Raw genomic sequence first — 135672 nt, forward strand, 5'->3', positions numbered from 1 at the left:
TTCTCTCCCCCTGGCTATCGGTGCCGGCAATGGGGCAGCAGCACCAATAGCTAGGGGGAGAGAACGGGCAGTGGCACGGATAGCCAGGGGGAGAGAAGGGCCGACAGCAGGGCTCTAGACCCCAGGACAGGCAGGGGCAGACAACCCGGCAGCGTCTGCAGGTCTCTGCACCTGCAAAGCAGCTGCAGTTCATTGATTTAAAGCGCCACTGCAGCGGCTTATCGGCGTATAAGCAGGTAGACTTTAGGCAAAATTTTAGCCTAAAAAGTGCGTGTTATATGCCAATATACATTTTCCTGTTATAATTTTTTTCCCGAAGTACGACAAAATCCAACCTATATAAGTAGGGTATCATTTTAACCACATGGACCTACAGAATAAAGATAAGGTGTCATTTTTACAGAAAAATGCATTGCGTAGAAACGGAAGCCCCCAAAAGTTTCAAAATGAAATTTTGTCTTCAATTTTGTCGCACAATGAATGTTTTTTTCCATTTGACGTGGATTTTTGGATAAAATGACTAATGTCACAGCAAAGTAGAATTGCTGGCGCAAAAAATAAGCCATCATATGGAATTTTATGTGCAACAACATAACCACAAAACGCAACCACACAACACAACAACACAGCCACACAACAATAGAACCACACAACACAACAACCACAACACACCCACACAAGATAAAATAAAAATAAGGATTCAGTCCTCAGCAAAACCCCTGTAAAATATATAGTATGTGGGTGGATGTCTGTTTACCCAAAGAAAAAACAGTTTAGTAGATATGTGTTTATTCCACAATATAGAATATATTAAAATGAATTTATAAAAAAACAGAGCGTTTCCCACAGGACCCTACGGTAGCACGATTGTTACGCCGAGCGCTCCGGGTCCCCGCTCCTCCCCGGAGCGCTCGCAACATCCTCGCATTTGCAGCGCCCCGGTCAGACCTGCTGACCGGGTGCGCTGCAATATCTCTCTCAGCCGGGATGCGATTCGCGATTCGGGAGGCGCCCGCTCGCGATGCGCATCCCGGTTCCCGTACCTGACTCGCTCCCCGTCGGTCTTGTCCCGGCGCGCGCGGCCCCGCTCCTTAGGGCGCGCGCGCGCCGGGTCTCTGCAGTTTAAAGGGCCACTGCGCCACTGATTGGCGCAGCAGGCTTAATTAGTGTGTTCACCTGTGCACTCCCTATTTATACATCACTTCCCCTGCACTCCCTTGCCGGATCTTGTTGCCATTGTGCCAGTGAAAGCGTTTCCTTGTGTGTTCCTAGCCTGTGTTCCAGACCTCCTGCCGTTGCCCCTGACTACGATCCTTGCTGCCTGCCCTGACCTTCTGCTACGTCCGACCTTGCTCTTGTCTACTCCCTTGTACCGCGCCTATCTTCAGCAGTCAGAGAGGTTGAGCCCAGCAGTCACAACAGATAGCGCAACAAGGCCACCAGCTGTCTCAACTGACCGTGATGCTACAGCAGCTATTACCACAACTCCAGCAACAATCTCCTTCGCCAGCTCCTGCACCTTCTCCGCAGCGAGTGGCCGCTTCCGGCCTACGATTATCCTTGCCGGATAAATTTGATGGGGACTCTAAGTTTTGCCGTGGCTTTCTTTCACAATGTTCCCTGCACTTGGAGATGATGTCGGACCAGTTTCCTACTGAAAGGTCTAAGGTGGCTTTCGTAGTCAGCCTTCTGTCTGGGAAAGCTCTGTCATGGGCCACACCGCTCTGGGACCGCAATGACCCTGTCACTGCCTCTGTACACTCCTTCTTCACGGAGATTCGAAGTGTCTTTAAGGAACCTGCCCGAGCCTCTTCTGCTGAGACTGCCCTGTTGAACCTGGTCCAGGGTAATTCTTCTGTTGGCGAGTACGCCATCCAATTCCGTACTCTTGCCTCCGAATTATCCTGGAATAATTAGGCCCTCTGCGCGACCTTTAAAAAAGGCCTATCCAGCAACATTAAAGATGTGCTGGCCGCACGAGAAATTCCTGCTAACCTGCATGAACTTATTTATCTGGCCACCCGCATTGACATGCGTTTTTCCGAAAGGCGTCAGGAGCCCCGCCAGGATATGGACTTTGTTCGCACGAGGCGGTTTCTCTCCCCGGCTCCTCTCTCCTCTGGTCCTCTGCAATCCGTTACTGTGCCTCCCGCCGTGGAGGCTATGCAAGTTGACCGGTCTCGCTTGACACCTCAAGAGAGGACACGACGCCGCATGGAGAATCTGTGCCTGTACTGTGCCAGTACCGAACACTTCTTGAAGGATTGTCCTATCCGTCCTCCCCGCCTGGAAACATGTACGCTGACTCCGCACAAGGGTGAGACAGTTTTTGATGTCAACTCTGCTTCTCCACGCCTTACTGTGCCTGTGCGGATATCTTCCTCTACCCTCTCCTTCTCTGCTATGGCCTTCCTGGATTCCGGATCTGCAGGAAATTTTATTTTGGCCTCTCTCATCAACAGGTTCAACATCCCAGTGACCAGTCTCGCCAGACCCCTCTACATCAATTCTGTTAACAATGAAAGATTGGACTGTACCGTGCGTTACCGCACGGAACCTCTCCTAATGTGCATCGGACCTCATCACGAAAAAATTGAATTTTTGGTCCTCTCCAACTGCACTTCTGAAATTCTTCTTGGATTACCGTGGCTTCAACGCCATTCCCCAACCCTTGATTGGTCCACAGGAGAAATCAAGAACTGGGGTACTTCTTGTCTCAAGGACTGTCTTAAACCGGTTCCCAGTACTCCCTGCCATGACCCTGTGGTTCTCCCTGTATCCGGTCTTCCTAAGGCTTATATGGACTATGCTGACGTCTTTTGCAAGAAGCAAGCGGAGACTTTACCCCCTCACAGGCCTTATGACTGTCCTATTGACCTCCTCCCGGGTACTACTCCACCCCGGGGCAGAATCTATCCTCTGTCTGCCCCAGAGATTCTTGCCATGTCGGAGTACATCCAGGAACATTTAAAAAAGGGGTTTATCCGCAAATCCTCCTCTCCTGCCGGAGCTGGATTTTTTTTTGTGTCCAAAAAAGATGGCTCCCTACGCCCTTGCATTGACTACCGCGGACTTAATAAAATCACGGTAAAAAACAGCTACCCCTTACCTCTTATCTCGGAACTCTTTGATCGCCTACAAGGCGCCCACATCTTTACCAAACTGGACTTAAGGGGGGCTTATAATCTCATCCGCATCAGGGAGGGGGACGAATGGAAGACTGCATTTAACACCATAGATGGACACTTTGAGTATCTGGTCATGCCCTTTGGCCTGTGCAATGCCCCTGCCGTCTTCCAAGACTTTGTTAATGAAATTTTTCGTGATCTCTTATATTCCTGTGTTGTGGTTTATCTGGACGATATTCTGATTTTTTCTGCCAACTTAGAAGAACACCGCCAGCATGTCCGCATGGTTCTTCAGAGACTTCGGGACAATCAACTTTATGCCAAAATGGAGAAATGTCTCTTTGAATGTCAATCTCTTCCTTTCTTAGTATACTTGGTCACTGGCCAGGGACTACAAATGGACCCAGATAAACTCTCTGCCGTCTTAGATTGGCCACGCCCCTCCGGACTCCGTGCTATCCAACGTTTTTTGGGGTTTGCCAATTATTACAGACAATTTATTCCACAATTTTCCACTATTGTGGCTCCTATCGTGGCTTTAACCAAGAAAAATGCCAATCCCAAGTCCTGGTCTCCACAAGCGGAAGACGCATTTAAACATCTCAAGTCTGCCTTTTCTTCTGCTCCCGTGCTCTCCAGACCTGACCCATCTAAACCCTTCCTATTGGAGGTAGATGCCTCCTCAGTAGGAGCTGGAGCTGTCCTTCTACAAAAAAATTCTTCCGGGCATGCTGTTACTTGTGGTTTTTTTTCTAGGACCTTCTCTCCAGCGGAGAGAAATTACTCCATCGGGGATCGAGAACTACTGGCCATTAAATTGGCGCTTGAGGAATGGAGGCATCTGCTGGAGGGATCAAAATTTCCAGTTATCATATACACTGATCACAAGAATCTCTCCTATCTCCAGTCTGCCCAACGACTGAACCCTCGCCAGGCCAGGTGGTCGTTGTTCTTTGCCCGTTTTAACTTTGAAATTCATTTTCGCCCTGCTGACAAGAACATTAGGGCCGATGCCCTCTCTCGTTCTTCTGATGCCTCTGAAGTAGAGGTCTCTCCGCAACACATCATTCCTCCGGACTGTCTGATCTCCACTTCTCCAGCCTCCATCAGGCAAACTCCTCCAGGGAAGACCTTCGTTTCTCCACGCCCGCGTCTCGGGATTCTCAAATGGGGACACTCCTCCCACCTCGCAGGCCATGCGGGCATCAAAAAATCCTTGCAACTCATCTCTCGTTTTTATTGGTGGCCGACTCTGGAGACGGATGTTGTTGATTTTGTGCGGGCCTGTACTGTCTGTGCCCGGGATAAGACTCCTCGCCAGAAGCCTGCTGGCCTCCTTCATCCTCTGCCTGTCCCCGAACAGCCTTGGTCACAGATTGGTATGGACTTTATTACAGACTTGCCCTCATCCCGTGGCAACACAGTTGTTTGGGTGGTCGTTGATCGATTTTCCAAGATGGCACATTTTATTCCTCTTCCTGGTCTTCCTTCAGCGCCTCAGTTGGCAAAGCAATTTTTTGTACACATTTTTCGCCTTCACGGATTGCCCACGCATATCGTCTCGGATAGAGGCGTCCAATTCGTGTCTAAATTCTGGAGGGCCCTCTGTAAAAAGCTCAAGATTAAATTAAACTTCTCTTCTTCTTATCATCCCCAATCCAATGGGCAAGTAGAAAGAATTAATCAGGTCCTGGGTGACTATTTACGGCATTTTGTTTCCTCCCGCCAGGATGACTGGGCAGATCTTCTACCATGGGCCGAATTCTCATACAACTTCAGAGTCTCCGAATCTTCTGCTAAGTCCCCATTTTTCGTGGTGTACGGCCGTCACCCTCTTCCCCCCTCCCTACTCCCTTGCCCTCTGGTTTGCCCGCTGTGAATGAAGTGACTCGTGATCTTTCCACCATATGGAAAGAGACCCAAAATTGTCTTTTACAGGCTTCATCCCGGATGAAAAGATTTGCCGATAAGAAAAGAAGAACTCCCCCCATTTTTGCTCCCGGAGACAAGGTATGGCTCTCCGCTAAATATGTCCGCTTTCGTGTCCCCAGTTACAAACTGGGACCACGCTATCTTGGTCCTTTCAAAGTCTTGTGCCAGATCAACCCTGTCTCTTACAAACTCCTTCTTCCTCCTTCTCTTCGTATTCCCAATGCCTTCCATGTCTCTCTCCTTAAACCACTCATCATTAACCGCTTCTCTCCCAAACTTGTTTCTCCCACTCCTGTATCCGGTTCTTCTGACGTCTTCTCCGTGAAGGAGATTCTGGCCTCCAAGACGGTCAGAGGAAAAACATTTTTTTGGGTGGATTGGGAAGGCTGTGGTCCAGAAGAGAGATCCTGGGAACCTGAGGACAACATCCTAGACGAAAGTCTTATCCTCAGGTTCTCAGGCTCCAAGAAGAGGGGGAGATCCAAGGGGGGGGGTACTGTTACGCCGAGCGCTCCGGGTCCCCGCTCCTCCCCGGAGCGCTCGCAACATCCTCGCATTTGCAGCGCCCCGGTCAGACCTGCTGACCGCGTGCGCTGCAATATCTCTCTCAGCCGGGATGCGATTCGCGATGCGGGAGGCGCCCGCTCGCGATGCGCATCCCGGCTCCCGTACCTGACTCGCTCCCCGTCGGTCTTGTCCCCGCGCGCGCGGCCCCGCTCCTTAGGGCGCGTGCGCGCCGGGTCTCTGCAGTTTAAAGGGCCACTGCGCCACTGATTGGTGCAGCAGGCTTAATTAGTGTGTTCACCTGTGCACTCCCTATTTATACATCACTTCCCCTGCACTCCCTTGCCGGATCTTGTTGCCATTGTGCCAGTGAAAGCGTTTCCTTGTGTGTTCCTAGCCTGTGTTCCAGACCTCCTGCCGTTGCCCCTGACTACGATCCTTGCTGCCTGCCCTGACCTTCTGCTACGTCCGACCTTGCTCTTGTCTACTCCCTTGTACCGCGCCTATCTTCAGCGGTCAGAGAGGTTGAGCCGTTGCTGGTGGATACGACCTGGTTGCTACCGCCGCTGCAAGACCATCCCGCTTTGCGGCGGGCTCTGGTGAATACCAGTAGCAACTTAGAACCGGTCCACCAACACGGTCCACGCCAATCCCTCTCTGGCACAGAGGATCCACCTCCAGCCAGCCGAATCGTGACAGCGATATAGTATTAAAATTCCAGTATATAGGAACAATTCAGCATAACACTACAGAGCAATAATTCTCATGAGCATAACAGCTACTATAACTCATATATCAATTGTAGCTAATAGTTGTTGCATAGATTGACACTCTTATTAATAACAATAGTGTGTCTAAAGATAACATAAAGAGGTTTTGATGTGTATCTTTATATATCACCTGTAAAATAAATATCCCTATACATACAATACATGTCCTGTAAAAAAAAAGAAAAAGAAAAGAAAGTGTCCTATATATAATATCAGTCTTAAGATGGTTCGAATCCTGTGAAGTTGATCGTGTAAAAAACATCTTGAAATGTCCTGAAAAAATTGTGCAAATATCCTAGATAAAGTCCTATGATATAGGTGTCATATAATCCAGTTTATATAGACAGTTTGTCTAGGCAATTTAAGAATTGATGGCACAAGGTCGCTAACACCGTTTGGATCACTCCACACTGAAAATACCTGTAAATAGAAATATAGAGGGGCATTTACTAATCTTTTACTATGTAGTCTGGTTTTTATGTGCGACAAATTTACTAAATTGTTGCGTGGCGTTAATAAACTTGGCACACATAGGCAAAAGTGGGAAATTTACTTCATGTAGTAGAAAAAATAGTCTGTTCCTTTTTCCTGCTGTCTGAATAGGTTTGGCTGCTAGGTTTCCTTCTGGATCTTTTGTTTTTGAGTTTTTTTTTTTTAGCTTTTTCACCACATCTAAATAATTCAATAACTAAATTGTAGTCATGGCTCAGAATAGTGGTAAACGGCTTTTAGTGTGTGTGTGTTTGTGTGTGTTTGTGTGTGTGTGTGTGTTTATTACATTTTTTAACACAGTTTTTTCTCCCTAAATGTACTTACACTTTTTTTTTTTTTTTGTTACTTCTTCTACAGATCCGTGTATCCTCATTAGGATTCGGTAGACTACTTCGACGACCAGCGTTTTTCTTTGCTTGATGTTAATAAAATGGTTAACGAGGACTTGTGGGGGAGTGTTTTTTTGTAATAAATTTATTTTTAAACCTGTTGTGTTTTTTTTTTTACTTTACTGGGCAGGCTTAGTAGTGGAAGCTGTCTTACAGACGGAGTCCATTACTAAGCCGGGCTTAGCGTTAGCCACAAAAACAGCTAGCACTAACCCCCAATTATTACCCCGGTACCCAATGCCACAGGGGGCACCCTCTCCTCGCCCACCCTGGTAACGTCAGGCTGTTACTGTTTGGTTGGTATTTGGCTGAGAATAAAAATAGGGGGGACCCTATGTTGTTTTTTTTTAAATATTTTATTATTTATTTAAAAAAAAAAAAAAAAGCTGTCCAGGCATGCTGGGAGTTGTAGTCTTGCAACATCTGGAGGCACCCTGGTTGGGAAACACTGTTTTAGGCCAGTGTTTCCCAACCAGGGTGCCTCCAGATGTTGCAAAACTACAACTCCCAGCATGCCTGGACAGCCAAAGGCTGTCCAGGCATGCTGGGAGTTGTAGTCTCGCAATATCTGGAGGCACCCTGGTTGTGAAACACTGTTTTAGGGCTTGGGCAACTTACCGGCTTCCGTAGGATCCAGCGCCGCATGACATTGCCGCAAGACATTGCCGCCCGACGATCTCCGTCACCGATCATCGCTGGAGCCTCGGAAGGATAAGTTAAAGTCTTTGCCGGTCCCCTTCAGCTGTTTAGTTTTGCAACAGCTGGAGGACTACAATTTACAGACCACAAACCAGTGGTCTGCAAACTGTGGCCCTCCAGCTGTGGCAAAACTACAACACCCAGCATGCCCTGACAGCCAAAGCCTTTGGCTGTCAGGGCAGGAGCCCGGGCTGACATTACAGTGCAGCCGCCCGGGCTCCTCATACTGCCTCCCCGCTACCCTCACCTATGGGGACACTGATATACATCCCCCCCTTGTCTCCCGCCAGTGTGTCCTCACTGTAAGGGCATGCTGGGACTTGTAGTCTTGCAACAGTTAGCAGACAGATGGGAGTTGTGTGGCGCTGGCAGGTGAGAGGGGTGGGATGGGTGTGTTGTTGTGTTGTATGGATGTGTAGTTGTGTAGTGTTGTGTTTTGCGGTTGTGTTGGTGGATGTGTGGTCATGTTGTATGGTTAATTTGTGTGGTTTTGTTATGTTGAGTGGTGTGGTTGTGTTTTGTGGTTGTGTTGTAGTTTTGTTTGTGTGGTTGTGGTGTGTGGTTGTGTCGTATTGCATCCTTATTCCCTTCATTGCATCCTGATTCCCTTTGGAGTAAAACTAAATGGAGTTAATGAAGAAATGTATTATTTCGAATCGAGTCAAAATTCTAATTCGGTCCAAATTAGTTTTTTGTGTGGCTGTGTTATGTTGTGTGTTGTGTGTTGTAGCATTATTTTGCGTGTTTGTGTTGCGTGGTTGTGTTGTTTACTTCTGTTGTGTAGTTGTCTTGTGTTGTTATGTGGTAGTGAAGTTGTGTTGTGTGGTTTTGTTGTTTTGTGTTGTGTAGTTGTGTGGTTTTTTGTGTGGTTGTGTTATGTTGTGTGTTGTGTAGTTCTGTTGCGTGTTGGTGTTTCGTGGTTGTGTTGTTTTGTTGGGTCATGTTGTGTGGTTTATTAGTGTGGTTTTGTTGTGTTGAGTTGTGTGGTTGTGTTTTTTGATTGTTTTGTAGTTTTGCTGTGTGGTTGTGTTGTTTAGTTCTGTTGTGTATTTGTGTTGCGTTGTTGTGTTGTGTGGTCATGTAGTTGTGTTGTGTGGTTTTGTTGTTTTGTGCTGTTGTGTTGTGTGGTTGTGTCATTTTATTGTGTGGTTTTGTTGTGTTGTTGTGTCCTTTTTTGTGTTGTTGTGTTGTGTGGTTGTGTCATTTTATTGTGTGGTTTTGTTGTGTTGTTGTGTCATTTTTTGTGTTGTGTGGTTGTGTCATCTTTTTGTGTGGTTGTGTTGTATGTTTGTGTTGTGAGTTGTGTGGTGTAGTTCTGTTGTGTAGTTGTGCTGTGTTGTTTTGTGTGTTGGTGTTTCGTGGTTGTGTTGGGTGGGTGTGTGGTGATGTTGTGTGGTTAATTTGTGTGGTTTTGTTTTGTTGTTGTGTTGGGTGCATGTGTTGTGTGGTCATGTTGCTTGGTTAATTTGTGTGGTTTTGTTGTGTTGAGTTTTGTAGTTGTGTTTTGTGGTTGTTTTGTAGTTTTGTTGTGTGGTTGTGCTGTGTGGTTGTGTTGTGGTGTGTGTGGTTGTCTTCTGTGTTTGTGTTCTGTTGCATACTGATTCCCCTCATCGCATCCTGATTCCTTTAGAGTAATAACAAAATGGAGTCATTATTTCGAATCGAGACGAAATTCGGATTCGGTCCAAATTGAATTGTTCACGAAATTCAGTACGAACTCGGATTTGGCCGATTTGCTCATCTTTAGTCTTGTGCGGTTCTGTTGTTGTCTGTGGTTGTGTTATGTGATAGTGTTGTGTAGGTGTGTTGTGTTGTGTGGTTTTGTTGTGTTGTTTGGTTGTGGTTGTGTGGTGTTCTTGTGTTGAGTGGCTATGTTGTGTTTGTGTTGTGTAGTTGTGTGGTTGTTATGTGGTTGTATTGTGTTGTGTGGTTGTGTTGTTTTGTGTGTTGTTGTAAGGTTGTGTTGTTTTGTGGTTGTTTTGTGTGCTTTTGTTGTTATTTTGTGTAATTGTGTTGTTGCGTTGTGTGGTTTAGTTTTCAGTTGTGTTGTTGTGTTGTGTGGTTGTTGTGTGGTTGTTTTGTATGGTTGTGTTGTGTGGTTGTTTTATTGTGTGGTTGTGTTGTTGTGTCGTTTTTTGTGTTGTTGCATTATTTTGTGTGTTTGTGTTGTGTGCTCTGTGGTTGTGTTGTTTAGTTCTGTTGTGTAGTTGTGTTGTGTGGTTTTGTTGTTTTTTGTTGTTGTGTTGTGTGGTTGTGTCGTTTTTTGTGTGATTGTGTTATGTTGTGTGGTTGTGGTGTGTGGTTGTATTGCATCCTTATTCCATTCATCGCATCCTGATTCCTTTAGAGTAAGAACAAAATGGAGTTAATGAAGAAATGTATTATTTCGAATCGAGTCAAAATTCAAATTCGGTACAAATTGAATTGTTCATATATTTTCACAAAATTCAGTACGAACTCGGATTCATCCAATTCGCTCATCGTTAGTGTTGTGCAGTTCTGTTCTTTTCTGTGGTTGTGTTATGTGGTAGTGTTGTGTGGGTGTGTCGTTTTGTGTTGTGTGGTTCTGTATTTGTGCAGTTTGGTTGTGTTGTGTGGTTGTGTGTGTTTTATTGTGTAGTTGTGTTGTATTGTGTTGTGTTGTTGCATTATTTTGTGTGTTTGGGTTGTGGGATTGTGTTGTTTAGTTCTGTTGTGTAGTTGTTTTGTGTTGTTGTTGTGTGGTTGTGAAGTTGTGTTCTGTTGTGTGGTTTTGTTGTTGTGTGTTGTGTGGTTGTGTCGTTTTTTGTGTGTTTGTGTTATGTTGTGTGTTGTAGTATTATTTTGTGTTTGTGTTGCGTGGTTGTGTTGTTTAGTTCTGTAGTTGTCTTGTGTTGTTGTGTGGTTGTGAAGTTGTGTTGTGTTATGTGGTTTTGTTTTGTGTGGTTGTGTGGTTTTTGGTGTGGTGGTGTTATGTTGTGTGTTGTGTGGTTGTGTAGTTCTTGTGGTTGTGTTGTTGTGTTGGGTGGATGTGTGGTCATGTTGTGTGGTTAATTTGTGTAGTTTTATTGTGTTGAGTTGTGTGGTTGTGTTCTTTGGTTGTTTTGTAGTTTTGTTGTGTTATTGTGTTGTTTAGTTCTGCTGTGTATTTGTGTTGTGTTGTTGTGTGGTTTGGTTGTGTAGTTGTGTTGTGTGGTTTTGTTGTTTTGTGTTGTTGTGTTTTGTGGTTGTGTCATTTTATTGTGTGGTTTTGTTGTGTTGTTGTGTCATTTTTTTTGTGTTTTTGTGTTGTGTGGTTGTGTCATTTTTTGTGTGGTTGTGTTATGTTGTGTGTTTGTGTTGTGAGTTGTGAAGTTGTGTTGTGTAGTTCTGTTGTGTAATTGTGTTGTGTAGTTTTGTGTGTTGTTTTTTTCGTGGTTGTGTTGTTGTGTTGGGTGGGTGGTGATGTTGTGTGGTTAATTTGTGTTGTTTTGTTTTGTTGTTGTGTCGGGTGGATGTGTTGTGCGGTCATTTTGTTTGGTTAATTTATGGGGTTTTGTTGTGTTGAGTTGTGTAGTTGTGTTATGTGATTGTTTTGTAGATTTGTTGTGTGGTTGTGCTGTGTGGTTGTGTTGTGGTGTGTGTGGTTGTCTTCTGTGTTTGTGTTGTGTTGCATACTGATTCCCCTCATCGCATACTGATTCCTTTAGAGTAATAACAAAATGTAGTCATTATTTCGAATCGAGACGAAATTCGGATTAGGTCCAAATTGAATTGTGCACGAAATTCAGTATGAACTCGGATTTGTCCGATTCGCTCATCTTTAGTGTTGTGCGGTTCTGTTCTTGTCTGTGGTTGTTTTCTGTGGTAGTGTTGTGTAGGTGTGTTGTGTTGTGTGGTTCTGTTGTTGTGTTGTATGGTTTTGTTGTGTTGTTGTGTTGTGTGGTTGTGGTTGTGCTTGTGTTTTGTGGTCACGTTGTCTTGTTTGGTTGTGGTTGTTTGGTGTTCTTGTGTTGATTGGTTATGTTGTGTTTGTGTTGTGTAGTTGTGTGGTTGTTATGTGGTTGTATTGTGTTGTGTGGTTGTGTTGTGTTGGTTTGTGTGTTGTTGTAAGGTTGTGTTGGTTTGTGGTTGTTATGTCTGCTTTTGTTGTTGTTTTGTGTAATTGTCTTGTTGCGTTGTGTGGTTTTGTTTTCTGTTGTGTTGTGTGGTTGTTTGTGTTGTTGTGTTGTTTTTTGTGTTGTTGCATTATTTTGTATGTTTGTGCTGTGTGCTCTGTGGTTGTGTTGTTTAGTTCTGTCGTGTAGTTGTGTTGTGTGGTTGTGTTGTATGGTTTTGTTGTTTTGTGTTGTTGTGTTGTGTGGTTGTGTCATTTTTTGTGTGATTGTGTTATGTTGTGTGGTTGGGGTGTGTGATTGTATTGCATCCTTATTCCCTTCATTGCATCCTGATTCCTTTAGAGTAATAACAAAATGGAGTTAATGAAGAAATTTGTTATTTCGAATCGAGTCAAAATTCTGTCCAAAGCGAATTGTTCATATATTTTAGTTGAATTCGGATTTGTCCGATTCGCTCTTCTCTTGTGTTGTGTGGTTCTGTTGCTGTGTGTTGTTTAGTTGTGTTGCATGGTTGTGTTGTGTGGTTGTGTAGTTGTGAAGAGTTGTGTTGGTGTTTCGTTGTTGCGTTGTTGTGTTGGGTGGATTTGTGGTGATGTTGCGTGGTTAATTTGTGTGGTTTTGTTGTGTTGAGTTGTGTGGTTGTGTTTTGTGGTTGTTTTGTAGTTTTGTTGTGTGGTTGTGTTGTGTTGTTGGTTGTGTTGTTTTGTACTTGTGTTTTGTCTTTGTTGCGTGGTTGTGTTGTCGTTGTGTTGTGGTGTATGGTTGTGTTCTGTGTTTGTGTTGTGTTGCATACTGATTCCCCTCATCACATCCTGATTCCTTTAGAGTAAAATGTGTTGGGTGGATGTGTGGGGATGTTGTTTGGTTAATCTGTGTGGTTTTGTTGTGTTGAGTTGTGTAGTTGTGTTTTGTGGTTGTTTTGTAGTTTTGTTGTGTGGTTGTGTTTTGGTGTGTGGTGGTCTTCTGCGTTTGTGTTGTGTTGCATACTGATTCCCCTCATCGCATCCTGATTCCTTTAGAGTAATAACAAACTGGAGTCATTATTTTGAATCAATACTAAATTCGGATTCGGTCCAAATGGAATTGTTCACCAAATTCAGTACGAACTCGTATTTGTCCGATTCGCTCATCTTTAGTGTTGTGCAGTTCTGTTATTCTCTGTAGTTGTGTTATGTGGTAGTGTTGTGTGGGTGTGTTGTGTAGTTCTGTTGTTGTGTTATGTGGTTTTGTTGTGTGGTTGTGTTTTGTGGTTGTGTTGTGTGGTTGTTTAGTTGTGTAGTGTTGTGCGTTGGTGTTTCGCGGTTGTGTTGTGTTTGGTGGATGTGTGGTGATGTTGTGTGGTTAAGTTGTGTGGTTTTGTTGTATTGAGTTGTGTGGTTGTGTTTTGTGGTTGTTTTGTAGTTTTATTGTGTGGTTGTGGTGTGTAGTTGTGTTGTATTGCATTCTTATTACCTTCATCGCATCCTAATTCCTTTAGAGTAATAACAAAATGGAGTTGTGTTGTGTGGTTGTGTTTTGAATTGTTGTGTTGTGTGGTTGTCTTGTGTGGTTGTGTAGTTGTGTTGTGTGGTTGTGTTGTTTTGTGTTGTGGGGTTGTGTGGTTGTTTTGTGTGTTGGGTGGATGTGTTGTGTGATCTTGTTGTGTGGTTGTATGATTTTGTTATGTTGAGTTGTGTGGTTGTGTTTCGTGATTGTTTTGTAGTTTTGTTGTGTGGTTGTGTTGTGGGGCGTTGTTGTGTTCTGTGGTTGTATTGTTTTGCATCCTGGTTCCCTTCATTGCATCCTGATTCCTTTAGAGAATGAAGAAATTCATTATTTCGAATCGAGTCGAAATTCAAATTCGGTCCAAATCTAATTGTTCATATAATTCGGTAGGAATTCTGAGTCATCCTATTCACTCTTGTTTTGTATGGTTCTGTTACTTTATGTTGAGTGTTTGTGTTGTGTGGTTTTGTCGTGTTATGTGGTAGTGTTGTGTTGTGTGGTTTTGTGCTTGTGCTGTGTTGTTGTGTTTGTGTAGTTGTGTTGTGTTTTGTGGTTGTGTTGTGTTTTTTGTGTGTTTTTCTTGTGTTGAGTTGTGTTGTGCTGTCTAGTTGTGTTGAGTAATTGTTTTGTATGCTTGTGTTATGTGGTTTTGTTGTGTTGTTTTCTTGTGTTGTTGTGTTTGTGTTGAGAAGATGTGTTGTTGTGTTGTGTGGTTGTGTTGTTGTGTGGTTGTGTTTTGTGGTGTGTGGTTGTGCTTGTGTGGTTGTTTTGTAGTTTTGTTGTGTTGTGGTTGTGTTGTGTGTGTGTGTGTGGTTGTGTTGCTGTGTTGTTGTGTGATTTTGTTGTGTGTTTTTTGTGTTGTTGTGTTGTGTGGTTTTGTCATTTTTTGTGAGGTTGTGTTATGTTGGGTTTTTGTGTTGTGTGTTGTGCAGTGTGTTGTGTAGTTCTGTTGTGTTATGTGGTTGTGGTTGTGTTGTGTAGTGTTGTGTGTTGGTGTTTCGTGGTTGTGTTGTTGCGTTGGGTAGATGTCTGGTCATGTTGTGTGGTTAATTTGTGTGGTTTTGTTGTGTTGAGTTGTGTGGTTGCGTTGTTGTGTTGTTTAGTTCTGTTGTGTAATTGTGTTGTTTTGTGTTTTTGTGTTGTGTGGTTGTGTCTTTTATTGCGTGGTTGTGTTGTGTGGTTGTGTCGTTGTGTTGTGTGGTTGAATTGTGTAGTTATGTTGTGTGGTTGTGTGGCTGTGTATTGTTGTGTGTTGGTGTTGTGTTGGATTGTGTTGGGTGAATGTGTGGTCATGTTGTGTGGTTAATTTGTGTGGTTTTGTTGTGCTGAGTTGTGTGGTTGTGTTTTGTGTCTTTTTTTTGTAGTTTTATTGTTTGGTTGTGTTGTTTAGTTCTGTTGTGTAGTTGTGTTGTGTTGTTGTTTGTGTGGTTGTGTAGTTGTGTTGTGTGGTTTTGTTGTGTGGTTTTGTTCTCTTGGGTTTTGTGGTTGTGTCGTTTTATTGTGTGGTTGTGTTGTTTGTGTTGTTTTTTGCATTGGTGTGTTGTGTAGTTTTTTGTGTGGTGTGTTATGTTGTGTGTTTGTGTTGTGTAATTGTGTTTTGTGGTTGAGTTGTGTAGTTGTGTAGTGTTGTGTGTTGGTGTTTTGTGGTTATGTTGTTGTGTTGGGTGGATGTGTGGTCATGTTGTGTGGTTAATTTGTGTGGTTTTGTTGTGTTGGGTTATGTGGTTTTTTTGTAGTTTTGTTGTGTGGTTGTGTTGTTTAGTTCTGATGTGTTGCGTTGTGTGGTTGTTTTGTATGGTTGTGTTGTGTGGTTGTTTTATTGTGTGATTGTGTTGTGTTGTGTCGTTTTTTGTGTTGTTGCATTATTTTGTATGTTTGTGTTGTGTGCTCTGTGGCTGTGTTGTTTAGTTCTGTTGTGTAGTTGTGTTGTGTGGTTGTGTTGCGTTGTTTTGTTGTTTTGTGTTGTTGTGTTGTGTGGTTGTGTCGTTTTTTGTGTGATTGTGTTATCTTGTGTGATTGTGGTGTGTGTTTGTATTGCATCCTTATTCCCTTCATCGCATCCTGATTCCTTTAGAGTAATAACAAAATCGAGTTAATGAAGAAATTTATTATTTTGAATCGAGTCAAAATTCAAATTCTGTCAAAATTGAACTGTTCATATATTTTGGTACGAATTCAGAATTGTCCAATTCGCTCTTATATTGTGTTGCGTGGTTCTGTTGCTGTGTGTTGTGTGGAGGTGTAGTTGTGTAGTGTTGTGTGTTGGTGTTTCGTGGTTGTGTTGTTGTGTTGGGTGGATTTGTGGTGATGTTGTGTGGTTAATTTGTGTGGTTTTGTTGTGTTGAGTTGTGTGGTTGTGTTTTGTGGTAGTTTTGTAGTTTTATTGTGTGGTTGTGTTGTGGTGTGTGGTTGTCTTCTGCGTTTGTGTTGTGTTGCATACTGATTCCCCTCTTCGCATCCTGATTCCTTTGGAGTAATAACAAAATGGAGTCATTATTTCGAATCAAGACGAAATTCGGATTTGGTCCAAATTAAATTGTTCACGAAATTGAGAACGAACTCGGATTCATCCGATTCGCTAATCTTTAGTGTTGTGCACTTCTGTTCTTTTCTGTGGTTGTGTTATGTGGTAGTGTTGTGTGGGTGTGTTGTGTGGTTCTGTTGTTGTGTGGTTGTGTTTGTGCTTGTGTTTTGTGGATATTTTGTGTTGTTGTGTTGTGGTTGTGTGGGGTTCTTGTGTTGAGTGGTTATGTTGTGTTTGTGTAGTTGTGTGGTTGTGTGTGTTTTATTGTGTGGTTGTGTTGTTTAGTTCTGTTGTGTTGTTGTGTTATTAGAGTAATAACAAAATGGAGTTAATGAAGAAATTTGTTATTTCGAATCGAGTCAAAATTCTGTCCAAAGCGAATTGTTCATATATTTTAGTTGAATTCGGATTTGTCAGATTTGCTCTTCTCTTGTGTTGTGTGGTTTTGTTGCTGTGTATTGTTTAGTTGTGTTGTGTGGTTGTGTTGTGTGGGTGTGTAGTTGTGAAGAGTTGTTTTGGTGTTTCATGGTTGTGTTGTTGTGTTGGGTGGATTTGTGGTGATGTTGTGTGGTTAATTTGTGTGGTTTTGTTGTGTTGAGTTGTGTGGTTGTGTTTTGTGGTAGTTTTGTAGTTTTGTTGTGTGGTTGTGTTGTTTAGTTCTGTTGTGTAGTTGTGTTGTTGGTTGTGTTGTTTTGTACTTGTGTTTTGTCTTTGCTGCGTGGTTGTGTTGTCGTTGTGTTGTGGTGTGTGGTTGTGTTCTTTGTGTTGTGTGGTTTTGTTGTGTTGGGTTATGTGGTTGTTTTGTAGTTTTGTTGTGTGGTAGTGTTGTTTAGTTCTGATGTGTTGTGTGATTGTGTATTTGTGTGGTTTTGTTGATTTGTGTTTTTGTGTTGTGTGGTTGTGCCATGTTATTGTGTGGTTGTGTTGTGTAGTTGTGTTGTGTGGTTGTGAGTTGTTGTTTCGTGGTTGTGTTGGGTGATGTGTGGTCATGTTGTGTGTTTAATTTGTGTGGTTTTGTTGTGTTGAGTTGTGTGGTTGTGTTTTTTTGTAGTTTTGTTGTGTGGTTGTGTTGTTTAATTCTGTTGTTTAGTTGTGCTGTGTTGTTGGTTGTGTAGTTGTGTGGTTTGTTGTGTGGTTTGGTTGTTTGTGTTGTTTTTTGTATTGGTGTGTTGTGTGGTTGTGTAGTTTTTTTGTGTGGTGTGTTATGTTGTGTGTTTGGGTTGTGTTGTGTAGTTCAGTTGTGTAGTTGTGTTGTGTGGTTGTGTTGTGTAGTTGCGTAGTGTTGTGTGATGGTGTTTTGTGGTTGTGTTGTTGTGTTTGCTGGATGTGTGGTCATGTTGTGTGGTTAATTTGTGTGGTTTTGTTGTGTTGGGTTATGTGGTTGTTTTGAAGTTTTGTTGTGTGGTTGTGTTGTTTAGTTCTGATGTGTTGTGTTGTATGATTGTGTATTTGTGTGGTTTTGTTGTTTTGTGTTTTTATGTTGTGTCGTTTTATTGTGTGGTTGTGTTGTGTGTTGTGTTGTGTAGTTGTGCTGTGTGGTTGTGAGTTGGTGTTTCGTGGTTGTGTTGTTGTGTTGGGTGGATGTGTGGTAATGTTGTGTGGTTAATTTGTGTGGTTTTGTTGTGTTGAGTTGTGTGGTTGTGTCGTTGTGTTGTTTAGTTCTGTTGTGTAATTGTGTTGTGTTGTGTGGTTTTGTTTTTTTGTGTTGTTGTGTTGTGTGGTTGTGTTGTTTTATTGCGTGGTTGTGTTGTGTTGTTGTGTCGTTTTTTTTGTGTTGTGTTGTATGGATGTGAAGTTGTGTAGTGTTGTGTTTTGCGATTGTGTTGTTGTGTTGGGTGGTTGTGTGGTCATGTTGTATGGTTAATTTGTGTGGTTTTGTTATGTTGAGTGGTGTGGTTGTGTTTTGTGGTTGTGTTGTAGTTTTGTTTGTGTGGTTGTGGTGTGTGGTTGTGTCGTATTGCATCCTTATTCCCTTCATTGCATCCTGATTCCTTTGGAGTAAAACAAAATGGAGTTAATGAAGAAATTTGTGATTTCGAATCGAGTCAAAATTCGGTCTAAATCTATTTGTTCATATATTTTAGATGAATTCGGATTTGGCCGATTCGCTCTTCTCTTGTGTTGTGTGGTTCTGTAGCTGTGTGTTGTTTAGTTGTATTGTGTGGTTGTGTTGTGTGGTTGTGTAATTGTGAAGAGTTGTGTTGGTGTCTCGTGGTTGTGTTGGGTGGATTTGTGGTGATGTTGTGTGGTTAATTTGTGTGGTTTTGTTGTGTTGAGTTGTGTGGTTGTGTTTTGTGGTTGTTTTGTAGTTTTGTTGTGTGGTTCTGTTGCTGTGTGTTGTTTTGTGTATTGTGTGGCTGTGTTGTGTGGTTGTGTAGTTGTGAAGAGTTGTGTTGGTGTTTCGTGGTTATGTTGGGTGGATTTATGGTGATGTTATGTGGTTAATTTGTGTATTTTTGTTGTGCTGAGTTGTGTGGTTGTGTTTTGTGGTTGTTTTGTAGTTTTGTTGTGTGGTTGTGTTGTTTAGTTCTGTTGTGTAGTTGTGTTGTGTTGTTGGTTGTGTTTTTCTGTACTTGTGTTTTGTCTTTGCTGCGTGGTTGTGTTGTCATTGTGTTGTGGTGTGTGGTTGTGTTCTGTGTTTGTGTTGTGTTGCATACTGATTCCCCTCATCACATCCTGATTCTTTTAGAGTAAAATGGAGTCATTATTTTGAATCAATACTAAATTCGGATTCGGTCCAAATGGACTTGTTCTCGAAATTTAGTTCGAACTCGGATTTGTCCGATTCGCTCATCTTTAGTGTTGTGCAGTTCTGTTCTTTTCTGTAGTTGTGTTATGTGGTAGTGTTGTGTGGGTGTGTTGTGTTGTTCTGTTGTTGTGTTGTGTGGGTTTGTTGTGTGGTTATGTTTTGTGGTTGTGTTGTGTGGTTGTGCAGTTGTGTAGTGTTGTGCGTTGGTGTTTCGTGGTTGTGTTGTGTTTGGTGGATGTGTGGTGATGTTGTGTGGTTAAGTTGTGTGGTTTTGTTGTATTGAGTTGTGTGGTTCTGTTTTGTGGTTGTTTGTAGTTTTATTGTGTGGTTGTGGTGTGTGGTTGTGTTGTATTGCATTCTTATTACCTTCATCGCATCCTAATTCCTTTAGAGTAATAACAAAATGGAGTTGTGTTGTGTGGTTGTGTTTTGAATAGTTGTGTAGTGTGGTTGTCTTGTGTGGTTGTGTAGTTGTGTTGTGTTGTGTGGTTGTGTTGTTTTGTGTTGTGTGGTTGTTTTGTGTGTTGGGTGGATGTGTTGTGTGATCATGTTGTGTGGTTGTATGATTTTGTTGTGTTGAGTTGTGTGGTTGTGTTTCGTGATTGTTTTGTAGTTTTGTTGTGTGATTGTGTTGTTGTGTGTTGTTGTGTTCTGTGGTTGTATTGTTTTACATCCTGGTTCCCTTCATTGCATCCTGATTCCTTTAGAGAATGAAGAAATTCATTATTTCGAATCAAGTCGAAATTCGAATTCGGTCCAAATCTAGTTGTTCATATAATTCAGTAGGAATTCTGTGTCATCCTATTCGCTCTTGTTTTGTATGGTTCTGTTACTTTATGTTGAGTGTTTGTGTTGTGTGGTTTTGTCGTGTTATGTGGTAGTGTTGTGTTGTTGTGTTGTGTGGTTTTGTGGTTGTGCTGTGTTGTTGTGTTTGTGTAGTTGTGTTGTGTTCTGTGGTTGTGTTGTGTTTATTGTGTGGTTTTCTTGTGTTGAGTTGTGTTGTGCTGTCTGGTTGTGTTGAGTGATTGTTTTGTATGCTTGTGTATGTGGTTTTGTTGTGTTGTTGTCTTGTGTTGTTGTGTTTGTGTTGAGAAGTTGTGTTGTGTGGTTGTGTTGTTGTGTGGTTGTGTTTTGTGGTGCTGTGGTGTGTGGTTGCGCTTGTGTGGTTGTTTTGTAGTTTTGTTGTGTGGTTGTGTTGTGGTGTGTGTGTGTGTGTGTGTGTGTGGTTGTGTTGTGTGATTTTGTTGTGTGTTTTTTCATGTTGTTGTGTTGTGTGGTTTTGTCATTTTTTGTGAGGTTGTGTTATGTTGGGTTTTTGAGTTGTGTGTTGTGCAGTGTGTTGTGTAGTTCTGTTGTGTTGTGTGGTCGTGGTTGTGTTGGGTGGATGTGTGGTCATGTTGTGTGGTTAATTTGTGTGGTTTTGGTGTGTTGAGTTGTGTGGTTGCACTATTGTGTTGTTTAGTTCTGTTGTGTAATTGTGTTGTTTTGTTGTGTATTTGTGTTGTGTGGTTGTGTCGTTTTGTTGTCATTGTATTGTGTAGTTCTGTTGTGTTGTGTGGTTGTGTAGTGTTGTGTGTTGGTGTTGTGTTGGATTGTGTTGGGTGGATGTGTGGTCATGTTGTGTGGTTAATTTGTGTGGTTTTGTTGTGTTGAGTTGTGTGGTTGAGTTTTGTGTCTTTTTTTGTAGTTTTGTTGTGTGGTTGTGTTGTTTAGTTCTGTTGTATAGTTGTGTTGTGTTGTTGATTGTGTGGTTGTGTAGTTGTGTTGTGTGGTTTTGTTGTGTAGTTTTGTTCTCTTGGGTTGTGAGGTTTTATTGTGTGGTTGTGTTGTTTGTGTTGTTTTTTTTTTATTGGGGTGTTGTGTGGTTGTGTAGTTTTTTGTGTGGTGTGTTATGTTGTGTGTTTGTGTTGTGTAGTTCAGTTGTGTAGTTGTGTTGTGTGGTTGTGTTGTGTAGTTGCGTAGTGTTGTGTGTTGGTGCTTTGTGGTTATGTTGTTGTGTTGGGTGCATGTGTGGTCATGTTGTGTGGCTAATTTGTGTGGTTTAGTTGTGTTGGGTTATGTGGTTGTTTTGTAGTTTTGTTGTGTTGATTAGTTCTGATGTGTTGTGTTGTGTGGTTGTGTATTTGTGTGGTTTTGTTGTTTTGTGTTATTGTGTTGTGTTTTTGTGTCATTTTATTGTGTGGTTGCGTTGTGTGGTTGTGTTGTGTAGTTGTGTTGTGTGGTTGTGTTGTGTAGTTGCGTAGTGTTGTGTGGTTGTGAGTTGGTGTTTCGTGGTTGTGTTGGGTGGATGTGTGGTCATGTTGTGTGTTTAATTTGTGTGGTTTTGTTGTCTTGAGTTGTGTGGTTGTGTTTTGTGTTTTTTTTGTAGTTTTGTTGTGTGGTTGTGTTGTTTAGTTCTGTTGTGTAGTTGTGCTGTGTTGTTGGTTGTGTAGTTGTGTTGTGTGGTCTTGGGTTGTGTGGTTGTGTCGTTTTATTGTGTGGTTGTGTTGTTTGTGTTGTTTTTTGTATTGGTGCGTTGTGTGGTTGTGTAGTTTTTTGTGTGGTGTGTTATGTTGTGTGTTTGGGTTGTGTTGTGTAGTTCAGTTGTGTAGTTGTGTTGTGTGGTTGTGTTGTGTAGTTGCGTAGTGTTGTGTGATGGTGTTTTGTGGTTGTGTTGTTGTGTTGGCTGGATGTGTGGTCATGTTGTGTGATTAATTTGTGTGATTTTGTTGTGTTGGGTTATGTGGTTGTTTTGTAGTGTGGTTGTGTTGTTTAGTTCTGATGTGTTGTGTTGTATGGTTGTGTATTTGTGTGGTTTTGTTGTTTTGTGTTTTTGTGTTGTGTCATTTTATTGTGTGGTTGTGTTGTGTGTTGTGTTGTGTGGTTGTGAGTTGTTGTTTCGTGGTTGTGTTGTTGTGTTGGGTGGATGTGTGGTAATGTTGTGTGGTTAATTTGTGTGGTTTTGTTGTGTTGAGTGGTGTGGTTGTGTTTTGTGGTTGTGTTGTAGTTTTGTTTGTGTGGTTGTGGTGTGTGGTTGTGTCATATTGCATCCTTATTCCCTTCATTGCATTCTGATTCCTTTGGAATGTGTTGTTGTGTTGTTTAGTTCTGTTGTGTAATTGTGTTGTGTTGTTGTGTTGTGTGTTTTTTTTGTGTTGTTGTGTTGTGTGGTTGTGTCATTTTATTGTGTGGTTGTGTTGTGTTGTTGTGTCGTTTTTTGTGTTCTTGTGTTGTATGGATGTGAAGTTGTGTAGTGTTGTGTTTTGTAATTGTGTTGTTGTGTTGGGTGGATGTGTGGTCATGTTGTATGGTTAATTTGTGTGTTTTTGTTATGTTGAGTGGTTGTGTTGTAGTTTTGTTTGTGTGGTTGTGGTGTGTGGTTGTGTCGTATTGCATCCTTATCCCCTTCATTGCACCCACCATTCGTTGTGTGGGTGTGTTGTGTGGTTCTGTTGTTGTGTGGTTGTGGTTGTGCTTGTGTTTTGTGTTTATTTTGTGTTGTGTTGTGGTTGTGTGGTGTTCTTGTGTTGAGTGGTTATGTTGTTTTTGTTGTTGTGTGGTTGTGTGTGTTTTATTGTGTGGTTGTGTTGTTTAGTTCTGTTGTGTAGTTGTCTTGTGTTGTTGTGTGGTTGGGAAGTTGTATTGTGTGGTTTTGTTGTTTTGTGTTGTGTGGTTGTGTCGGTTTTTGTATGGTTGTGTTGTGTGGTTGTGTAGTTCTGTTGTTGTGTGGTTGTGTAGTTGTGTAGTGTTGTGTGTTGGTGTTTTGTGGTTGTGTTGTTGTGGGTGGATGTGTGGTCATGTTGTGTGGTTAAATTGTGTGGCTTTGTTGTGTTGAGTTGTGTGTGTGTGTTTAGTGGTTGTTTTGTAATTTTGTTGTGTTGTTGTGTTGTTTAGTTCTGTCGTGTAGTTGTGTTGTGTGGTTGTGTGGTTTTGTTGTTTTGTGTTGTTGTGGTGAGTGGTTGTGTAATTTTATTGTGTGGTTTTGTTGTGTTGTTGTGTCGTTTTTTGTGTGGTTGTGTAATTTTTGTGTGGTTGTGCTATGTTGTGTGTTTGTGTTGTGAGTTGTGTGGTTGTGGGGTGTAGTTCTGTTGTGTTGTGTAGTTTTGTGTGTTGGTGTTTCGTGGTTGTGTTGTTGTGTTGGGCAGATGTGTGGTGATGTTGTGTGGTTAATTTGTGTGATTTTGATTTGTTGTTGTGTTGGGTGGATGTGTTGTGTTGGTGTTTCGTGGTTGTGTTGTTGTGTTGGGTGGATGTGTGGTGATGTTGTTTGGTTAATTTGTGTGGTTTTGTTGTGTTGAGTTGTGTATTGTGGTTGTTTTGTAGTTTTGTTGTCTGGTTGTGCTGTGTGATTGTGTTGTGGTGTGTGTGGTTGTCTTCTGCGTTTGTGTTGTGTTGCATACTGATTCCCCTCATCACATCCTGATTCCTTTAGAGTAATAAAAAAAATTGAGTCATTATTTCGAATCGAGAGGAAATTCGGATTCGGTCCAAATTGAATTGTTCGCAAAATTCAGTACGAACTCGGATGTGTCTGATTCGCTCATATTTAGTGTTGTGCGGTTCTGTTCTTGTCTGTGGTTGTGTTATGTGGTAGTGTTGTGTATGTGTGTTGTGTTGTGTGGTTCTGTTGTTGTGTTGTGTGATGCTGTTGTGTTGTGTGGTTGTGCTTGTGTTTTGTGGTCATGTTGTCATGTTTGGTTGTGGTTGTGTGGTGTTGAGTGGTTATTTTGTGTTTGTATTGTGTAGTTGTGTGGTTCTTATGGGGTTGTATTGTGTTGTGTGGTTGTGTTGTGTTGGATTTGTGTGTTGTTGTAAGGTTGTGTTGTTTTGTGGTTGTTTTTTGTGGTTTTGTTGTTGTTTTGTGTAATTTTGCTGTTGTGTTATGTGGTTTTGCTTTCAGTTGTGTTGTTGTGTTGTGTGGTTGTTGTTGTTGTGTGGTTGTTTTGTATGGTTGTGTTGTGTGGTTGTTTTATTGTGTGGTTGTGTTGTTGTGTCGTTTTTTTGTGTTGTTGCATTATTTTGTGTGTTTGTGTTGTGTGCTCTGTGGTTGTGTTGTTTAGTTCTGTTGTGTAGTTGTTTTGCGTGGTTGTGTTGTCTGGTTTTGCTGTTTTGTTTTGTTGTGTTGTGTGGCTGTGTCGTTTTTTTGTGTGATTGTGTTATGTTGTGTGGTTGTGGTGTGTTGTTGTATTGCATCCTCATTCCCTTCATCGCATCCTGATTCCTTTAGAGTAATAACAAAATGGAGTTAATGAAGAAATTTGTTATTTCGAATCGAGTCAAAATTCAAATTCGGTCCAAATTGAATTGTTCATATATTTTCACGAAATTCAGTACAAACTCGGATTCATCCGATTGGCTCATCTTTAGTGTTGTGCAGTTCTGTTCTTTTCTGTGGTTGTGTTATGTGGTAGTGTTGTGTGGGTGTGTTATTTTGTTGTGTTGTGTGGTTCTGTAGTTGTGTGGTTGTGGTTGTGCTTGTGTAGTTGTGTGGTTGTGTGTGTGTTTTATTGTGTGGTTGTGTTGTGTTGTGTTGTGTTGTTGTGTTGTTATTTGTGTTGTTGCATTATTTTGTGTGTTTGTGTTGTGTGCTTGTGTTGTTTAGTTCTGTTGTGTAGTTGATTTGTGTTGTTGTGTGGTTGTGAAGTTGTGTTGTGTGGTTGTGTGGTTGTGTTGTTTTTTGTGTGGCTGTGCTATGTTGTGTGTTGTGTGTTGTATCATTATTTTGCGTGTTTGTGTTGCATGGTTGTGTTGTTTACTTCTGTTGTGTAGTTGTCTTTTGTTGTTGTGTGGTAGTGAAGTTGTGTTGTGTGGTTTTGTTGTTTTGTGTTGTGTGGTTGTGTTATGTTGTGTGTTGTTTGGTTGTGTAGTTCTGTTGTGTGTTGGTGTTTCGTGGTTGTGTTGTTGTGTTGGGTCATGTTGTGTGGTTAATTTGTGTGGTTTTGTTGTGTTGAGTTGTGTGGATGTGTTTTTTGATTGTTTTGTAGTTTTGTTGTGTGGTTGTGTTGTTTAGTATTGTTTTGTATTTTTTTGTGTTGTTGTGTGGTCGTGTAGTTGTGTTGTGTGGTTTTGTTGTTTTGTGTTGTTGTGTTGTGTGGTTGTGTCATTTTATTGTGTGGTTTTGTTGTGTTGTTGTGTCATTTTTTGTGTTGTGTGGCTGTGTCATCTTTTTTTGCGTGGTTGTGTTGTGTGTTTGTGTTGTGAGTTGTGTGGTTGTGTGGTGTAGTTCTGTTGTGTAGTTGTGTTGTATAGTTTTGTGTGTTGGTGTTTCGTGGTTGTGTTGGGTGGGTGTGTGGTGATGTTGTGTGGTTAATTTGTGTGGTTTTGTTTTGTTGTTGTGTTGGGTGGATGTGTTGTGTGGTCATGTTGTTTGGTTAATTTGTGTGGTTTTGTTGTGTTGAGTTGTATAGTTGTGTTTTGTGGTTGTTTTGTAGTTTTGTTGTGTGGTTGTGCTGTGTGGTTGTGTTGTGGTGTGTGTGATTGTCTTCTGTGTTTGTGTTGTGTTGCATACTGATTCCCCTCATCGCATCCTGATTCCTTTAGAGTAATAACAAAATGGAGTCATTATTTCGAATCGAGACAAAATTCGGATTCGGTCCAAATTGAATTGTGTACGAAATTAAGTACGAACTCGGATTTGTCCGATTTGCTCATCTTTAGTGTTGTTCGATTCTGTTCTTTTCTGTGGTTGTGTTATGTGGTAGTGTTGTGTAGGTGTGTTGTGTGGTTCTGTTGTTGTGTTGTGTGGTTTTGTTGTGTTGTTGTGTTGTGTGGTTGTGGTTGTGCTTGTGTTTTTTGGTCACGTTGTCTTGTTTGGTTGTGGTTGTTTGGTGTTCTTGTGTTGATTGGTTATGTTGTGTTTGTGTTGTGTAGTTGTGTGGTTGTTATGTGGTTGTATTGTGTTGTGTGGTTGTGTTGTGTTGGTTTGTGTGTTGTTGTAAGGTTGTGTTGTTTTGTGGTTGCTTTGTGTGCTTTTGTTGTTGTTTTGTGTAATTGTCTTGTTGCGTTATGTGGTTTTGTTTTCTGTTGTGTTGTTGTGTTGTGTGGTTGCTGTTGTGTGTTTGTTTTGTATGGTTGTGTTGTGTGGTTGTTTTATTGTGTGGTTGTGTTGTGTTGTTGTGTCGTTTTTTGTGTTGTTGCATTATTTTGTATGTTTGTGTTGTGTGCTCTGTGGTTGTGTTGTTTAGTTCTGTTGTGTAGTTGTGTTGTGTAGTTTTGTGTGTTGGTGTTTCGTGGTTGTGTTGGGATGGTGTGTGGTGATGTTGTGTGGTTAATTTGTGTGGTTTTGTTGTTGTGTTGGGTGGATGTGTTGTGTGGTCATGTTGTTTGGTTAATTTGTGTGGTTTTGTTGTGTTGAGTTGTGTAGTTGTGTTTTGTGGTTGTTTTGTAGTTTTGTTGTGTGGTTGTGCTGTGTGGTTGTGTTGTGGTGTGTGTGGTTGTCTTCTGTGTTTGTGTTGTGTTGCATACTGATTCCCCTCATCGCATCCTGATTCCTTTAGAGTAATAACAAAATGGAGTCATTATTTTGAATTGAGACGAAATTCGGATTCGGTCCAAATTGAATTGTTCATGAAATTCAGTACGAACTCAGATTTTTCCGATTTGCTCATCTTCAGTCTTGTGCGGTTCTGTTGTTGTCTGTGGTTGTGTTATGTGGTAGTGTTGTGTAGGTGTGTTGTGTTGTGTGGTTCTGTTGTTGTGTTGTGTGATTTTGCTGTGTTGTTTGGTAGTGGCTGTGTGGTGTTCTTGTGTTGAGTGGTTATGTTGTGTTTGTGTTGTGTGGTTGTTATGTGGTTGTATTGTGTTGTGTGGTTGTGTTGTGTTGGTTTATGTGTTGTTGTAAGGTTGTGTTGTTTTGTGGTTGTTTTGTGTGCTTTTGTTGTTATTTTGTGTAATTGTGTTGTTGCGTTGTGTGGTTTAGTTTTCAGTTGTGTTGTGTGGTTGTTGTTGTGTGGATGTTATGTATGGTTGTGTTGTGTGGTTGTTTTATTGTGTGGTTGTGTCGTTTTTTGTGTTGTTGCATTATTTTGTGTGTTTGTGTTGTGTTCTCTGTGGTTGTGTTGTTTAGTTCTGTTGTGTAGTTGTGTTGTGTGGTTTTGTTATTTTGTGTTGTTGTGTCGCTTTTGTGTGATTGTGTTATGTTGTGTGGTTGTGGTGTGTGGTTGTATTGCATCCTTATTCCTTTCATCGCATCCTGATTCCTTTAGAGTAATAACAAAATGGAGTTAATGAAGAAATGTATTATTTCGAATCGAGTCAAAATTCAAATTCGGTACAAATTGAATTGTTCATATATTTTCACAAAATTCAGTACGAACTCGGATTCATCCGATTCGCTCATCGTTAGTGTTGTGCAGTTCTGTTCTTTTCTGTGGTTGTGTTATGTGGTAGTGTTGTGTGGGTGTGTCGTGTTGTGTTGTGTGGTTCTGTATTTGTGCAGTTGTGGTTGTGTTGTGTGGTTGTGTGTGTTTTATTGTGTAGTTGTGTTGTATTGTGTTGTTGCATTATTTTGTGTGTTTGGTTTGTGTGGTTGTGTTGTTTAGTTCTGTTGTGTAGTTGTCTTGTGTTGTTGTGTGGTTGTGAAGTTGTGTTGTGTGGTTTTGTTGTTTTGTGTTGTGTGGTTTTTGGTGTCGTGGTGTTATATTGTGTGTTGTGTGGTTGGGTAGTTCTCCTGGTTGTGTTGTTGTGTTGGGTGGATGTGTGGTCATGTTGTGTGGTTAATTTGTGTAGTTTTGTTGTGTTGAGTTGTGTGGTTGTGTTCTGTGGTTGTTTTGTAGTTTTGTTGTGTGGTTGTGTTGTTTAGTTCTGTTGTGTATTTGTGTTGTTGTGTTGTGTGGTTGTGTAGTTGTGTGGTTTTGTTGTTTTGTGTTGTTGTGTTTTGTGGTTGTGTCATTTTATTGTGTGGTTTTGTTGTGTTGTTCTGTCTTTCTTTGTGTTTTTGTGTTGTGTGGTTGTGTTGTAGTTTTATTGTGTGGTTGTGGTGTGTGGTTGTGTTGTATTGCATTCTTATTACCTTCTTCGCATCCTAATTCCTTTAGAGTAATAACAAAATGGAGTTGTGTTGTGTGGTTGTGTTTTGAATTGTTGTATTGTGTTGTGTGGTTGTCTTGTGTGGTTGTGTAGTTGTGTTGTGTGGTTGTGTTGTTTTGTGGGGATGTGTGGTTATTTTGTGTGTTGGCTGTTGGGTGATCATGTTGTGTGGTTGTATGATTTTGTTGTGTTGAGTTGTGTGGTTGTGTTTCGTGGTTGTTTTGTAGTTTTGTTGTGTGGTTGTGTTGTGGTGTGTTGTGTTCTGTGGTTGTATTGTTTTGCATCCTGGTTCCCTTCATCGCATCCTGATTCCTTTAGAGAATGGAGTTAATGAAGAAATTCATTATTTCAATTTCGAGTCGAAATTCGAATTCGGTCCAAATCTAGTTGTTCATATAATTCGGTAGGAATTCTGAGTCGTCCTATTCGCTCTTGATTTGTATGGTTCTGTTACTTTATGTTGAGTGTTTGTGTTGTGTGGTGTTGTCGTGTTATGTGGTAGTGTTGTGTGGTTGTGTTGTTGTGTTGTGTGGTTTTGTGGTTGTGTTGTGTTGTTGTGTTTGTGTAGTTGTGTTCTGTGGTTGTGTTGTGTTTTTTGTGTGGTTTTCTTGTGTTGAGTTGTGTTGTCCTGTCTAGTTGTGTTGAGTGGTTGTTTTGTATGCTTGTGTTATGTTGTTTTGTTGTGTGGTTGTCTTGTGTTGCTGTGTTTGTGTTGTGAAGTTGTGTGGTTGTGTGGTTGTATAGTTGTATTGTTTTGTGTGGTTGTGTTGTTTTGTGTTGTGTTGTGGGGTTGTGTGGTTGTTTTGTGTGTTGGGTGGATGTGTTGTGTGATTATGTTGTGTGGTTGCATGATTTTGTTGTGTTGAGTTTTGTGGTTGTGTTTTGTGGTTGTTTTGTAGTTTTGTTGTGTGGTTGTGTTGTGGTGTGTTGTTGTGTTGCATTGTGGTTGTATTGTTTTGCATCCTGGTTCCCTTCATCGCATCCTGATTCCATTAGAGAATGGAGTTAATGAAGAAATTCATTATTTCGAATCGAGTCGATATTCGAATTCGGTCCAAATCTAGTTGTTCATATAATGCGCTAGGAATTTTGAGTCGTCCTATTCACTCCTGTTTTGTATGGTTTTGTTACTTTATGTTGAGTGTTTGTTTTGTGGGGTTTTGTCGTTTTATGTGGTAGTGTTGTGTAGTTGTGTTGTGTGGTTGTGTTGTTGTGTTGTGTGGTTTTGTGGTTGTGTTGTGTTGTTGTGTTTGTGTAGTTGTGTTGTGTTCCGTGGTTGTGTTGTGTTTTTTGTGTGGTTTTCTTGTGCTGAGTTGTGTTGTGCTGTCTAGTTGTGTTCAGTGGTTGTTTTGTATGCTTGTGTTCCATTTATTGTGTGGTTGTCTTGTGTTGTTGTGTTTGTGTTGTGAAGTTGTGTTGTTGTGTGGTTGTGTTGTTGTGTGGTTGTTTTGTGGTCTTGTGTGGTTGTGTTTTGTGGTGTGTGGTTGTGCTTGTGTGGTTGTTTTGTAGTTTTGTTGTGTGGTTGTGTTGTGGTTGTGTTGTGGTGTGTGTGTGTGGTTGTGTTGTTGTGTGATTTTGTTGTGTGTTTTTGTGTTGTGTGGTTGTGTCATTTTTTGTGTGGTTGTGTTATGTTGGGTGTTTGTGTTGTGTGTTGTGCAGTGTGTTGTGTAGTTCTGTTGTGTTGTGTGGTTGTGTTGTGTAATGTTGTGTGTTGGTGTTTCGTGGTTGTGTTGTTGCGTTGGGTGGATGTGTGATCATGTTGTGTGGTTAATTTGTGTGGTTTTGTTGTGTTGTGTTGTGGTTGTGTTGTTATGTTGTTTAGTTCAGTTGTGTAATTGTGTTGTTGTGTTGTGTGGTTTTGTTGTTTTGTGTTTTTATGTTGTGTGGTTGTGTCTTTTATTGCGTGGTTGTGTTGTGTTGTTGTGTCGTTTTTTGTGTGGTTGTGTTGTGGGGTTTTATTGTGTAGTTGATTAAATGAGCAATTCGCAGTTTCACTGTACCGGCCGCTGTGTGGTTGTGTTTTTTGGTTGTGTAGTGTTGTGTGTTTGTGTTTCATGAATGTGTTGGGTGGATGTGTTGGGTAAATTTGTGTGGTTTTGTTGTGTTGAGTTGTGTGGTTGTGTTTTGTGTTTTTTTTGTAGTTTTGTTGTGTGGTTGTGTTGTTTAGTTCTCTTGTGCAGTTGTGTTGTGTTTTTGGTTGTGTAGTTGTGTGGTTTTGTTCTCTTGGGTTGTGAGGTTGTGTCGTTTTATTGTGTGGTTGTGTTGTTTTTTTGTATTGGTGTGTTGTGTGGTTGTGTAGTTTTTTGTGTGGTGTGTTATGTTGTGTGTTTGTGTTGTGTGGTTGTGTAGTTCAGTTGTGTAGTTGTGTTGTGTGGTTGTGTTGTGTAGTTGCGTAGTGTTGTGTGTTGGTGTTTTGTGGTTGTGTTGTAGTGTTGGACGGATGCGTGGTCATGTTGTTTGGTTAATTTGTGTGGTTTTCTTGTGTTGAGTTTTGTGGTTGTTTTGTAGTTTTGTTGTGTGGTTGTGTTGTTTAGTTCTGATGTGTTGTGTTGTGTGGTTGTGTATTTGTGTGGTTTTGTTGTTTTGTGTTTTTGTGTTGTGTGGTTGTGTCGTTTTATTGTGTGGTTGTGTTGTGTGGTTGTGAGTTGATGTTTCGTGGTTGTGTTGTTGTGTTGGCTGGATGTGTAATAATGTTGTGTGGTTAATTTGTGTGGTTTTGTTGTGTTGAGTTGTGTGGTTTTGTCATTGTGTTGTTTAGTTCTATTGCGTGGTTGTGTTGTTGTGTCGTTTTTTTGGTGTTGTGTCGTACGGATGTGTCGTTGTGTAGTGTTGGGTTTTGTGGTTGTGTTGTTGTGTTGGGTGGATATGTGGTCATGTTGTATGGTTAATTTGTGTGGTTTTGTTATGTTGAGTGGTGCGGTTGTGTTTTGTGCTTGTGTTGTAGTTTTGCTTTAGTGGTTGTGGTGTGTGGTTGTGTCGTATTGCATCCTTATTCCCTTCATTGCATCCTGATTCCTTTGGAGTTATAACAAAATGGAGTTAATGAAGAAATTTGTTATTTCGAATCGAGTCAAAATTCGGTCCAAATCGAATTGTTCATATATTTTAGTTGAATTCGGATTTGTTCGATTCGCTCTTGTGTTGTGTGGTTCTGTTGCTGTGTGTTGTATAGTTGTGTTGTGTGGTTGTGTCGTGTGGTTGTGTAGATGTGAAGAGTTGTGTTGGTGTTTCGTGGTTGTGTTGTTGTGTTGGGTGGATTTGTGGTGATGTTGTGTGGTTAATTTGTGTGGTTTTGTTGTGTTGAGTTGTGTGGTTGTGTTTTGTGGTTATGTTGTAGTTTTGTTGGGTGGTTCTGTTGTTTAGTTCTGTTGTTAGTTGTGTTGTGTTGTTGGTTGTGTTGTTTTGTACTTGTGTTTTGTCTTTGTTGCGTGTTTGTGTTGTCGTTGTGTTCTGTGTTTGTGTTGTGTTGCATACTGATTCCCCTCATCACATCCTGGAGTAAAATGGAGTCATTATTTTGAATCAATACTAAATTTGGATTCGGTCGAAATGGAATTGTTCACGAAATTCAGTACGAACTCGGATTTGTCCGATTCGCTCAACTTTAGTGTTGTGCAGTTCTGTTCTTTTCTGTAGGTGTGTTATGTGGTAGTGTTGCGTGGGTGTGTTGTGTTGTGTGGTTTTGTTGTTGTGTTGTGTGGTATCTTTATGTGGTTGTGTTTTGTGGTTGTGTTGTGTGCTTGTGCAGTTGTGTATTGTTGTGCGTTGGTGTTTCGTGGTTGTGTTATGTTTGGTGGATGTGTGGTGATGTTGTGTGATTTTGTTGTTTTGAGTTGTGTGGTTGTGGTGTGTGGTTGTGTTGTATTGCATTCTTATTACCTTCATTGCATCCTAATTCCTTTAGAGTAATAACAAAATGGAGTTGTGTTGTGTGGTTGTGTTTTGAATTGTTGTATTGTGTGATTGTCTTGTGTGGTTGTGTAGTTGTGTTGTTTGGTTGTGTTGTGTTGTGTTGTGTTGTGGGGTTGTGTTGTTGTTTTGTGTGTTGGGTGGATGTGTTGTGTGATCATGTTGTGTGGTTGTATGATTTTGTTGTGTTGTGTTGTGTGGTGGTGTGTTGTTGTGTTCTGTGGTTGTATTGTTTTGCATCCTGGTTCCCTTCCTTGCATCCTGATTCCTTTAGAGAATGGAGTTAATAGAGAAATTCATTATTTCGAATCGAGTCGAAATTCGAATTCGGTCCAAATCTAGTTGTTCATATAATTCGGTAGGAATTCTGAGTCGTCATATTCGCTCTTGTTTTGTATGGTTCTGTTACTTTATGTTGAGTGTTTGTGTTGTGTGGTTTTGTCATGTTATGTGGTTGTGTTGTGTGGTTGTGTTGTTGTGTTGTGTGGTTTTGTGGCTGTGTTGTTGTGTTTGTGTAGTTGTGTTGTGTTCTGTGGTTGTGTTGTGTTTTTTGTGTGGTTTTCTTGTGTTGAGTTGTGTTGTGCTGTCTAGTTGTGTTGTACGCTTGTGTTATGTGGTTTTGTTGTGTGGTTGTGTTGTTTAGTTCTGATGTGTTGTGTTGTGTGGTTGCGTATTTGTGTGGTTTTGTTGATTTGTGTTTTTGTGTTGTGTGATTTTAGTGTGTGGTTGTGTTGTGTGTTGTGTGGTTGTGTTGTGGTTGTGAGTTGGTGTTTCGTGGTTGTGTTGGGTGATGTGTGGTCATGTTGTGTGGCTAATTTGTGTGGTTTTGTTGTGTTGAGTTGTGTTTTGTGTTTAGTTTTTTTAGTTTTGTTGTGTGGTTGTGTTGTTTAGTTCTGTTGTGTAGTTGTGCTGTGTTGTTGGTTGTGTAGTTGGGTTGTGTGGTTTTGTTCTCTTGGGTTGTGTGGTTGTGTCATTTTATTGTGTGGTTGTGTTGTTTGTGTTGTTTTTTGTATTGGTGTGTTGTGTAGTTTTTTGTGTGGTGTGTTTTGTTGTGTGTTTGTGTTGTGTGGTTGTGTTGTGTAGTTCAGTTGTGTTGCGTGGTTGTGTTGTGTAGATGCGTAGTGTTGTGTGTTGGTGTTTTGTGGTTGTGTTGTTGTGTTGGCTGGATGTGTGATCATGTTGTGTGGTTAATTTGTGTGGTTTTGCTGTGTTGGGCTATGTGGTTGTTTTGTAGTTTTGTTGTGTGGTTGAAATGTTTAGTTCTGATGTGTTTTGTAGTTTTGTTGTTTTGTGTTTTTGTGTTGTGTTGTATTTGTGTGGTTTTGTTGTTTGTGTTTTTGTGTTGTGTCATTTTTTTGTGTGGTAGTGTTGTGTGTTGTGTTGTGTGAATGTGTGGTAATGTTGTGTGGTTAATTTGTGTGGTTTTGTTGTGTGGTTGTGTTGTTGTGTTGTTTAGTTCTGTTGTGTAATTTTGTTGTGTTGTTGAGTTGTGTGGTTTTGTTTTTTTGTGTTGTTGTGTTGTGTGGTTGTGTCGTTTTATTGCGTGGTTGTTTTGTGTTGTTGTGTCGTTTTTTGTGTTGTTGTGTTGTATGGATGTGAAGTTGTGTAGTGTTGTGTTTTGTGATTGTGTTGTTGTGTTGGGTGGATGTGTGGTCATGTGTTATGGTTAATTTGTGTGGTTTTGTTATATTGAGTGGTGTGGTTGTGTTTTGTGGTTATGTTCTAGTTTTGTTTGTGTGGTTGTGGTGTGTGGTTGTGTCGTATTGCATCCTTATTCCCTTCATTGCATCCTGATTCCTTTGGAGTTATAACAAAATGGAGTTAATGAAGAAATGTGTTATTTCGAATCGAGTCAAAATTCTGTCCAAAGCGAATTGTTCATATATTTTAGTTGAATTCGGATTTGTCCGATTCGCTCTTCTCTTGTGTTGTGTGGTTCTGTTGCTGTGTGTTGTTTAGTTGTGTTGTATGGTTGTGTTGTGTAGTTGTGAAGTTTTGTGTTGGTGTTTCGTGGTTGCGTTGTTGTGTTGGGTGGATTTGTGGTGATGTTGCGTGGTTAATTTGTGTGGTTTTGTTGTGTTGAGTTGTGTGGTTGTGTTTTGTGGTTGTTTTGTAGTTTTGTTTTGTTGTGTGGTTGTGTTGTGTTGTTGGTTGTGTTGTTTTGTACTTGTGTTTTGTCTTTGTTGCGTGGTTGTGTTGTCGTTGTGTTGTGGTGTGTGGTTGTGTTCTGTGTTTGTGTTGTGTTGCATACTAATTCCCCTCATCACATCCTGATTCCTTAGAGTAAAATGTGTTGGGTGGATGTGTGGGGATGTTGTTTGGTTAATTTGTGTGGTTTTGTTGTGTTGAGTTGTGTAGTTGTGTTTTGTGGTTGTTTTGTAGTTTTGTTGTGTGGTTGTGTTTTGGTGTGTGGTTGTCTTCTGCGTTTGTGTTGTGTTGCATACTGATTCCCCTCATTGCATCCTGATTCCTTTAGGGTAATAACAAACTGGAGTCATTATTTTGAATCAATACTAAATTCGGATTCGGTCCAAATGGAATTGTTAACCAAATTCAGTACGAACTCGTATTTGTCCGATTCGCTCATCTTTAGTGTTGTGCAGTTCTGTTCTTCTCTGTAGTTGTGTTATGTGGTAGTGTTGTGTGGGTGTGTTGTGTAGTTCTGTTGTTGTGTTGTGTGGTTTTGTTGTGTGGTTGTGTTTTGTGGTTGTGTTGTGTGGTTGTGCAGTTGTGTAGTGTTGTGCGTTGGTGTTTCGCAGTTGTGTTGTGTTTGGTGGATGTGTGGTGATGTTGTGTGGTTTTGTTGTATTGAGTTGTGTGGTTGTGTTTTGTGGTTGTTTTGTAGTTTTATTGTGTGGTTGTGGTGTGTAGTTGTGTTGTATTGCATTCTTATTACCTTCATCGCATCCTAATTCCTTTACAGTAATAACAAAATGGAGTTGTGTTGTGTGGTTGTGTTTTGAATTGTTGTGTTGTGTGGTTGTCTTGTGTGGTTGTGTAGTTGTGTTGTGTGGTTGTGTTGTTTTGTGTTGTGGGGTTGTGTGGTTGTTTTGTGTGTTGGGTGAATGTGTTGTGTGATCTTGTTGTGTGGTTGTATGATTTTGTTATGTTGAGTTGTGTGGTTGTGTTTCGTGATTGTTTTGTAGTTTTGTTGTGTGGTTGTGTTGTGGTGTGTTGTTGTGTTCTGTGGTTGTATTGTTTTGCATCCTGGTTCCCTTCATTGCATCCTGATTCCTTTAGAGAATGAAGAAATTCATTATTTCGAATCGAGTCGAAATTCAAATTCGGTCCAAATCTAATTGTTCATATAATTCGGTAGGAATTCTGAGTCGTCCTATTCGCTCTTGTCTTGTATGGTTCTGTTACTTTATGTTGAGTGTTTGTGTTGCGTGGTTTTGTCGTGTTATATGGCAGTGTCGTGTTGTTGTGTTGTGTGGTTTTGTGGTTGTGCTGTGTTGTTGTGTTTGTGTAGTTGTGTTGTGTACTGTGGTTGTGTTGTGTTTTTTGTGTGGTTTTCTTGTGTTGAGTTGTGTTGTGCTGTCTAGTTGTGTTGAGTGATTGTTTTGTATGCTTGTGTTATGTGGTTTTGTTGTGTTTTTGTCTTGTGTTGTTGTTTTTGTGTTGAGAAGTTGGGCTGTTGTGTTGTGTGGTTGTGTTGTTGTGTGGTTGTGTTTTGTGGTGCTGTGGTGTGTGGTTGTGCTTGTGTGGTTGTTTTGTAGTTTTGTTGTGTGGTTGTGTTGTGGTGTGTGTGTGGTTGTGTTGTGTTGTTGTGTGATTTTGTTGTGTGTTTTTTTGTGTTGTTGTGTGGTTTTGTCATTTTTTGTAAGGTTGTGTTATGTTGGGTTTTTGTGCTGTGTGTTGTGCAGTGTGTTGTGTAGTTCTGTTGTGTTGTGGGTTGTGGGTTGTGCAGTGGGTTGTGGTTGTGTTGTTTAGTGTTGTGTGTTGGAGTTTCGTGGTTGTGTTGTTGCGTTGGGTGGATGTGTGGTCATGTTGTGTGGTTAATTTGTGTGGTTTTGTTGTGTTGAGTTGTGTGGTTGCGTTGTTGTGTTGTTTAGTTCTGTTGTGTAATTGTGTTGTGTTGTGTTGTTTTGTTGTTTTGTGTTTTTGTGTTGTGTCTTTTATTGCGTGGTTGTGTTGTGTGGTTGTGTCATTTTTTGTGTCGTTGTGTTGTGTGGTTGTATTGTGTAGTTCTGTTGTGTAGTTGTGTTGTGTGGTTGTGTGGTTGTGTAGTGTGTTGGTGTTGTGTTGGATTGTGTTGGGTGGATGTATGGTCATGTTGTGTGGTTAATTTGTGTGGTTTTGTTGTGTTGAGTTGTGTGGTTGTGTTTTGTGTCTTTTTTTTAGGTTTGTTGTGTGGTTGTATTGTTTAGTTCTGTGGTGTAATTGTGTTGTGTTGTTGGTTGTGTGGATGTGTAGTTGTGTTGTGTGGTTTTGTTGTGTGGTTTTGTTCTCTTGGGTTGTGTGGTTGTGTCGTTTTATTGTGTGGTTGTGTTGTTTGTGTTGTTTTTTGTATTGGTGTGTTGTGTGGTTGTGTAGTTTTTTGTGTGGTGTGTTATGTTGTGTGTTTGTGTTGTGTAGTTCAGTTGTGTAGTTGTGTTGTGTGGTTGTGTTGTGTAGTTGTGTAGTGTTGTGTGTTGGTGTTTTGTGGTTATGTTGTTGTGTTGGGTGGATGTGTGGTCATGTTGTGTGGTTAATTTGTGTGGTTTTGTTGTGTTGGGTTATGTGGTTGTTTTGTAGTTTTGTTGTGTGGTTGTGTTGTTTAGCTCTGATGTGTCGTGTTGTGTGGTTGTGTATTTGTGTGGTTTTGTTGATTTGTGTTTTTGTGTTGTGTGGTTGCGTCATTTTATTGAGTGGTTGTGTTGTGTGGTTGTGTTGTGTGGTTGTGAGTTGGTGTTTCTTGATTGTGTTGGGTGATGTGTGGTCATGTTGTGTGTTTAATTTGTGTGGTTTTGTTGTGTTGAGTTGTGTGCTTGTGTTTTGTGTTTTTATTGGTAGTTTTGTTGTGTGGTTGTTTTGTTTAGTTCTGTTATGTAGTTGTGCTGTGTTGTTGGTTGTGTAGTTGTGTTTTGTGGTTTTGTTGTGTAGTTTTGTTCTCTTGGGTTGTGTGGTTGTGTCGTTTTATTGTGTGGTTGTGTTGTTTGTGTTGTTTTCTGTATTGGTGTGTTGTGTGGTTGTGTAGTTTTTTGTGTGGTGTGTTATGTTGTGTGTTTGTGTTGTGTTGTGTAGTTCAGTTGTGTAGTTGTGTTGTGTGGTTGTGTTGTGTAGTTGCGTAGTGTTGTGTGATGGGGTTTTGTGGTTGTGTCGTTGTGTTGGCTGGATGTGTGGTCATGTTGTGTGGTTAATTTGTGTAGTTTTGTTGTGTTGGGTTATATGGTTGTTTTGTAGTTTTGTTGTGTTGTTTAGTTCTGATGTTTTGTGTTGTATGGTTGTGTATTTGTGTGGTTTTGTTGTTTTGTGTTTTTGTGTTGTGTCGTTTTATTGTGTGGTTGTGTTGTGTGTTGTGTGTTGTGTTGTGTGGTTGTGAGTTGGTGTTTCGTGGTTGTGTTGTTGTGTTGGTTGGATGTGTGGTAATGGTGTGTGGTTAATTTGTGTGGTTTTGTTGAGTTGAGTTGTGTCGTTGTGTTGTTTAGTTCTGTTGTGTAATTGTGTTGTGTTGTTGTGTTGTGTTGTGAGGTTTAGTTTTTTGTGTTGTGTGGTTGTGTCGTTTTATTGCGTGATTGTGTTTTTGTTTCGTTTTTTGTGCTGTTGTGGTGTATGGATGTGAAGTTGTGTAGTGTTGTGTTTTGTGATTGTGTTGTTGTGTTGGGTAGATGTGTGGTCATGTTGTATGGTTAATTTGTGTGGTTTTGTTATGTTGAGTTGTGGTTGTGTTGTAGTTTTGTTTGTGTGGTTGTGGTGTGTGGTTGTGTCGTATTGCATCCTTATTCCCTTCATTGCATCCTGAATCCTTTGGAGTAAAACAAAATGGAGTTAATGAAGAAATTTGTTATTTCGAATCGAGTCAAAATTCGGTCCAAATCGAATTGTTCATATATTTAAGTTGAATTCGGATTTGTCCGATTCGCTCTTCTCTTGTGGTGTGCTGTTCTGTTGCTGTGTGTGGTTGTGTTGGTGTTTCGTGGTTGTGTTGTTGCGTTGGGTGGATTTGTGGTCATGTTGTGTGGTTAATCTGTGTGGTTTTGTTGAGTTGTGTGGTTGTGGTGTTGTGTTGTTTAGTTCTGTTTTGTAATTGTCTTGTGTTTTTGTGTTGTGTTGTTTTGTTGTTTTGTGTATTGTGTTGTGTGGTTGTGTCTTTTATTGCGTGGTTGTGTTGTGTGGTTGTAGCGTTTTTTGTGTGGTTGTGTTGTGTGGTTGTATTGTGTAGTTCTGTTGAGTAGTTGTGTTGTGTGGTTGTGTTGTGGGGTTGTGTAGTGTTGTGTGTTGGTGTTGTGTTGGATTGTGTTGGGTGGATGTGTGGTTATGTTGTGTGGTTAATTTGTGTGTTTTGTTGTGTTGAGTTGTGTGGTTGTGTTTTGTGTCTTTTTTTGTAGTTTTGTTGTGTGGTTGTGTTGCTTAGTTCTGTTGTGTAGTTGTGTTGTGTTGTTGGTTGTGTGGTTGTGTAGTTGTGTTGTGTGGTTTTTCGTGTGGTTTTGTTTTCTTGGGTTGTGTGGTTGTGTCGTTTTATTGTGTGATTGTGTTGTTTGTGTTGTTTTTTGTATTGGTGTGTTGTGTGGTTGTGTAGTTTTTTGTGTGGTGTGTTATGTTGTGTGTTTGTGTTGTGTGGTTGTGCTGTGTAGTTCAGTTGTGTAGTTGTGTTGTGTAGTTGCGTAGTGTTGGTGTTTTGTGGTTGTGTTGCTGTGTTGGCTGGATGTGTGGTCCTGTTGTGTGGTTAATTTGTGTGGTTTTGTTATGTTGGGTTATGTGGTTGTTTTGTAGTTTTGTTGTGTGGTTGTGTTGTATTGTTGTTTAGTTCTGTTGTGTAATTGTGTTGTGTGGTTTTGTTTTTTGTGTTGTTGTGTTGTATGGTTGTGTATTTTTGTGGTTTTGTTGTTTTTTTTTTGTGTTGTGTCGTTTTATTGTGTGGTTGTGTTGTGTGTTGTGTTGTGTAGTTGTGTTGTGTGGTTGTGAGTTGGTGTTTCGTAGTTGTGTTGTTGTGTTGGGTGGATGTGTGGTAATGTTGTGTGGCTAATTTGTGTGGTTTTGTTGTGTTGAGTTGTGTGGTTGTGTTGTTGTATTGAGTTGTTCTGTTGTGTTGTTGTGTTGTGTGGTTTTGTTTTTTTGTGTTGTTGTGTTATGTGGTTGTGTCGTTTTATTGCGCGGTTGTGTTGTGTTGTTGTGTCGTTTTTTGTGTTGTTGTGTTGTATGGATGTGAAGTTGTGTAGTGTTGTGTGGTTGTGTTGTTGTGTTGGGTGGATGTGTGGTCATGTTGTATGGTTAATTTGTGTGGTTTTGTTATGTTGAGTGGTGTGGTTGTGTTTTGTGGTTGTGTTGTAGTTTTGTTTGTGTGGTTGTGGTGTGTGGTTGTGTCGTATTGCATCCTCAATCCCTTCATTGCATCCTGATTCCTTTGGAGTAAAATAAAATGGAGTTAATGAAGAAACTTGTCATGTCGAATCGAGTCAAAATGCGGTCCAAATCAAATTGTTCATATATTTTAGTTGAATTCGGATTTGTCCGATTCCCTCTTCTCTTGTGTTGTGTGGTTCTGTTGCTGTGAGTTGTTTAGTTGTGTTGTGTGGTTGTGTATTTGTGTGGTTTTGTTGATTTGTGTTTTTGTGTTGTGTGGTTGTTTCATTTTATTGTGTGGTTGTGTTGTGTGGTTGTGTTGTGTGGTTGTGAGTTGGTGTTTCGTGGTTGTGTTGGCTGATGTGTGGTCATGTTGTGTGGTTAATTTGTGTGGTTTTGTTGTGTTGAGTTGTGTGGTTGTGTTGTTTAGTTCTGTTGTGCAGTTGTGCTGTGTTATTGGTTGTGTAGTTGGGTTGTGTGGTTTTGTTCTCTTGGGTTGTGTGGTTGTGTCATTTTATTGTGTGGTTGTGTTGTTTGTGTTGTTTTTTGTATTGGTGTGTTGTGTGGTTGTGTAGTTTTATTGTGGGGTGTGTTATGTTGTGTGTTTGTGTTGTGTGATTGTGTTTTTTAGTTCAGTTGTGTAGTTGTGTTGTGTGGTTGTGTTGTGTAATTGCGTAGTGTTGTGTGTTGGTGTTTTGTGGCTGTGTTGTTGTGTTGGCTGGATGTGTGGTCATGTTGTGTGGTTAATTTGTGTGGTTTTGTTGTGTTGGATTATGTGGTTGTTTTGTAGTTTTGTTGTGTGGTTGTGTTGTTTAGTTCTGATGTGTTGTGTTGTATGGTTGTGTATTTGTGTGGTTTTGTTGTTTTGTATTTTTGTGTTGTGTCGTTTTATTGTGTGGTTGTGTTGTGTGTTGTGTTGTGTAGTTGTGTTGTGTGGTTGTGAGTTGGTGTTTCGTAGTTGTGTTGTTGTGTTGGGTGGATGTGTGGTAATGTTGTGTGGCTAATTTGTGTGGTTTTGTTGTGTTGAGTTGTGTGGTTGTGTTGTTGTATTGTGTTGTTCTGTTGTGTTGTTGTGTTGTGTGGTTTTGTTTTTTTGTGTTGTTGTGTTGTGTGGTTGTGTCATTTTATTGCGTGGATGTGTTGTGTTGTTGTGTCGTTTTTTGGGTTGTTGTGTTGTATGGATGTGAAGTTGTGTAGTGTTGTGTTTTGTGATTGTGTTGTTGTGTTGGGTGGATGTGTGGTCATGTTGTATGGTTAATTTGTGTGGTTTTGTTATGTTGAGTGGTGTGGTTGTGTTGTAGTTTTGTTTGTGTGGTTGTGGAGTGTGGTTGTGTTGTATTGCATCCTCATTTCCTTCATTGCATCCTGATTCCTTTGGAGTAAAATAACATGGAGTTAATGAAGAAACTTGTTATTTCGAATCGAGTCAAAATTCGGTCCAAATCGAATTGTTCATATATTTTAGTTGAATTCGGATTTGTCCGATTCGCTCTTCTCTTGTGTTGTGTGGTTCTGTTGCTGTGAGTTGTTTAGTTGTGTTGTGTGGTTGTGTATTTGTGCGGTTTTGTTGATTTGTGTTTTTGTTATGTGTGGTTGTGTCATTTTATTGTGTGGTTGTGTTGTGTGTTGTGTGGTTGTGTAGTTGTGTTGTGTGGTTGTGAGTTGGTGTTTCGTGGTTGTGCTGGCTGATGTGTGGTCATGTTGTGTGTTTAATTTGTGTGGTTTTGTTGTGTTGAGTTGTGTGGTTGTGCTTTTTTTGTAGTTTTGTTGTGTGGTTGTGTTGTTTAGTTCTGTTGTGTAGTTGTGCTGTGTTTTTGGTTGTGTAGTTGTGTTGTGTGGTTTTGTTCTCTTGGGTTGTGTGGTTGTGTCGTTTTATTGTGTGGTTGTGTTGTTTGTGTTGTTTTTTGTATTGGTGTGTTGTGTGGTTGTGTAGTTTTATTGTGGGGTGTGTTATGTTGTGTGTTTGTGTTGTGTGATTGTGTTGTTTAGTTCAGTTGTGTAGTTGTGTTGTGTGGTTGTGTTGTGTAATTGCGTAGTGTTGTGTGTGGGTGTTTTGTGGTTGTGTTGTTGTGTTAGCTGGATGTATGTTCATGTTGTGTGGTTAATTTGTGTGGTTTTGCTGTGTTGTTGGGTTATGTGGTTGTTTTGTAGTTTTGTTGTGTGGTTGTGTTGTTTAGTTCTGATGTGTTGTGTTGTATGGTTGTGTATTTGTGTGGTTTTGTTGTTTTGTGTTTTTTGTGTTGTGTCGTTTTATTGTGTGGTTGTGTTGTGTAGTTGTGTTGTGTGGTTGTGAGTTGGTGTTTCGTGGTTGTGTTCTTGTGTTTGGTGGATGTGTGGTAATATTGTGTGGTTAATTTGTGTGGGTTTGTTGTGTTGAGTTGTGTGGTTGTGTTATGTTGTTTAGTTCTGTTGTGTTGTGTGGTTTGGTTTTTCTGTGTTGTTGTGTTGTGTGGTTGTGTCTTTTTATTGCGTGGTTGTGTTGTGTTGTTGTGTTGTTTTTTGTGTTGTTGTGTTTTTATGGATGTGAAGTTGGGTAGTGTTGTGTTTTGTGATTGTGTTGTTGTGTTGGGTGAATGTGTGGTCATGTTGTATGGTTAATTTGTGTGGTTTTGTTATGTTGCGTTGCGTTGTTGTGTTGTGTGGTCATGTAGTTGTGTTGTGTGGTTTTGTTGTTTTGTGCTGTTGTGTTGTGTGGTTGTGTCATTTTATTGTGTGGTTTTGTTGTGTTGTTGTGTCATTTTTTGTGTTTTTGTGTTGTGTGGTTGTGTCATCTTTTTGTGTGGTTGTGTTGTATGTTTGTGTTGTGAGTTGTGTGGTGTAGTTCTGTTGTGTAGTTGTGCTGTGTTGTTTTGTGTGTTGGTGTTTCGTGGTTGTGTTGGGTGGGTGTGTGGTGATGTTGTGTGGTTAATTTGTGTGGTTTTGTTTTGTTGTTGTGTTGGGTGCATGTGTTGTGTGGTCATGTTGCTTGGTTAATTTGTGTGGTTTTGTTGTGTTGAGTTTTGTAGTTGTGTTTTGTGGTTGTTTTGTAGTTTTGTTGTGTGGTTGTGCTGTGTGGTTGTGTTGTGGTGTGTGTGGTTGTCTTCTGTGTTTGTGTTGTGTTGCATACTGATTCCCCTCATCGCATCCTGATTCCTTTAGAGTAATAACAAAATGGAGTCATTATTTCGAATCGAGACGAAATTCGGATTCGGTCCAAATTGAATTGTTCACGAAATTCAGTACGAACTCGGATTTGGCCAATTTGCTCATCTTTAGTCTTGTGCGGTTCTGTTGTTGTCTGTGGTTGTGTTATGTGATAGTGTTGTGTAGGTGTGTTGTGTTGGGTGGTTTTGTTGTGTTGTTTGGTTGTGGTTGTGTGGTGTTCTTGTGTTGAGTGGTTATGTTGTGTTTGTGTTGTGTAGTTGTGAGGTTGTTATGTGGTTGTATTGTGTTGTGTGGTTGTGTTGTTTTGTGTGTTGTTGTAAGGTTGTGTTGTTTTGTGTGCTTTTGTTGTTATTTTGTGTAATTGTGTTGTTGCGTTGTGTGGTTTAGTTTTCAGTTGTGTTGTTGTGTTGTGTGGTTGTTGTGTGGTTGTTTTGTATGGTTGTGTTGTGTGGTTGTTTTATTGTGTGGTTGTGTTGTTGTGTCGTTTTTTGTGTTGTTGCATTATTTTGTGTGTTTGTGTTGTGTGCTCTGTGGTTGTGTTTTTTAGTTCTGTTGTGTAGTTGTGTTGTGTGGTTTTGTTGTTTTTTGTTGTTGTGTTGTGTGGTTGTGTCGTTTTTTTGTGTGATTGTGTTATGTTGTGTGGTTGTGGTGTGTGGTTGTATTGCATCCTTATTCCATTCATCGCATCCTGATTCCTTTAGAGTAATAACAAAATGGAGTCATTATTTCGAATCGAGACGAAATTCGGATTCGGTCCAAATTGAATTGTTCACGAAATTCAGTACGAACTCCGATTTGGCCGATTTGCTCATCTTTAGTCTTGTGCGGTTCTGTGGTTGTCTGTGGTTGTGTGATGTGGTAGTGTTGTGTAGGTGTGTTGTGTGGTTTTTCTGTGTTGTTTGGTTGTGGTTGTGTGGTGTTCTTGTGTTGAGTGGCTATGTTGTGTTTGTGTTGTGTAGTTGTGTGGTTGTTATGTGGTTTTATTGTGTTGTGTGGTTGTGTTGTGTTGGTTTGTGTGTTGTTGTAAGGTTGTGTTGTTTTGTGGTTGTTTTGTGTGATTTTGTTGTTATTTTGTGTAATTGTGTTGTTGCGTTGTGTGGTTTAATTTTCAGTTGTGTTGTTGTGTTGTGTGGTTGTTATTGTGTGATTGTTTTGTATGGTTGTGTTGTGTGGTTGTTTTATTGTGGGATTGTGTTGTTGTGTCGTTTTTTGTGTTGTTGCATTATTTTGTGTGTTTGTGTTGTGTGCTCTGTGGTTGTGTTGTTTAGTTCTGTTGTGTAGTTGTGTTGTGTGGTTTTGTTGTTTTTTGTTGTTGTGTTGTGTGGTTGTGTCGTTTTTTGTGTGATTGTGTTATGTTGTGTGGTTGTGGTGTGTGGTTGCATTGCATCCTTATTCCCTTCATCGCATCCTGATTCCTTTAGAGTAAGAACAAAATGGAGTTAATGAAGAAATGTATTATTTCGAATCGAGTCAAAATTCAAATTCGGTACAAATTGAATTGTTCATATATTTTCACAAAATTCAGTACGAACTCGGATTCATCCAATTCGCTCATCGTTAGTGTTGTGCAGTTCTGTTCTTTTCTGTGGTTGTGTTATGTGGTAGTGTTGTGTGGGTGTGTCCTGTTGTGTTGTGTGGTTCTGTATTTGTGCAGTTTGGTTGTGTTGTGTGGTTGTGTGTGTTTTATTGTGTAGTTGTGTTGTATTGTGTTGTTTTGTTGCATTATTTTGTGTGTTTGGGTTGTGGGGTTGTGTTGTTTAGTTCTGTTGTGTAGTTGTTTTGTGTTGTTGTGTGGTTGTGAAGTTGTGTTCTGTTGTGTGGTTTTGTTGTTGTGTGTTGTGTGGTTGTGTCGTTTTTTGTGTGTTTGTGTTATGTTGTGTGTTGTAGTATTATTTTGTGTTTGTGTTGCGTGGTTGTGTTGTTTAGTTCTGTAGTTGTCTTGTCTTGTTGTGTGGTTGTGAAGTTGTGTTGTGTTATGTGGTTTTGTTTTGTGTGGTTGTGTGTTTTTTGGTGTGGTGGTGTTATGTTGTGTGTTGTGTGGTTGTGTAGTTCTTGTGGTTGTGTTGTTGTGTTGGGTGGATGTGTGGTCATGTTGTGTGGTTAATTTGTGTAGTTTTGTTGTGTTGAGTTGTGTGGTTGTGTTCTTTGGTTGTTTTGTAGTTTTGTTGTGTTATTGTGTTGTTTAGTTCTGCTGTGTATTTGTGTTGTGTTGTTGTGTGGTTTGGTTGTGTAGTTGTGTTGTGTGGTTTTGTTGTTTTGTGTTGTTGTGTTTTGTGGTTGTGTCATTTTATTGTGTGGTTTTGTTGTGTTGTTGTGTCATTTTTTTTGTGTTTTTGTGTTGTGTGGTTGTGTCATTTTTTGTGTGGTTGTGTTATGTTGTGTGTTTGTGTTGTGAGTTGTTAAGTTGTGTTGTGTAGTTCTGTTGTGTAATTGTGTTGTGTAGTTTTGTGTGTTGTTTTTTTCGTGGTTGTGTTGTTGTGTTGGGTGGGTGGTGATGTTGTGTGGTTAATTTGTGTTGTTTTGTTTTGTTGTTGTGTCGGGTGGATGTGTTGTGCGGTCATTTTGTTTGGTTAATTTATGGGGTTTTGTTGTGTTGAGTTGTGTAGTTGTGTTATGTGATTGTTTTGTAGATTTGTTGTGTGATTGTGCTGTGTGGTTGTGTTGTGGTGTGTGTGGTTGTCTTCTGTGTTTGTGTTGTGTTGCATACTGATTCCCCTCATCGCATACTGATTCCTTTAGAGTAATAACAAAATGTAGTCATTATTTCGAATCGAGACGAAATTCGGATTAGGTCCAAATTGAATTGTGCACGAAATTCAGTATGAACTCGGATTTGTCCGATTCGCTCATCTTTAGTGTTGTGCGGTTCTGTTCTTGTCTGTGGTTGTTTTCTGTGGTAGTGTTGTGTAGGTGTGTTGTGTTGTGTGGTTCTGTTGTTGTGTTGTATGGTTTTGTTGTGTTGTTGTGTTGTGTGGTTGTGGTTGTGCTTGTGTTTTGTGGTCACGTTGTCTTGTTTGGTTGTGGTTGTTTGGTGTTCTTGTGTTGATTGGTTATGTTGTGTTTGTGTTGTGTAGTTGTGTGGTTGTTATGTGGTTGTATTGTGTTGTGTGGTTGTGTTGTGTTGGTTTGTGTGTTGTTGTAAGGTTGTGTTGGTTTGTGGTTGTTATGTGTGCTTTTGTTGTTGTTTTGTGTAATTGTCTTGTTGCGTTGTGTGTTTTTTTTTTTTTTGTGTTGTGTGGTTGTTGTTGTGTGGTAGTTTTGTATGGTTGTGTTGTGTGGTTGTTTGTGTTGTTGTGTCGTTTTTTGTGTTGTTGCATTATTTTGTATGTTTGTGCTGTGAGCTCTGTGGTTGTGTTGTTTAGTTCTGTCGTGTAGTTGTGTTGTGTGGTTGTGTTGTATGGTTTTGTTGTTTTGTGTTGTTGTGTTGTGTGGTTGTGTCATTTTTTGTGTGATTGTGTTATGTTGTGTGGTTGGGGTGTGTGATTGTATTGCATCCTTATTCCCTTCATTGCATCCTGATTCCTTTAGAGTAATAACAAAATGGAGTTAATGAAGAAATTTGTTATTTCGAATCGAGTCAAAATTCTGTCCAAAGCGAATTGTTCATATATTTTAGTTGAATTCGGATTTGTCCGATTCGCTCTTCTCTTGTGTTGTGTGGTTCTGTTGCTGTGTGTTGTTTAGTTGTGTTGCATGGTTGTGTTGTGTGGTTGTGTAGTTGTGAAGAGTTGTGTTGGTGTTTCGTGGTTGCGTTGTTGTGTTGGGTGGATTTGTGGTGATGTTGCGTGGTTAATTTGTGTGGTTTTGTTGTGTTGAGTTGTGTGGTTGTGTTTTGTGGTTGTTTTGTAGTTTTGTTGTGTGGTTGTGTTGTGTTGTTGGTTGTGTTGTTTTGTACTTGTGTTTTGTCTTTGTTGCGTGGTTGTGTTGTCGTTGTGTTGTGGTGTGTGGTTGTGTTCTGTGTTTGTGTTGTGTTGCATACTGATTCCCCTCATCACATCCTGATTCCTTTAGAGTAAAATGTGTTGGGTGGATGTGTGGGGATGTTGTTTGGTTAATCTGTGTGGTTTTGTTGTGTTGAGTTGTTTTGTGGTTTTGTGGTTGTTTTGTAGTTTTGTTGTGTGGTTGTGTTTTGGTGTGTGGTTGTCTTCTGCGTTTGTGTTGTGTTGCATACTGATTCCCCTCATCGCATCCTGATTCCTTTAGAGTAATAACAAACTGGAGTCATTATTTTGAATCAATACTAAATTCGGATTTGGTCCAAATGGAATTGTTCACCAAATTCAGTACGAACTCGTATTTGTCCGATTCGCTCATCTTTAGTGTTGTGCAGTTCTGTTATTCTCTGTAGTTGTGTTATGTGGTAGTGTTGTGTGGGTGTGTTGTGTAGTTCTGTTGTTGTGTTGTGTGGTTTTGTTGTGTGGTTGTGTTTTGTGGTTGTGTTGTGTGGTTGTTCAGTTGTGTAGTGTTGTGCGTTGGTGTTTCGCGGTTGTGTTGTGTTTGGTGGATGTGTGGTGATGTTGTGTGGTTAAGTTGTGTGGTTTTGTTGTATTGAGTTGTGTGGTTGTGTTTTGTGGTTGTTTTGTAGTTTTATTGTGTGGTTGTGGTGTGTAGTTGTGTTGTATTGCATTCTTATTACCTTCATCGCATCCTAATTCCTTTAGAGTAATAACAAAATGGAGTTGTGTTGTGTGGTTGTGTTTTGAATTGTTGTGTTGTGTGGTTGTCTTGTGCGGTTGTGTAGTTGTGTTGTGTGGTTGTGTTGTTTTGTGTTGTGGGGTTGTGTGGTTGTTTTGTGTGTTGGGTGGATGTGTTGTGTGATCTTGTTGTGTGGTTGTATGATTTTGTTATGTTGAGTTGTGTGGTTGTGTTTCGTGATTGTTTTGTAGTTTTGTTGTGTGGTTGTGTTGTGGGGCGTTGTTGTGTTCTGTGGTTGTATTGTTTTGCATCCTGGTTCCCTTCATTGCATCCTGATTCCTTTAGAGAATGAAGAAATTCATTATTTCGAATCGAGTCGAAATTCAAATTCGGTCCAAATCTAATTGTTCATATAATTCGGTAGGAATTCTGAGTCATCCTATTCACTCTTGTTTTGTATGGTTCTGTTACTTTATGTTGAGTGTTTGTGTTGTGTGGTTTTGTGCTTGTGCTGTGTTGTGTTTGTGTAGTTGTGTTTTGTTTTGTGCTTGTGTTGTGTTTTTTTGTGTGTTTTTCTTGTGTTGAGTTGTGTTGTGCTGTCTAGTTGTGTTGAGTGATTGTTTTGTATGCTTGTGTTATGTGGTTTTGTTGTGTTGTTTTCTTGTGTTGTTGTGTTTGTGTTGAGAAGATGTGTTGTTGTGTTGTGTGGTTGTGTTGTTGTGTGGTTGTGTTTTGTTGTGTGTGGTTGTGCTTGTGTGGTTGTTTTGTAGTTTTGTTGTGTTGTGGTTGTGTTGTGTGTGTGTGTGGTTGTGTTGCTGTGTTGTTGTGTGATTTTGTTGTGTGTTTTTTGTGTTGTTGTGTTGTGTGGTTTTGTCATTTTTTGTGAGGTTGTGTTATGTTGGGTTGTGTGTTGTGCAGTGTGTTGTGTAGTTCTGTTGTGTTATGTGGTTGTGGTTGTGTTGTGTAGTGTTGTGTGTTGGTGTTTCGTGGTTGTGTTGTTGCGTTGGGTGGATGTCTGGTCATGTTGTGTGGTTAATTTGTGTGGTTTTGTTGTGTTGAGTTGTGTGGTTGCGTTGTTGTGTTGTTTAGTTCTGTTGTGTAATTGTGTTGTGTTGTTTTGTTGTTTTGTGTTTTTGTGTTGTGTGGTTGTGTCTTTTATTGCGTGGTTGTGTTGTGTGGTTGTGTCGTTTTTTGTGTCGTTGTGTTGTGTGGTTGAATTGTGTAGTTATGTTGTGTGGTTGTGTGGTTGTGTATTGTTGTGTGTTGGTGTTGTGTTGGATTGTGTTGGGTGAATGTGTGGTCATGTTGTGTGGTTAATTTGTGTGGTTTTGTTGTGCTGAGTTGTGTGGTTGTGTTTTGTGTCTTTTTTTGTAGTTTTATTGTTTGGTTGTGTTGTTTAGTTGTGTTGTGTAGTTGTGTTGTGTTGTTGTTTGTGTGGTTGTGTAGTTGTGTTGTGTGGTTTTGTTGTGTGGTTTTGTTCTCTTGGGTTTTGTGGTTGTGTCGTTTTATTGTGTGGTTGTGTTGTTTGTGTTGTTTTTTGCATTGGTGTGTTGTGTAGTTTTTTGTGTGGTGTGTTATGTTGTGTGTTTGTGTTGTGTAGTTGTGTTTTGTGGTTGTGTTGTGTAGTTGTGTAGTGTTGTGTGTTGGTGTTTTGTGGTTATGTTGTTGTGTTGGGTGGATGTGTGGTCATGTTGTGTGGTTAATTTGTGTGGTTTTGTTGTGTTGGGTTATGTGGTTTTTTTGTAGTTTTTTTGTGTGGTTGTGTTGTTTAGTTCTGATGTGTTGTGTTGTGTGGTTGTTTTATTGTGTGATTGTGTTGTGTTGTGTCGTTTTTTGTGTTGTTGCATTATTTTGTATGTTTGTGTTGTGTGCTCTGTGGCTGTGTTGTTTAGTTCTGTTGTGTAGTTGTGTTGTGTGGTTGTGTTGCGTCGTTTTGTTGTTTTGTGTTGTGTTGTGTGGTTGTGTCGTTTTTTGTGTGATTGTGTTATCTTGTGTGATTGTGGTGTGTGTTTGTATTGCATCCTTATTCCCTTCATCGCATCCTGATTCCTTTAGAGTAATAACAAAATCGAGTTAATGAAGAAATTTATTATTTTGAATCGAGTCAAAATTCAAATTCAGTCAAAATCGAACTGTTCATATATTTTGGTACGAATTCAGATTTGTCCAATTCGCTCTTATATTGTGTTGCCTGGTTCTGTTGCTGTGTGTTGTGTGGAGGTGTAGTTGTGTAGTGTTGTGTGTTGGTGTTTCGTGGTTGTGTTGTTGTGTTGGGTGGATTTGTGGTGATGTTGTGTGGTTAATTTGTGTGGTTTTGTTGTGTTGAGTTGTGTGGTTGTGTTTTGTGGTAGTTTTGTAGTTTTATTGTGTGGTTGTGTTGTGGTGTGTGGTTGTCTTCTGCGTTTGTGTTGTGTTGCATACTGATTCCCCTCTTCGCATCCTGATTCCTTTGGAGTAATAACAAAATGGAGTCATTATTTCGAATCGAGACGAAATTCGGATTTGGTCCAAATTAAATTGTTCACGAAATTGAGAACGAACTCGGATTCATCCGATTCGCTAATCTTTAGTGTTGTGCACTTCTGTTCTTTTCTGTGGTTGTGTTATGTGGTAGTGTTGTGTGGGTGTGTTGTGTTGTGTGGTTCTGTTGTTGTGTGGTTGTGTTTGTGCTTGTGTTTTGTGGATATTTTGTGTTGTTGTGTTGTGGTTGTGTGGTGTTCTTGTGTTGAGTGGTTATGTTGTGTTTGTGTAGTTGTGTGGTTGTGTGTGTTTTATTGTGTGGTTGTGTTGTTTAGTTCTGTTGTGTTGTTGTGTTATTAGAGTAATAACAAAATGGAGTTAATGAAGAAATTTGTTATTTCGAATCGAGTCAAAATTCTGTCCAAAGCGAATTGTTCATATATTTTAGTTGAATTCGGATTTGTCAGATTTGCTCTTCTCTTGTGTTGTGTGGTTCTGTTGCTGTGTGTTGTTTAGTTGTGTTGTGTGGTTGTGTTGTGTGGGTGTGTAGTTGTGAAGAGTTGTTTTGGTGTTTCATGGTTGTGTTGTTGTGTTGGGTGGATTTGTGGTGATGTTGTGTGGTTAATTTGTGTGGTTTTGTTGTGTTGAGTTGTGTGGTTGTGTTTTGTGGTAGTTTTGTAGTTTTGTTGTGTGGTTGTGTTGTTTAGTTCTGTTGTGTAGTTGTGTTGTGTTGTTGGTTGTGTTGTTTTGTACTTGTGTTTTGTCTTTGCTGCGTGGTTGTGTTGTCGTTGTGTTGTGGTGTGTGGTTGTGTTCTTTGTTTGTGTTGTGTGGTTTTGTTGTGTTGGGTTATGTGGTTGTTTTGTAGTTTTGTTGTGTGGTAGTGTTGTTTAGTTCTGATGTGTTGTGTTGTGTGATTGTGTATTTGTGTGGTTTTGTTGATTTGTGTTTTTGTGTTGTGTGGTTGTGCCATGTTATTGTGTGGTTGTGTTGTGTAGTTGTGTTGTGTGGTTGTGAGTTGTTGTTTCGTGGTTGTGTTAGGTGATGTGTGGTCATGTTGTGTGTTTAATTTGTGTGGTTTTGTTGTGTTGAGTTGTGTGGTTGTGTTTTTTGTAGTTTTGTTGTGTGGTTGTGTTGTTTAATTCTGTTGTTTAGTTGTGCTGTGTTGTTGGTTGTGTAGTTGTGTGGTTTGTTGTGTGGTTTTGTTGTTTGTGTTGTTTTTTGTATTGGTGTGTTGTGTGGTTGTGTAGTTTTTTTGTGTGGTGTGTTATGTTGTGTGTTTGGGTTGTGTTGTGTAGTTCAGTTGTGTAGTTGTGTTGTGTGGTTGTGTTGTGTAGTTGCGTAGTGTTGTGTGATGGTGTTTTGTGGTTGTGTTGTTGTGTTTGCTGGATGTGTGGTCATGTTGTGTGGTTAATTTGTGTGGTTTTGTTGTGTTGGGTTATGTGGTTGTTTTGAAGTTTTGTTGTGTGGTTGTGTTGTTTAGTTCTGATGTGTTGTGTTGTATGGTTGTGTATTTGTGTGGTTTTGTTGTTTTGTGTTTTTATGTTGTGTCGTTTTATTGTGTGGTTGTGTTGTGTGTTGTGTTGTGTAGTTGTGCTGTGTGGTTGTGAGTTGGTGTTTCGTGGTTGTGTTGTTGTGTTGGGTGGATGTGTGGTAATGTTGTGTGGTTAATTTGTGTGGTTTTGTTGTGTTGAGTTGTGTGGTTGTGTCGTTGTGTTGTTTAGTTCTGTTGTGTAATTGTGTTGTGTTGTGTGGTTTTGTTTTTTTGTGTTGTTGTGTTGTGTGGTTGTGTTGTTTTATTGCGTGGTTGTGTTGTGTTGTTGTGTCGTTTTTTTGTGTTGTTGTGTTGTATGGATGTGAAGTTGTGCAGTGTTGTGTTTTGCGATTGTGTTGTTGTGTTGGGTGGTTGTGTGGTCATGTTGTATGGTTAATTTGTGTGGTTTTGTTATGTTGAGTGGTGTGGTTGTGTTTTGTGGTTGTGTTGTAGTTTTGTTTGTGTGGTTGTGGTGTGTGGTTGTGTCGTATTGCATCCTTATTCCCTTCATTGCATCCTGATTCCTTTGGAGTAAAACAAAATGGAGTTAATGAAGAAATTTGTGATTTCGAATCGAGTCAAAATTCGGTCTAAATCGATTTGTTCATTTATTTTAGATGAATTCGGATTTGGCCGATTCGCTCTTCTCTTGTGTTGTGTGGTTCTGTTGCTGTGTGTTGTTTAGTTGTATTGTGTGGTTGTGTTGTGTGGTTGTGTAATTGTGAAGAGTTGTGTTGGTGTCTCGTGGTTGTGTTGGGTGGATTTGTGGTGATGTTGTGTGGTTAATTTGTGTGGTTTTGTTGTGTTGAGTTGTGTGGTTGTGTTTTGTGGTTGTTTTGTAGTTTTGTTGTGTGGTTCTGTTGCTGTGTGTTGTTTTTTGTATTGTGTGGTTGTGTTGTGTGGTTGTGTAGTTGTGAAGAGTTGTGTTGGTGTTTCGTGGTTATGTTGGGTGGATTTATGGTGATGTTATGTGGTTAATTTGTGTATTTTTGTTGTGCTGAGTTGTGTGGTTGTGTTTTGTGGTTGTTTTGTAGTTTTGTTGTGTGGTTGTGTTGTTTAGTTCTGTTGTGTAGTTGTGTTGTGTTGTTGGTTGTGTTTTTCTGTACTTGTGTTTTGTCTTTGCTGCGTGGTTGTGTTGTCGTTGTGTTGTGGTGTGTGGTTGTGTTCTGTGTTTGTGTTGTGTTGCATACTGATTCCCCTCATCACATCCTGATTCTTTTAGAGTAAAATGGAGTCATTATTTTGAATCAATACTAAATTCGGATTCGGTCCAAATGGACTTGTTCTCGAAATTTAGTTCGAACTCGGATTTGTCCGATTCGCTCATCTTTAGTGTTGTGCAGTTCTGTTCTTTTCTGTAGTTGTGTTATGTGGTAGTGTTGTGTGGGTGTGTTGTGTTGTTCTGTTGTTGTGTTGTGTGGGTTTGTTGTGTGGTTGTGTTTTGTGGTTGTGTTGTGTGGTTGTGCAGTTGTGTAGTGTTGTGCGTTGGTGTTTCGTGGTTGTGTTGTGTTTGGTGGATGTGTGGTGATGTTGTGTGGTTAAGTTGTGTGGTTTTGTTGTATTGAGTTGTGTGGTTCTGTTTTGTGGTTGTTTGTAGTTTTATTGTGTGGTTGTGGTGTGTGGTTGTGTTGTATTGCATTCTTATTACCTTCATCGCATCCTAATTCCTTTAGAGTAATAACAAAATGGAGTTGTGTTGTGTGGTTGTGTTTTGAATAGTTGTGTAGTGTGGTTGTCTTGTGTGGTTGTGTAGTTGTGTTGTGTTGTGTGGTTGTGTTGTTTTGTGTTGTGTTGTGGGGTTGTGTGGTTGTTTTGTGTGTTGGGTGGATGTGTTGTGTGATCATGTTGTGTGGTTGTATGATTTTGTTGTGTTGAGTTGTGTGGTTGTGTTTCGTGATTGTTTTGTAGTTTTGTTGTGTGATTGTGTTGTTGTGTGTTGTTTTGTTCTGTGGTTGTATTGTTTTACATCCTGGTTCCCTTCATTGCATCCTGATTCCTTTAGAGAATGAAGAAATTCATTATTTCGAATCAAGTCGAAATTCGAATTCGGTCCAAATCTAGTTGTTCATATAATTCAGTAGGAATTCTGTGTCGTCCTATTCGCTCTTGTTTTGTATGGTTCTGTTACTTTATGTTGAGTGTTTGTGTTGTGTGGTTTTGTCGTGTTATGTGGTAGTGTTGTGTTGTTGTGTTGTGTGGTTTTGTGGTTGTGCTGTGTTGTTGTGTTTGTGTAGTTGTGTTGTGTTCTGTGGTTGTGTTGTGTTTATTGTGTGGTTTTCTTGTGTTGAGTTGTGTTGTGCTGTCTGGTTGTGTTGAGTGATTGTTTTGTATGCTTGTGTATGTGGTTTTGTTGTGTTGTTGTCTTGTGTTGTTGTGTTTGTGTTGAGAAGTTGTGTTGTTGTGTTGTGTGGTTGTGTTGTTGTGTGGTTGTGTTTTGTGGTGCTGTGGTGTGTGGTTGCGCTTGTGTGGTTGTTTTGTAGTTTTGTTGTGTGGTTGTGTTGTGGTGTGTGTGTGTGTGTGTGTGTGTGTGTGTGGTTGTGTTGTGTGATTTTGTTGTGTGTTTTTTCATGTTGTTGTGTTGTGTGGTTTTGTCATTTTTTGTGAGGTTGTGTTATGTTGGGTTTTTGAGTTGTGTGTTGTGCAGTGTGTTGTGTAGTTCTGTTGTGTTGTGTGGTCGTGGTTGTGTTGGGTGGATGTGTGGTCATGTTGTGTGGTTAATTTGTGTGGTTTTGGTGTGTTGAGTTGTGTGGTTGCACTATTGTGTTGTTTAGTTCTGTTGTGTAATTGTGTTGTGTTGTTTTGTTGTGTATTTGTGTTGTGTGGTTGTGTCGTTTTGTTGTCATTGTATTGTGTAGTTCTGTTGTGTTGTGTGGTTGTGTAGTGTTGTGTGTTGGTGTTGTGTTGGATTGTGTTGGGTGGATGTGTGGTCATGTTGTGTGATTAATTTGTGTGGTTTTGTTGTGTTGAGTTGTGTGGTTGAGTTTTGTGTCTTTTTTTGTAGTTTTGTTGTGTGGTTGTGTTGTTTAGTTCTGTTGTATAGTTGTGTTGTGTTGTTGATTGTGTGGTTGTGTAGTTGTGTTGTGTGGTTTTGTTGTGTAGTTTTGTTCTCTTGGGTTGTGTCGTTTTATTGTGTGGTTGTGTTGTTTGTGTTGTTTTTTTTTATTGGGGTGTTGTGTGGTTGTGTAGATTTTTGTGTGGTGTGTTATGTTGTGTGTTTGTGTTGTGTAGTTCAGTTGTGTAGTTGTGTTGTGTGGTTGTGTTGTGTAGTTGCGTAGTGTTGTGTGTTGGTGCTTTGTGGTTATGTTGTTGTGTTGGGTGCATGTGTGGTCATGTTGTGTGGCTAATTTGTGTGGTTTAGTTGTGTTGGGTTATGTGGTTGTTTTGTAGTTTTGTTGTGTTGATTAGTTCTGATGTGTTGTGTTGTGTGGTTGTGTATTTGTGTGGTTTTGTTGTTTTGTGTTATTGTGTTGTGTGTTTGTGTCATTTTATTGTGTGGTTGCGTTGTGTGGTTGTGTTGTGTAGTTGTGTTGTGTGGTTGTGTTGTGTAGTTGCGTAGTGTTGTGTGGTTGTGAGTTGGTGTTTCGTGGTTGTGTTGGGTGGATGTGTGGTCATGTTGTGTGTTTAATTTGTGTGGTTTTGTTGTCTTGAGTTGTGTGGTTGTGTTTTGTGTTTTTTTTGTAGTTTTGTTGTGTGGTTGTGTTGTTTAGTTCTGTTGTGTAGTTGTGCTGTGTTGTTGGTTGTGTAGTTGTGTTGTGTGGTCTTGGGTTGTGTGGTTGTGTTGTTTTATTGTGTGGTTGTGTTGTTTGTGTTGTTTTTTGTATTGGTGCGTTGTGTGGTTGTGTAGTTTTTTGTGTGGTGTGTTATGTTGTGTGTTTGGGTTGTGTTGTGTAGTTCAGTTGTGTAGTTGTGTTGTGTGGTTGTGTTGTGTAGTTGCGTAGTGGTGTGTGATGGTGTTTTGTGGTTGTGTTGTTGTGTTGGCTGGATGTGTGGTCATGTTGTGTGATTAATTTGTGTGATTTTGTTGTGTTGGGTTATGTGGTTGTTTTGTAGTGTGGTTGTGTTGTTTAGTTCTGATGTGTTGTGTTGTATGGTTGTGTATTTGTGTGGTTTTGTTGTTTTGTGTTTTTGTGTTGTGTCATTTTATTGTGTGGTTGTGTTGTGTGTTGTGTTGTGTTGTGTGGTTGTGAGTTGTTGTTTCGTGGTTATGTTGTTGTGTTGGGTGGATGTGTGGTAATGTTGTGTGGTTAATTTGTGTGGTTTTGTTGTGTTGAGTGGTGTGGTTGTGTTTTGTGGTTGTGTTGTAGTTTTGTTTGTGTGGTTGTGGTGTGTGGTTGTGTCATATTGCATCCTTATTCCCTTCATTGCATTCTGATTTCTTTGGAATGTGTTGTTGTGTTGTTTAGTTCTGTTGTGTAATTGTGTTGTGTTGTTGTGTTGTGTGTTTTTTTTTGTGTTGTTGTGTTGTGTGGTTGTGTCATTTTATTGTGTGGTTGTGTTGTGTTGTTGTGTCGTTTTTTGTGTTCTTGTGTTGTATGGATGTGAAGTTGTGTAGTGTTGTGTTTTGTAATTGTGTTGTTGTGTTGGGTGGATGTGTGGTTATGTTGTATGGTTAATTTGTGTGTTTTTGTTATGTTGAGTGGTTGTGTTGTAGTTTTGTTTGTGTGGTTGTGGTGTGTGGTTGTGTCGTATTGCATCCTTATCCCCTTCATTGCACCCACCATTCGTTGTGTGGGTGTGTTGTGTTGTGTGGTTCTGTTGTTGTGTGGTTGTGCTTGTGTTTTGTGGTTATTTTGTGTTGTGTTGTGGTTGTGTGGTGTTCTTGTGTTGAGTGGTTATGTTGTTTTTGTTGTTGTGTGGTTGTGTGTGTTTTATTGTGTGGTTGTGTTGTTTAGTTCTGTTGTGTAGTTGTCTTGTGTTGTTGTGTGGTTGGGAAGTTGTATTGTGTGGTTTTGTTGTTTTGTGTTGTGTGGTTGTGTCGGTTTTTGTATGGTTGTGTTGTGTGGTTGTGTAGTTCTGTTGTTGTGTGGTTGTGTAGTTGTGTAGTGTTGTGTGTTGGTGTTTTGTGGTTGTGTTGTTGTGGGTGGATGTGTGGTCATGTTGTGTGGTTAAATTGTGTGGCTTTGTTGTGTTGAGTTGTGTGTGTGTGTTTAGTGGTTGTTTTGTAATTTTGTTGTGTTGTTGTGTTGTTTAGTTCTGTCGTGTAGTTGTGTTGTGTGGTTGTGTGGTTTTGTTGTTTTGTGTTGTTGTGGTGAGTGGTTGTGTAATTTTATTGTATGGTTTTGTTGTGTTGTTGTGTCGTTTTTTGTGTGGTTGTGTAATTTTTGTGTGGTTGTGCTGTGTTGTGTGTTTGTGTTGTGAGTTGTGTGGTTGTGGGGTGTAGTTCTGTTGTGTTGTGTAGTTTTGTGTGTTGGTGTTTCGTGGTTGTGTTGTTGTGTTGGGCAGATGTGTGGTGATGTTGTGTGGTTAATTTGTGTGATTTTGATTTGTTGTTGTGTTGGGTGGATGTGTTGTGTTGGTGTTTCGTGGTTGTGTTGTTGTGTTTGGTGGATGTGTGGTGATGTTGTTTGGTTAAGTTGTGTGGTTTTGTTGTGTTGAGTTGTGTATTGTGGTTGTTTTGTAGTTTTGTTGTGTGGTTGTGCTGTGTGATTGTGTTGTGGTGTGTGTGGTTGTCTTCTGCGTTTGTGTTGTGTTGCATACTGATTCCCCTCATCACATCCTGATTCCTTTAGAGTAATAAAAAAATTGAGTCATTATTTCGAATCGAGAGGAAATTCGGATTCGGTCCAAATTGAATTGTTCGCAAAATTCAGTACGAACTCGGATGTGTCTGATTCGCTCATATTTAGTGTTGTGCGGTTCTGTTCTTGTCTGTGGTTGTGTTATGTGGTAGTGTTGTGTATGTGTGTTGTGTTGTGTGGTTCTGTTGTTGTGTTGTGTGATGCTGTTGTGTTGTGTGGTTGTGCTTGTGTTTTGTGGTCATGTTGTCATGTTTGGTTGTGGTTGTGTGGTGTTGAGTGGTTATTTTGTGTTTGTGTTGTGTAGTTGTGTGGTTCTTATGGGGTTGTATTGTGTTGTGTGGTTGTGTTGTGTTGGATTTGTGTGTTGTTGTAAGGTTGTGTTGTTTTGTGGTTGTTTTTTGTGGTTTTGTTGTTGTTTTGTGTAATTTTGCTGTTGTGTTATGTGGTTTTGCTTTCAGTTGTGTTGTTGTGTTGTGTGGTTGTTGTTGTTGTGTGGTTGTTTTGTATGGTTGTGTTGTGTGGTTGTTTTATTGTGTGGTTGTGTTGTTGTGTCGTTTTTTTGTGTTGTTGCATTATTTTGTGTGTTTGTGTTGTGTGCTCTGTGGTTGTGTTGTTTAGTTCTGTTGTGTGGTTGTTTTGCGTGGTTGTGTTGTCTGGTTTTGCTGTTTTGTTGTGTTGTGTGGCTGTGTTGTTTTTTTGTGTGATTGTGTTATGTTGTGTGGTTGTGGTGTGTTGTTGTATTGCATCCTCATTCCCTTCATCGCATCCTGATTCCTTTAGAGTAATAACAAAATGGAGTTAATGAAGAAATTTGTTATTTCGAATCGAGTCAAAATTCAAATTCGGTCCAAATTGAATTGTTCATATATTTTCACGAAATTCAGTACAAACTCGGATTCATCCGATTCGCTCATCTTTAGTGTTGTGCAGTTCTGTTCTTTTCTGTGGTTGTGTTATGTGGTAGTGTTGTGTGGGTGTGTTGTTTTGTTGTGTTGTGTGGTTCTGTAGTTGTGTGGTTGTGGTTGTGCTTGTGTAGTTGTGTGGTTGTGTGTGTGTTTTATTGTGTGGTTGTGTTGTGTTGTGTTGATGTGTTGTTATTTGTGTTGTTGCATTATTTTGTGTGTTTGTGTTGTGTGATTGTGTTGTTTAGTTCTGTTGTGTAGTTGATTTGTGTTGTTGTGTGGTTGTGAAGTTGTGTTGTGTGGTTGTGTGGTTGTGTCGTTTTTTGTGTGGCTGTGCTATGTTGTGTGTTGTGTGTTGTATCATTATTTTGCGTGTTTGTGTTGCATGGTTGTGTTGTTTACTTCTGTTGTGTAGTTGTTGTGTGGTAGTGAAGTTGTGTTGTGTGGTTTTGTTGTTTTGTGTTGTGTGGTTGTGTTATGTTGTGTGTTGTGTGGTTGTGTAGTTCTGTTGTGTGTTGGTGTTTCGTGGTTGTGTTGTTGTGTTGGGTCATGTTGTGTGGTTAATTTGTGTGGTTTTGTTGTGTTGAGTTGTGTGGATGTGTTTTTTGATTGTTTTGTAGTTTTGTTGTGTGGTTGTGTTGTTTAGTTCTGTTTTGTATTTTTTTGTGTTGTGTGGTCGTGTAGTTGTGTTGTGTGGTTTTGTTGTTTTGTGTTGTTGTGTTGTGTGGTCGTGTCATTTTATTGTGTGGTTTTGTTGTGTTGTGTCATTTTTTGTGTTGTGTGGCTGTGTCATCTTTTTTTGCGTGGTTGTGTTGTGTGTTTGTGTTGTGAGTTGTGTGGTTGTGTGGTGTAGTTCTGTTGTGTAGTTGTGTTGTGTAGTTTTGTGTGTTGGTGTTTCGTGGTTGTGTTGGGTGGGTGTGTGGTGATGTTGTGTGGTTAATTTGTGTGGTTTTGTTTTGTTGTTGTGTTGGGTGGATGTGTTGTGTGGTCATGTTGTTTGGTTAATTTGTGTGGTTTTGTTGTGTTGAGTTGTGTAGTTGTGTTTTGTGGTTGTTTTGTAGTTTTGTTGTGTGGTTGTGCTGTGTGGTTGTGTTGTGGTGTGTGTGATTGTCTTCTGTGTTTGTGTTGTGTTGCATACTGATTCCCCTCATCGCATCCTGATTCCTTTAGAGTAATAACAAAATGGAGTCATTATTTCGAATCGAGACAAAATTCGGATTCGGTCCAAATTGAATTGTGTACGAAATTAAGTACGAACTCGGATTTGTCCGATTTGCTCATCTTTAGTGTTGTTCGATTCTGTTCTTTTCTGTGGTTGTGTTATGTGGTAGTGTTGTGTAGGTGTGTTGTGTGGTTCTGTTGTTGTGTTGTGTGGTTTTGTTGTGTTGTTGTGTTGTGTGGTTGTGGTTGTGCTTGTGTTTTTTGGTCACGTTGTCTTGTTTGGTTGTGGTTGTTTGGTGTTCTTGTGTTGATTGGTTATGTTGTGTTTGTGTTGTGTAGTTGTGTGGTTGTTATGTGGTTGTATTGTGTTGTGTGGTTGTGTTGTGTTGGTTTGTGTGTTGTTGTAAGGTTGTGTTGTTTTGTGGTTGCTTTGTGTGCTTTTGTTGTTGTTTTGTGTAATTGTCTTGTTGCGTTATGTGATTTTGTTTTCTGTTGTGTTGTTGTGTTGTGTGGTTGCTGTTGTGTGTTTGTTTTGTATGGTTGTGTTGTGTGGTTGTTTTATTGTGTGGTTGTGTTGTGTTGTTGTGTCGTTTTTTGTGTTGTTGCATTATTTTGTATGTTTGTGTTGTGTGCTCTGTGGTTGTGTTGTTTAGTTCTGTTGTGTAGTTGTGTTGTGTAGTTTTGTGTGTTGGTGTTTCGTGGTTGTGTTGGGTGGGTGTGTGGTGATGTTGTGTGGTTAATTTGTGTGGTTTTGTTGTTGTGTTGGGTGGATGTGTTGTGTGGTCATGTTGTTTGGTTAATTTGTGTGGTTTTGTTGTGTTGAGTTGTGTAGTTGTGTTTTGTGGTTGTTTTGTAGTTTTGTTGTGTGGTTGTGCTGTGTGGTTGTGTTTTGGTGTGTGTGGTTGTCTTCTGTGTTTGTGTTGTGTTGCATACTGATTCCCCTCATCGCATCCTGATTCCTTTAGAGTAATAACAATATGGAGTCATTATTTCAAATTGAGACGAAATTCGGATTCGGTCCAAATTGAATTGTTCATGAAATTCAGTACGAACTCAGATTTTTCCGATTTGCTCATCTTCAGTCTTGTGCGGTTCTGTTGTTGTCTGTGGTTGTGTTATGTGGTAGTGTTGCGTAGGTGTGTTGTGTTGTGTGGTTCTGTTGTTGTGTTGTGTGATTTTGCTGTGTTGTTTGGTAGTGGCTGTGTGGTGTTCTTGTGTTGAGTGGTTATGTTGTGTTTGTGTTGTGTGGTTGTTATGTGGTTGTATTGTGTTGTGTGGTTGTGTTGTGTTGGTTTATGTGTTGTTGTAAGGTTGTGTTGTTTTGTGGTTGTTTTGTGTGCTTTTGTTGTTATTTTGTGTAATTGTGTTGTTGCGTTGTGTGGTTTAGTTTTCAGTTGTGTTGTGTGGTTGTTGTTGTGTGGTTGTTATGTATGGTTGTGTTGTGTGGTTGTTTTATTGTGTGGTTGTGTCGTTTTTTGTGTTGTTGCATTATTTTGTGTGTTTGTGTTGTGTTCTCTGTGGTTGTGTTGTTTAGTTCTGTTGTGTAGTTGTGTTGTGTGGTTTTGTTATTTTGTGTTGTTGTGTCGCTTTTGTGTGATTGTGTTATGTTGTGTGGTTGTGGTGTGTGGTTGTATTGCATCCTTATTCCTTTCATCGCATCCTGATTCCTTTAGAGTAATAACAAAATGGAGTTAATGAAGAAATGTATTCTTTCGAATCGAGTCAAAATTCAAATTCGGTACAAATTGAATTGTTCATATATTTTCACAAAATTCAGTACGAACTCGGATTCATCCGATTCGCTCATCGTTAGTGTTGTGCAGTTCTGTTCTTTTCTGTGGTTGTGTTATGTGGTAGTGTTGTGTGGGTGTGTCGTGTTGTGTTGTGTGGTTCTGTATTTGTGCAGTTGTGGTTGTGTTGTGTGGTTGTGTGTGTTTTATTGTGTAGTTGTGTTGTATTGTGTTGTTGCATTATTTTGTGTGTTTGGTTTGTGTGGTTGTGTTGTTTAGTTCTGTTGTGTAGTTGTCTTGTGTTGTTGTGTGGTTGTGAAGTTGTGTTGTGTGGTTTTGTTGTTTTGTGTTGTGTGGTTTTTGGTGTCGTGGTGTTATATTGTGTGTTGTGTGGTTGGGTAGTTCTCCTGGTTGTGTTGTTGTGTTGGGTGGATGTGTGGTCATGTTGTGTGGTTAATTTGTGTAGTTTTGTTGTGTTGAGTTGTGTGGTTGTGTTCTGTGGTTGTTTTGTAGTTTTGTTGTGTGGTTGTGTTGTTTAGTTCTGTTGTGTATTTGTGTTGTTGTGTTGTGTGGTTGTGTAGTTGTGTGGTTTTGTTGTTTTGTGTTGTTGTGTTTTGTGGTTGTGTCATTTTATTGTGTGGTTTTGTTGTGTTGTTCTGTCTTTCTTTGTGTTTTTGTGTTGTGTGGTTGTGTTGTAGTTTTATTGTGTGGTTGTGGTGTGTGGTTGTGTTGTATTGCATTCTTATTACCTTCTTCGCATCCTAATTCCTTTAGAGTAATAACAAAATGGAGTTGTGTTGTGTGGTTGTGTTTTGAATTGTTGTATTGTGTTGTGTGGTTGTCTTGTGTGGTTGTGTAGTTGTGTTGTGTGGTTGTGTTGTTTTGTGGGGATGTGTGGTTATTTTGTGTGTTGGCTGTTGGGTGATCATGTTGTGTGGTTGTATGATTTTGTTGTGTTGAGTTGTGTGGTTGTGTTTCGTGGTTGTTTTGTAGTTTTGTTGTGTGGTTGTGTTGTGGTGTGTTGTGTTCTGTGGTTGTATTGTTTTGCATCCTGGTTCCCTTCATCGCATCCTGATTCCTTTAGAGAATGGAGTTAATGAAGAAATTCATTATTTCAATTTCGAGTCGAAATTCGAATTCGGTCCAAATCTAGTTGTTCATATAATTCGGTAGGAATTCTGAGTCGTCCTATTCGCTCTTGATTTGTATGGTTCTGTTACTTTATGTTGAGTGTTTGTGTTGTGTGGTGTTGTCGTGTTATGTGGTAGTGTTGTGTGGTTGTGTTGTTGTGTTGTGTGGTTTTGTGGTTGTGTTGTGTTGTTGTGTTTGTGTAGTTGTGTTCTGTGGTTGTGTTGTGTTTTTTGTGTGGTTTTCTTGTGTTGAGTTGTGTTGTCCTGTCTAGTTGTGTTGAGTGGTTGTTTTGTATGCTTGTGTTATGTTGTTTTGTTGTGTGGTTGTCTTGTGTTGCTGTGTTTGTGTTGTGAAGTTGTGTGGTTGTGTGGTTGTATAGTTGTATTGTTTTGTGTGGTTGTGTTGTTTTGTGTTGTGTTGTGGGGTTGTGTGGTTGTTTTGTGTGTTGGGTGGATGTGTTGTGTGATTATATTGTGTGGTTGCATGATTTTGTTGTGTTGAGTTTTGTGGTTGTGTTTTGTGGTTGTTTTGTAGTTTTGTTGTGTGGTTGTGTTGTGGTGTGTTGTTGTGTTGCATTGTGGTTGTATTGTTTTGCATCCTGGTTCCCTTCATCGCATCCTGATTCCATTAGAGAATGGAGTTAATGAAGAAATTCATTATTTCGAATCGAGTCGATATTCGAATTCGGTCCAAATCTAGTTGTTCATATAATGCGCTAGGAATTTTGAGTCGTCCTATTCACTTCTGTTTTGTATGGTTTTGTTACTTTATGTTGAGTGTTTGTATTGTGGGGTTTTGTCGTTTTATGTGGTAGTGTTGTGTAGTTGTGTTGTGTGGTTGTGTTGTTGTGTTGTGTGGTTTTGTGGTTGTGTTGTGTTGTTGTGTTTGTGTAGTTGTGTTGTGTTCCGTGGTTGTGTTGTGTTTTTTGTGTGGTTTTCTTGTGCTGAGTTGTGTTGTGCTGTCTAGTTGTGTTCAGTGGTTGTTTTGTATGCTTGTGTTCCATTTATTGTGTGGTTGTCTTGTGTTGTTGTGTTTGTGTTGTGAAGTTGTGTTGTTGTGTGGTTGTGTTGTTGTGTGGTTGTGTTTTGTGGTCTTGTGTGGTTGTGTTTTGTGGTGTGTGGTTGTGCTTGTGTGGTTGTTTTGTAGTTTTGTTGTGTGGTTGTGTTGTGGTTGTGTTGGGGTGTGTGTGTGGTTGTGTTGTTGTGTGATTTTGTTGTGTGTTTTTGTGTTGTGTGGTTGTGTCATTTTTTGTGTGGTTGTGTTATGTTGGGTGTTTGTGTTGTGTGTTGTGCAGTGTGTTGTGTAGTTCTGTTGTGTTGTGTGGTTGTGTTGTGTAATGTTGTGTGTTGGTGTTTCGTGGTTGTGTTGTTGCGTTGGGTGGATGTGTGATCATGTTGTGTGGTTAATTTGTTTGGTTTTGTTGTGTTGTGTTGTGGTTGTGTTGTTATGTTGTTTAGTTCAGTTGTGTAATTGTGTTGTTGTGTTGTGTGGTTTTGTTGTTTTGTGTTTTTATGTTGTGTGGTTGTGTCTTTTATTGCGTGGTTGTGTTGTGTTGTTGTGTCGTTTTTTGTGTGGTTGTGTTGTGGGGTTTTATTGTGTAGTTGATTAAATGAGCAATTCGCAGTTTCACTGTACCGGCCGCTGTGTGGTTGTGTTTTTTGGTTGTGTAGTGTTGTGTGTTTGTGTTTCATGAATGTGTTGGGTGGATGTGTTGGGTAAATTTGTGTGGTTTTGTTGTGTTGAGTTGTGTGGTTGTGTTTTGTGTTTTTTTTGTAGTTTTGTTGTGTGGTTGTGTTGTTTAGTTCTCTTGTGCAGTTGTGTTGTGTTTTTGGTTGTGTAGTTGTGTGGTTTTGTTCTCTTGGGTTGTGAGGTTGTGTCGTTTTATTGTGTGGTTGTGTTGTTTTTTGTATTGGTGTGTTGTGTGGTTGTGTAGTTTTTTGTGTGGTGTGTTATGTTGTGTGTTTGTGTTGTGTGGTTGTGTTGTGTAGTTCAGTTGTGTAGTTGTGTTGTGTGGTTGTGTTGTGTAGTTGCGTAGTGTTATGTGTTGGTGTTTTGTGGTTGTGTTGTAGTGTTGGACGGATGCGTGGTCATGTTGTTTGGTTAATTTGTGTGGTTTTCTTGTGTTGAGTTTTGTGGTTGTTTTGTAGTTTTGTTGTGTGGTTGTGTTGTTTAGTTCTGATGTGTTGTGTTGTGTGGTTGTGTATTTGTGTGGTTTTGTTGTTTTGTGTTTTTGTGTTGTGTGGTTGTGTCGTTTTATTGTGTGGTTGTGTTGTGTGGTTGTGAGTTGATGTTTCGTGGTTGTGTTGTTGTGTTGGCTGGATGTGTAATAATGTTGTGTGGTTAATTTGTGTGGTTTTGTTGTGTTGAGTTGTGTGGTTTTGTCATTGTGTTGTTTAGTTCTATTGCGTGGTTGTGTTGTTGTGTCGTTTTTTTGGTGTTGTGTCGTACGGATGTGTAGTTGTGTAGTGTTGTGTTTTGTGGTTGTGTTGTTGTGTTGGGTGGATGTGTGGTCATGTTGTATGGTTAATTTGTGTGGTTTTGTTATGTTGAGTGGTGTGGTTGTGTTTTGTGCTTGTGTTGTAGTTTTGTTTTAGTGGTTGTGGTGTGTGGTTGTATCGTATTGCATCCTTATTCCCTTCATTGCATCCTGATTCCTTTGGAGTTATAACAAAACGGAGTTAATGAAGAAATTTGTTATTTCGAATCGAGTCAAAATTCGGTCCAAATCGAATTGTTCATATATTTTAGTTGAATTCGGATTTGTCCGATTCGCTCTTGTGTTGTGTGGTTCTGTTGCTGTGTGTTGTATAGTTGTGTTGTGTGGTTGTGTCGTGTGGTTGTGTAGATGTGAAGAGTTGTGTTGGTGTTTCGTGGTTGTGTTGTTGTGTTGGGTGGATTTGTGGTGATGTTGTGTGGTTAATTTGTGTGGTTTTGTTGTGTTGAGTTGTGTGGTTGTGTTTTGTGGTTGTGTTGTAGTTTTGTTGTGTGGTTCTGTTGTTTAGTTCTGTTGTTAGTTGTGTTGTGTTGTTGGTTGTGTTGTTTTGTACTTGTGTTTTGTCTTTGTTGCGTGTTTGTGTTGTCGTTGTGTTCTGTGTTTGTGTTGTGTTGCATACTGATTCCCCTCATCACATCCTGGAGTAAAATGGAGTCATTATTTTGAATCAATACTAAATTTGGATTCGGTCGAAATGGAATTGTTCACGAAATTCAGTACGAACTCGGATTTGTCCGATTCGCTCATCTTTAGTGTTGTGCAGTTCTGTTCTTTTCTGTAGGTGTGTTATGTGGTAGTGTTGTGTTGTGTGGTTTTGTTGTTGTGTTGTGTGGTATTTTTGTGTGGTTGTGTTTTGTGGTTGTGTTGTGTGCTTGTGCAGTTGTGTATTGTTGTGCGTTGGTGTTTCGTGGTTGTGTTATGTTTGGTGGATGTGTGGTGATGTTGTGTGGTTTTGTTGTTTTGAGTTGTGTGGTTGTGGTGTGGTTGTGTTGTATTGCATTCTTATTACCTTCATTGCATCCTAATTCCTTTAGAGTAATAACAAAATGGAGTTGTGTTGTGTGGTTGTGTTTTGAATTGTTGTGTTGTGTGATTGTCTTGTGTGGTTGTGTAGTTGTGTTGTTTGGTTGTGTTGTGTTGTGGGGTTGTGTGGTTGTTTTGTGTGTTGGGTGGATGTGTTGTGTGATCATGTTGAGTGGTTGTATAATTTTGTTGTGTTGTGTTGTGTGGTGGTGTGTTGTTGTGTTCTGTGGTTGTATTGTTTTGCATCCTGGTTCCCTTCCTTGCATCCTGATTCCTTTAGAGAATGGAGTTAATAGAGAAATTCATTATTTCGAATCGAGTCGAAATTCGAATTCGGTCCAAATCTAGTTGTTCATATAATTCGGTAGGAATTCTGAGTCGTCATATTCGCTCTTGTTTTGTATGGTTCTGTTACTTTATGTTGAGTGTTTGTGTTGTGTGGTTTTGTCATGTTATGTGGTTGTGTTGTGTGGTTGTGTTGTTGTGTTGTGTGGTTTTGTGGCTGTGTTGTTGTGTTTGTGTAGTTGTGTTGTGTTCTGTGGTTGTGTTGTGTTTTTTGTGTGGTTTTCTTGTGTTGAGTTGTGTTGTGCTGTCTAGTTGTGTTGAGTGGTTGTGAGTTGATGTTTCGTGGTTGTGTTGTTGTGTTGGCTGGATGTGTAATAATGTTGTGTGGTTAATTTGTGTGGTTTTGTTGTGTTGAGTTGTGTGGTTTTGTCATTGTGTTGTTTAGTTCTATTGCGTGGTTGTGTTGTTGTGTCGTTTTTTTGGTGTTGTGTCGTACGGATGTGTAGTTGTGTAGTGTTGGGTTTTGTGGTTGTGTTGTTGTGTTGGGTGGATATGTGGTCATGTTGTATGGTTAATTTGTGTGGTTTTGTTATGTTGAGTGGTGCGGTTGTGTTTTGTGCTTGTGTTGTAGTTTTGCTTTAGTGGTTGTGGTGTGTGGTTGTGTCGTATTGCATCCTTATTCCCTTCATTGCATCCTGATTCCTTTGGAGTTATAACAAAATGGAGTTAATGAAGAAATTTGTTATTTCGAATCGAGTCAAAATTCGGTCCAAATCGAATTGTTCATATATTTTAGTTGAATTCGGATTTGTCCGATTCGCTCTTGTGTTGTGTGGTTCTGTTGCTGTGTGTTGTATAGTTGTGTTGTGTGGTTGTGTCGTGTGGTTGTGTAGATGTGAAGAGTTGTGTTGGTGTTTCGTGGTTGTGTTGTTGTGTTGGGTGGATTTGTGGTGATGTTGTGTGGTTAATTTGTGTGGTTTTGTTGTGTTGAGTTGTGTGGTTGTGTTTTGTGGTTGTGTTGTAGTTTTGTTGGGTGGTTCTGTTGTTTAGTTCTGTTGTTAGTTGTGTTGTGTTGTTGGTTGTGTTGTTTTGTACTTGTGTTTTGTCTTTGTTGCGTGTTTGTGTTGTCGTTGTGTTCTGTGTTTGTGTTGTGTTGCATACTGATTCCCCTCATCACATCCTGGAGTAAAATGGAGTCATTATTTTGAATCAATACTAAATTTGGATTCGGTCGAAATGGAATTGTTCACGAAATTCAGTACGAACTCGGATTTGTCCGATTCGCTCAACTTTAGTGTTGTGCAGTTCTGTTCTTTTCTGTAGGTGTGTTATGTGGTAGTGTTGCGTGGGTGTGTTGTGTTGTGTGGTTTTGTTGTTGTGTTGTGTGGTATCTTTATGTGGTTGTGTTTTGTGGTTGTGTTGTGTGCTTGTGCAGTTGTGTATTGTTGTGCGTTGGTGTTTCGTGGTTGTGTTATGTTTGGTGGATGTGTGGTGATGTTGTGTGATTTTGTTGTTTTGAGTTGTGTGGTTGTGGTGTGTGGTTGTGTTGTATTGCATTCTTATTACCTTCATTGCATCCTAATTCCTTTAGAGTAATAACAAAATGGAGTTGTGTTGTGTGGTTGTGTTTTGAATTGTTGTATTGTGTGATTGTCTTGTGTGGTTGTGTAGTTGTGTTGTTTGGTTGTGTTGTGTTGTGTTGTGTTGTGGGGTTGTGTTGTTGTTTTGTGTGTTGGGTGGATGTGTTGTGTGATCATGTTGTGTGGTTGTATGATTTTGTTGTGTTGTGTGGTGGTGTGTTGTTGTGTTCTGTGGTTGTATTGTTTTGCATCCTGGTTCCCTTCCTTGCATCCTGATTCCTTTAGAGAATGGAGTTAATAGAGAAATTCATTATTTCGAATCGAGTCGAAATTCGAATTCGGTCCAAATCTAGTTGTTCATATAATTCGGTAGGAAGTCTGAGTCGTCATATTCGCTCTTGTTTTGTATGGTTCTGTTACTTTATGTTGAGTGTTTGTGTTGTGTGGTTTTGTCATGTTATGTGTTGTGTGGTTGTGTTGTTGTGTTGTGTGGTTTTGTGGCTGTGTTGTTGTGTTTGTGTAGTTGTGTTGTGTTCTGTGGTTGTGTTGTGTTTTTTGTGTGGTTTTCTTGTGTTGAGTTGTGTTGTGCTGTCTAGTTGTGTTGAGTGGTTGTTTTGTACGCTTGTGTTATGTGGTTTTGTTGTGTGATTGTGTATATGTGTGGTTTTGTTGATTTGTGTTTTTGTGTTGTGTGGTTGTGCCATGTTATTGTGTGGTTGTGTTGTGTAGTTGTGTTGTGTGGTTGTGAGTTGTTGTTTCGTGGTTGTGTTAGGTGATGTGTGGTCATGTTGTGTGTTTAATTTGTGTGGTTTTGTTGTGTTGAGTTGTGTGGTTGTGTTTTTTGTAGTTTTGTTGTGTGGTTGTGTTGTTTAATTCTGTTGTTTAGTTGTGCTGTGTTGTTGGTTGTGTAGTTGTGTGGTTTGTTGTGTGGTTTTGTTGTTTGTGTTGTTTTTTGTATTGGTGTGTTGTGTGGTTGTGTAGTTTTTTTGTGTGGTGTGTTATGTTGTGTGTTTGGGTTGTGTTGTGTAGTTCAGTTGTGTAGTTGTGTTGTGTGGTTGTGTTGTGTAGTTGCGTAGTGTTGTGTGATGGTGTTTTGTGGTTGTGTTGTTGTGTTTGCTGGATGTGTGGTCATGTTGTGTGGTTAATTTGTGTGGTTTTGTTGTGTTGGGTTATGTGGTTGTTTTGAAGTTTTGTTGTGTGGTTGTGTTGTTTAGTTCTGATGTGTTGTGTTGTATGGTTGTGTATTTGTGTGGTTTTGTTGTTTTGTGTTTTTATGTTGTGTCGTTTTATTGTGTGGTTGTGTTGTGTGTTGTGTTGTGTAGTTGTGCTGTGTGGTTGTGAGTTGGTGTTTCGTGGTTGTGTTGTTGTGTTGGGTGGATGTGTGGTAATGTTGTGTGGTTAATTTGTGTGGTTTTGTTGTGTTGAGTTGTGTGGTTGTGTCGTTGTGTTGTTTAGTTCTGTTGTGTAATTGTGTTGTGTTGTGTGGTTTTGTTTTTTTGTGTTGTTGTGTTGTGTGGTTGTGTTGTTTTATTGCGTGGTTTTGTTGTGTTGTGTCGTTTTTTTGTGTTGTTGTGTTGTATGGATGTGAAGTTGTGCAGTGTTGTGTTTTGCGATTGTGTTGTTGTGTTGGGTGGTTGTGTGGTCATGTTGTATGGTTAATTTGTGTGGTTTTGTTATGTTGAGTGGTGTGGTTGTGTTTTGTGGTTGTGTTGTAGTTTTGTTTGTGTGGTTGTGGTGTGTGGTTGTGTCGTATTGCATCCTTATTCCCTTCATTGCATCCTGATTCCTTTGGAGTTATAACAAAATGGAGTTAATGAAGAAATTTGTTATTTCGAATCGAGTCAAAATTCGGTCCAAATCGAATTGTTCATATATTTTAGTTGAATTCGGATTTGTCCGATTCGCTCTTGTGTTGTGTGGTTCTGTTGCTGTGTGTTGTATAGTTGTGTTGTGTGGTTGTGTCGTGTGGTTGTGTAGATGTGAAGAGTTGTGTTGGTGTTTCGTGGTTGTGTTGTTGTGTTGGGTGGATTTGTGGTGATGTTGTGTGGTTAATTTGTGTGGTTTTGTTGTGTTGAGTTGTGTGGTTGTGTTTTGTGGTTGTGTTGTAGTTTTGTTGGGTGGTTCTGTTGTTTAGTTCTGTTGTTAGTTGTGTTGTGTTGTTGGTTGTGTTGTTTTGTACTTGTGTTTTGTCTTTGTTGCATGTTTGTGTTGTCGTTGTGTTCTGTGTTTGTGTTGTGTTGCATACTGATTCCCCTCATCACATCCTGGAGTAAAATGGAGTCATTATTTTGAATCAATACTAAATTTGGATTCGGTCGAAATGGAATTGTTCACGAAATTCAGTACGAACTCGGATTTGTCCGATTCGCTCAACTTTAGTGTTGTGCAGTTCTGTTCTTTTCTGTAGGTGTGTTATGTGGTAGTGTTGCGTGGGTGTGTTGTGTTGTGTGGTTTTGTTGTTGTGTTGTGTGGTATCTTTATGTGGTTGTGTTTTGTGGTTGTGTTGTGTGCTTGTGCAGTTGTGTATTGTTGTGCGTTGGTGTTTCGTGGTTGTGTTATGTTTGGTGGATGTGTGGTGATGTTGTGTGATTTTGTTGTTTTGAGTTGTGTGGTTGTGGTGTGTGGTTGTGTTGTATTGCATTCTTATTACCTTCATTGCATCCTAATTCCTTTAGAGTAATAACAAAATGGAGTTGTGTTGTGTGGTTGTGTTTTGAATTGTTGTATTGTGTGATTGTCTTGTGTGGTTGTGTAGTTGTGTTGTTTGGTTGTGTTGTGTTGTGTTGTGGGGTTGTGTTGTTGTTTTGTGTGTTGGGTGGATGTGTTGTGTGATCATGTTGTGTGGTTGTATGATTTTGTTGTGTTGTGTGGTGGTGTGTTGTTGTGTTCTGTGGTTGTATTGTTTTGCATCCTGGTTCCCTTCCTTGCATCCTGATTCCTTTAGAGAATGGAGTTAATAGAGAAATTCATTATTTCGAATCGAGTCGAAATTCGAATTCGGTCCAAATCTAGTTGTTCATATAATTCGGTAGGAAGTCTGAGTCGTCATATTCGCTCTTGTTTTGTATGGTTCTGTTACTTTATGTTGAGTGTTTGTGTTGTGTGGTTTTGTCATGTTATGTGTTGTGTGGTTGTGTTGTTGTGTTGTGTGGTTTTGTGGCTGTGTTGTTGTGTTTGTGTAGTTGTGTTGTGTTCTGTGGTTGTGTTGTGTTTTTTGTGTGGTTTTCTTGTGTTGAGTTGTGTTCTGCTGTCTAGTTGTGTTGAGTGGTTGTTTTGTACGCTTGTGTTATGTGGTTTTGTTGTGTGATTGTGTATATGTGTGGTTTTGTTGATTTGTGTTTTTGTGTTGTGTGGTTGTGCCATGTTATTGTGTGGTTGTGTTGTGTAGTTGTGTTGTGTGGTTGTGAGTTGTTGTTTCGTGGTTGTGTTAGGTGATGTGTGGTCATGTTGTGTGTTTAATTTGTGTGGTTTTGTTGTGTTGAGTTGTGTGGTTGTGTTTTTTGTAGTTTTGTTGTGTGGTTGTGTTGTTTAATTCTGTTGTTTAGTTGTGCTGTGTTGTTGGTTGTGTAGTTGTGTGGTTTGTTGTGTGGTTTTGTTGTTTGTGTTGTTTTTTGTATTGGTGTGTTGTGTGGTTGTGTAGTTTTTTTGTGTGGTGTGTTATGTTGTGTGTTTGGGTTGTGTTGTGTAGTTCAGTTGTGTAGTTGTGTTGTGTGGTTGTGTTGTGTAGTTGCGTAGTGTTGTGTGATGGTGTTTTGTGGTTGTGTTGTTGTGTTTGCTGGATGTGTGGTCATGTTGTGTGGTTAATTTGTGTGGTTTTGTTGTGTTGGGTTATGTGGTTGTTTTGAAGTTTTGTTGTGTGGTTGTGTTGTTTAGTTCTGATGTGTTGTGTTGTATGGTTGTGTATTTGTGTGGTTTTGTTGTTTTGTGTTTTTATGTTGTGTCGTTTTATTGTGTGGTTGTGTTGTGTGTTGTGTTGTGTAGTTGTGCTGTGTGGTTGTGAGTTGGTGTTTCGTGGTTGTGTTGTTGTGTTGGGTGGATGTGTGGTAATGTTGTGTGGTTAATTTGTGTGGTTTTGTTGTGTTGAGTTGTGTGGTTGTGTCGTTGTGTTGTTTAGTTCTGTTGTGTAATTGTGTTGTGTTGTGTGGTTTTGTTTTTTTGTGTTGTTGTGTTGTGTGGTTGTGTTGTTTTATTGCGTGGTTTTGTTGTGTTGTGTCGTTTTTTTGTGTTGTTGTGTTGTATGGATGTGAAGTTGTGCAGTGTTGTGTTTTGCGATTGTGTTGTTGTGTTGGGTGGTTGTGTGGTCATGTTGTATGGTTAATTTGTGTGGTTTTGTTATGTTGAGTGGTGTGGTTGTGTTTTGTGGTTGTGTTGTAGTTTTGTTTGTGTGGTTGTGGTGTGTGGTTGTGTCGTATTGCATCCTTATTCCCTTCATTGCATCCTGATTCCTTTGGAGTAAAACAAAATGGAGTTAATGAAGAAATTTGTGATTTCGAATCGAGTCAAAATTCGGTCTAAATCGATTTGTTCATTTATTTTAGATGAATTCGGATTTGGCCGATTCGCTCTTCTCTTGTGTTGTGTGGTTCTGTTGCTGTGTGTTGTTTAGTTGTATTGTGTGGTTGTGTTGTGTGGTTGTGTAATTGTGAAGAGTTGTGTTGGTGTCTCGTGGTTGTGTTGGGTGGATTTGTGGTGATGTTGTGTGGTTAATTTGTGTGGTTTTGTTGTGTTGAGTTGTGTGGTTGTGTTTTGTGGTTGTTTTGTAGTTTTGTTGTGTGGTTCTGTTGCTGTGTGTTGTTTTTTGTATTGTGTGGTTGTGTTGTGTGGTTGTGTAGTTGTGAAGAGTTGTGTTGGTGTTTCGTGGTTATGTTGGGTGGATTTATGGTGATGTTATGTGGTTAATTTGTGTATTTTTGTTGTGCTGAGTTGTGTGGTTGTGTTTTGTGGTTGTTTTGTAGTTTTGTTGTGTGGTTGTGTTGTTTAGTTCTGTTGTGTAGTTGTGTTGTGTTGTTGGTTGTGTTTTTCTGTACTTGTGTTTTGTCTTTGCTGCGTGGTTGTGTTGTCGTTGTGTTGTGGTGTGTGGTTGTGTTCTGTGTTTGTGTTGTGTTGCATACTGATTCCCCTCATCACATCCTGATTCTTTTAGAGTAAAATGGAGTCATTATTTTGAATCAATACTAAATTCGGATTCGGTCCAAATGGACTTGTTCTCGAAATTTAGTTCGAACTCGGATTTGTCCGATTCGCTCATCTTTAGTGTTGTGCAGTTCTGTTCTTTTCTGTAGTTGTGTTATGTGGTAGTGTTGTGTGGGTGTGTTGTGTTGTTCTGTTGTTGTGTTGTGTGGGTTTGTTGTGTGGTTGTGTTTTGTGGTTGTGTTGTGTGGTTGTGCAGTTGTGTAGTGTTGTGCGTTGGTGTTTCGTGGTTGTGTTGTGTTTGGTGGATGTGTGGTGATGTTGTGTGGTTAAGTTGTGTGGTTTTGTTGTATTGAGTTGTGTGGTTCTGTTTTGTGGTTGTTTGTAGTTTTATTGTGTGGTTGTGGTGTGTGGTTGTGTTGTATTGCATTCTTATTACCTTCATCGCATCCTAATTCCTTTAGAGTAATAACAAAATGGAGTTGTGTTGTGTGGTTGTGTTTTGAATAGTTGTGTAGTGTGGTTGTCTTGTGTGGTTGTGTAGTTGTGTTGTGTTGTGTGGTTGTGTTGTTTTGTGTTGTGTTGTGGGGTTGTGTGGTTGTTTTGTGTGTTGGGTGGATGTGTTGTGTGATCATGTTGTGTGGTTGTATGATTTTGTTGTGTTGAGTTGTGTGGTTGTGTTTCGTGATTGTTTTGTAGTTTTGTTGTGTGATTGTGTTGTTGTGTGTTGTTGTGTTCTGTGGTTGTATTGTTTTACATCCTGGTTCCCTTCATTGCATCCTGATTCCTTTAGAGAATGAAGAAATTCATTATTTCGAATCAAGTCGAAATTCGAATTCGGTCCAAATCTAGTTGTTCATATAATTCAGTAGGAATTCTGTGTCGTCCTATTCGCTCTTGTTTTGTATGGTTCTGTTACTTTATGTTGAGTGTTTGTGTTGTGTGGTTTTGTCGTGTTATGTGGTAGTGTTGTGTTGTTGTGTTGTGTGGTTTTGTGGTTGTGCTGTGTTGTTGTGTTTGTGTAGTTGTGTTGTGTTCTGTGGTTGTGTTGTGTTTATTGTGTGGTTTTCTTGTGTTGAGTTGTGTTGTGCTGTCTGGTTGTGTTGAGTGATTGTTTTGTATGCTTGTGTATGTGGTTTTGTTGTGTTGTTGTCTTGTGTTGTTGTGTTTGTGTTGAGAAGTTGTGTTGTTGTGTTGTGTGGTTGTGTTGTTGTGTGGTTCTGTTTTGTGGTGCTGTGGTGTGTGGTTGCGCTTGTGTGGTTGTTTTGTAGTTTTGTTGTGTGGTTGTGTTGTGTGTGTGTGTGTGTGTGTGTGTGTGTGTGGTTGTGTTGTGTGATTTTGTTGTGTGTTTTTTCATGTTGTTGTGTTGTGTGGTTTTGTCATTTTTTGTGAGGTTGTGTTATGTTGGGTTTTTGAGTTGTGTGTTGTGCAGTGTGTTGTGTAGTTCTGTTGTGTTGTGTGGTCGTGGTTGTGTTGGGTGGATGTGTGGTCATGTTGTGTGGTTAATTTGTGTGGTTTTGGTGTGTTGAGTTGTGTGGTTGCACTATTGTGTTGTTTAGTTCTGTTGTGTAATTGTGTTGTTTTGTTGCGTATTTGTGTTGTGTGGTTGTGTCGTTTTGTTGTCATTGTATTGTGTAGTTCTGTTGTGTTGTGTGGTTGTGTAGTGTTGTGTGTTGGTGTTGTGTTGGATTGTGTTGGGTGGATGTGTGGTCATGTTGTGTGGTTAATTTGTGTGGTTTTGTTGTGTTGAGTTGTGTGGTTGAGTTTTGTGTCTTTTTTTGTAGTTTTGTTGTGTGGTTGTGTTGTTTAGTTCTGTTGTATAGTTGTGTTGTGTTGTTGATTGTGTGGTTGTGTAGTTGTGTTGTGTGGTTTTGTTGTGTAGTTTTGTTCTCTTGGGTTGTGAGGTTTTATTGTGTGGTTGTGTTGTTTGTGTTGTTTTTTTTTTATTGGGGTGTTGTGTGGTTGTGTAGTTTTTTGTGTGGTGTGTTATGTTGTGTGTTTGTGTTGTGTAGTTCAGTTGTGTAGTTGTGTTGTGTGGTTGTGTTGTGTAGTTGCGTAGTGTTGTGTGTTGGTGCTTTGTGGTTATGTTGTTGTGTTGGGTGCATGTGTGGTCATGTTGTGTGGCTAATTTGTGTGGTTTAGTTGTGTTGGGTTATGTGGTTGTTTTGTAGTTTTGTTGTGTTGATTAGTTCTGATGTGTTGTGCTGTGTGGTTGTGTATTTGTGTGGTTTTGTTGTTTTGTGTTATTGTGTTGTGTGTTTGTGTCATTTTATTGTGTGGTTGCGTTGTGTGGTTGTGTTGTGTAGTTGTGTTGTGTGGTTGTGTTGTGTAGTTGCGTAGTGTTGTGTGGTTGTGAGTTGGTGTTTCGTGGTTGTGTTGGGTGGATGTGTGGTCATCTTGTGTGTTTAATTTGTGTGGTTTTGTTGTCTTGAGTTGTGTGGTTGTGTTTTGTGTTTTTTTGTAGTTTTGTTGTGTGGTTGTGGTGTTTAGTTCTGTTGTGTAGTTGTGCTGTGTTGTTGGTTGTGTAGTTGTGTTGTGTGGTCTTGGGTTTTGTGGTTGTGTTGTTTTATTGTGTGGTTGTGTTGTTTGTGTTGTTTTTTGTATTGGTGCGTTGTGTGGTTGTGTAGTTTTTTGTTTGGTGTGTTATGTTGTGTGTTTGGGTTGTGTTGTGTAGTTCAGTTGTGTAGTTGTGTTGTGTGGTTGTGTTGTGTAGTTGCGTAGTGGTGTGTGATGGTGTTTTGTGGTTGTGTTGTTGTGTTGGCTGGATGTGTGGTCATGTTGTGTGATTAATTTGTGTGATTTTGTTGTGTTGGGTTATGTGGTTGTTTTGTAGTGTGGTTGTGTTGTTTAGTTCTGATGTGTTGTGTTGTATGGTTGTGTATTTGTGTGGTTTTGTTGTTTTGTGTTTTTGTGTTGTGTCATTTTATTGTGTGGTTGTGTTGTGTGTTGTGTTGTGTTGTGTGGTTGTGAGTTGTTGTTTCGTGGTTGTGTTGTTGTGTTGGGTGGATGTGTGGTAATGTTGTGTGGTTAATTTGTGTGGTTTTGTTGTGTTGAGTGGTGTGGTTGTGTTTTGTGGTTGTGTTGTAGTTTTGTTTGTGTGGTTGTGGTGTGTGGTTGTGTCATATTGCATCCTTATTCCCTTCATTGCATTCTGATTTCTTTGGAATGTGTTGTTGTGTTGTTTAGTTCTGTTGTGTAATTGTGTTGTGTTGTTGTGTTGTGTGTTTTTTTTTGTGTTGTTGTGTTGTGTGGTTGTGTCATTTTATTGTGTGGTTGTGTTGTGTTGTTGTGTCGTTTTTTGTGTTCTTGTGTTGTATGGTTGTGAAGTTGTGTAGTGTTGTGTTTTGTAATTGTGTTGTTGTGTTGGGTGGATGTGTGGTTATGTTGTATGGTTAATTTGTGTGTTTTTGTTATGTTGAGTGGTTGTGTTGTAGTTTTGTTTGTGTGGTTGTGGTGTGTGGTTGTGTCGTATTGCATCCTTATCCCCTTCATTGCACCCACCATTCGTTGTGTGGGTGTGTTGTGTTGTGTGGTTCTGTTGTTGTGTGGTTGTGCTTGTGTTTTGTGGTTATTTTGTGTTGTGTTGTGGTTGTGTGGTGTTCTTGTGTTGAGTGGTTATGTTGTTTTTGTTGTTGTGTGGTTGTGTGTGTGTTTTATTGTGTGGTTGTGTTGTTTAGTTCTGTTGTGTAGTTGTCTTGTGTTGTTGTGTGGTTGGGAAGTTGTATTGTGTGGTTTTGTTGTTTTGTGTTGTGTGGTTGTGTCGGTTTTTGTATGGTTGTGTTGTGTGGTTGTGTAGTTCTGTTGTTGTGTGGTTGTGTAGTTGTGTAGTGTTGTGTGTTGGTGTTTTGTGGTTGTGTTGTTGTGGGTGGATGTGTGGTCATGTTGTGTGGTTAAATTGTGTGGCTTTGTTGTGTTGAGTTGTGTGTGTGTGTTTAGTGGTTGTTTTGTAATTTTGTTGTGTTGTTGTGTTGTTTAGTTCTGTCGTGTAGTTGTGTTGTGTGGTTGTGTGGTTTTGTTGTTTTGTGTTGTTGTGGTGAGTGGTTGTGTAATTTTATTGTATGGATTTGTTGTGTTGTTGTGTCGTTTTTTGTGTGGTTGTGTAATTTTTGTGTGGTTGTGCTGTGTTGTGTGTTTGTGTTGTGAGTTGTGTGGTTGTGGGGTGTAGTTCTGTTGTGTAGTTTTGTGTGTTGGTGTTTCGTGGTTGTGTTGTTGTGTTGGGCAGATGTGTGGTGATGTTGTGTGGTTAATTTGTGTGATTTTGATTTGTTGTTGTGTTGGGTGGATGTGTTGTGTTGGTGTTTCGTGGTTGTGTTGTTGTGTTGGGTGGATGTGTGGTGATGTTGTTTGGTTAATTTGTGTGGTTTTGTTGTGTTGAGTTGTGTATTGTGGTTGTTTTGTAGTTTTGTTGTGTGGTTGTGCTGTGTGATTGTGTTGTGGTGTGTGTGATTGTCTTCTGCGTTTGTGTTGTGTTGCATACTGATTCCCCTCATCACATCCTGATTCCTTTAGAGTAATAAAAAAAATTGAGTCATTATTTCGAATCGAGAGGAAATTCGGATTCGGTCCAAATTGAATTGTTCGCAAAATTCAGTACGAACTCGGATGTGTCTGATTCGCTCATATTTAGTGTTGTGCGGTTCTGTTCTTGTCTGTGGTTGTGTTATGTGGTAGTGTTGTGTATGTGTGTTGTGTTGTGTGGTTCTGTTGTTGTGTTGTGTGATGCTGTTGTGTTGTGTGGTTGTGCTTGTGTTTTGTGGTCATGTTGTCATGTTTGGTTGTGGTTGTGTGGTGTTGAGTGGTTATTTTGTGTTTGTGTTGTGTAGTTGTGTGGTTCTTATGGGGTTGTATTGTGTTGTGTGGTTGTGTTGTGTTGGATTTGTGTGTTGTTGTAAGGTTGTGTTGTTTTGTGGTTGTTTTTTGTGGTTTTGTTGTTGTTTTGTGTAATTTTGCTGTTGTGTTATGTGGTTTTGCTTTCAGTTGTGTTGTTGTGTTGTGTGGTTGTTGTTGTTGTGTGGTTGTTTTGTATGGTTGTGTTGTGTGGTTGTTTTATTGTGTGGTTGTGTTGTTGTGTCGTTTTTTTGTGTTGTTGCATTATTTTGTGTGTTTGTGTTGTGTGCTCTGTGGTTGTGTTGTTTAGTTCTGTTGTGTAGTTGTTTTGCGTGGTTGTGTTGTCTGGTTTTGCTGTTTTGTTGTGTTGTGTGGCTGTGTCGTTTTTTTGTGTGATTGTGTTATGTTGTGTGGTTGTGGTGTGTTGTTGTATTGCATCCTCATTCCCTTTATCGCATCCTGATTCCTTTAGAGTAATAACAAAATGGAGTTAATGAAGAAATTTGTTATTTCGAATCGAGTCAAAATTCTAATTCGGTCCAAATTGAATTGTTCATATATTTTCACGAAATTCAGTACAAACTCGGATTCATTCGATTCGCTCATCTTTAGTGTTGTGCAGTTCTGTTCTTTTCTGTGGTTGTGTTATGTGGTAGTGTTGTGTGGGTGTGTTGTTTTGTTGTTTTGTGTGGTTCTGTAGTTGTGTGGTTGTGGTTGTGCTTGTGTAGTTGTGTGGTTGTGTGTGTGTTTTATTGTGTGGTTGTGTTGTGTTGTGTTGTTGTGTTGTTATTTGTGTTGTTGCATTATTTTGTGTGTTTGTGTTGTGTGATTGTGTTGTTTAGTTCTGTTGTGTAGTTGATTTGTGTTGTTGTGTGGTTGTGAAGTTGTGTTGTGTGGTTGTGTGGTTGTGTCGTTTTTTGTGTGGCTGTGCTATGTTGTGTGTTGTGTGTTGTATCATTATTTTGCGTGTTTGTGTTGCATGGTTGTGTTGTTTACTTCTGTTGTGTAGTTGTTGTGTGGTAGTGAAGTTGTGTTGTGTGGTTTTGTTGTTTTGTGTTGTGTGGTTGTGTTATGTTGTGTGTTGTGTGGTTGTGTAGTTCTGTTGTGTGTTGGTGTTTCGTGGTTGTGTTGTTGTGTTGGGTCATGTTGTGTGGTTAATTTGTGTGGTTTTGTTGTGTTGAGTTGTGTGGATGTGTTTTTTGATTGTTTTGTAGTTTTGTTGTGTGGTTGTGTTGTTTAGTTCTGTTTTGTATTTTTTTGTGTTGTTGTGTGGTCGTGTAGTTGTGTTGTGTGGTTTTGTTGTTTTGTGTTGTTGTGTTGTGTGGTTGTGTCATTTTATTGTGTGGTTTTGTTGTGTTGTTGTGTCATTTTTTGTGTTGTGTGGCTGTGTCATCTTTTTTTGCGTGGTTGTGTTGTGTGTTTGTGTTGTGAGTTGTGTGGTTGTGTGGTGTAGTTCTGTTGTGTAGTTGTGTTGTGTAGTTTTGTGTGTTGGTGTTTCGTGGTTGTGTTGGGTGGGTGTGTGGTGATGTTGTGTGGTTAATTTGTGTGGTTTTGTTTTGTTGTTGTGTTGGGTGGATGTGTTGTGTGGTCATGTTGTTTGGTTAATTTGTGTGGTTTTGTTGTGTTGAGTTGTGTAGTTGTGTTTTGTGGTTGTTTTATAGTTTTGTTGTGTGGTTGTGCTGTGTGGTTGTGTTGTGGTGTGTGTGATTGTCTTCTGTGTTTGTGTTGTGTTGCATACTGATTCCCCTCATCGCATCCTGATTCCTTTAGAGTAATAACAAAATGGAGTCATTATTTCGAATCGAGACAAAATTCGGATTCGGTCCAAATTGAATTGTGTACGAAATTAAGTACGAACTCGGATTTGTCCGATTTGCTCATCTTTAGTGTTGTTCGATTCTGTTCTTTTCTGTGGTTGTGTTATGTGGTAGTGTTGTGTAGGTGTGTTGTGTGGTTCTGTTGTTGTGTTGTGTGGTTTTGTTGTGTTGTTGTGTTTTGTGGTTGTGGTTGTGCTTGTGTTTTTTGGTCACGTTGTCTTGTTTGGTTGTGGTTGTTTGGTGTTCTTGTGTTGATTGGTTATGTTGTGTTTGTGTTGTGTAGTTGTGTGGTTGTTATGTGGTTGTATTGTGTTGTGTGGTTGTGTTGTGTTGGTTTGTGTGTTGTTGTAAGGTTGTGTTGTTTTGTGGTTGCTTTGTATGCTTTTGTTGTTGTTTTGTGTAATTGTCTTGTTGCGTTATGTGGTTTTGTTTTCTGTTGTGTTGTTGTGTTGTGTGGTTGCTGTTGTGTGTTTGTTTTGTATGGTTGTGTTGTGTGGTTGTTTTATTGTGTGGTTGTGTTGTGTTGTTGTGTCGTTTTTTGTGTTGTTGCATTATTTTGTATGTTTGTGTTGTGTGCTCTGTGGTTGTGTTGTTTAGTTCTGTTGTGTAGTTGTGTTGTGTAGTTTTGTGTGTTGGTGTTTCGTGGTTGTGTTGGGTGGGTGTGTGGTGATGTTGTGTGGTTAATTTGTGTGGTTTTGTTGTTGTGTTGGGTGGATGTGTTGTGTGGTCATGTTGTTTGGTTAATTTGTGTGGTTTTGTTGTGTTGAGTTGTGTAGTTGTGTTTTGTGGTTGTTTTGTAGTTTTGTTGTGTGGTTGTGCTGTGTGGTTGTGTTGTGGTGTGTGTGGTTGTCTTCTGTGTTTGTGTTGTGTTGCATACTGATTCCCCTCATCGCATCCTGATTCCTTTAGAGTAATAACAAAATGGAGTCATTATTTCAAATTGAGACGAAATTCGGATTCGGTCCAAATTGAATTGTTCATGAAATTCAGTACGAACTCAGATTTTTCCGATTTGCTCATCTTCAGTCTTGTGCGGTTCTGTTGTTGTCTGTGGTTGTGTTATGTGGTAGTGTTGCGTAGGTGTGTTGTGTTGTGTGGTTCTGTTGTTGTGTTGTGTGATTTTGCTGTGTTGTTTGGTAGTGGCTGTGTGGTGTTCTTGTGTTGAGTGGTTATGTTGTGTTTGTGTTGTGTGGTTGTTATGTGGTTGTATTGTGTTGTGTGGTTGTGTTGTGTTGGTTTATGTGTTGTTGTAAGGTTGTGTTGTTTTGTGGTTGTTTTGTGTGCTTTTGTTGTTATTTTGTGCAATTGTGTTGTTGCGTTGTGTGGTTTAGTTTTCAGTTGTGTTGTGTGGTTGTTGTTGTGTGGTTGTTATGTATGGTTGTGTTGTGTGGTTGTTTTATTGTGTGGTTGTGTCGTTTTTTGTGTTGTTGCATTATTTTGTGTGTTTGTGTTGTGTTCTCTGTGGTTGTGTTGTTTAGTTCTGTTGTGTAGTTGTGTTGTGTGGTTTTGTTATTTTGTGTTGTTGTGTCGCTTTTGTGTGATTGTGTTATGTTGTGTGGTTGTGGTGTGTGGTTGTATTGCATCCTTATTCCTTTCATCGCATCCTGATTCCTTTAGAGTAATAACAAAATGGAGTTAATGAAGAAATGTATTATTTCGAATCGAGTCAAAATTCAAATTCGGTACAAATTGAATTGTTCATATATTTTCACAAAATTCAGTACGAACTCGGATTCATCCGATTCGCTCATCGTTAGTGTTGTGCAGTTCTGTTCTTTTCTGTGGTTGTGTTATGTGGTAGTGTTGTGTGGGTGTGTCGTGTTGTGTTGTGTGGTTCTGTATTTGTGCAGTTGTGGTTGTGTTGTGTGGTTGTGTGTGTTTTATTGTGTAGTTGTGTTGTATTGTGTTGTTGCATTATTTTGTGTGTTTGGTTTGTGTGGTTGTGTTGTTTAGTTCTGTTGTGTAGTTGTCTTGTGTTGTTGTGTGGTTGTGAAGTTGTGTTGTGTGGTTTTGTTCTTTTGTGTTGTGTGGTTTTTGGTGTCGTGGTGTTATATTGTGTGTTGTGTGGTTGGGTAGTTCTCCTGGTTGTGTTGTTGTGTTGGGTGGATGTGTGGTCATGTTGTGTGGTTAATTTGTGTAGTTTTGTTGTGTTGAGTTGTGTGGTTGTGTTCTGTGGTTGTTTTGTAGTTTTGTTGTGTGGTTGTGTTGATTAGTTCTGTTGTGTATTTGTGTTGTTGTGTTGTGTGGTTGTGTAGTTGTGTGGTTTTGTTGTTTTGTGTTGTTGTGTTTTGTGGTTGTGTCATTTTATTGTGTGGTTTTGTTGTGTTGTTCTGTCTTTCTTTGTGTTTTTGTGTTGTGTGGTTGTGTTGTAGTTTTATTGTGTGGTTGTGGTGTGTGGTTGTGTTGTATTGCATTCTTATTACCTTCTTCGCATCCTAATTCCTTTAGAGTAATAACAAAATGGAGTTGTGTTGTGTGGTTGTGTTTTGAATTGTTGTATTGTGTTGTGTGGTTGTCTTGTGTGGTTGTGTAGTTGTGTTGTGTGGTTGTGTTGTTTTGTGGGGATGTGTGGTTATTTTGTGTGTTGGCTGTTGGGTGATCATGTTGTGTGGTTGTATGATTTTGTTGTGTTGAGTTGTGTGGTTGTGTTTCGTGGTTGTTTTGTAGTTTTGTTGTGTGGTTGTGTTGTGGTGTGTTGTGTTCTGTGGTTGTATTGTTTTGCATCCTGGTTCCCTTCATCGCATCCTGATTCCTTTAGAGAATGGAGTTAATGAAGAAATTCATTATTTCAATTTCGAGTCGAAATTCGAATTCGGTCCAAATCTAGTTGTTCATATAATTCGGTAGGAATTCTGAGTCGTCCTATTCGCTCTTGATTTGTATGGTTCTGTTACTTTATGTTGAGTGTTTGTGTTGTGTGGTGTTGTCGTGTTATGTGGTAGTGTTGTGTGGTTGTGTTGTTGTGTTGTGTGGTTTTGTGGTTGTGTTGTGTTGTTGTGTTTGTGTAGTTGTGTTCTGTGGTTGTGTTGTGTTTTTTGTGTGGTTTTCTTGTGTTGAGTTGTGTTGTCCTGTCTAGTTGTGTTGAGTGGTTGTTTTGTATGCTTGTGTTATGTTGTTTTGTTGTGTGGTTGTCTTGTGTTGCTGTGTTTGTGTTGTGAAGTTGTGTGGTTGTGTGGTTGTATAGTTGTATTGTTTTGTGTGGTTGTGTTGTTTTGTGTTGTGTTGTGGGGTTGTGTGGTTGTTTTGTGTGTTGGGTGGATGTGTTGTGTGATTATGTTGTGTGGTTGCATGATTTTGTTGTGTTGAGTTTTGTGGTTGTGTTTTGTGGTTGTTTTGTAGTTTTGTTGTGTGGTTGTGTTGTGGTGTGTTGTTGTGTTGCATTGTGGTTGTATTGTTTTGCATCCTGGTTCCCTTCATCGCATCCTGATTCCATTAGAGAATGGAGTTAATGAAGAAATTCATTATTTCGAATCGAGTCGATATTCGAATTCGGTCCAAATCTAGTTGTTCATATAATGCGCTAGGAATTTTGAGTCGTCCTATTCACTCCTGTTTTGTATGGTTTTGTTACTTTATGTTGAGTGTTTGTATTGTGGGGTTTTGTCGTTTTATGTGGTAGTGTTGTGTAGTTGTGTTGTGTGGTTGTGTTGTTGTGTTGTGTGGTTTTGTGGTTGTGTTGTGTTGTTGTGTTTGTGTAGTTGTGTTGTGTTCCGTGGTTGTGTTGTGTTTTTTGTGTGGTTTTCTTGTGCTGAGTTGTGTTGTGCTGTCTAGTTGTGTTCAGTGGTTGTTTTGTATGCTTGTGTTCCATTTATTGTGTGGTTGTCTTGTGTTGTTGTGTTTGTGTTGTGAAGTTGTGTTGTTGTGTGGTTGTGTTGTTGTGTGGTTGTGTTTTGTAGTTTTGTTGTGTGGTTGTGTTGTGGCTGTGTTGTGGTGTGTGTGTGTGGTTGTGTTGTTGTGTGATTTTGTTGTGTGTTTTTGTGTTGTGTGGTTGTGTCATTTTTTGTGTGGTTGTGTTATGTTGGGTGTTTGTGTTGTGTGTTGTGCAGTGTGTTGTGTAGTTCTGTTGTGTTGTGTGGTTGTGTTGTGTAATGTTGTGTGTTGGTGTTTCGTGGTTGTGTTGTTGCGTTGGGTGGATGTGTGATCATGTTGTGTGGTTAATTTGTGTGGTTTTGTTGTGTTGTGTTGTGGTTGTGTTGTTATGTTGTTTAGTTCAGTTGTGTAATTGTGTTGTTGTGTTGTGTGGTTTTGTTGTTTTGTGTTTTTATGTTGTGTGGTTGTGTCTTTTATTGCGTGGTTGTGTTGTGTTGTTGTGTCGTTTTTTGTGTGGTTGTGTTGTGGGGTTTTATTGTGTAGTTGATTAAATGAGCAATTCGCAGTTTCACTGTACCGGCCGCTGTGTGGTTGTGTTTTTTGGTTGTGTAGTGTTGTGTGTTTGTGTTTCATGAATGTGTTGGGTGGATGTGTTGGGTAAATTTGTGTGGTTTTGTTGTGTTGAGTTGTGTGGTTGTGTTTTGTGTTTTTTTTGTAGTTTTGTTGTGTGGTTGTGTTGTTTAGTTCTCTTGTGCAGTTGTGTTGTGTTTTTGGTTGTGTAGTTGTGTGGTTTTGTTCTCTTGGGTTGTGAGGTTGTGTCGTTTTATTGTGTGGTTGTGTTGTTTTTTGTATTGGTGTGTTGTGTGGTTGTGTAGTTTTTTGTGTGGTGTGTTATGTTGTGTGTTTGTGTTGTGTGGTTGTGTTGTGTAGTTCAGTTGTGTAGTTGTGTTGTGTGGTTGTGTTGTGTAGTTGCGTAGTGTTGTGTGTTGGTGTTTTGTGGTTGTGTTGTAGTGTTGGACGGATGCGTGGTCATGTTGTTTGGTTCATTTGTGTGGTTTTCTTGTGTTGAGTTTTGTGGTTGTTTTGTAGTTTTGTTGTGTGGTTGTGTTGTTTAGTTCTGATGTGTTGTGTTGTGTGGTTGTGTATTTGTGTGGTTTTGTTGTTTTGTGTTTTTGTGTTGTGTGGTTGTGTCGTTTTATTGTGTGGTTGTGTGGTTGTGAGTTGATGTTTCGTGGTTGTGTTGTTGTGTTGGCTGGATGTGTAATAATGTTGTGTGGTTAATTTGTGTGGTTTTGTTGTGTTGAGTTGTGTGGTTTTGTCATTGTGTTGTTTAGTTCTATTGCGTGGTTGTGTTGTTGTGTCGTTTTTTTGGTGTTGTGTCGTACGGATGTGTAGTTGTGTAGTGTTGGGTTTTGTGGTTGTGTTGTTGTGTTGGGTGGATATGTGGTCATGTTGTATGGTTAATTTGTGTGGTTTTGTTATGTTGAGTGGTGCGGTTGTATTTTGTGCTTGTGTTGTAGTTTTGCTTTAGTGGTTGTGGTGTGTGGTTGTGTCGTATTGCATCCTTATTCCCTTCATTGCATCCTGATTCCTTTGGAGTTATAACAAAATGGAGTTAATGAAGAAATTTGTTATTTCGAATCGAGTCAAAATTCGGTCCAAATCGAATTGTTCATATATTTTAGTTGAATTCGGATTTGTCCGATTCGCTCTTGTGTTGTGTGGTTCTGTTGCTGTGTGTTGTATAGTTGTGTTGTGTGGTTGTGTCGTGTGGTTGTGTAGATGTGAAGAGTTGTGTTGGTGTTTCGTGGTTGTGTTGTTGTGTTGGGTGGATTTGTGGTGATGTTGTGTGGTTAATTTGTGTGGTTTTGTTGTGTTGAGTTGTGTGGTTGTGTTTTGTGGTTGTGTTGTAGTTTTGTTGGGTGGTTCTGTTGTTTAGTTCTGTTGTTAGTTGTGTTGTGTTGTTGGTTGTGTTGTTTTGTACTTGTGTTTTGTCTTTGTTGCGTGTTTGTGTTGTCGTTGTGTTCTGTGTTTGTGTTGTGTTGCATACTGATTCCCCTCATCACATCCTGGAGTAAAATGGAGTCATTATTTTGAATCAATACTAAATTTGGATTCGGTCGAAATGGAATTGTTCACGAAATTCAGTACGAACTCGGATTTGTCCGATTCGCTCAACTTTAGTGTTGTGCAGTTCTGTTCTTTTCTGTAGGTGTGTTATGTGGTAGTGTTGCGTGGGTGTGTTGTGTTGTGTGGTTTTGTTGTTGTGTTGTGTGGTATCTTTATGTGGTTGTGTTTTGTGGTTGTGTTGTGTGCTTGTGCAGTTGTGTATTGTTGTGCGTTGGTGTTTCGTGGTTGTGTTATGTTTGGTGGATGTGTGGTGATGTTGTGTGATTTTGTTGTTTTGAGTTGTGTGGTTGTGGTGTGTGGTTGTGTTGTATTGCATTCTTATTACCTTCATTGCATCCTAATTCCTTTAGAGTAATAACAAAATGGAGTTGTGTTGTGTGGTTGTGTTTTGAATTGTTGTATTGTGTGATTGTCTTGTGTGGTTGTGTAGTTGTGTTGTTTGGTTGTGTTGTGTTGTGTTGTGTTGTGGGGTTGTGTTGTTGTTTTGTGTGTTGGGTGAATGTGTTGTGTGATCATGTTGTGTGGTTGTAAGATTTTGTTGTGTTGTGTTGTGTGGTGGTGTGTTGTTGTGTTCTGTGGTTGTATTGTTTTGCATCCTGGTTCCCTTCCTTGCATCCTGATTCCTTTAGAGAATGGAGTTAATAGAGAAATTCATTATTTCGAATCGAGTCGAAATTCGAATTCGGTCCAAATCTAGTTGTTCATATAATTCGGTAGGAATTCTGAGTCGTCATATTCGCTCTTGTTTTGTATGGTTCTGTTACTTTATGTTGAGTGTTTGTGTTGTGTGGTTTTGTCATGTTATGTGGTTGTGTTGTGTGGTTGTGTTGTTGTGTTGTGTGGTTTTGTGGCTGTGTTGTTGTGTTTGTGTAGTTGTGTTGTGTTCTGTGGTTGTGTTGTGTTTTTTGTGTGGTTTTCTTGTGTTGAGTTGTGTTGTGCTGTCTAGTTGTGTTGTACGCTTGTGTTATGTGGTTTTGTTGTGTGGTTGTGTTGTTTAGTTCTGATGTGTTGTGTTGTGTGGTTGCGTATTTGTGTGGTTTTGTTGATTTGTGTTTTTGTGTTGTGTGATTTTAGTGTGTGGTTGTGTTGTGTGTTGTGTGGTTGTGTTGTGGTTGTGAGTTGGTGTTTCGTGGTTGTATTGGGTGATGTGTGGTCATGTTGTGTGGCTAATTTGTGTGGTTTTGTTGTGTTGAGTTGTGTTTTGTGTTTAGTTTTTTTAGTTTTGTTGTGTGGTTGTGTTGTTTAGTTCTGTTGTGTAGTTGTGCTGTGTTGTTGGTTGTGTAGTTGGGTTGTGTGGTTTTGTTCTCTTGGGTTGTGTGGTTGTGTCATTTTATTGTGTGGTTGTGTTGTTTGTGTTGTTTTTTGTATTGGTGTGTTGTGTAGTTTTTTGTGTGGTGTGTTTTGTTGTGTGTTTGTGTTGTGTGGTTGTGTTGTGTAGTTCAGTTGTGTTGCGTCGTTGTGTTGTTTAGATGCGTAGTGTTGTGTGTTGGTGTTTTGTGGTTGTGTTGTTGTGTTGGCTGGATGTGTGATCATGTTGTGTGGTTAATTTGTGTGGTTTTGCTGTGTTGGGCTATGTGGTTGTTTTGTAGTTTTGTTGTGTGGTTGTGATGTTTAGTTCTGATGTGTTGTGTAGTTTTGTTGTTTTGTGTTTTTGTGTTGTGTTGTATTTGTGTGGTTTTGTTGTTTGTGTTTTTGTGTTGTGTCATTTTTTTGTGTGGTAGTGTTGTGTGTTGTGTTGTGTGAATGTGTGGTAATGTTGTGTGGTTAATTTGTGTGGTTTTGTTGTGTGGTTGTGTTGTTGTGTTGTTTAGTTCTGTTGTGTAATTTTGTTGTGTTGTTGAGTTGTGTGGTTTTGTTTTTTTGTGTTGTTGTGTTGTGTGGTTGTGTCGTTTTATTGCGTGGTTGTTTTGTGTTGTTGTGTCGTTTTTTGTGTTGTTGTGTTGTATGGATGTGAAGTTGTGTAGTGTTGTGTTTTGTGATTGTGTTGTTGTGTTGGGTGGATGTGTGGTCATGTGTTATGGTTAATTTGTGTGGTTTTGTTATATTGAGTGGTGTGGTTGTGTTTTGTGGTTATGTTCTAGTTTTGTTTGTGTGGTTGTGGTGTGTGGTTGTGTCGTATTGCATCCTTATTCCCTTCATTGCATCCTGATTCCTTTGGAGTTATAACAAAATGGAGTTAATGAAGAAATGTGTTATTTCGAATCGAGTCAAAATTCTGTCCAAAGCGAATTGTTCATATATTTTAGTTGAATTCGGATTTGTCCGATTCGCTCTTCTCTTGTGTTGTGTGGTTCTGTTGCTGTGTGTTGTTTAGTTGTGTTGTATGGTTGTGTTGTGTAGTTGTGAAGTTTTGTGTTGGTGTTTCGTGGTTGCGTTGTTGTGTGGGTGGATTTGTGGTGATGTTGCGTGGTTAATTTGTGTGGTTTTGTTGTGTTGAGTTGTGTGGTTGTGTTTTGTGGTTGTTTTGTAGTTTTGTTTTGTTGTGTGGTTGTGTTGTGTTGTTGGTTGTGTTGTTTTGTACTTGTGTTTTGTCTTTGTTGCGTGGTTGTATTGTCGTTGTGTTGTGGTGTGTGGTTGTGTTCTGTGTTTGTGTTGTGTTGCATACTAATTCCCCTCATCACATCCTGATTCCTTAGAGTAAAATGTGTTGGGTGGATGTGTGGGGATGTTGTTTGGTTAATTTGTGTGGTTTTGTTGTGTTGAGTTGTGTAGTTGTGTTTTGTGGTTGTTTTGTAGTTTTGTTGTGTGGTTGTGTTTTGGTGTGTGGTTGTCTTCTGCGTTTGTGTTGTGTTGCATACTGATTCCCCTCATTGCATCCTGATTCCTTTAGGGTAATAACAAACTGGAGTCATTATTTTGAATCAATACTAAATTCGGATTCGGTCCAAATGGAATTGTTAACCAAATTCAGTACGAACTCGTATTTGTCCGATTCGCTCATCTTTAGTGTTGTGCAGTTCTGTTCTTCTCTGTAGTTGTGTTATGTGGTAGTGTTGTGTGGGTGTGTTGTGTAGTTCTGTTGTTGTGTTGTGTGGTTTTGTTGTGTGGTTGTGTTTTGTGGTTGTGTTGTGTGGTTGTGCAGTTGTGTAGTGTTGTGCGTTGGTGTTTCGCGGTTGTGTTGTGTTTGGTGGATGTGTGGTGATGTTGTGTGGTTTTGTTGTATTGAGTTGTGTGGTTGTGTTTTGTGGTTGTTTTGTAGTTTTATTGTGTGGTTGTGGTGTGTAGTTGTGTTGTATTGCATTCTTATTACCTTCATCGCATCCTAATTCCTTTACAGTAATAACAAAATGGAGTTGTGTTGTGTGGTTGTGTTTTGAATTGTTGTGTTGTGTGGTTGTCTTGTGTGGTTGTGTAGTTGTGTTGTGTGGTTGTGTTGTTTTGTGTTGTGGGGTTGTGTGGTTGTTTTGTGTGTTGGGTGAATGTGTTGTGTGATCTTGTTGTGTGGTTGTATGATTTTGTTATGTTGAGTTGTGTGGTTGTGTTTCGTGATTGTTTTGTAGTTTTGTTGTGTGGTTGTGTTGTGGTGTGTTGTTGTGTTCTGTGGTTGTATTGTTTTGCATCCTGGTTCCCTTCATTGCATCCTGATTCCTTTAGAGAATGAAGAAATTCATTATTTCGAATCGAGTCGAAATTCAAATTCGGTCCAAATCTAATTGTTCATATAATTCGGTAGGAATTCTGAGTCGTCCTATTCGCTCTTGTCTTGTATGGTTCTGTTACTTTATGTTGAGTGTTTGTGTTGCGTGGTTTTGTCGTGTTATATGGCAGTGTCGTGTTGTTGTGTTGTGTGGTTTTGTGGTTGTGCTGTGTTGTTGTGTTTGTGTAGTTGTGTTGTGTACTGTGGTTGTGTTGTGTTTTTTGTGTGGTTTTCTTGTGTTGAGTTGTGTTGTGCTGTCTAGTTGTGTTGAGTGATTGTTTTGTATGCTTGTGTTATGTGGTTTTGTTGTGTTTTTGTCTTGTGTTGTTGTTTTTGTGTTGAGAAGTTGGGCTGTTGTGTTGTGTGGTTGTGTTGTTGTGTGGTTGTGTTTTGTGGTGCTGTGGTGTGTGGTTGTGCTTGTGTGGTTGTTTTGTAGTTTTGTTGTGTGGTTGTGTTGTGGTGTGTGTGTGGTTGTGTTGTGTTGTTGTGTGATTTTGTTGTGTGTTTTTTTGTGTTGTTGTGTGGTTTTGTCATTTTTTGTAAGGTTGTGTTATGTTGGGTTTTTGTGCTGTGTGTTGTGCAGTGTGTTGTGTAGTTCTGTTGTGTTGTGGGTTGTGGGTTGTGCAGTGGGTTGTGGTTGTGTTGTTTAGTGTTGTGTGTTGGAGTTTCATGGTTGTGTTGTTGCGTTGGGTGGATGTGTGGTCATGTTGTGTGGTTAATTTGTGTGGTTTTGTTGTGTTGAGTTGTGTGGTTGCGTTGTTGTGTTGTTTAGTTCTGTTGTGTAATTGTGTTGTGTTGTGTTGTTTTGTTGTTTTGTGTTTTTGTGTTGTGTCTTTTATTGCGTGGTTGTGTCATTTTTTGTGTCGTTGTGTTGTGTGGTTGTATTGTGTAGTTCTGTTGTGTAGTTGTGTTGTGTGGTTGTGTGGTTGTGTACTGTGTTGGTGTTGTGTTGGATTGTGTTGGGTGGATGTATGGTCATGTTGTGTGGTTAATTTGTGTGGTTTTGTTGTGTTGAGTTGTGTGGTTGTGTTTTGTGTCTTTTTTTTAGGTTTGTTGTGTGGTTGTATTGTTTAGTTCTGTGGTGTAATTGTGTTGTGTTGTTGGTTGTGTGGATGTTGGTTGTGTGGATGTGTTGTGTGGTTTTGTTGTGTGGTTTTGTTCTCTTGGGTTGTGTGGTTGTGTCGTTTTATTGTGTGGTTGTGTTGTTTGTGTTGTTTTTTGTATTGGTGTGTTGTGTGGTTGTGTAGTTTTTTGTGTGGTGTGTTATGTTGTGTGTTTGTGTTGTGTAGTTCAGTTGTGTAGTTGTGTTGTGTGGTTGTGTTGTGTAGTTGTGTAGTGTTGTGTGTTGGTGTTTTGTGGTTATGTTGTTGTGTTGGGTGGATGTGTGGTCATGTTGTGTGGTTAATTTGTGTGGTTTTGTTGTGTTGGGTTATGTGGTTGTTTTGTAGTTTTGTTGTGTGGTTGTGTTGTTTAGCTCTGATGTGTCGTGTTGTGTGGTTGTGTATTTGTGTGGTTTTGTTGATTTGTGTTTTTGTGTTGTGTGGTTGTGTCATTTTATTGAGTGGTTGTGTTGTGTGGTTGTGTTGTGTGGTTGTGAGTTGGTGTTTCTTGATTGTGTTGGGTGATGTGTGGTCATGTTGTGTGTTTTATTTGTTTGGTTTTGTTGTGTTGAGTTGTGTGCTTGTGTTTTGTGTTTTTATTGGTAGTTTTGTTGTGTGGTTGTTTTGTTTAATTCTGTTGTGTAGTTGTGCTGTGTTGTTGGTTGTGTAGTTGTGTTTTGTGGTTTTGTTGTGTAGTTTTGTTCTCTTGGGTTGTGTGGTTGTGTTGTTTTATTGTGTGGTTGTGTTGTTTGTGTTGTTTTCTGTATTGGTGTGTTGTGTGGTTGTGTAGTTTTTTTGTGTGGTGTGTTATGTTGTGTGTTTGTGTTGTGTTGTGTAGTTCAGTTGTGTAGTTGTGTTGTGTGGTTGTGTTGTGTAGTTGCGTAGTGTTGTGTGATGGGGTTTTGTGGTTGTGTCGTTGTGTTGGCTGGATGTGTGGTCATGTTGTGTGGTTAATTTGTGTAGTTTTGTTGTGTTGGGTTATATGGTTGTTTTGTAGTTTTGTTGTGTTGTTTAGTTCTGATGTTTTGTGTTGTATGGTTGTGTATTTGTGTGGTTTTGTTGTTTTGTGTTTTTGTGTTGTGTCGTTTTATTGTGTGGTTGTGTTGTGTGTTGTGTGTTGTGTTGTGTGGTTGTGAGTTGGTGTTTCGTGGTTGTGTTGTTGTGTTGGTTGGATGTGTGGTAATGGTGTGTGGTTAATTTGTGTGGTTTTGTTGAGTTGAGTTGTGTCGTTGTGTTGTTTAGTTCTGTTGTGTAATTGTGTTGTGTTGTTGTGTTGTGTTGTGAGGTTTAGTTTTTTGTGTTGTGTGGTTGTGTCGTTTTATTGCGTGATTGTGTTTTTGTTTCGTTTTTTGTGCTGTTGTGGTGTATGGATGTGAAGTTGTGTAGTGTTGTGTTTTGTGATTGTGTTGTTGTGTTGGGTAGATGTGTGGTCATGTTGTATGGTTAATTTGTGTGGTTTTGTTATGTTGAGTTGTGGTTGTGTTGTAGTTTTGTTTGTGTGGTTGTGGTGTGTGGTTGTGTCGTATTGCATCCTTATTCCCTTCATTGCATCCTGAATCCTTTGGAGTAAAACAAAATGGAGTTAATGAAGAAATTTGTTATTTCGAATCGAGTCAAAATTCGGTCCAAATCGAATTGTTCATATATTTAAGTTGAATTCGGATTTGTCCGATTCGCTCTTCTCTTGTGGTGTGCTGTTCTGTTGCTGTGTGTGGTTGTGTTGGTGTTTCGTGGTTGTGTTGTTGCGTTGGGTGGATTTGTGGTCATGTTGTGTGGTTAATTTGTGTGGTTTTGTTGAGTTGTGTGGTTGTGGTGTTGTGTTGTTTAGTTCTGTTTTGTAATTGTCTTGTGTTTTTGTGTTGTGTTGTTTTGTTGTTTTGTGTATTGTGTTGTGTGGTTGTGTCTTTTATTGCGTGGTTGTGTTGTGTGGTTGTAGCGTTTTTTGTGTGGTTGTGTTGTGTGGTTGTATTGTGTAGTTCTGTTGAGTAGTTGTGTTGTGTGGTTGTGTTGTGGGGTTGTGTAGTGTTGTGTGTTGGTGTTGTGTTGGATTGTGTTGGGTGGATGTGTGGTTATGTTGTGTGGTTAATTTGTGTGGTTTTGTTGTGTTGAGTTGTGTGGTTGTGTTTTGTGTCTTTTTTTGTAGTTTTGTTGTGTGGTTGTGTTGCTTAGTTCTGTTGTGTAGTTGTGTTGTGTTGTTGGTTGTGTGGTTGTGTAGTTGTGTTGTGTGGTTTTTCGTGTGGTTTTGTTTTCTTGGGTTGTGTGGTTGTGTCGTTTTATTGTGTGGTTGTTTTGTTTGTGTTGTTTTTTGTATTGGTGTGTTGTGTGGTTGTGTAGTTTTTTGTGTGGTGTGTTATGTTGTGTGTTTGTGTTGTGTGGTTGTGCTGTGTAGTTCAGTTGTGTAGTTGTGTTGTGTAGTTGCGTAGTGTTGGTGTTTTGTGGTTGTGTTGCTGTGTTGGCTGGATGTGTGGTCCTGTTGTGTGGTTAATTTGTGTGGTTTTGTTATGTTGGGTTATGTGGTTGTTTTGTAGTTTTGTTGTGTGGTTGTGTTGTATTGTTGTTTAGTTCTGTTGTGTAATTGTGTTGTGTGGTTTTGTTTTTTGTGTTGTTGTGTTGTATGGTTGTGTATTTTTGTGGTTTTGTTGTTTTTTTTTGTGTTGTGTCGTTTTATTGTGTGGTTGTGTTGTGTGTTGTGTTGTGTAGTTGTGTTGTGTGGTTGTGAGTTGGTGTTTCGTAGTTGTGTTGTTGTGTTGGGTGGATGTGTGGTAATGTTGTGTGGCTAATTTGTGTGGTTTTGTTGTGTTGAGTTGTGTGGTTGTGTTGTTGTATTGAGTTGTTCTGTTGTGTTGTTGTGTTGTGTGGTTTTGTTTTTTTGTGTTGTTGTGTTATGTGGTTGTGTCGTTTTATTGCGTGGTTGTGTTGTGTTGTTGTGTCGTTTTTTGTGTTGTTGTGTTGTATGGATGTGAAGTTGTGTAGTGTTGTGTGGTTGTGTTGTTGTGTTGGGTGGATGTGTGGTCATGTTGTATGGTTAATTTGTGTGGTTTTGTTATGTTGAGTGGTGTGGTTGTGTTTTGTGGTTGTGTTGTAGTTTTGTTTGTGTGGTTGTGGTGTGTGGTTGTGTCGTATTGCATCCTCAATCCCTTCATTGCATCCTGATTCCTTTGGAGTAAAATAAAATGGAGTTAATGAAGAAACTTGTCATGTCGAATCGAGTCAAAATGCGGTCCAAATCAAATTGTTCATATATTTTAGTTGAATTCGGATTTGTCCGATTCCCTCTTCTCTTGTGTTGTGTGGTTCTGTTGCTGTGAGTTCTTTAGTTGTGTTGTGTGGTTGTGTATTTGTGTGGTTTTGTTGATTTGTGTTTTTGTGTTGTGTGGTTGTTTCATTTTATTGTGTGGTTGTGTTGTGTGGTTGTGTTGTGTGGTTGTGAGTTGGTGTTTCGTGGTTGTGTTGGCTGATGTGTGGTCATGTTGTGTGGTTAATTTGTGTGGTTTTGTTGTGTTGAGTTGTGTGGTTGTGTTTTTTTTGTAGCTTTGTTGTGTGGTTGTGTTGTTTAGTTCTGTTGTGCAGTTGTGCTGTGTTATTGGTTGTGTAGTTGGGTTGTGTGGTTTTGTTCTCTTGGGTTGTGTGGTTGTGTCATTTTATTGTGTGGTTGTGTTGTTTGTGTTGTTTTTTGTATTGGTGTGTTGTGTGGTTGTGTAGTTTTATTGTGGGGTGTGTTATGTTGTGTGTTTGTGTTGTGTGATTGTGTTTTTTAGTTCAGTTGTGTAGTTGTGTTGTGTAATTGCGTAGTGTTGTGTGTTGGTGTTTTGTGGTTGTGTTGTTGTGTTGGCTGGATGTGTGGTCATGTTGTGTGGTTAATTTGTGTGGTTTTGTTGTGTTGGATTATGTGGTTGTTTTGTAGTTTTGTTGTGTGGTTGTGTTGTTTAGTTCTGATGTGTTGTGTTGTATGATTGTGTATTTGTGTGGTTTTGTTGTTTTGTATTTTTGTGTTGTGTCGTTTTATTGTGTGGTTGTGTTGTGTGTTGTGTTGTGTAGTTGTGTTGTGTGGTTGTGAGTTGGTGTTTCGTAGTTGTGTTGTTGTGTTGGGTGGATGTGTGGTAATGTTGTGTGGCTAATTTGTGTGGTTTTGTTGTGTTGAGTTGTGTGGTTGTGTTGTTGTATTGTGTTGTTCTGTTGTGTTGTTGTGTTGTGTGGTTTTGTTTTTTTGTGTTGTTGTGTTGTGTGGTTGTGTCATTTTATTGCGTGGATGTGTTGTGTTGTTGTGTCGTTTTTTGGGTTGTTGTGTTGTATGGATGTGAAGTTGTGTAGTGTTGTGTTTTGTGATTGTGTTGTTGTGTTGGGTGGATGTGTGGTCATGTTGTATGGTTAATTTGTGTGGTTTTGTTATGTTGAGTGGTGTGGTTGTGTTGTAGTTTTGTTTGTGTGGTTGTGGAGTGTGGTTGTGTTGTATTGCATCCTCATTTCCTTCATTGCATCCTGATTCCTTTGGAGTAAAATAACATGGAGTTAATGAAGAAACTTGTTATTTCGAATCGAGTCCAAATTCGGTCCAAATCGAATTGTTCATATATTTTAGTTGAATTCGGATTTGTCCGATTCGCTCTTCTCTTGTGTTGTGTGGTTCTGTTGCTGTGAGTTGTTTAGTTGTGTTGTGTGGTTGTGTATTTGTGCGGTTTTGTTGATTTGTGTTTTTGTTATGTGTGGTTGTGTCATTTTATTGTGTGGTTGTGTTGTGTGTTGTGTGGTTGTGTAGTTGTGTTGTGTGGTTGTGAGTTGGTGTTTCGTGGTTGTGTTGGCTGATGTGTGGTCATGTTGTGTGTTTAATTTGTGTGGTTTTGTTGTGTTGAGTTGTGTGGTTGTGCTTTTTTTGTAGTTTTGTTGTGTGGTTGTGTTGTTTAGTTCTGTTGTGTAGTTGTGCTGTGTTTTTGGTTGTGTAGTTGTGTTGTGTCGAGTCAAAATTCTGTCCAAAGCGAATTGTTCATATATTTTAGTTGAATTCGGATTTGTCCGATTCGCTCTTCTCTTGTGTTGTGTGGTTCTGTTGCTGTGAGTTGTTTAGTTGTGTTGTGTGGTTGTGTATTTGTGCGGTTTTGTTAATTTGTGTTTTTGTTATGTGTGGTTGTGTCATTTTATTGTGTGGTTGTGTTGTGTGTTGTGTGGTTGTGTAGTTGTGTTGTGTGGTTGTGAGTTGGTGTTTCGTGGTTGTGTTGGCTGATGTGTGGTCATGTTGTGTGTTTAATTTGTGTGGTTTTGTTGTGTTGAGTTGTGTGGTTGTGCTTTTTTTGTAGTTTTGTTGTGTGGTTGTGTTGTTTAGTTCTGTTGTGTAGTTGTGCTGTGTTTTTGGTTGTGTAGTTGTGTTGTGTGGTTTTGTTCTCTTGGGTTGTGTGGTTGTGTCGTTTTATTGTGTGGTTGTGTTGTTTGTGTTGTTTTTTGTATTGGTGTGTTGTGTGGTTGTGTAGTTTTATTGTGGGGTGTGTTATGTTGTGTGTTTTTGTTGTGTGATTGTGTTGTTTAGTTCAGTTGTGTAGTTGTGTTGTGTGGTTGTGTTGTGTAATTGCGTAGTGTTGTGTGTGGGTGTTTTGTGGTTGTGTTGTTGTGTTAGCTGGATGTATGTTCATGTTGTGTGGTTAATTTGTGTGGTTTTGCTGTGTTGTTGGGTTATGTGGTTGTTTTGTAGTTTTGTTGTGTGGTTGTGTTTTTTAGTTCTGATGTGTTGTGTTGTATGGTTGTGTATTTGTGTGGTTTTGTTGTTTTGTGTTTTTTGTGTTGTGTCGTTTCATTGTGTGGTTGTGTTGTGTAGTTGTGTTGTGTGGTTGTGAGTTGGTGTTTCGTGGTTGTGTTCTTGTGTTTGGTGGATGTGTGGTAATATTGTGTGGTTAATTTGTGTGGGTTTGTTGTGTTGAGTTGTGTGGTTGTGTTATGTTGTTTAGTTCTGTTGTGTTGTTGTGTTGTGTGGTTTGGTTTTTCTATGTTGTTGTGTTGTGTGGTTGTGTCTTTTTATTGCGTGTTGTTGTGTTGTTTTTTGTGTTGTTGTGTTTTTATGGATGTGAAGTTGGGTAGTGTTGTGTTTTGTGATTGTGTTGTTGTGTTGGGTAAATGTGTGGTCATGTTGTATGGTTAATTTGTGTGGTTTTGTTATGTTGCGTTGCGTTGTTGTGTTGTGTGGTCATGTAGTTGTGTTGTGTGGTTTTGTTGTTTTGTGCTGTTGTGTTGTGTGGTTGTGTCATTTTATTGTGTGGTTTTGTTGTGTTGTTGTGTCATTTTTTGTGTTGTTGTGTTGTGTGGTTGTGTCATTTTATTGTGTGGTTTTGTTGTGTTGTTGTGTCATTTTTTGTGTTTTTGTGTTGTGTGGTTGTGTCATCTTTTTGTGTGGTTGTGTTGTATGTTTGTGTTGTGAGTTGTGTGGTGTAGTTCTGTTGTGTAGTTGTGCTGTGTTGTTTTGTGTGTTGGTGTTTCGTGGTTGTGTTGGGTGGGTGTGTGGTGATGTTGTGTGGTTAATTTGTGTGGTTTTGTTTTGTTGTTGTGTTGGGTGCATGTGTTGTGTGGTCATGTTGCTTGGTTAATTTGTGTGGTTTTGTTGTGTTGAGTTTTGTAGTTGTGTTTTGTGGTTGTTTTGTAGTTTTGTTGTGTGGTTGTGCTGTGTGGTTGTGTTGTGGTGTGTGTGGTTGTCTTCTGTGTTTGTGTTGTGTTGCATACTGATTCCCCTCATCGCATCCTGATTCCTTTAGAGTAATAACAAAATGGAGTCATTATTTCGAATCGAGATGAAATTCGGATTCGGTCCAAATTGAATTGTTCACGAAATTCAGTACGAACTCGGATTTGGCCGATTTGCTCATCTTTAGTCTTGTGCGGTTCTGTTGTTGTCTGTGGTTGTGTTATGTGATAGTGTTGTGTAGGTGTGTTGTGTTGGGTGGTTTTGTTGTGTTGTTTGGTTGTGGTTGTGTGGTGTTCTTGTGTTGAGTGGTTATGTTGTGTTTGTGTTGTGTAGTTGTGAGGTTGTTATGTGGTTGTATTGTGTTGTGTGGTTGTGTTGTTTTGTGTGTTGTTGTAAGGTTGTGTTGTTTTGTGTGCTTTTGTTGTTATTTTGTGTAATTGTGTTGTTGCGTTGTGTGGTTTAGTTTTCAGTTGTGTTGTTGTGTTGTGTGGTTGTTATTGTGTGATTGTTTTGTATGGTTGTGTTGTGTGGTTGTTTTATTGTGGGGTTGTGTTGTTGTGTCGTTTTTTGTGTTGTTGCATTATTTTGTGTGTTTGTGTTGTGTGCTCTGTGGTTGTGTTGTTTAGTTCTGTTGTGTAGTTGTGTTGTGTGGTTTTGTTGTTTTTTGTTGTTGTGTTGTGTGGTTGTGTCGTTTTTTGTGTGATTGTGTTATGTTGTGTGGTTGTGGTGTGTGGTTGCATTGCATCCTTATTCCCTTCATCGCATCCTGATTCCTTTAGAGTAAGAACAAAATGGAGTTAATGAAGAAATGTATTATTTCGAATCGAGTCAAAATTCAAATTCGGTACAAATTGAATTGTTCCTATATTTTCACAAAATTCAGTACGAACTCGGATTCATCCAATTCGCTCATCGTTAGTGTTGTGCAGTTCTGTTCTTTTCTGTGGTTGTGTTATGTGGTAGTGTTGTGTGGGTGTGTTCTGTTGTGTTGTGTGGTTCTGTATTTGTGCAGTTTGGTTGTGTTGTGTGGTTGTGTGTGTTTTATTGTGTAGTTGTGTTGTATTGTGTTGTGTTGTTGCATTATTTTGTGTGTTTGGGTTGTGGGGTTGTGTTGTTTAGTTCTGTTGTGTAGTTGTTTTGTGTTGTTGTGTGGTTGTGAAGTTGTGTTCTGTTGTGTGGTTTTGTTGTTGTGTGTTGTGTGGTTGTGTCGTTTTTTGTGTGTTTGTGTTATGTTGTGTGTTGTAGTATTATTTTGTGTTTGTGTTGCGTGGTTGTGTTGTTTAGTTCTGTAGTTGTCTTGTCTTGTTGTGTGGTTGTGAAGTTGTGTTGTGTTATGTGGTTTTGTTTTGTGTGGTTGTGTGGTTTTTGGTGTGGTGGTGTTATGTTGTGTGTTGTGTGGTTGTGTAGTTCTTGTGGTTGTGTTGTTGTGTTGGGTGGATGTGTGGTCATGTTGTGTGGTTAATTTGTGTAGTTTTGTTGTGTTGAGTTGTGTGGTTGTGTTCTTTGGTTGTTTTGTAGTTTTGTTGTGTTATTGTGTTGTTTAGTTCTGCTGTGTATTTGTGTTGTGTTGTTGTGTGGTTTGGTTGTGTAGTTGTGTTGTGTGGTTTTGTTGTTTTGTGTTGTTGTGTTTTGTGGTTGTGTCATTTTATTGTGTGGTTTTGTTGTGTTGTTGTGTCATTTTTTTTGTGTTTTTGTGTTGTGTGGTTGTGTCATTTTTTGTGTGGTTGTGTTATGTTGTGTGTTTGTGTTGTGAGTTGTTAAGTTGTGTTGTGTAGTTCTGTTGTGTAATTGTGTTGTGTAGTTTTGTGTGTTGTTTTTTTCGTGGTTGTGTTGTTGTGTTGGGTGGGTGGTGCTGTTGTGTGGTTAATTTGTGTTGTTTTGTTTTGTTGTTGTGTCGGGTGGATGTGTTGTGCGGTCATTTTGTTTGGTTAATTTATGGGGTTTTGTTGTGTTGAGTTGTGTAGTTGTGTTATGTGATTGTTTTGTAGATTTGTTGTGTGATTGTGCTGTGTGGTTGTGTTGTGGTGTGTGTGGTTGTCTTCTGTGTTTGTGTTGTGTTGCATACTGATTCCCCTCATCGCATACTGATTCCTTTAGAGTAATAACAAAATGTAGTCATTATTTCGAATCGAGACGAAATTCGGATTAGGTCCAAATTGAATTGTGCACGAAATTCAGTATGAACTCGGATTTGTCCGATTCGCTCATCTTTAGTGTTGTGCGGTTCTGTTCTTGTCTGTGGTTGTTTTCTGTGGTAGTGTTGTGTAGGTGTGTTGTGTTGTGTGATTCTGTTGTTGTGTTGTATGGTTTTGTTGTGTTGTTGTGTTGTGTGGTTGTGGTTGTGCTTGTGTTTTGTGGTCACGTTGTCTTGTTTGGTTGTGGTTGTTTGGTGTTCTTGTGTTGATTGGTTATGTTGTGTTTGTGTTGTGTAGTTGTGTGGTTGTTATGTGGTTGTATTGTGTTGTGTGGTTGTGTTGTGTTGGTTTGTGTGTTGTTGTAAGGTTGTGTTGGTTTGTGGTTGTTATGTGTGCTTTTGTTGTTGTTTTGTGTAATTGTCTTGTTGCGTTGTGTGGTTTTGTTTTCTGTTGTGTTGTGTGGTTGTTGTTGTGTGGTAGTTTTGTATGGTTGTGTTGTGTGGTTGTTTGTGTTGTTGTGTCGTTTTTTGTGTTGTTGCATTATTTTGTATGTTTGTGCTGTGAGCTCTGTGGTTGTGTTGTTTAGTTCTGTCGTGTAGTTGTGTTGTGTGGTTGTGTTGTATGGTTTTGTTGTTTTGTGTTGTTGTGTTGTGTGGTTGTGTCATTTTTTGTGTGATTGTGTTATGTTGTGTGGTTGGGGTGTGTGATTGTATTGCATCCTTATTCCCTTCATTGCATCCTGATTCCTTTAGAGTAATAACAAAATGGAGTTAATGAAGAAATTTGTTATTTCGAATCGAGTCAAAATTCTGTCCAAAGCGAATTGTTCATATATTTTAGTTGAATTCGGATTTGTCCGATTCGCTCTTCTCTTGTGTTGTGTGGTTCTGTTGCTGTGTGTTGTTTAGTTGTGTTGCATGGTTGTGTTGTGTGGTTGTGTAGTTGTGAAGAGTTGTGTTGGTGTTTCGTGGTTGCGTTGTTGTGTTGGGTGGATTTGTGGTGATGTTGCGTGGTTAATTTGTGTGGTTTTGTTGTGTTGAGTTGTGTGGTTGTGTTTTGTGGTTGTTTTGTAGTTTTGTTGTGTGGTTGTGTTGTGTTGTTGGTTGTGTTGTTTTGTACTTGTGTTTTGTCTTTGTTGCGTGGTTGTGTTGTCGTTGTGTTGTGGTGTGTGGTTGTGTTCTGTGTTTGTGTTGTGTTGCATACTGATTCCCCTCATCACATCCTGATTCCTTTAGAGTAAAATGTGTTGGGTGGATGTGTGGGGATGTTGTTTGGTTAATCTGTGTGGTTTTGTTGTGTTGAGTTGTTTTGTGGTTTTGTGGTTGTTTTGTAGTTTTGTTGTGTGGTTGTGTTTTGGTGTGTGGTTGTCTTCTGCGTTTGTGTTGTGTTGCATACTGATTCCCCTCATCGCATCCTGATTCCTTTAGAGTAATAACAAACTGGAGTCATTATTTTGAATCAATACTAAATTCGGATTCGGTCCAAATGGAATTGTTCACCAAATTCAGTACGAACTCGTATTTGTCCGATTCGCTCATCTTTAGTGTTGTGCAGTTCTGTTATTCTCTGTAGTTGTGTTATGTGGTAGTGTTGTGTGGGTGTGTTGTGTAGTTCTGTTGTTGTGTTGTGTGGTTTTGTTGTGTGGTTGTGTTTTGTGGTTGTGTTGTGTGGTTGTTCAGTTGTGTAGTGTTGTGCGTTGGTGTTTCGCGGTTGTGTTGTGTTTGGTGGATGTGTGGTGATGTTGTGTGGTTAAGTTGTGTGGTTTTGTTGTATTGAGTTGTGTGGTTGTGTTTTGTGGTTGTTTTGTAGTTTTATTGTGTGGTTGTGGTGTGTAGTTGTGTTGTATTGCATTCTTATTACCTTCATCGCATCCTAATTCCTTTAGAGTAATAACAAAATGGAGTTGTGTTGTGTGGTTGTGTTTTGAATTGTTGTGTTGTGTGGTTGTCTTGTGTGGTTGTGTAGTTGTGTTGTGTGGTTGTGTTGTTTTGTGTTGTGGGGTTGTGTGGTTGTTTTGTGTGTTGGGTGGATGTGTTGTGTGATCTTGTTGTGTGGTTGTATGATTTTGTTATGTTGAGTTGTGTGGTTGTGTTTCGTGATTGTTTTGTAGTTTTGTTGTGTGGTTGTGTTGTGGGGCGTTGTTGTGTTCTGTGGTTGTATTGCTTTGCATCCTGGTTCCCTTCATTGCATCCTGATTCCTTTAGAGAATGAAGAAATTCATTATTTCGAATCGAGTCGAAATTCAAATTCGGTCCAAATCTAATTGTTCATATAATTCGGTAGGAATTCTGAGTCATCCTATTCACTCTTGTTTTGTATGGTTCTGTTACTTTATGTTGAGTGTTTGTGTTGTGTGGTTTTGTCGTGTTATGTGGTAGTGTTGTGTTGTGTGGTTTTGTGCTTGTGCTGTGTTGTTGTGTTTGTGTAGTTGTGTTTTGTTTTGTGGTTGTGTTGTGTTTTTTGTGTGTTTTTCTTGTGTTGAGTTGTGTTGTGCTGTCTAGTTGTGTTGAGTGATTGTTTTGTATGCTTGTGTTATGTGGTTTTGTTGTGTTGTTTTCTTGTGTTGTTGTGTTTGTGTTGAGAAGATGTGTTGTTGTGTTGTGTGGTTGTGTTGTTGTGTGGTTGTGTTTTGTGGTGTGTGGTTGTGCTTGTGTGGTTGTTTTGTAGTTTTGTTGTGTTGTGGTTGTGTTGTGTGTGTGTGTGGTTGTGTTGCTGTGTTGTTGTGTGATTTTGTTGTGTGTTTTTTGTGTTGTTGTGTGGTTTTGTCATTTTTTGTGAGGTTGTGTTATGTTGGGTTTTTGTGTTGTGTGTTGTGCAGTGTGTTGTGTAGTTCTGTTGTGTTATGTGGTCGTGGTTGTGTTGTGTAGTGTTGTGTGTTGGTGTTTCGTGGTTGTGTTGTTGCGTTGGGTGGATGTCTGGTCATGTTGTGTGGTTAATTTGTGTGGTTTTGTTGTGTTGAGTTGTGTGGTTGCGTTGTTGTGTTGTTTAGTTCTGTTGTGTAATTGTGTTGTGTTGTTTTGTTGTTTTGTGTTTTTGTGTTGTGTGGTTGTGTCTTTTATTGCGTGGTTGTGTTGTGTGGTTGTGTCGTTTTTTGTGTCGTTGTGTTGTGTGGTTGAATTGTGTAGTTATGTTGTGTGGTTGTGTGGTTGTGTATTGTTGTGTGTTGGTGTTGTGTTGGATTGTGTTGGGTGAATGTGTGGTCATGTTGTGTGGTTAATTTGTGTGGTTTTGTTGTGCTGAGTTGTGTGGTTGTGTTTTGTGTCTTTTTTTGTAGTTTTATTGTTTGGTTGTGTTGTTTAGTTGTGTTGTGTAGTTGTGTTGTGTTGTTGTTTGTGTGGTTGTGTAGTTGTGTTGTGTGGTTTTGTTGTGTGGTTTTGTTCTCTTGGGTTTTGTGGTTGTGTCGTTTTATTGTGTGGTTGTGTTGTTTGTGTTGTTTTTTGCATTGGTGTGTTGTGTAGTTTTTTGTGTGGTGTGTTATGTTGTGTGTTTGTGTTGTGTAGTTGTGTTTTGTGGTTGTGTTGTGTAGTTGTGTAGTGTTGTGTGTTGGTGTTTTGTGGTTATGTTGTTGTGTTGGGTGGATGTGTGGTCATGTTGTGTGGTTAATTTGTGTGGTTTTGTTGTGTTGGGTTATGTGGTTTTTTTGTAGTTTTTTTGTGTGGTTGTGTTGTTTAGTTCTGATGTGTTGTGTTGTGTGGTTGTTTTATTGTGTGATTGTGTTGTGTTGTGTCGTTTTTTGTGTTGTTGCATTATTTTGTATGTTTGTGTTGTGTGCTCTGTGGCTGTGTTGTTTAGTTCTGTTGTGTAGTTGTGTTGTGTGGTTGTGTTGCGTCGTTTTGTTGTTTTGTGTTGTGTTGTGTGGTTGTGTCGTTTTTTGTGTGATTGTGTTATCTTGTGTGATTGTGGTGTGTGTTTGTATTGCATCCTTATTCCCTTCATCGCATCCTGATTCCTTTAGAGTAATAACAAAATCGAGTTAATGAAGAAATTTATTATTTTGAATCGAGTCAAAATTCAAATTCAGTCAAAATCGAACTGTTCATATATTTTGGTACGAACTCAGATTTGTCCAATTCGCTCTTATATTGTGTTGCCTGGTTCTGTTGCTGTGTGTTGTGTGGAGGTGTAGTTGTGTAGTGTTGTGTGTTGGTGTTTCGTGGTTGTGTTGTTGTGTTGGGTGGATTTGTGGTGATGTTGTGTGGTTAATTTGTGTGGTTTTGTTGTGTTGAGTTGTGTGGTTGTGTTTTGTGGTAGTTTTGTAGTTTTATTGTGTGGTTGTGTTGTGGTGTGTGGTTGTCTTCTGCGTTTGTGTTGTGTTGCATACTGATTCCCCTCTTCGCATCCTGATTCCTTTGGAGTAATAACAAAATGGAGTCATTATTTCGAATCGAGACGAAATTCGGATTTGGTCCAAATTAAATTGTTCACGAAATTGAGAACGAACTCGGATTCATCCGATTCGCTAATCTTTAGTGTTGTGCACTTCTGTTCTTTTCTGTGGTTGTGTTATGTGGTAGTGTTGTGTGGGTGTGTTGTGTTGTGTGGTTCTGTTGTTGTGTGGTTGTGTTTGTGCTTGTGTTTTGTGGATATTTTGTGTTGTTGTGTTGTGGTTGTGTGGTGTTCTTGTGTTGAGTGGTTATGTTGTGTTTGTGTAGTTGTGTGGTTGTGTGTGTTTTATTGTGTGGTTGTGTTGTTTAGTTCTGTTGTGTTGTTGTGTTATTAGAGTAATAACAAAATGGAGTTAATGAAGAAATTTGTTATTTCGAATCGAGTCAAAATTCTGTCCAAAGCGAATTGTTCATATATTTTAGTTGAATTCGGATTTGTCAGATTTGCTCTTCTCTTGTGTTGTGTGGTTCTGTTGCTGTGTGTTGTTTAGTTGTGTTGTGTGGTTGTGTTGTGTGGGTGTGTAGTTGTGAAGAGTTGTTTTGGTGTTTCATGGTTGTGTTGTTGTGTTGGGTGGATTTGTGGTGATGTTGTGTGGTTAATTTGTGTGGTTTTGTTGTGTTGAGTTGTGTGGTTGTGTTTTGTGGTAGTTTTGTAGTTTTGTTGTGTGGTTGTGTTGTTTAGTTCTGTTGTGTAGTTGTGTTGTGTTGTTGGTTGTGTTGTTTTGTACTTGTGTTTTGTCTTTGCTGCGTGGTTGTGTTGTCGTTGTGTTGTGGTGTGTGGTTGTGTTCTTTGTTTGTGTTATGTGGTTTTGTTGTGTTGGGTTATGTGGTTGTTTTGTAGTTTTGTTGTGTGGTAGTGTTGTTTAGTTCTGATGTGTTGTGTTGTGTGATTGTGTATTTGTGTGGTTTTGTTGATTTGTGTTTTTGTGTTGTGTGGTTGTGCCATGTTATTGTGTGGTTGTGTTGTGTAGTTGTGTTGTGTGGTTGTGAGTTGTTGTTTCGTGGTTGTGTTAGGTGATGTGTGGTCATGTTGTGTGTTTAATTTGTGTGGTTTTGTTGTGTTGAGTTGTGTGGTTGTGTTTTTTGTAGTTTTGTTGTGTGGTTGTGTTGTTTAATTCTGTTGTTTAGTTGTGCTGTGTTGTTGGTTGTGTAGTTGTGTGGTTTGTTGTGTGGTTTTGTTGTTTGTGTTGTTTTTTGTATTGGTGTGTTGTGTGGTTGTGTAGTTTTTTTGTGTGGTGTGTTATGTTGTGTGTTTGGGTTGTGTTGTGTAGTTCAGTTGTGTAGTTGTGTTGTGTGGTTGTGTTGTGTAGTTGCGTAGTGTTGTGTGATGGTGTTTTGTGGTTGTGTTGTTGTGTTTGCTGGATGTGTGGTCATGTTGTGTGGTTAATTTGTGTGGTTTTGTTGTGTTGGGTTATGTGGTTGTTTTGAAGTTTTGTTGTGTGGTTGTATTGTTTAGTTCTGATGTGTTGTGTTGTATGGTTGTGTATTTGTGTGGTTTTGTTGTTTTGTGTTTTTATGTTGTGTCGTTTTATTGTGTGGTTGTGTTGTGTGTTGTGTTGTGTAGTTGTGCTGTGTGGTTGTGAGTTGGTGTTTCGTGGTTGTGTTGTTGTGTTGGGTGGATGTGTGGTAATGTTGTGTGGTTAATTTGTGTGGTTTTGTTGTGTTGAGTTGTGTGGTTGTGTCGTTGTGTTGTTTAGTTCTGTTGTGTAATTGTGTTGTGTTGTGTGGTTTTGTTTTTTTGTGTTGTTGTGTTGTGTGGTTGTGTTGTTTTATTGCATGGTTGTGTTGTGTTGTTGTGTCGTTTTTTTGTGTTGTATGAATGTGAAGTTGTGCAGTGCTGTGTTTTGCGATTGTGTTGTTGTGTTGGGTGGTTGTGTGGTCATGTTGTATGGTTAATTTGTGTGGTTTTGTTATGTTGAGTGGTGTGGTTGTGTTTTGTGGTTGTGTTGTAGTTTTGTTTGTGTGGTTGTGGTGTGTGGTTGTGTCGTATTGCATCCTTATTCCCTTCATTGCATCCTGATTCCTTTGGAGTAAAACAAAATGGAGTTAATGAAGAAATTTGTGATTTCGAATCGAGTCAAAATTCGGTCTAAATCGATTTGTTCATTTATTTTAGATGAATTCGGATTTGGCCGATTCGCTCTTCTCTTGTGTTGTGTGGTTCTGTTGCTGTGTGTTGTTTAGTTGTATTGTGTGGTTGTGTTGTGTGGTTGTGTAATTGTGAAGAGTTGTGTTGGTGTCTCGTGGTTGTGTTGGGTGGATTTGTGGTGATGTTGTGTGGTTAATTTGTGTGGTTTTGTTGTGTTGAGTTGTGTGGTTGTGTTTTGTGGTTGTTTTGTAGTTTTGTTGTGTGGTTCTGTTGCTGTGTGTTGTTTTTTGTATTGTGTGGTTGTGTTGTGTGGTTGTGTAGTTGTGAAGAGTTGTGTTGGTGTTTCGTGGTTATGTTGGGTGGATTTATGGTGATGTTATGTGGTTAATTTGTGTATTTTTGTTGTGCTGAGTTGTGTGGTTGTGTTTTGTGGTTGTTTTGTAGTTTTGTTGTGTGGTTGTGTTGTTTAGTTCTGTTGTGTAGTTGTGTTGTGTTGTTGGTTGTGTTTTTCTGTACTTGTGTTTTGTCTTTGCTGCGTGGTTGTGTTGTCGTTGTGTTGTGGTGTGTGGTTGTGTTCTGTGTTTGTGTTGTGTTGCATACTGATTCCCCTCATCACATCCTGATTCTTTTAGAGTAAAATGGAGTCATTATTTTGAATCAATAATAAATTCGGATTCGGTCCAAATGGACTTGTTCTCGAAATTTAGTTCGAACTCGGATTTGTCCGATTCGCTCATCTTTAGTGTTGTGCAGTTCTGTTCTTTTCTGTAGTTGTGTTATGTGGTAGTGTTGTGTGGGTGTGTTGTGTTGTTCTGTTGTTGTGTTGTGTGGGTTTGTTGTGTGGTTGTGTTTTGTGGTTGTGTTGTGTGGTTGTGCAGTTGTGTAGTGTTGTGCGTTGGTGTTTCGTGGTTGTGTTGTGTTTGGTGGATGTGTGGTGATGTTGTGTGGTTAAGTTGTGTGGTTTTGTTGTATTGAGTTGTGTGGTTCTGTTTTGTGGTTGTTTGTAGTTTTATTGTGTGGTTGTGGTGTGTGGTTGTGTTGTATTGCATTCTTATTACCTTCATCGCATCCTAATTCCTTTAGAGTAATAACAAAATGGAGTTGTGTTGTGTGGTTGTGTTTTGAATAGTTGTGTAGTGTGGTTGTCTTGTGTGGTTGTGTAGTTGTGTTGTGTTGTGTGGTTGTGTTGTTTTGTGTTGTGTTGTGGGGTTGTGTGGTTGTTTTGTGTGTTGGGTGGATGTGTTGTGTGATCATGTTGTGTGGTTGTATGATTTTGTTGTGTTGAGTTGTGTGGTTGTGTTTCGTGATTGTTTTGTAGTTTTGTTGTGTGATTGTGTTGTTGTGTGTTGTTGTGTTCTGTGGTTATGTTGTTTTACATCCTGGTTCCCTTCATTGCATCCTGATTCCTTTAGAGAATGAAGAAATTCATTATTTCGAATCAAGTCGAAATTCGAATTCGGTCCAAATCTAGTTGTTCATATAATTCAGTAGGAATTCTGTGTCGTCCTATTCGCTCTTGTTTTGTATGGTTCTGTTACTTTATGTTGAGTGTTTGTGTTGTGTGGTTTTGTCGTGTTATGTGGTAGTGTTGTGTTGTTGTGTTGTGTGGTTTTGTGGTTGTGCTGTGTTGTTGTGTTTGTGTAGTTGTGTTGTGTTCTGTGGTTGTGTTGTGTTTATTGTGTGGTTTTCTTGTGTTGAGTTGTGTTGTGCTGTCTGGTTGTGTTGAGTGATTGTTTTGTATGCTTGTGTATGTGGTTTTGTTGTGTTGTTGTCTTGTGTTGTTGTGTTTGTGTTGAGAAGTTGTGTTGTTGTGTTGTGTGGTTGTGTTGTTGTGTGGTTGTGTTTTGTGGTGCTGTGGTGTGTGGTTGCGCTTGTGTGGTTGTTTTGTAGTTTTGTTGTGTGGTTGTGTTGTGGTGTGTGTGTGTGTGTGTGTGTGTGTGTGTGTGTGGTTGTGTTGTGTGATTTTGTTGTGTGTTTTTTCATGTTGTTGTGTTGTGTGGTTTTGTCATTTTTTGTGAGGTTGTGTTATGTTGGGTTTTTGAGTTGTGTGTTGTGCAGTGTGTTGTGTAGTTCTGTTGTGTTGTGTGGTCGTGGTTGTGTTGGGTGGATGTGTGGTCATGTTGTGTGGTTAATTTGTGTGGTTTTGGTGTGTTGAGTTATGTGGTTGCACTATTGTGTTGTTTAGTTCTGTTGTGTAATTGTGTTGTGTTGTTTTGTTGTGTATTTGTGTTGTGTGGTTGTGTCGTTTTGTTGTCATTGTATTGTGTAGTTCTGTTGTGTTGTGTGGTTGTGTAGTGTTGTGTGTTGGTGTTGTGTTGGATTGTGTTGGGTGGATGTGTGGTCATGTTGTGTGGTTAATTTGTGTGGTTTTGTTGTGTTGAGTTGTGTGGTTGAGTTTTGTGTCTTTTTTTGTAGTTTTGTTGTGTGGTTGTGTTGTTTAGTTCTGTTGTATAGTTGTGTTGTGTTGTTGATTGTGTGGTTGTGTAGTTGTGTTGTGTGGTTTTGTTGTGTAGTTTTGTTCTCTTGGGTTGTGAGGTTTTATTGTGTGGTTGTGTTGTTTGTGTTGTTTTTTTTATTGGGGTGTTGTGTGGTTGTGTAGTTTTTTGTGTGGTGTGTTATGTTGTGTGTTTGTGTTGTGTAGTTCAGTTGTGTAGTTGTGTTGTGTGGTTGTGTTGTGTAGTGTTGCGTAGTGTTGTGTGTTGGTGCTTTGTGGTTATGTTGTTGTGTTGGGTGCATGTGTGGTCATGTTGTGTGGCTAATTTGTGTGGTTTAATTGTGTTGGGTTATGTGGTTGTTTTGTAGTTTTGTTGTGTTGATTAGTTCTGATGTGTTGTGTTGTGTGGTTGTGTATTTGTGTGGTTTTGTTGTTTTGTGTTATTGTGTTGTGTGTTTGTGTCATTTTATTGTGTGGTTGCGTTGTGTGGTTGTGTTGTGTAGTTGTGTTGTGTGGTTGTGTTGTGTAGTTGCGTAGTGTTGTGTGGTTGTGAGTTGGTGTTTCGTGGTTGTGTTGGGTGGATGTGTGGTCATGTTGTGTGTTTAATTTGTGTGGTTTTGTTGTCTTGAGTTGTGTGGTTGTGTTTTGTGTTTTTTTTGTAGTTTTGTTGTGTGGTTGTGTTGTTTAGTTCTGTTGTGTAGTTGTGCTGTGTTGTTGGTTGTGTAGTTGTGTTGTGTGGTCTTGGGTTGTGTGGTTGTGTTGTTTTATTGTGTGGTTGTGTTGTTTGTGTTGTTTTTTGTATTGGTGCGTTGTGTGGTTGTGTAGTTTTTTGTGTGGTGTGTTATGTTGTGTGTTTGGGTTGTGTTGTGTAGTTCAGTTGTGTAGTTGTGTTGTGTGGTTGTGTTGTGTAGTTGCGTAGTGGTGTGTGATGGTGTTTTGTGGTTGTGTTGTTGTGTTGGCTGGATGTGTGGTCATGTTGTGTGATTAATTTGTGTGATTTTGTTGTGTTGGGTTATGTGGTTGTTTTGTAGTGTGGTTGTGTTGTTTAGTTCTGATGTGTTGTGTTGTATGGTTGTGTATTTGTGTGGTTTTGTTGTTTTGTGTTTTTGTGTTGTGTCATTTTATTGTGTGGTTGTGTTGTGTGTTGTGTTGTGTTGTGTGGTTGTGAGTTGTTGTTTCGTGGTTGTGTTGTTGTGTTGGGTGGATGTGTGGTAATGTTGTGTGGTTGTTGTGTAATTTGTGTGGTTTTGTTGTGTTGAGTGGTGTGGTTGTGTTTTGTGGTTGTGTTGTAGTTTTGTTTGTGTGGTTGTGGTGTGTGGTTGTGTCATATTGCATCCTTATTCCTTTCATTGCATTCTGATTTCTTTGGAATGTGTTGTTGTGTTGTTTAGTTCTGTTGTGTAATTGTGTTGTGTTGTTGTGTTGTGTGTTTTTTTTGTGTTGTTGTGTTGTGTGGTTGTGTCATTTTATTGTGTGGTTGTGTTGTGTTGTTGTGTCGTTTTTTGTGTTCTTGTGTTGTATGGATGTGAAGTTGTGTAGTGTTGTGTTTTGTAATTGTGTTGTTGTGTTGGGTGGATGTGTGGTTATGTTGTATGGTTAATTTGTGTGTTTTTGTTATGTTGAGTGGTTGTGTTGTAGTTTTGTTTGTGTGGTTGTGGTGTGTGGTTGTGTCGTCTTGCATCCTTATCCCCTTCATTGCACCCACCATTCGTTGTGTGGGTGTGTTGTGTTGTGTGGTTCTGTTGTTGTGTGGTTGTGCTTGTGTTTTGTGGTTATTTTGTGTTGTGTTGTGGTTGTGTGGTGTTCTTGTGTTGAGTGGTTATGTTGTTTTTGTTGTTGTGTGGTTGTGTGTGTTTTATTGTGTGGTTGTGTTGTTTAGTTCTGTTGTGTAGTTGTCTTGTGTTGTTGTGTGGTTGGGAAGTTGTGTGGTTTTGTTGTTTTGTGTTGTGTGGTTGTGTCGGTTTTTGTATGGTTGTGTTGTGTGGTTGTGTAGTTCTGTTGTTGTGTGGTTGTGTAGTTGTGTAGTGTTGTGTGTTGGTGTTTTGTGGTTGTGTTGTTGTGGGTGGATGTGTGGTCATGTTGTGTGGTTAAATTGTGTGGCTTTGTTGTGTTGAGTTGTGTGTGTGTGTTTAGTGGTTGTTTTGTAATTTTGTTGTGTTGTTGTGTTGTTTAGTTCTGTCGTGTAGTTGTGTTGTGTGGTTGTGTGGTTTTGTTGTTTTGTGTTGTTGTGGTGAGTGGTTGTGTAATTTTATTGTATGGTTTTGTTGTGTTGTTGTGTCGTTTTTTGTGTGGTTGTGTAATTTTTGTGTGGTTGTGCTGTGTTGTGTGTTTGTGTTGTGAGTTGTGTGGTTGTGGGGTGTAGTTCTGTTGTGTTGTGTAGTTTTGTGTGTTGGTGTTTCGTGGTTGTGTTGTTGTGTTGGGCAGATGTGTGGTGATGTTGTGTGGTTAATTTGTGTGATTTTGATTTGTTGTTGTGTTGGGTGGATGTGTTGTGTTGGTGTTTCGTGGTTGTGTTGTTGTGTTTGGTGGATGTGTGGTGATGTTGTTTGGTTAAGTTGTGTGGTTTTGTTGTGTTGAGTTGTGTATTGTGGTTGTTTTGTAGTTTTGTTGTGTGGTTGTGCTGTGTGATTGTGTTGTGGTGTGTGTGGTTGTCTTCTGCGTTTGTGTTGTGTTGCATACTGATTCCCCTCATCACATCCTGATTCCTTTAGAGTAATAAAAAAAATTGAGTCATTATTTCGAATCGAGAGGAAATTCGGATTCGGTCCAAATTGAATTGTTCGCAAAATTCAGTACGAACTCGGATGTGTCTGATTCGCTCATATTTAGTGTTGTGCGGTTCTGTTCTTGTCTGTGGTTGTGTTATGTGGTAGTGTTGTGTATGTGTGTTGTGTTGTGTGGTTCTGTTGTTGTGTTGTGTGATGCTGTTGTGTTGTGTGGTTGTGCTTGTGTTTTGTGGTCATGTTGTCATGTTTGGTTGTGGTTGTGTGGTGTTGAGTGGTTATTTTGTGTTTGTGTTGTGTAGTTGTGTGGTTCTTATGGGGTTGTATTGTGTTGTGTGGTTGTGTTGTGTTGGATTTGTGTGTTGTTGTAAGGTTGTGTTGTTTTGTGGTTGTTTTTTGTGGTTTTGTTGTTGTTTTGTGTAATTTTGCTGTTGTGTTATGTGGTTTTGCTTTCAGTTGTGTTGTTGTGTTGTGTGGTTGTTGTTGTTGTGTGGTTGTTTTGTATGGTTGTGTTGTGTGGTTGTTTTATTGTGTGGTTGTGTTGTTGTGTCGTTTTTTTGTGTTGTTGCATTATTTTGTGTGTTTGTGTTGTGTGCTCTGTGGTTGTGTTGTTTAGTTCTGTTGTGTAGTTGTTTTGCGTGGTTGTGTTGTCTGGTTTTGCTGTTTTGTTGTGTTGTGTGGCTGTGTTGTTTTTTTGTGTGATTGTGTTATGTTGTGTGGTTGTGGTGTGTTGTTGTATTGCATCCTCATTCCCTTCATCGCATCCTGATTCCTTTAGAGTAATAACAAAATGGAGTTAATGAAGAAATTTGTTATTTCGAATCGAGTCAAAATTCAAATTCGGTCCAAATTGAATTGTTCATATATTTTCACGAAATTCAGTACAAACTCGGATTCATCCGATTCGCTCATCTTTAGTGTTGTGCAGTTCTGTTCTTTTCTGTGGTTGTGTTATGTGGTAGTGTTGTGTGGGTGTGTTGTTTTGTTGTGTTGTGTGGTTCTGTAGTTGTGTGGTTGTGGTTGTGCTTGTGTAGTTGTGTGGTTGTGTGTGTGTTTTATTGTGTGGTTGTGTTGTGTTGTTGTGTTGTTATTTGTGTTGTTGCATTATTTTGTGTGTTTGTGTTGTGTGATTGTGTTGTTTAGTTCTGTTGTGTAGTTGATTTGTGTTGTTGTGTGGTTGTGAAGTTGTGTTGTGTGGTTGTGTGGTTGTGTCGTTTTTTGTGTGGCTGTGCTATGTTGTGTGTTGTGTGTTGTATCATTATTTTGCGTGTTTGTGTTGCATGGTTGTGTTGTTTACTTCTGTTGTGTAGTTGTTGTGTGGTAGTGAAGTTGTGTTGTGTGGTTTTGTTGTTTTGTGTTGTGTGGTTGTGTTATGTTGTGTGTTGTGTGGTTGTGTAGTTCTGTTGTGTGTTGGTGTTTCGTGGTTGTGTTGTTGTGTTGGGTCATGTTGTGTGGTTAATTTGTGTGGTTTTGTTGTGTTGAGTTGTGTGGATGTGTTTTTTGATTGTTTTGTAGTTTTGTTGTGTGGTTGTGTTGTTTAGTTCTGTTTTGTATTTTTTTGTGTTGTTGTGTGGTCGTGTAGTTGTGTTGTGTGGTTTTGTTGTTTTGTGTTGTTGTGTTGTGTGGTTGTGTCATTTTATTGTGTGGTTTTGTTGTGTTGTTGTGTCATTTTTTGTGTTGTGTGGCTGTGTCATCTTTTTTTGCGTGGTTGTGTTGTGTGTTTGTGTTGTGAGTTGTGTGGTTGTGTGGTGTAGTTCTGTTGTGTAGTTGTGTTGTGTAGTTTTGTGTGTTGGTGTTTCGTGGTTGTGTTGGGTGGGTGTGTGGTGATGTTGTGTGGTTAATTTGTGTGGTTTTGTTTTGTTGTTGTGTTGGGTGGATGTGTTGTGTGGTCATGTTGTTTGGTTAATTTGTGTGGTTTTGTTGTGTTGAGTTGTGTAGTTGTGTGTGTTTTATTGTGTAGTTGTGTTGTATTGTGTTGTTGCATTATTTTGTGTGTTTGGTTTGTGTGGTTGTGTTGTTTAGTTCTGTTGTGTTGTTGTGTGGTTGTGAAGTTGTGTTGTGTGGTTTTGTTGTTTTGTGTTGTGTGGTTTTTGGTGTCGTGGTGTTATATTGTGTGTTGTGTGGTTGGGTAGTTCTCCTGGTTGTGTTGTTGTGTTGGGTGGATGTGTGGTCATGTTGTGTGGTTAATTTGTGTAGTTTTGTTGTGTTGAGTTGTGTGGTTGTGTTCTGTGGTTGTTTTGTAGTTTTGTTGTGTGGTTGTGTTGTTTAGTTCTGTTGTGTATTTGTGTTGTTGTGTTGTGTGGTTGTGTAGTTGTGTGATTTTGTTGTTTTGTGTTGTTGTGTTTTGTGGTTGTGTCATTTTATTGTGTGGTTTTGTTGTGTTGTTCTGTCTTTCTTTGTGTTTTTGTGTTGTGGTGTGTTGTTGTGTTGCATTGTGGTTGTATTGTTTTGCATCCTGGTTCCCTTCTTCGCATCCTAATTCCTTTAAAGTAATAACAAAATGGAGTTGTGTTGTGTGGTTGTGTTTTGAATTGTTGTATTGTGTTGTGTGGTTGTCTTGTGTGGTTGTGTAGTTGTGTTGTGTGGTTGTGTTGTTTTGTGGGGATGTGTGGTTATTTTGTGTGTTGGCTGTTGGGTGATCATGTTGTGTGGTTGTATGATTTTGTTGTGTTGAGTTGTGTGGTTGTGTTTCGTGGTTGTTTTGTAGTTTTGTTGTGTGGTTGTGTTGTGGTGTGTTGTGTTCTGTGGTTGTATTGTTTTGCATCCTGGTTCCCTTCATCGCATCCTGATTCCTTTAGAGAATGGAGTTAATGAAGAAATTCATTATTTCAATTTCGAGTCGAAATTCGAATTCGGTCCAAATCTAGTTGTTCATATAATTCGGTAGGAATTCTGAGTCGTCCTATTCGCTCTTGATTTGTATGGTTCTGTTACTTTATGTTGAGTGTTTGTGTTGTGTGGTGTTGTCGTGTTATGTGGTAGTGTTGTGTGGTTGTGTTGTTGTGTTGTGTGGTTTTGTGGTTGTGTTGTGTTGTTGTGTTTGTGTAGTTGTGTTCTGTGGTTGTGTTGTGTTTTTTGTGTGGTTTTCTTGTGTTGAGTTGTGTTGTCCTGTCTAGTTGTGTTGAGTGGTTGTTTTGTATGCTTGTGTTATGTTGTTTTGTTGTGTGGTTGTCTTGTGTTGCTGTGTTTGTGTTGTGAAGTTGTGTGGTTGTGTGGTTGTATAGTTGTATTGTTTTGTGTGGTTGTGTTGTTTTGTGTTGTGTTGTGGGGTTGTGTGGTTGTTTTGTGTGTTGGGTGGATGTGTTGTGTGATTATATTGTGTGGTTGCATGATTTTGTTGTGTTGAGTTTTGTGGTTGTGTTTTGTGGTTGTTTTGTAGTTTTGTTGTGTGGTTGTGTTGTGGTGTGTTGTTGTGTTGCATTGTGGTTGTATTGTTTTGCATCCTGGTTCCCTTCATCGCATCCTGATTCCATTAGAGAATGGAGTTAATGAAGAAATTCATTATTTCGAATCGAGTCGATATTCGAATTCGGTCCAAATCTAGTTGTTCATATAATGCGCTAGGAATTTTGAGTCGTCCTATTCACTCCTGTTTTGTATGGTTTTGTTACTTTATGTTGAGTGTTTGTATTGTGGGGTTTTGTCGTTTTATGTGGTAGTGTTGTGTAGTTGTGTTGTGTGGTTGTGTTGTTGTGTTGTGTGGTTTTGTGGTTGTGTTGTGTTGTTGTGTTTGTGTAGTTGTGTTGTGTTCCGTGGTTGTGTTGTGTTTTTTGTGTGGTTTTCTTGTGCTGAGTTGTGTTGTGCTGTCTAGTTGTGTTCAGTGGTTGTTTTGTATGCTTGTGTTCCATTTATTGTGTGGTTGTCTTGTGTTGTTGTGTTTGTGTTGTGAAGTTGTGTTGTTGTGTGGTTGTGTTGTTGTGTGGTTGTGTTTTGTGGTCTTGTGTGGTTGTGTTTTGTGGTGTGTGGTTGTGCTTGTGTGGTTGTTTTGTAGTTTTGTTGTGTGGTTGTGTTGTGGTTGTGTTGTGGTGTGTGTGTGTGGTTGTGTTGTTGTGTGATTTTGTTGTGTGTTTTTGTGTTGTGTGGTTGTGTCATTTTTTGTGTGGTTGTGTTATGTTGGGTGTTTGTGTTGTGTGTTGTGCAGTGTGTTGTGTAGTTCTGTTGTGTTGTGTGGTTGTGTTGTGTAATGTTGTGTGTTGGTGTTTCGTGGTTGTGTTGTTGCGTTGGGTGGATGTGTGATCATGTTGTGTGGTTAATTTGTGTGGTTTTGTTGTGTTGTGTTGTGGTTGTGTTGTTATGTTGTTTAGTTCAGTTGTGTAATTGTGTTGTTGTGTTGTGTGGTTTTGTTGTTTTGTGTTTTTATGTTGTGTGGTTGTGTCTTTTATTGCGTGGTTGTGTTGTGTTGTGTCGTTTTTTGTGTGGTTGTGTTGTGGGGTTTTATTGTGTAGTTGATTAAATGAGCAATTCGCAGTTTCACTGTACCGGCCGCTGTGTGGTTGTGTTTTTTGGTTGTGTAGTGTTGTGTGTTTGTGTTTCATGAATGTGTTGGGTGGATGTGTTGGGTAAATTTGTGTGGTTTTGTTGTGTTGAGTTGTGTGGTTGTGTTTTGTGTTTTTTTTGTAGTTTTGTTGTGTGGTTGTGTTGTTTAGTTCTCTTGTGCAGTTGTGTTGTGTTTTTGGTTGTGTAGTTGTGTGGTTTTGTTCTCTTGGGTTGTGAGGTTGTGTCGTTTTATTGTGTGGTTGTGTTGTTTTTTGTATTGGTGTGTTGTGTGGTTGTGTAGTTTTTTGTGTGGGGTGTTATGTTGTGTGTTTGTGTTGTGTGGTTGTGTTGTGTAGTTCAGTTGTGTAGTTGTGTTGTGTGGTTGTGTTGTGTAGTTGCGTAGTGTTGTGTGTTGGTGTTTTGTGGTTGTGTTGTAGTGTTGGACGGATGCGTGGTCATGTTGTTTGGTTAATTTGTGTGGTTTTCTTGTGTTGAGTTTTGTGGTTGTTTTGTAGTTTTGTTGTGTGGTTGTGTTGTTTAGTTCTGATGTGTTGTGTGGTTGTGTATTTGTGTGGTTTTGTTGTTTTGTGTTTTTGTGTTGTGTGGTTGTGTCGTTTTATTGTGTGGTTGTGTTGTGTGGTTGTGAGTTGATGTTTCGTGGTTGTGTTGTTGTGTTGGCTGGATGTGTAATAATGTTGTGTGGTTAATTTGTGTGGTTTTGCTGTGTTGAGTTGTGTGGTTTTGTCATTGTGTTGTTTAGTTCTATTGCGTGGTTGTGTTGTTGTGTAGTTTTTTTGGTGTTGTGTCGTACGGATGTGTAGTTGTGTAGTGTTGTGTTTTGTGGTTGTGTTGTTGTGTTGGGTGGATGTGTGGTCATGTTGTATGGTTAATTTGTGTGGTTTTGTTATGTTGAGTGGTGTGGTTGTGTTTTGTGCTTGTGTTGTAGTTTTGTTTTAGTGGTTGTGGTGTGTGGTTGTATCGTATTGCATCCTTATTCCCTTCATTGCATCCTGATTCCTTTGGAGTTATAACAAAACGGAGTTAATGAAGAAATTTGTTATTTCGAATCGAGTCAAAATTCGGTCCAAATCGAATTGTTCATATATTTTAGTTGAATTCGGATTTGTCCGATTCGCTCTTGTGTTGTGTGGTTCTGTTGCTGTGTGTTGTATAGTTGTGTTGTGTGGTTGTGTCGTGTGGTTGTGTAGATGTGAAGAGTTGTGTTGGTGTTTCGTGGTTGTGTTGTTGTGTTGGGTGGATTTGTGGTGATGTTGTGTGGTTAATTTGTGTGGTTTTGTTGTGTTGAGTTGTGTGGTTGTGTTTTGTGGTTGTGTTGTAGTTTTGTTGTGTGGTTCTGTTGTTTAGTTCTGTTGTTAGTTGTGTTGTGTTGTTGGTTGTGTTGTTTTGTACTTGTGTTTTGTCTTTGTTGCGTGTTTGTGTTGTCGTTGTGTTCTGTGTTTGTGTTGTGTTGCATACTGATTCCCCTCATCACATCCTGGAGTAAAATGGAGTCATTATTTTGAATCAATACTAAATTTGGATTCGGTCGAAATGGAATTGTTCACGAAATTCAGTACGAACTCGGATTTGTCCGATTCGCTCATCTTTAGTGTTGTGCAGTTCTGTTCTTTTCTGTAGGTGTGTTATGTGGTAGTGTTGCGTGGGTGTGTTGTGTTGTGTGGTTTTGTTGTTGTGTTGTGTGGTATTTTTGTGTGGTTGTGTTTTGTGGTTGTGTTGTGTGCTTGTGCAGTTGTGTATTGTTGTGCGTTGGTGTTTCGTGGTTGTGTTATGTTTGGTGGATGTGTGGTGATGTTGTGTGGTTTTGTTGTTTTGAGTTGTGTGGTTGTGGTGTGGTTGTGTTGTATTGCATTCTTATTACCTTCATTGCATCCTAATTCCTTTAGAGTAATAACAAAATGGAGTTGTGTTGTGTGGTTGTGTTTTGAATTGTTGTGTTGTGTGATTGTCTTGTGTGGTTGTGTAGTTGTGTTGTTTGGTTGTGTTGTGTTGTGGGGTTGTGTGGTTGTTTTGTGTGTTGGGTGGATGTGTTGTGTGATCATGTTGAGTGGTTGTATAATTTTGTTGTGTTGTGTTGTGTGGTGGTGTGTTGTTGTGTTCTGTGGTTGTATTGTTTTGCATCCTGGTTCCCTTCCTTGCATCCTGATTCCTTTAGAGAATGGAGTTAATAGAGAAATTCATTATTTCGAATCGAGTCGAAATTCGAATTCGGTCCAAATCTAGTTGTTCATATAATTCGGTAGGAATTCTGAGTCGTCATATTCGCTCTTGTTTTGTATGGTTCTGTTACTTTATGTTGAGTGTTTGTGTTGTGTGGTTTTGTCATGTTATGTGGTTGTGTTGTGTGGTTGTGTTGTTGTGTTGTGTGGTTTTGTGGCTGTGTTGTTGTGTTTGTGTAGTTGTGTTGTGTTCTGTGGTTGTGTTGTGTTTTTTGTGTGGTTTTCTTGTGTTGAGTTGTGTTGTGCTGTCTAGTTGTGTTGAGTGGTTGTGAGTTGATGTTTCGTGGTTGTGTTGTTGTGTTGGCTGGATGTGTAATAATGTTGTGTGGTTAATTTGTGTGGTTTTGTTGTGTTGAGTTGTGTGGTTTTGTCATTGTGTTGTTTAGTTCTATTGCGTGGTTGTGTTGTTGTGTCGTTTTTTTGCTGTTGTGTCGTACGGATGTGTAGTTGTGTAGTGTTGGGTTTTGTGGTTGTGTTGTTGTGTTGGGTGGATATGTGGTCATGTTGTATGGTTAATTTGTGTGGTTTTGTTATGTTGAGTGGTGCGGTTGTGTTTTGTGCTTGTGTTGTAGTTTTGCTTTAGTGGTTGTGGTGTGTGGTTGTGTCGTATTGCATCCTTATTCCCTTCATTGCATCCTGATTCCTTTGGAGTTATAACAAAATGGAGTTAATGAAGAAATTTGTTATTTCGAATCGAGTCAAAATTCGGTCCAAATCGAATTGTTCATATATTTTAGTTGAATTCGGATTTGTCCGATTCGCTCTTGTGTTGTGTGGTTCTGTTGCTGTGTGTTGTATAGTTGTGTTGTGTGGTTGTGTCGTGTGGTTGTGTAGATGTGAAGAGTTGTGTTGGTGTTTCGTGGTTGTGTTGTTGTGTTGGGTGGATTTGTGGTGATGTTGTGTGGTTAATTTGTGTGGTTTTGTAGTGTTGAGTTGTGTGGTTGTGTTTTGTGGTTGTGTTGTAGTTTTGTTGGGTGGTTCTGTTGTTTAGTTCTGTTGTTAGTTGTGTTGTTGGTTGTGTTGTTTTGTACTTGTGTTTTGTCTTTGTTGCGTGTTTGTGTTGTCGTTGTGTTCTGTGTTTGTGTTGTGTTGCATACTGATTCCCCTCATCACATCCTGGAGTAAAATGGAGTCATTATTTTGAATCAATACTAAATTTGGATTCGGTCGAAATGGAATTGTTCACGAAATTCAGTACGAACTCGGATTTGTCCGATTCGCTCAACTTTAGTGTTGTGCAGTTCTGTTCTTTTCTGTAGGTGTGTTATGTGGTAGTGTTGCGTGGGTGTGTTGTGTTGTGTGGTTTTGTTGTTGTGTTGTGTGGTATCTTTATGTGGTTGTGTTTTGTGGTTGTGTTGTGTGCTTGTGCAGTTGTGTATTGTTGTGCGTTGGTGTTTCGTGGTTGTGTTATGTTTGGTGGATGTGTGGTGATGTTGTGTGATTTTGTTGTTTTGAGTTGTGTGGTTGTGGTGTGTGGTTGTGTTGTATTGCATTCTTATTACCTTCATTGCATCCTAATTCCTTTAGAGTAATAACAAAATGGAGTTGTGTTGTGTGGTTGTGTTTTGAATTGTTGTATTGTGTGATTGTCTTGTGTGGTTGTGTAGTTGTGTTGTTTGGTTGTGTTGTGTTGTGTTGTGGGGTTGTGTTGTTGTTTTGTGTGTTGGGTGGATGTGTTGTGTGATCATGTTGTGTGGTTGTATGATTTTGTTGTGTTGTGTTGTGTGGTGGTGTGTTGTTGTGTTCTGTGGTTGTATTGTTTTGCATCCTGGTTCCCTTCCTTGCATCCTGATTCCTTTAGAGAATGGAGTTAATAGAGAAATTCATTATTTCGAATCGAGTCGAAATTCGAATTCGGTCCAAATCTAGTTGTTCATATAATTCGGTAGGAATTCTGAGTCGTCATATTCGCTCTTGTTTTGTATGGTTCTGTTACTTTATGTTGAGTGTTTGTGTTGTGTGGTTTTGTCATGTTATGTGGTTGTGTTGTGTGGTTGTGTTGTTGTGTTGTGTGGTTTTGTGGCTGTGTTGTTGTGTTTGTGTAGTTGTGTTGTGTTCTGTGGTTGTGTTGTGTTTTTTGTGTGGTTTTCTTGTGTTGAGTTGTGTTGTGCTGTCTAGTTGTGTTGAGTGGTTGTTTTGTACGCTTGTGTTATGTGGTTTTGTTGTGTGGTTGTGTTGTTTAGTTCTGATGTGTTGTGTTGTGTGGTTGTGTATTTGTGTGGTTTTGTTGATTTGTGTTTTTGTGTTGTGTGATTTTAGTGTGTGGTTGTGTTGTGTGTTGTGTGGTTGTGTTGTGGTTGTGAGTTGGTGTTTCGTGGTTGTGTTGGGTGATGTGTGGTCATGTTGTGTGGCTAATTTGTGTGGTTTTGTTGTTTTGAGTTGTGTTTTGTGTTTAGTTTTTTTAGTTTTGTTGTGTGGTTGTGTTGTTTAGTTCTGTTGTGTAGTTGTGCTGTGTTGTTGGTTGTGTAGTTGGGTTGTGTGGTTTTGTTCTCTTGGGTTGTGTGGTTGTGTCATTTTATTGTGTGGTTGTGTTGTTTGTGTTGTTTTTTGTATTGGTGTGTTGTGTAGTTTTTTGTGTGGTGTGTTTTGTTGTGTGTTTGTGTTGTGTGGTTGTGTTGTGTAGTTCAGTTGTGTTGGGTGGTTGTGTTGTGTAGATGCGTAGTGTTGTGTGTTGGTGTTTTGTGGTTGTGTTGTTGTGTTGGCTGGATGTGTGATCATGTTGTGTGGTTAATTTGTGTGGTTTTGCTGTGTTGGGCTATGTGGTTGTTTTGTAGTTTTGTTGTGTGGTTGTGATGTTTAGTTCTGATGTGTTGTGTAGTTTTGTTGTTTTGTGTTTTTGTGTTGTGTTGTATTTGTGTGGTTTTGTTGTTTGCGTTTTTGTGTTGTGTCATTTTTTTGTGTGGTAGTGTTGTGTGTTGTGTTGTGTGAATGTGTGGTAATGTTGTGTGGTTAATTTGTGTGGTTTTGTTGTGTGGTTGTGTTGTTGTGTTGTTTAGTTCTGTTGTGTAATTTTGTTGTGTTGTTGAGTTGTGTGGTTTTGTTTTTTTGTGTTGTTGTGTTGTGTAGTTGTGTCGTTTTATTGCGTGGTTGTTTTGTGTTGTTGTGTCGTTTTTTGTGTTGTTGTGTTGTATGGATGTGAAGTTGTGTAGTGTTGTGTTTTGTGATTGTGTTGTTGTGTTGGGTGGATGTGTGGTCATGTGTTATGGTTAATTTGTGTGGTTTTGTTATATTGAGTGGTGTGGTTGTGTTTTGTGGTTGTGTTCTAGTTTTGTTTGTGTGGTTGTGGTGTGTGGTTGTGTCGTATTGCATCCTTATTCCCTTCATTGCATTCTGATTCCTTTGGAGTTATAACAAAATGGAGTTAATGAAGAAATGTGTTATTTCGAATCGAGTCAAAATTCTGTCCAAAGCGAATTGTTCATATATTTTAGTTGAATTCGGATTTGTCCGATTCGCTCTTCTCTTGTGTTGTGTGGTTCTGTTGCTGTGTGTTGTTTAGTTGTGTTGTATGGTTGTGTTGTGTAGTTGTGAAGTTTTGTGTTGGTGTTTCGTGGTTGCGTTGTTGTGTTGGGTGGATTTGTGGTGATGTTGCGTGGTTAATTTGTGTGGTTTTGTTGTGTTGAGTTGTGTGGTTGTGTTTTGTGGTTGTTTTGTAGTTTTGTTTTGTTGTGTGGTTGTGTTGTGTTGTTGGTTGTGTTGTTTTGTACTTGTGTTTTGTCTTTGTTGCGTGGTTGTGTTGTCGTTGTGTTGTGGTGTGTGGTTGTGTTCTGTGTTTGTGTTGTGTTGCATACTAATTCCCCTCATCACATCCTGATTCCTTAGAGTAAAATGTGTTGGGTGGATGTGTGGGGATGTTGTTTGGTTAATTTGTGTGGTTTTGTTGTGTTGAGTTGTGTAGTTGTGTTTTGTGGTTGTTTTGTAGTTTTGTTGTGTGGTTGTGTTTTGGTGTGTGGTTGTCTTCTGCGTTTGTGTTGTGTTGCATACTGATTCCCCTCATTGCATCCTGATTCCTTTAGGGTAATAACAAACTGGAGTCATTATTTTGAATCAATACTAAATTCGGATTCGGTCCAAATGGAATTGTTAACCAAATTCAGTACGAACTCGTATTTGTCCGATTCGCTCATTTTAGTGTTGTGCAGTTCTGTTCTTCTCTGTAGTTGTGTTATGTGGTAGTGTTGTGTGGGTGTGTTGTGTAGTTCTGTTGTTGTGTTGTGTGGTTTTGTTGTGTGGTTGTGTTTTGTGGTTGTGTTGTGTGGTTGTGCAGTTGTGTAGTGTTGTGCGTTGGTGTTTCGCGGTTGTGTTGTGTTTGGTGGATGTGTGGTGATGTTGTGTGGTTTTGTTGTATTGAGTTGTGTGGTTGTGTTTTGTGGTTGTTTTGTAGTTTTATTGTGTGGTTGTGGTGTGTAGTTGTGTTGTATTGCATTCTTATTACCTTCATCGCATCCTAATTCCTTTACAGTAATAACAAAATGGAGTTGTGTTGTGTGGTTGTGTTTTGAATTGTTGTGTTCTGTGGTTGTCTTGTGTGGTTGTGTAGTTGTGTTGTGTGGTTGTGTTGTTTTGTGTTGTGGGGTTGTGTGGTTGTTTTGTGTGTTGGGTGAATGTGTTGTGTGATCTTGTTGTGTGGTTGTATGATTTTGTTATGTTGAGTTGTGTGGTTGTGTTTCGTGATTGTTTTGTAGTTTTGTTGTGTGGTTGTGTTGTGGTGTGTTGTTGTGTTCTGTGGTTGTATTGTTTTGCATCCTGGTTCCCTTCATTGCATCCTGATTCCTTTAGAGAATGAAGAAATTCACTATTTCGAATCGAGTCGAAATTCAAATTCGGTCCAAATCTAATTGTTCATATAATTCGGTAGGAATTCTGAGTCGTCCTATTCGCTCTTGTCTTGTATGGTTCTGTTACTTTATGTTGAGTGTTTGTGTTGCGTGGTTTTGTCGTGTTATATGGCAGTGTCGTGTTGTTGTGTTGTGTGGTTTTGTGGTTGTGCTGTGTTGTTGTGTTTGTGTAGTTGTGTTGTGTACTGTGGTTGTGTTGTGTTTTTTGTGTGGTTTTCTTGTGTTGAGTTGTGTTGTGCTGTCTAGTTGTGTTGAGTGATTGTTTTGTATGCTTGTGTTATGTGGTTTTGTTGTGTTTTTGTCTTGTGTTGTTGTTTTTGTGTTGAGAAGTTGGGCTGTTGTGTTGTGTGGTTGTGTTGTTGTGTGGTTGTTTTTTGTGGTGCTGTGGTGTGTGGTTGTGCTTGTGTGGTTGTTTTGTAGTTTTGTTGTGTGGTTGTGTTGTGGTGTGTGTGTGTGGTTGTGTTGTGTTGTTGTGTGATTTTGTTGTGTGTTTTTTTGTGTTGTTGTGTGGTTTTGTCATTTTTTGTAAGGTTGTGTTATGTTGGGTTTTTGTGCTGTGTGTTGTGCAGTGTGTTGTGTAGTTCTGTTGTGTTGTGGGTTGTGGGTTGTGCAGTGGGTTGTGGTTGTGTTGTTTAGTGTTGTGTGTTGGAGTTTCGTGGTTGTGTTGTTGCGTTGGGTGGATGTGTGGTCATGTTGTGTGGTTAATTTGTGTGGTTTTGTTGTGTTGAGTTGTGTGGTTGCGTTGTTGTGTTGTTTAGTTCTGTTGTGTAATTGTGTTGTGTTGTGTTGTTTTGTTGTTTTGTGTTTTTGTGTTGTGTCTTTTATTGCGTGGTTGTGTTGTTTGGTTGTGTCATTTTTTGTGTCGTTGTGTTGTGTGGTTGTATTGTGTAGTTCTGTTGTGTAGTTGTGTTGTGTGGTTGTGTGGTTGTGTAGTGTGTTGGTGTTGTGTTGGATTGTGTTGGGTGGATGTATGGTCATGTTGTGTGGTTAATTTGTGTGGTTTTGTTGTGTTGAGTTGTGTGGTTGTGTTTTGTGTCTTTTTTTAGGTTTGTTGTGTGGTTGTATTGTTTAGTTCTGTGGTGTAATTGTGTTGTGTTGTTGGTTGTGTGGATGTGTAGTTGTGTTGTGTGGTTTTGTTGTGTGGTTTTGTTCTCTTGGGTTGTGTGGTTGTGTCGTTTTATTGTGTGGTTGTGTTGTTTGTGTTGTTTTTTGTATTGGTGTGTTGTGTGGTTGTGTAGTTTTTTGTGTGGTGTGTTATGTTGTGTGTTTGTGTTGTGTAGTTCAGTTGTGTAGTTGTGTTGTGTGGTTGTGTTGTGTAGTTGTGTAGTGTTGCGTGTTGGTGTTTTGTGGTTATGTTGTTGTGTTGGGTGGATGTGTGGTCATGTTGTGTGGTTAATTTGTGTGGTTTTGTTGTGTTGGGTTATGTGGTTGTTTTGTAGTTTTGTTGTGTGGTTGTGTTGTTTAGCTCTGATGTGTCGTGTTGTGTGGTTGTGTATTTGTGTGGTTTTGTTGATTTGTGTTTTTGTGTTGTGTGGTTGTGTCATTTTATTGAGTGGTTGTGTTGTGTGGTTGTGTTGTGTGGTTGTGAGTTGGTGTTTCTTGATTGTGTTGGGTGATGTGTGGTCATGTTGTGTGTTTAATTTGTGTGGTTTTGTTGTGTTGAGTTGTGTGCTTGTGTTTTGTGTTTTTATTGGTAGTTTTGTTGTGTGGTTGTTTTGTTTAGTTCTGTTGTGTAGTTGTGCTGTGTTGTTGGTTGTGTAGTTGTGTTTTGTGGTTTTGTTGTGTAGTTTTGTTCTCTTGGGTTGTGTGGTTGTGTCGTTTTATTGTGTGGTTGTGTTGTTTGTGTTGTTTTCTGTATTGGTGTGTTGTGTGGTTGTGTAGTTTTTTTGTGTGGTGTGTTATGTTGTGTGTTTGTGTTGTGTTGTGTAGTTCAGTTGTGTAGTTGTGTTGTGTGGTTGTGTTGTGTAGTTGCGTAGTGTTGTGTGATGGGGTTTTGTGGTTGTGTCGTTGTGTTGGCTGGATGTGTGGTCATGTTGTGTGGTTAATTTGTGTAGTTTTGTTGTGTTGGGTTATATGGTTGTTTTGTAGTTTTGTTGTGTTGTTTAGTTCTGATGTTTTGTGTTGTATGGTTGTGTATTTGTGTGGTTTTGTTGTTTTGTGTTTTTGTGTTGTGTCGTTTTATTGTGTGGTTGTGTTGTGTGTTGTGTGTTGTGTTGTGTGGTTGTGAGTTGGTGTTTCGTGGTTGTGTTGTTGTGTTGGTTGGATGTGTGGTAATGGTGTGTGGTTAATTTGTGTGGTTTTGTTGAGTTGAGTTGTGTCGTTGTGTTGTTTAGTTCTGTTGTGTAATTGTGTTGTGTTGTTGTGTTGTGTAGTTGTGTGGTTTTGTTCTCTTGGGTTGTGAGGTTGTGTCGTTTTATTGTGTGGTTGTGTTGTTTTTTGTATTGGTGTGTTGTGTGGTTGTGTAGTTTTTTGTGTGGGGTGTTATGTTGTGTGTTTGTGTTGTGTGGTTGTGTTGTGTAGTTCAGTTGTGTAGTTGTGTTGTGTGGTTGTGTTGTGTAGTTGCGTAGTGTTGTGTGTTGGTGTTTTGTGGTTGTGTTGTAGTGTTGGACGGATGCGTGGTCATGTTGTTTGGTTAATTTGTGTGGTTTTCTTGTGTTGAGTTTTGTGGTTGTTTTGTAGTTTTGTTGTGTGGTTGTGTTGTTTAGTTCTGTTGTGTTGTGTGGTTGTGTATTTGTGTGGTTTTGTTGTTTTGTGTTTTTGTGTTGTGTGGTTGTGTCGTTTTATTGTGTGGTTGTGTTGTGTGGTTGTGAGTTGATGTTTCGTGGTTGTGTTGTTGTGTTGGCTGGATGTGTAATAATGTTGTGTGGTTAATTTGTGTGGTTTTGCTGTGTTGAGTTGTGTGGTTTTGTCATTGTGTTGTTTAGTTCTATTGCGTGGTTGTGTTGTTGTGTCGTTTTTTTGGTGTTGTGTCGTACGGATGTGTAGTTGTGTAGTGTTGTGTTTTGTGGTTGTGTTGTTGTGTTGGGTGGATGTGTGGTCATGTTGTATGGTTAATTTGTGTGGTTTTGTTATGTTGAGTGGTGTGGTTGTGTTTTGTGCTTGTGTTGTAGTTTTGTTTTAGTGGTTGTGGTGTGTGGTTGTATCGTATTGCATCCTTATTCCCTTCATTGCATCCTGATTCCTTTGGAGTTATAACAAAACGGAGTTAATGAAGAAATTTGTTATTTCGAATTGAGTCAAAATTCGGTCCAAATCGAATTGTTCATATATTTTAGTTGAATTCGGATTTGTCCGATTCGCTCTTGTGTTGTGTGGTTCTGTTGCTGTGTGTTGTATAGTTGTGTTGTGTGGTTGTGTCGTGTGGTTGTGTAGATGTGAAGAGTTGTGTTGGTGTTTCGTGGTTGTGTTGTTGTGTTGGGTGGATTTGTGGTGATGTTGTGTGGTTAATTTGTGTGGTTTTGTTGTGTTGAGTTGTGTGGTTGTGTTTTGTGGTTGTGTTGTAGTTTTGTTGTGTGGTTCTGTTGTTTAGTTCTGTTGTTAGTTGTGTTGTGTTGTTGGTTGTGTTGTTTTGTACTTGTGTTTTGTCTTTGTTGCGTGTTTGTGTTGTCGTTGTGTTCTGTGTTTGTGTTGTGTTGCATACTGATTCCCCTCATCACATCCTGGAGTAAAATGGAGTCATTATTTTGAATCAATACTAAATTTGGATTCGGTCGAAATGGAATTGTTCACGAAATTCAGTACGAACTCGGATTTGTCCGATTCGCTCATCTTTAGTGTTGTGCAGTTCTGTTCTTTTCTGTAGGTGTGTTATGTGGTAGTGTTGCGTGGGTGTGTTGTGTTGTGTGGTTTTGTTGTTGTGTTGTGTGGTATTTTTGTGTGGTTGTGTTTTGTGGTTGTGTTGTGTGCTTGTGCAGTTGTGTATTGTTGTGCGTTGGTGTTTCGTGGTTGTGTTATGTTTGGTGGATGTGTGGTGATGTTGTGTGGTTTTGTTGTTTTGAGTTGTGTGGTTGTGGTGTGGTTGTGTTGTATTGCATTCTTATTACCTTCATTGCATCCTAATTCCTTTAGAGTAATAACAAAATGGAGTTGTGTTGTGTGGTTGTGTTTTGAATTGTTGTGTTGTGTGATTGTCTTGTGTGGTTGTGTAGTTGTGTTGTTTGGTTGTGTTGTGTTGTGGGGTTGTGTGGTTGTTTTGTGTGTTGGGTGGATGTGTTGTGTGATCATGTTGAGTGGTTGTATAATTTTGTTGTGTTGTGTTGTGTGGTGGTGTGTTGTTGTGTTCTGTGGTTGTATTGTTTTGCATCCTGGTTCCCTTCCTTGCATCCTGATTCCTTTAGAGAATGGAGTTAATAGAGAAATTCATTATTTCGAATCGAGTCGAAATTCGAATTCGGTCCAAATCTAGTTGTTCATATAATTCGGTAGGAATTCTGAGTCGTCATATTCGCTCTTGTTTTGTATGGTTCTGTTACTTTATGTTGAGTGTTTGTGTTGTGTGGTTTTGTCATGTTATGTGGTTGTGTTGTGTGGTTGTGTTGTTGTGTTGTGTGGTTTTGTGGCTGTGTTGTTGTGTTTGTGTAGTTGTGTTGTGTTCTGTGGTTGTGTTGTGTTTTTTGTGTGGTTTTCTTGTGTTGAGTTGTGTTGTGCTGTCTAGTTGTGTTGAGTGGTTGTGAGTTGATGTTTCGTGGTTGTGTTGTTGTGTTGGCTGGATGTGTAATAATGTTGTGTGGTTAATTTGTGTGGTTTTGTTGTGTTGAGTTGTGTGGTTTTGTCATTGTGTTGTTTAGTTCTATTGCGTGGTTGTGTTGTTGTGTCGTTTTTTTGGTGTTGTGTCGTACGGATGTGTAGTTGTGTAGTGTTGGGTTTTGTGGTTGTGTTGTTGTGTTGGGTGGATATGTGGTCATGTTGTATGGTTAATTTGTGTGGTTTTGTTATGTTGAGTGGTGCGGTTGTGTTTTGTGCTTGTGTTGTAGTTTTGCTTTAGTGGTTGTGGTGTGTGGTTGTGTCGTATTGCATCCTTATTCCCTTCATTGCATCCTGATTCCTTTGGAGTTATAACAAAATGGAGTTAATGAAGAAATTTGTTATTTCGAATCGAGTCAAAATTCGGTCCAAATCGAATTGTTCATATATTTTAGTTGAATTCGGATTTGTCCGATTCGCTCTTGTGTTGTGTGGTTCTGTTGCTGTGTGTTGTATAGTTGTGTTGTGTGGTTGTGTCGTGTGGTTGTGTAGATGTGAAGAGTTGTGTTGGTGTTTCGTGGTTGTGTTGTTGTGTTGGGTGGATTTGTGGTGATGTTGTGTGGTTAATTTGTGTGGTTTTGTAGTGTTGAGTTGTGTGGTTGTGTTTTGTGGTTGTGTTGTAGTTTTGTTGGGTGGTTCTGTTGTTTAGTTCTGTTGTTAGTTGTGTTGTTGGTTGTGTTGTTTTGTACTTGTGTTTTGTCTTTGTTGCGTGTTTGTGTTGTCGTTGTGTTCTGTGTTTGTGTTGTGTTGCATACTGATTCCCCTCATCACATCCTGGAGTAAAATGGAGTCATTATTTTGAATCAATACTAAATTTGGATTCGGTCGAAATGGAATTGTTCACGAAATTCAGTACGAACTCGGATTTGTCCGATTCGCTCAACTTTAGTGTTGTGCAGTTCTGTTCTTTTCTGTAGGTGTGTTATGTGGTAGTGTTGCGTGGGTGTGTTGTGTTGTGTGGTTTTGTTGTTGTGTTGTGTGGTATCTTTATGTGGTTGTGTTTTGTGGTTGTGTTGTGTGCTTGTGCAGTTGTGTATTGTTGTGCGTTGGTGTTTCGTGGTTGTGTTATGTTTGGTGGATGTGTGGTGATGTTGTGTGATTTTGTTGTTTTGAGTTGTGTGGTTGTGGTGTGTGGTTGTGTTGTATTGCATTCTTATTACCTTCATTGCATCCTAATTCCTTTAGAGTAATAACAAAATGGAGTTGTGTTGTGTGGTTGTGTTTTGAATTGTTGTATTGTGTGATTGTCTTGTGTGGTTGTGTAGTTGTGTTGTTTGGTTGTGTTGTGTTGTGTTGTGGGGTTGTGTTGTTGTTTTGTGTGTTGGGTGGATGTGTTGTGTGATCATGTTGTGTGGTTGTATGATTTTGTTGTGTTGTGTTGTGTGGTGGTGTGTTGTTGTGTTCTGTGGTTGTATTGTTTTGCATCCTGGTTCCCTTCCTTGCATCCTGATTCCTTTAGAGAATGGAGTTAATAGAGAAATTCATTATTTCGAATCGAGTCGAAATTCGAATTCGGTCCAAATCTAGTTGTTCATATAATTCGGTAGGAATTCTGAGTCGTCATATTCGCTCTTGTTTTGTATGGTTCTGTTACTTTATGTTGAGTGTTTGTGTTGTGTGGTTTTGTCATGTTATGTGGTTGTGTTGTGTGGTTGTGTTGTTGTGTTGTGTGGTTTTGTGGCTGTGTTGTTGTGTTTGTGTAGTTGTGTTGTGTTCTGTGGTTGTGTTGTGTTTTTTGTGTGGTTTTCTTGTGTTGAGTTGTGTTGTGCTGTCTAGTTGTGTTGAGTGGTTGTTTTGTACGCTTGTGTTATGTGGTTTTGTTGTGTGGTTGTGTTGTTTAGTTCTGATGTGTTGTGTTGTGTGGTTGTGTATTTGTGTGGTTTTGTTGATTTGTGTTTTTGTGTTGTGTGATTTTAGTGTGTGGTTGTGTTGTGTGTTGTGTGGTTGTGTTGTGGTTGTGAGTTGGTGTTTCGTGGTTGTGTTGGGTGATGTGTGGTCATGTTGTGTGGCTAATTTGTGTGGTTTTGTTGTGTTGAGTTGTGTTTTGTGTTTAGTTTTTTTAGTTTTGTTGTGTGGTTGTGTTGTTTAGTTCTGTTGTGTAGTTGTGCTGTGTTGTTGGTTGTGTAGTTGGGTTGTGTGGTTTTGTTCTCTTGGGTTGTGTGGTTGTGTCATTTTATTGTGTGGTTGTGTTGTTTGTGTTGTTTTTTGTATTGGTGTGTTGTGTAGTTTTTTGTGTGGTGTGTTTTGTTGTGTGTTTGTGTTGTGTGGTTGTGTTGTGTAGTTCAGTTGTGTTGGGTGGTTGTGTTGTGTAGATGCGTAGTGTTGTGTGTTGGTGTTTTGTGGTTGTGTTGTTGTGTTGGCTGGATGTGTGATCATGTTGTGTGGTTAATTTGTGTGGTTTTGCTGTGTTGGGCTATGTGGTTGTTTTGTAGTTTTGTTGTGTGGTTGTGATGTTTAGTTCTGATGTGTTGTGTAGTTTTGTTGTTTTGTGTTTTTGTGTTGTGTTGTATTTGTGTGGTTTTGTTGTTTGTGTTTTTGTGTTGTGTCATTTTTTTGTGTGGTAGTGTTGTGTGTTGTGTTGTGTGAATGTGTGGTAATGTTGTGTGGTTAATTTGTGTGGTTTTGTTGTGTGGTTGTGTTGTTGTGTTGTTTAGTTCTGTTGTGTAATTTTGTTGTGTTGTTGAGTTGTGTGGTTTTGTTTTTTTGTGTTGTTGTGTTGTGTAGTTGTGTCGTTTTATTGCGTGGTTGTTTTGTGTTGTTGTGTCGTTTTTTGTGTTGTTGTGTTGTATGGATGTGAAGTTGTGTAGTGTTGTGTTTTGTGATTGTGTTGTTGTGTTGGGTGGATGTGTGGTCATGTGTTATGGTTAATTTGTGTGGTTTTGTTATATTGAGTGGTGTGGTTGTGTTTTGTGGTTGTGTTCTAGTTTTGTTTGTGTGGTTGTGGTGTGTGGTTGTGTCGTATTGCATCCTTATTCCCTTCATTGCATTCTGATTCCTTTGGAGTTATAACAAAATGGAGTTAATGAAGAAATGTGTTATTTCGAATCGAGTCAAAATTCTGTCCAAAGCGAATTGTTCATATATTTTAGTTGAATTCGGATTTGTCCGATTCGCTCTTCTCTTGTGTTGTGTGGTTCTGTTGCTGTGTGTTGTTTAGTTGTGTTGTATGGTTGTGTTGTGTAGTTGTGAAGTTTTGTGTTGGTGTTTCGTGGTTGCGTTGTTGTGTTGGGTGGATTTGTGGTGATGTTGCGTGGTTAATTTGTGTGGTTTTGTTGTGTTGAGTTGTGTGGTTGTGTTTTGTGGTTGTTTTGTAGTTTTGTTTTGTTGTGTGGTTGTGTTGTGTTGTTGGTTGTGTTGTTTTGTACTTGTGTTTTGTCTTTGTTGCGTGGTTGTGTTGTCGTTGTGTTGTGGTGTGTGGTTGTGTTCTGTGTTTGTGTTGTGTTGCATACTAATTCCCCTCATCACATCCTGATTCCTTAGAGTAAAATGTGTTGGGTGGATGTGTGGGGATGTTGTTTGGTTAATTTGTGTGGTTTTGTTGTGTTGAGTTGTGTAGTTGTGTTTTGTGGTTGTTTTGTAGTTTTGTTGTGTGGTTGTGTTTTGGTGTGTGGTTGTCTTCTGCGTTTGTGTTGTGTTGCATACTGATTCCCCTCATTGCATCCTGATTCCTTTAGGGTAATAACAAACTGGAGTCATTATTTTGAATCAATACTAAATTCGGATTCGGTCCAAATGGAATTGTTAACCAAATTCAGTACGAACTCGTATTTGTCCGATTCGCTCATTTTAGTGTTGTGCAGTTCTGTTCTTCTCTGTAGTTGTGTTATGTGGTAGTGTTGTGTGGGTGTGTTGTGTAGTTCTGTTGTTGTGTTGTGTGGTTTTGTTGTGTGGTTGTGTTTTGTGGTTGTGTTGTGTGGTTGTGCAGTTGTGTAGTGTTGTGCGTTGGTGTTTCGCGGTTGTGTTGTGTTTGGTGGATGTGTGGTGATGTTGTGTGGTTTTGTTGTATTGAGTTGTGTGGTTGTGTTTTGTGGTTGTTTTGTAGTTTTATTGTGTGGTTGTGGTGTGTAGTTGTGTTGTATTGCATTCTTATTACCTTCATCGCATCCTAATTCCTTTACAGTAATAACAAAATGGAGTTGTGTTGTGTGGTTGTGTTTTGAATTGTTGTGTTCTGTGGTTGTCTTGTGTGGTTGTGTAGTTGTGTTGTGTGGTTGTGTTGTTTTGTGTTGTGGGGTTGTGTGGTTGTTTTGTGTGTTGGGTGAATGTGTTGTGTGATCTTGTTGTGTGGTTGTATGATTTTGTTATGTTGAGTTGTGTGGTTGTGTTTCGTGATTGTTTTGTAGTTTTGTTGTGTGGTTGTGTTGTGGTGTGTTGTTGTGTTCTGTGGTTGTATTGTTTTGCATCCTGGTTCCCTTCATTGCATCCTGATTCCTTTAGAGAATGAAGAAATTCACTATTTCGAATCGAGTCGAAATTCAAATTCGGTCCAAATCTAATTGTTCATATAATTCGGTAGGAATTCTGAGTCGTCCTATTCGCTCTTGTCTTGTATGGTTCTGTTACTTTATGTTGAGTGTTTGTGTTGCGTGGTTTTGTCGTGTTATATGGCAGTGTCGTGTTGTTGTGTTGTGTGGTTTTGTGGTTGTGCTGTGTTGTTGTGTTTGTGTAGTTGTGTTGTGTACTGTGGTTGTGTTGTGTTTTTTGTGTGGTTTTCTTGTGTTGAGTTGTGTTGTGCTGTCTAGTTGTGTTGAGTGATTGTTTTGTATGCTTGTGTTATGTGGTTTTGTTGTGTTTTTGTCTTGTGTTGTTGTTTTTGTGTTGAGAAGTTGGGCTGTTGTGTTGTGTGGTTGTGTTGTTGTGTGGTTGTTTTTTGTGGTGCTGTGGTGTGTGGTTGTGCTTGTGTGGTTGTTTTGTAGTTTTGTTGTGTGGTTGTGTTGTGGTGTGTGTGTGTGGTTGTGTTGTGTTGTTGTGTGATTTTGTTGTGTGTTTTTTTGTGTTGTTGTGTGGTTTTGTCATTTTTTGTAAGGTTGTGTTATGTTGGGTTTTTGTGCTGTGTGTTGTGCAGTGTGTTGTGTAGTTCTGTTGTGTTGTGGGTTGTGGGTTGTGCAGTGGGTTGTGGTTGTGTTGTTTAGTGTTGTGTGTTGGAGTTTCGTGGTTGTGTTGTTGCGTTGGGTGGATGTGTGGTCATGTTGTGTGGTTAATTTGTGTGGTTTTGTTGTGTTGAGTTGTGTGGTTGCGTTGTTGTGTTGTTTAGTTCTGTTGTGTAATTGTGTTGTGTTGTGTTGTTTTGTTGTTTTGTGTTTTTGTGTTGTGTCTTTTATTGCGTGGTTGTGTTGTGTGGTTGTGTCATTTTTTGTGTCGTTGTGTTGTGTGGTTGTATTGTGTAGTTCTGTTGTGTAGTTGTGTTGTGTGGTTGTGTGGTTGTGTAGTGTGTTGGTGTTGTGTTGGATTGTGTTGGGTGGATGTATGGTCATGTTGTGTGGTTAATTTGTGTGGTTTTGTTGTGTTGAGTTGTGTGGTTGTGTTTTGTGTCTTTTTTTAGGTTTGTTGTGTGGTTGTATTGTTTAGTTCTGTGGTGTAATTGTGTTGTGTTGTTGGTTGTGTGGATGTGTAGTTGTGTTGTGTGGTTTTGTTGTGTGGTTTTGTTCTCTTGGGTTGTGTGGTTGTGTCGTTTTATTGTGTGGTTGTGTTGTTTGTGTTGTTTTTTGTATTGGTGTGTTGTGTGGTTGTGTAGTTTTTTGTGTGGTGTGTTATGTTGTGTGTTTGTGTTGTGTAGTTCAGTTGTGTAGTTGTGTTGTGTGGTTGTGTTGTGTAGTTGTGTAGTGTTGCGTGTTGGTGTTTTGTGGTTATGTTGTTGTGTTGGGTGGATGTGTGGTCATGTTGTGTGGTTAATTTGTGTGGTTTTGTTGTGTTGGGTTATGTGGTTGTTTTGTAGTTTTGTTGTGTGGTTGTGTTGTTTAGCTCTGATGTGTCGTGTTGTGTGGTTGTGTATTTGTGTGGTTTTGTTGATTTGTGTTTTTGTGTTGTGTGGTTGTGTCATTTTATTGAGTGGTTGTGTTGTGTGGTTGTGTTGTGTGGTTGTGAGTTGGTGTTTCTTGATTGTGTTGGGTGATGTGTGGTCATGTTGTGTGTTTAATTTGTGTGGTTTTGTTGTGTTGAGTTGTGTGCTTGTGTTTTGTGTTTTTATTGGTAGTTTTGTTGTGTGGTTGTTTTGTTTAGTTCTGTTGTGTAGTTGTGCTGTGTTGTTGGTTGTGTAGTTGTGTTTTGTGGTTTTGTTGTGTAGTTTTGTTCTCTTGGGTTGTGTGGTTGTGTCGTTTTATTGTGTGGTTGTGTTGTTTGTGTTGTTTTCTGTATTGGTGTGTTGTGTGGTTGTGTAGTTTTTTTGTGTGGTGTGTTATGTTGTGTGTTTGTGTTGTGTTGTGTAGTTCAGTTGTGTAGTTGTGTTGTGTGGTTGTGTTGTGTAGTTGCGTAGTGTTGTGTGATGGGGTTTTGTGGTTGTGTCGTTGTGTTGGCTGGATGTGTGGTCATGTTGTGTGGTTAATTTGTGTAGTTTTGTTGTGTTGGGTTATATGGTTGTTTTGTAGTTTTGTTGTGTTGTTTAGTTCTGATGTTTTGTGTTGTATGGTTGTGTATTTGTGTGGTTTTGTTGTTTTGTGTTTTTGTGTTGTGTCGTTTTATTGTGTGGTTGTGTTGTGTGTTGTGTGTTGTGTTGTGTGGTTGTGAGTTGGTGTTTCGTGGTTGTGTTGTTGTGTTGGTTGGATGTGTGGTAATGGTGTGTGGTTAATTTGTGTGGTTTTGTTGAGTTGAGTTGTGTCGTTGTGTTGTTTAGTTCTGTTGTGTAATTGTGTTGTGTTGTTGTGTTGTGTAGTTGTGTGGTTTTGTTCTCTTGGGTTGTGAGGTTGTGTCGTTTTATTGTGTGGTTGTGTAGTTTTTTGTGTGGGGTGTTATGTTGTGTGTTTGTGTTGTGTGGTTGTGTTGTGTAGTTCAGTTGTGTAGTTGTGTTGTGTGGTTGTGTTGTGTAGTTGCGTAGTGTTGTGTGTTGGTGTTTTGTGGTTGTGTTGTAGTGTTGGACGGATGCGTGGTCATGTTGTTTGGTTAATTTGTGTGGTTTTCTTGTGTTGAGTTTTGTGGTTGTTTTGTAGTTTTGTTGTGTGGTTGTGTTGTTTAGTTCTGATGTGTTGTGTTGTGTGGTTGTGTATTTGTGTGGTTTTGTTGTTTTGTGTTTTTGTGTTGTGTGGTTGTGTCGTTTTATTGTGTGGTTGTGTTGTGTGGTTGTGAGTTGATGTTTCGTGGTTGTGTTGTTGTGTTGGCTGGATGTGTAATAATGTTGTGTGGTTAATTTGTGTGGTTTTGCTGTGTTGAGTTGTGTGGTTTTGTCATTGTGTTGTTTAGTTCTATTGCGTGGTTGTGTTGTTGTGTCGTTTTTTTGGTGTTGTGTCGTACGGATGTGTAGTTGTGTAGTGTTGTGTTTTGTGGTTGTGTTGTTGTGTTGGGTGGATGTGTGGTCATGTTGTATGGTTAATTTGTGTGGTTTTGTTATGTTGAGTGGTGTGGTTGTGTTTTGTGCTTGTGTTGTAGTTTTGTTTTAGTGGTTGTGGTGTGTGGTTGTATCGTATTGCATCCTTATTCCCTTCATTGCATCCTGATTCCTTTGGAGTTATAACAAAACGGAGTTAATGAAGAAATTTGTTATTTCGAATCGAGTCAAAATTCGGTCCAAATCGAATTGTTCATATATTTTAGTTGAATTCGGATTTGTCCGATTCGCTCTTGTGTTGTGTGGTTCTGTTGCTGTGTGTTGTATAGTTGTGTTGTGTGGTTGTGTCGTGTGGTTGTGTAGATGTGAAGAGTTGTGTTGGTGTTTCGTGGTTGTGTTGTTGTGTTGGGTGGATTTGTGGTGATGTTGTGTGGTTAATTTGTGTGGTTTTGTTGTGTTGAGTTGTGTGGTTGTGTTTTGTGGTTGTGTTGTAGTTTTGTTGTGTGGTTCTGTTGTTTAGTTCTGTTGTTAGTTGTGTTGTGTTGTTGGTTGTGTTGTTTTGTACTTGTGTTTTGTCGTTGTGTTCTGTGTTTGTGTTGTGTTGCATACTGATTCCCCTCATCACATCCTGGAGTAAAATGGAGTCATTATTTTGAATCAATACTAAATTTGGATTCGGTCGAAATGGAATTGTTCACGAAATTCAGTACGAACTCGAATTTGTCCGATTCGCTCATCTTTAGTGTTGTGCAGTTCTGTTCTTTTCTGTAGGTGTGTTATGTGGTAGTGTTGCGTGGGTGTGTTGTGTTGTGTGGTTTTGTTGTTGTGTTGTGTGGTATTTTTGTGTGGTTGTGTTTTGTGGTTGTGTTGTGTGCTTGTGCAGTTGTGTATTGTTGTGCGTTGGTGTTTCGTGGTTGTGTTATGTTTGGTGGATGTGTGGTGATGTTGTGTGGTTTTGTTGTTTTGAGTTGTGTGGTTGTGGTGTGGTTGTGTTGTATTGCATTCTTATTACCTTCATTGCATCCTAATTCCTTTAGAGTAATAACAAAATGGAGTTGTGTTGTGTGGTTGTGTTTTGAATTGTTGTGTTGTGTGATTGTCTTGTGTGGTTGTGTAGTTGTGTTGTTTGGTTGTGTTGTGTTGTGGGGTTGTGTGGTTGTTTTGTGTGTTGGGTGGATGTGTTGTGTGATCATGTTGAGTGGTTGTATAATTTTGTTGTGTTGTGTTGTGTGGTGGTGTGTTGTTGTGTTCTGTGGTTGTATTGTTTTGCATCCTGGTTCCCTTCCTTGCATCCTGATTCCTTTAGAGAATGGAGTTAATAGAGAAATTCATTATTTCGAATCGAGTCGAAATTCGAATTCGGTCCAAATCTAGTTGTTCATATAATTCGGTAGGAATTCTGAGTCGTCATATTCGCTCTTGTTTTGTATGGTTCTGTTACTTTATGTTGAGTGTTTGTGTTGTGTGGTTTTGTCATGTTATGTGGTTGTGTTGTGTGGTTGTGTTGTTGTGTTGTGTGGTTTTGTGGCTGTGTTGTTGTGTTTGTGTAGTTGTGTTGTGTTCTGTGGTTGTGTTGTGTTTTTTGTGTGGTTTTCTTGTGTTGAGTTGTGTTGTGCTGTCTAGTTGTGTTGAGTGGTTGTGAGTTGATGTTTCGTGGTTGTGTTGTTGTGTTGGCTGGATGTGTAATAATGTTGTGTGGTTAATTTGTGTGGTTTTGTTGTGTTGAGTTGTGTGGTTTTGTCATTGTGTTGTTTAGTTCTATTGCGTGGTTGTGTTGTTGTGTCGTTTTTTTGGTGTTGTGTCGTACGGATGTGTAGTTGTGTAGTGTTGGGTTTTGTGGTTGTGTTGTTGTGTTGGGTGGATATGTGGTCATGTTGTATGGTTAATTTGTGTGGTTTTGTTATGTTGAGTGGTGCGGTTGTGTTTTGTGCTTGTGTTGTAGTTTTGCTTTAGTGGTTGTGGTGTGTGGTTGCGTCGTATTGCATCCTTATTCCCTTCATTGCATCCTGATTCCTTTGGAGTTATAACAAAATGGAGTTAATGAAGAAATTTGTTATTTC

This window comes from Hyla sarda, chromosome 6 (genome assembly GCF_029499605.1).
Source record: "Hyla sarda isolate aHylSar1 chromosome 6, aHylSar1.hap1, whole genome shotgun sequence".
NCBI lineage: Eukaryota > Metazoa > Chordata > Amphibia > Anura > Hylidae > Hyla > Hyla sarda.